This window comes from Pithys albifrons, chromosome 7 (genome assembly GCF_047495875.1).
Source record: "Pithys albifrons albifrons isolate INPA30051 chromosome 7, PitAlb_v1, whole genome shotgun sequence".
Taxonomy (NCBI): Eukaryota; Metazoa; Chordata; class Aves; order Passeriformes; family Thamnophilidae; genus Pithys; species Pithys albifrons.
Window position 1 is genome coordinate 42,269,175 of NC_092464.1, and position 144,179 is coordinate 42,413,353.

At 41.9% G+C, this 144,179-nt stretch overlaps 2 protein-coding genes across 2 annotated transcripts; one reads left to right on the forward strand and one right to left on the reverse strand.

Moving 5' to 3' along the window:
* Window positions 1-24,708: 24,708 nt before the first annotated feature.
* CNOT10 (CCR4-NOT transcription complex subunit 10) lies at window positions 24,709-56,771 on the forward strand. Its single transcript, XM_071561156.1, has 19 exons — window positions 24,709-24,905; window positions 30,319-30,410; window positions 33,106-33,267; window positions 33,778-33,928; window positions 34,773-34,918; window positions 35,804-35,890; window positions 36,595-36,678; window positions 37,400-37,517; window positions 39,079-39,228; window positions 40,171-40,373; window positions 42,938-43,059; window positions 43,670-43,846; window positions 46,543-46,623; window positions 51,372-51,485; window positions 52,832-52,962; window positions 53,716-53,751; window positions 53,842-53,969; window positions 55,224-55,299; window positions 56,476-56,771. Exons 1-19 carry the CDS (start codon window positions 24,887-24,889, stop codon window positions 56,628-56,630), a joined length of 2,232 nt encoding a protein of 743 aa, XP_071417257.1. The 5' UTR covers window positions 24,709-24,886; the 3' UTR covers window positions 56,631-56,771.
* A 7,799-nt stretch (window positions 56,772-64,570) lies between these two features.
* On the reverse strand, window positions 64,571-118,882 carry TRIM71 (tripartite motif containing 71). Its single transcript, XM_071560207.1, has 4 exons — window positions 117,927-118,882; window positions 78,562-78,729; window positions 70,254-70,388; window positions 64,571-67,598 (listed from the first exon to the last, which is right to left on the reverse strand). The coding sequence occupies exons 1-4, from the start codon at window positions 118,815-118,817 to the stop codon at window positions 66,147-66,149; spliced, it is 2,646 nt and encodes an 881-aa protein (XP_071416308.1). The 5' UTR covers window positions 118,818-118,882; the 3' UTR covers window positions 64,571-66,146.
* Window positions 118,883-144,179: the final 25,297 nt, after the last annotated feature.

Sequence of the window (144,179 nt, forward strand, 5' to 3'; positions counted from 1 at the left end):
CTTAGGTATGCCCGCAGCTTGTAGTCAAGTTCGTTTTTGCTGCTGTGTTTATTTTTTTCCCCTGAAAACGCTGTTTTTAACTAGTATTTTGAAACAGGAAAAAGAATTTATCCCTTTCTCTTAGCCATGCATTTCTCTCAATGGCTTTTTGTTGCTTTGCAACCCAAAATACAAACATTCCTTCCATGTGTTTGTTGTTTTAGTAGAGACCAGGCATTGTAACTTGTAGGTTACCGTTCATTTAAGTGTGTTTCTTTCTTCAGGTATAAAATGGGTGAAACGACAGCAGGCAAATGCTGAATTACAAGTACTTACTACAGATGCACAGTTATTACTCAGAAGTATTTTGTTGTGGATAAAGCACAGGTGCAGAAAATGCAGCATTTTGGTGGAGATGCATCATCCAGTAAGTGGTGACCACTGAATAGGGGAATGGTGCTGAGAACAAGAAAAAGCACTTGCTGCATGACCCTGCAAGGGCTCCTTACGGCCTGCCATGCACTGCCTTCCTCTGGTATGTCTGGTTTTCATCACTGTTGGGTCAACTGATCTAAATCACTAAAACATCACAAAACTAATTACTAAAATGGCTGAATAGCACTTCCAATTTAGTGAGTTGAATCATCTTGTGGAAAGTGTTTGACGAGTGACAGAGTCAGAACAAAGAGTGGGGAATAAAACTTGACCAGAGAGTAAGGAGAGAAGGAAGGCGGAGTTGGAATTTGGGGGTCAGTGGGATGGGAGTGCCTTTCCACTGACAGTAAAGTCAGGTCAGCTCAGCTGCAGGTCAAGTTGCAGTTCTAAGAGAAAGGGAGAAACAACCCCAACAGATTTTAGAATACATTTCCTAACAGAAATAACTTCTGGGAGTCTAAACGTTAGCAACCTGCTTCAATCAAAAGGGAAAGCAATGGCTTTCACATAATTTGAGGAATGGATTGCTACTTATTCTGGTGTGTGGTGTTCAGATTTTTGTGAAACTTTACTAAATAAGGGAAAATCACTAAAATTTTTACACCTCATTTGCAAAGGCACTTAACGAGTCTTAAACTACTTCATGTTGCTTGCTATTTTGAATTATGTTCCTTGTCTTATTGTTCACGTGTGAAGTGTATTCAATTGAGATATGTAAACGATACTCCTCGAGGACTTTTTTGGAACTATAATGTGAATGACAGAATTAATATATAAATATGTGAAAGTAGTAGAAAATAAAAGGCTGCAAGGGAGAATGATAATTAGAATGATAATTAGACAGTGCAATTTTCCTGCTCTTCTGCTTTCATAGAGGCTAATGTTGCTTGCTGGAAAAAAAAACCCTGGTGATTATAAATCTACCAAAGATTATTCCTAGTGAAAAAGAGACCACCTCTTTTCTTTCTCCCCTCCTCCTTCCCCTGACATCCATTCATTCTGGAATCTTTTTAAAGTGGCTTTCACTGCCTCATCTTCTTGTAATGGAGGATTTTGCTGTGTATCTGTGAAAGAGATGTGTATGTTAAAATTCTCAGAGGATTCACTTACGAGATTGTCACATCTGACAGTTTAGATGATGACTGTGTGCTGTGTTTTCTACCTTTAGCAAAAGCCATCCCTCCTTCCTATTCCGCCTCCTCTCCATTTTATTTCTGTCTCGGGAGCTGCAGAGGAGAAAGTGAAAATGGAATTGCTTGGTCATCATACTCTCAGTTTAGATTACAAAAAACCAGGATGGAAGCTAAAATGTTGGGAGAATTGAGCCTTCCTCAACTGCAGTGTGCTGATACAGTATCTCAATTAAATTATTCATAGAGTGAGCTGTACAGCATGATAGGAAGAGGAAATTTAGGAAAAGTGGTAATGAAGCAACCATGGAAAAGGCAGGGAGGGGGAATCAATAAGATATTCTTTCCTTTCCCGCTATGTGAAATAAGTTTCTGTCTGGCAAAACGATCTTGTGAATGTATGGAAAAATCATTCCACGTAGCGTTTTCCAAAATGTAACTGTGAATAGGAACTGATGTTAATGATGCCCAGCAAACACAGGAGCTTCCTTTTCTCCTACGTCACCCAAGCACCCAAGTTTTAAGTAAGAAAACATACTTTTAACTTTAAAACTTACAATTTGACAGTCTTCTCTGACTGTCAAATTGTAAGTTTTAAAGTTAAAAGTATGTTTTCTTACTTAAAACTGCCATTCTGATTTGATAGTATCTCATACCCAGTGCCTGTTAAGCCTGCAGAGGTAGGTATGACTATACAGGACAAAGACAATGAAGAATGGGGTCCGTCCACTATGATGAGAAATAACATTGTTTCAGCTGTTGATTGTTACAACAGTTCTAACTTGAAGCAGAATTGCCAACAGTTTAACTACAGGCACACACGGGCAAACCAAGACAACATCTCATTGGTGAAATAATGTCTTTTCTACTACAGGCAAGATCTGCATCCCTCTATGAGCTGCCCTGGGGTGATGCCAAAGTGCAGACCCTGAGGGGGATTCAGCTGTGCAGCTTCAGCCAGCTCTGCTGTGCTGCCCAAGGAGGCACCAACAGGGAAAGGGACCTCCTGTGCACAGCTGGTTGCAGTAGTGGGGTCTTGGTTTCTCTCACGTTCTGCACCTCTTCACTTTCTGATTTGCTGTGATTATTTTGTACTCCTCTGCTTGCTCTTACCGTGGCTCTCCCTATTGCCTGTGTCTCTTCACATAAAAACTTTTGTCCAAGTTAGCATTGTAGGAAATCCAAAAAGTGATGGTCCAGCTTCTCTGTCTGCATCTATTGTCAGTGGCCAAATACTATAAAAATTGGTTGCAAAAGTAAGCCTGTGAAAATGTATTGTTATAGTTCAATTACATTTAAAAGATTCGGTTTGGGTTCTCGAGAGATTTTGCCTTTAAGGCAAAACTGGCTTCTTAGCAAAGTTAACCTTGTTGTTGAAATCAAAATTATAAAGGTCACAGTGCTCAATACATACTAGGAGCAGAAAGTATCTCTTTGAAAAGGCAGCAGTGAAGAGGCAGAATACATGAAATTTCTGACAAAGATATTTTCTTGCCTTTGGCTGAAGTGTATTCAAAAGTATAAAACTAAACCTTTAAAAGAGACTGTTATTTGTCATTATTTTTGGATCTGAATTTTTGTGCAACTAATGCTCAGAAAGCATTCATGAAGATGGTAATAATTTTGGAAAGTGCTTTTTTTGTAGTATCAACAGTCAGTCATCTGAAACTTAATCTTGAAAGTGAATCACTGATTATTTTCTTGTTTACAGCATTCAAGTTATTCTGTCGGGAAATGAAAAAGTACTGTATGCCTTCGCTGAATAGTTGCAATAGCACAAATTACAAATGGGTAACTTCAGCACAGAATTAATATTTCAATCTATATGCTGAAATTTGTTAATATAAACCATACAAATAATAAGAATAACAAATATGTCTCAGGAGTGTTAATGGGAAGTATCCATAAGAAATATTAGACTATGACCACTTTTGTATAAAGCGTTTCTATTTCACATTTGATCACATATAAATCTTGTAATTCATCCAGTCATGGTTTGTGCTGGTTTGTAATACAAGCCCTGCAGACCATGCAGCAAGGTACCACTCACTTCTAAATTTATTTTCTACCTATTGCACTTAAATTTTTAAGAATGTGTGGGGCCAACTGACTTTATGAAGGAATGTACTATGGCCTGCTGCAAAGGAGACAAAAACCATTTTATTTCACAGAGACAATGTTTTATTTATTTAATCTAAATTAGTTGCCATTCTGCAGCAGATGCAGCAGAGCTCCGTAGACATATGTTTAACTACACCCTTGAATTTACTTGGAATGCCTGGGATTTAAAATGTGCTCTAAATGTCTGGTCGAGGATTAAAAATATGTGCTTGCTACGTACTTATAGAAGACAACTATGATCAGCAGAGGTCATGGTTATTATGATTTAAATCCATTGGGAGACCAGGTATATTCCCTCTCAAGGCACGTTCAGTTCTTTCAGGGCCACATGGTGTAACACTGATCCATTGGTTTGAGCAGGACCATTTCTTCAAAAGGAGAAATTTCTTAGGTTTATGCTTTTATTTTGTTTAAATAGAATATTGTTTATTCAGGAAAAATACATATGAATGAATAATTTCCAGATTACTGTAGAGGCAGTCAGCAGCAGGCACTTTCTTGTGCATTGTTTACACTTCTCCTTTAGTCAAGTCTTTACCTCAGGGAGCTGAGTGACTGCTTCTCAAGTAGCTGTTTTGCTTTGTACTGGCTTTTTGGTTGTCAGATGGTGTGGCTACTTGGATAGGTGACCATCATAAAAGGAAGGATGTGTGTTTGTGGGGGGGGTAGCTGCTTCATTGTCTCAAAGTATCTGTGAAAATTTGTGTTTACCCTGTCTTCGGCAGGAATTAAAGTATCTTCCATTCACTGCAAAATATGAATGTTCATAGAGACAATTACTGCAGAGTAGCTTAAGAAGTGTAAACCTGTGCTCAGGCTACATTGCAGTAATTGATGTAAACACGCTGTTCTAAGCAGAGGCTGCCAGAGAGTCACCCACTGCTCTGTTGTGTGGTCCCAGAATCTCATCCATTGGACTTGGTTACTAATTGTTTGTTACTGCAGGTTCTGTCCTTGGCTGGTATTTCCAAACCTGCACAAAAACTGTATATGGGGCTAATGTTACAAAATTTGGAGTCCTTTGAAGACACTGAGCATTTTTAGCTGCCACCTAAGGAAGCATTCTAGAGTACTCAGCTTGGAAAGAAATATTCTGGTTGTGTGAGTATTAAGTATGTTTGGTTTAGGTGTTCATCATCTCAGTGGCTTAATGATCCTGAGACATACTTCTGTTTTACCTGCCTCTGTGCAGGTGAGTTTATTTTTTTGTTACAGGTTTTGTTCTCTTTCTTCAGTTTATTATCTGTTAAAAAGCAAAACTTTGGAATACATTTTATTTAATTACAGAAACCAATGTGATTCCTTCCATTTTTCCCTTTCAATGTCTAGTTATTGAAGGCCTAAAGAGTTCAGAGTTATTATATAGTTCCTTAAACTACTGCATTAGATGTTGCTGTTTTAAATAAGTAGTATGTTTTTTCCTAATTTGTTTTGTATGTTGGAGGAGGATAATCTTTTACATATTACTCTTTCTGTAAATTCTGAATAATATCTCTGGTAAGGGCGATGTCCTTTTAAATAAAATTGACTGCTAAAATCATTCTGATCCTCACAACTCCATAAATGGATGACTTTGCTGAGTATAATCAAGTTATGAATGTAAGACCAACCTGTACTCTACTCTCTGTTAATTGATAGAAAAATGTAACCCAAATAAAAATGAACAAAAATTGGCAATATGGAGAATTGCCTTAGAATAGCTGCACAATGAATGATTAACAGAATGATTAACAGAAAAACAAACAGAAAAGTTATTAATGGGATGAGAGGGGAAATACTAGCAGTAAGAGTTCTCACCTGAAAGTAAACGTAAAAGAAATGATACAATCAGTAAACAGGATTATCGAGGTTCTTCAGAGTGAAAGGAGACCTGATCATTTTGGGGGTTTTTGACTTTTATTTAAGTCCTGACAAAATCTATCTATATGTTTTATTAAGAGACATGATGCACAAAAACAATTAGCAGAACTGCATCCACAGTGCCAAGAACATGTATTGCTAAGACACATTTTTAACATTTAAGGCAACATTTAAAAAGTAGGGAGGGGAATATCATGTCATGAGTGGAGAACATGAGATCTCAGCACCAGGCATTTGTAGCAATGGGACAGGGCCATCATGGCCCTTTGCCTGACTGGTTAAAAATAAACACTGCACACACTTCAGATGCATCTCTCCCTTCAGTGTGTGGGAGGAGAGAAAAATCCACACAGGAACAGACGCTCTGTTCTTGTCCCTTTCATGGCACCCTCCCAGGTTCTTATCCCTGCCCTTGGCTCAGTGATGCTCCAGTCAAGGGAAAGGCCTCTGTTTAATTCTTAATCCCTTTGTGATGGGAACAGATCTATGAAGGTAGCTGAGCTTTAACTGATTATTTTATGTATTTATTTACTCATAATAAAGGAATAAATCTGGCATCTTGTGGACAATAAAAACAATTTTTCATTACTTTGGTAAGAATCTTGACAGGATAAAGACAAAGGATCAAACCTTAAGTCAGGGAAGTACCATCCTGTAAAACTGATTCACTGCAAGAATACCTGAGTAAAAGTACCAAAGAAAATAAAGAAAAAATCTAGGTTTATTAAACATGATCCTTTATAAGGAAATCGGATTTTTTTTTTGTCAAAACCAAGTGTTTATAGTTGTCCAACATTCTGTTTCTCATTGAGGGATGCTGTGTTTAAGTTTTTTTTCTTTAAATTCTTTGCAAACTGCCAATGTGGCATTTGTCTTTAAGATGATGAATTATGGTGAAAATTTGCTGACCCCTTGACTGTAGCACTGCAGTGAAAGTAGTCTGGTAAGGTATTCTAAAGGTTTTGAAATGAGCATTGATATGTATTAATGCAATGTTCTGTGTTTTGGAAAGAGATTAACGGTGGCACTTCAGTTGAAGAATTTGTCTGGCTCACATCACATTACATTGAGATTGCATCTGAAATCTCCCATGGTTTTGTTTTGCCTTTGGACAGGCATTCAGAGTGCTGGGCAGGAACCTTGAGGCCTCGTTGCACAGGTAGGTGGGCTCAGGGGTGATGAGGCTCATCATGGGGCTGATTCTTTTGACTTGAACTAAGTCAATGAAACCTTTATTAAGCCAGAGGTATTGCTGCAATGCAAACCAAGCATGAAGGAATACTCCAGCACAGACACTTCCTGCAGGCTGTTTCCTCTTATTCATTAATTTCTTCAATGTGTGAGGAACACAGAAGCCTGGTACAGTCACAATAGGACATTATGGTGGGAGAAAGGGAATGAGGAAATGCCACTGTCCTGCTTCCCCTGCTGAGCAAACACAGATCTTTCTAATTGTGTAGTCTGATTTCAGATATGTGTTATAGATTTCCAAAACTTATGTTAAAGTATAAATTACTTCACAACAAATATTTTGTGGTTTCATATTGGGGTAAATACATATAGTCTGCATATTCAACTTTAGTAATACTTTGCTTGCTTTCATAAGAATAAATATGTGTATGCAGCTATTGTTATGTGGCAGTATTCAATAACTAAATTTGTGCAGAAGGCTACATGTTTAAAAAAATAAAATCTCCATTTTGAATGTTTTTCAGTATGTCCTTTCCCTTAAGCCACTTCGTTTTTCACAGCCCCTTTCTAATTTATCTTTAAAATGTGAATGCCCCTCATACTCCCCTCCACCAAGTCGCTCTAGGCCATTGGGGTCCTGGAGCTTCTCAAATTGTGGCACTGAGGGACATGGTTTAGTGGTGGACCTGTCAGTGTTAAGGTAATGACTGGACTCAATGATCTTAGAGCTATTTTCCAACCTGAATAATTATATGATACTCTGTTTCATTTGCTTTGTGATAAAACTCTTCTTAGGGTATCCTGTGTTGTTTTATGCCCTCAAGTCCTTTTTTAAAACTTCTTTTGTTCTTTGTGCTGATCTTCCCTTCGTGCTTGTCTCAGGATAGAATCCATTGCCAAGCAATTGCTCTCATTCCCACTCCTAGCCCCTGCCCTTCCTGAATTCAGGAAAGTGCTGATATGACAATGAAGCATTCAGTCAGATAAGTGGTAGACTTCCTGAAACTGTGTTCTCTGTGCAGTGTCTGTTAGTAGGAGTGACTTGCAGCAACAAATCTGCAGTGTGGAACAGAGCCAGAGCAACCATGAGGAGTGAAAGAAGTCCAGGCTAGCTAAGCAAATTGGATTGCACAGGGGAAAGATTGGAATGTGTGAGAAATTAAGATGGACTGCTTTTAAAAAGAAAAAGTGCAGAACCATTGTCAAGTGTTCTGTCAGTCTTAATTTCCTGCAGCTTTAACTTTATTTCTTCCTTTCTCAGGCATCTCTTAGACACTCAGTGATGGTGATACCAGTTATCTGCCATTACTATATTAGGAAGAGGTTTCTTCCAAAATGATGAGAAGTGATGTCATTCTCATAATAGAGTTGTCATTAAGCTTCAGAATCATTTTAGTGACTCGTAGGGCTCAGCATTCCAGCAAAGCCATCAGTGCAAACTCTGGAAATCTTTTCAGTTCGCATGCCAAAGATTATCTTAGACTTTGAAACATATGAAAAAATGGGAGTCTGTTCTGTGGAAATTCTGCATTCCAGAAAGGCAAATCAGTACAGTCAGTGTGGAGAAAGAGCATGGTGTTCCGTGGGATTAGAAGTGTGCAGTGTGAGACTGGAGCATAATTACACTACACAGTGAACTATGGTATAGAAATGATTGATCTGACCACCACTGAACTACTTCCAGAAGTGAATTAGTACAGCCATGTTAGTTTGGCTTAGAATACATTTTGAAGAACACTGGCTGTCTTGGTGACAGGGCACATTGGCTTGAAAGGAATGTGCTAACATATCTGTACAGCTCGTAGAACCAGGGGCATGTGGGTATGGAATGTCTGCAGTGTCTGCACTCACTGGCACAGTGTCCCAGTCGGCTTAGACCTCTTCAATTGCATACCATGTTGTGAAAGAGATGTGCTGGAACAGAGCTTGACCTGACAAGCCAATCAAAGTGAGTATGAACAGATGATACCATTTCTTTCTCTGAATGTACCACCAGAGAGGCAAAGCTCTGTTCAAACTGAGGGACTGTGTTAGCAAAGAGCATAAGTCGTTGGCTGACTAGGAATACATTGAGTCTAAAAATCCAAAAGAATTTTCTGTCAGGGCAGAGGCTTCGAGACTGCCATCTGATTGAGTTATGAAAGGGGCTTTGGTCAGTTTCTGAAAGGGATTAAGTGATTTGGCTACAAGTGTAAGGGTTGATCTTTGTAGTGATTCAAGAGTTCCTTTCTATTCCTATATTCCTATGTCTCACAATTCTGTTTAAGTGGCAGTCAACAATACATTCCACTATTGAAACATCTGGGAAGAGCATAGTCCTAATTATAACCTTCTGGAGTACATTCTGCTTTTATCTTTCATGTATTTCTTATCTGCATATATTTAATCTATTGTGTGTATATATATATATTTATTTCATTTAACACAGTTGAGGTGTGAAAAGAGTGGTTTGTCTGGTAGCCAGGGTATATAACCTTAAAAATGTGTAGGCAATTAGAGTTCTTCAGTTTTACAGTTAATAAAACAATTTTGTTTAATCTTGATTGTTTTTAAATAACAGTGATAGAACCAGGGAGCTCCTGGTCAAATTTTTTGTAAAAGGATGCCAAACAATATACATCATGAATTCACACATTCTAGTCATTAGGACTTGAGAACTGCTGAATTCAGCCAGATGAAAAATCTTCCTAACCTGGTAAGTAGATACTTATGGAAAAGCTGTCCAGAGGCAGTCATGCTTACAGTGATTTTTCATCATGCTCTTGTAGCCTGCAGTGACTAGGAAACTCTTTTGTTTCATAGTTACTGCTGACCTACTGAATAGAACTGCTGAATCTATGAAGTCATGATTTTTTTCATCCATGTACAGTTTGTGCCTCACAATATCTAATGAAAATGAGTTTATTACTACTAAATAAAATACACTAATACTATAAATATTTCTACCCTGAAAACTAGTGAATAACTATTCCCAGCTCACCATTTAATAAGATTCATGACTTAATACATCACTGTCATATTATTCTTTAGATATTTTTCTAATTCCACCATAATCTTTTTGATAATGGAATGACTAAAACCCCATATAGTATTTGTAATTTGTCTGTGGCCTCAGTGTTTACAGGGCAGATTTTTTATGTTTTTCTTTTTCAAGTTTTAAATGATTTCTAAGTTTGTTTGCTTCTTTAAGCACCAGATGTTTTCAGATTTCTTTCCTGGTGATTCTAGCACCTTATGTATGTACACACATGTGTACTTTCTCTTCCTCTCTTGATGTGCATTACACTTAATGACACCAAATAGCCTCTGGCATTTTATCATTCGGTATTGAACCAACCTCCAAAGCTTTTCACAGCCAGCCCTAGATTTCCTAAGCCTAATAGTTTTTTGTCATCTGATTTTTTTCCCCTTTGTCTTATTATGGGTGTACTTTTCCACATTGTTTATGAATATATTGAAAGGCCCACATCTCTCAGTTGAGCCTATGTCAGTGAATCCTGGAAAACAATACAACCAAAATAAAATCTGACCTATAAAAGCCACTCAGCCTTTTTCTTTCTTTCCAAAATGAATCATAACATTTTAGTATTATTATTTATTTATTACATAAGTAGGTGTATTTTTAATTTATTTTCATGATGCAGTTCTGCTTTTCAAAGCATTTATAGGATACTGGAAAAAGAAGATAAAAAATTCACTGATTTAAATACCACATATGTTGACTTTAATGACTCTAATTAACATTTTTATGTCATCACCATATGGGATTCTGGCACATACTGACAATTGAGAGTGACTGTCAGGCAAAAAGGTATATAAAAGAAACTGTTCTTTTTGTTTTTTCAGTGTTAGCATGTAAAGGTTGTCTTTGACTGTCTACAATCTTCTATTGCCTTAATCCACTATGCTTGCTTATTAAGCTATGAATACCTGCAAATCCTTTAAAGGATTAACTGTATCTGCCTGCTAAGCTTTCCAAGGCAGTTAAAAATAACTGCAGCCTGATTCTACTGACACACTAAAAATGGGACCTACTCTACATTTTATGTTGTATTTGCTGCTGCTTTGACAGATGTAGTACAGTCTGGAGGTACTTAAACCTTCTATGAAGATTGGTTGACCAAGTGCTCTTGAAACCCCCATCATAATTAGCAGCTGTTTCATGTCATCAGCATGTGCTTTGTCACATGAAAAATGCACTGAGGACATGCAAGGTAGAAAAAGAAATTCAGCTTAATATCATTTCATGAAATAAAGATATTCTTCTCTGAAGAAAAGGCCATGACTTGTACAAGTGGTCTTTAGTGCAGTCCTTTCTGTACAAGATGGCTTTTGCTAGCTGCAGTCATTGACTTCAGAAGTGTGTCTCTTTTGCACATTTACCAAATTGTTATATTCTAATACAGTATGAGCATGGATGCTGGATGCTGGTAGTTGTTATTAGGAGGGGAGCCAAACCAAAGAGATTCATTAGAGTGGAAGCCTTACAAGTAACACACAGTTTCTCTTGATGCTCCAGAGTGTGCATGGGACAGCAGCACATTAAAATGTGTATGGACTCCCTCTGTGTTCTGCTATTCCTGCTGGCTCTCAGGGAAAAAGAGCTGGCAGTCATCACCCTCCTTGGTCAGAAAGGTTAAATTGTGTAATACAAAAAATGAAAGCTTTGAGACAAGGCGTTTCACTTTTCCTTGTCTTTTGCTGGGTATTTTCTCTCTGAAGTCTTGTACTGGTACAACAGAAACTCCAGGTTAAAAAAGGGATGCTGGTATTTTCTTGTTGTTGAATGACAGGATACCTGATGTGAATCCTTCTTTGCTACAGTGATTCCTACCTTCCTTAACAGATTTTTTATGTTCCTGCAAAGAAAAAGCAGAAGTTGTACATACCAGCTGCAACTGGCTCTCACACCTTTAAGAGCTGAAGGAACATAACATGGTGTAAAGCTGTTTAAAGCTATTTTGGTTCCAAGTGTTAGGCCTCAGCCTAATTAATACTTAGGTGGGTGCATGAAACCTGCATTTGTTTCAGATGGTGAGGGGAGAATATTGAACACCAAATGCAGGGAGATGTAGGTACTCACAAGGGACGACTGTCAGTGTTCCTTATAGTGAACTCCTGGCTGTGGAGCAATAAGAACTTGGGTTATGACTTGTCAGCCACCCTGTCAGAATGTAAAGCTTTGACACAAGTGCAGAAGGAATATTGGATTCATCAGTGTGGATTCAACCTTCAATCCCAAAATTACACTTCACACCACTGAAGGTTGCTATTTAGTGTAGCTACTTCAAGAGCTAAATAGTTGCTACTTAATTACTTAATTGTTATGCTGTTTGGCAATGGGAGTGCTGTAGATTTCCCTTCTCATCTAAACAGGTAAGCAAACTGCACAATCCAAGAAGCTGAAGGTTCTAACTCAGACAAAACATTCAATATAACTCCATTAACCTTAATATGTGCTACTTTATGTCTAAAATACTGATTAAACTTTGTACTGAGGCAACTTCATACTGAGCTATATCAGGAGATTACATTAAGCTTTTACTAATTCTAGCTAAAGAAAGTCAATATAAACTTGGGAGAGTTACAACATTTTAAACCATTATTATAGTCAATGTCTGCCCATGTGTGGCCCTAATCTGCCTGAGGAAGTGCCACAGTTAAGCAGCTTGATTGCTTGTGATACTTCAGTAGTGTTTCTTAGAACTAGTTGCAGAATTTCTACAGTTCACTGTATTGCACTATTCAGGCAATAGATGTCACAGATTTACAAGGTACTTTGTATGTTTCTACATACTTTAATACTAATTTTTCTGATTGGGCATATATTACTTAATGTTTGTTTTTATCTGACCTTCATGGCAAACTGCCAAGTTAAATTTTACTCAACATGCATTTTTGGAGGGAGGAAATGCACTTCCTAACATAAACTGCTTAGTACTTTGCTATGAACAGAGACTAGCATTGTTATGTGAAATCTCATGGAACCCAAGCTTGTCAGATTTTTGCCAGAAACTTGCTGGTTGCCTGCCAGCTCATCTACTCATCCTCTTGGCATGTGGCCCGTCCTTCCAAGAGCTGCAGCTGCCTCCTCATCGGGGATGGCAGCACTTCCAGGTCTGCTGGCTCCAGAGCAGGTGGCCAGATGGAATTTCTCTCAGGTGCCTCCCAAAGGGTCCCCATCGTCACAGGGTGATGTGCTCTGTGGGCAGCCTGTTCCCTGACGGGATGGTAACCTGAGGAACTTTCTCTTGTGCCAGCTTTGAGTAGTTTTCTAAGAAACTGTTTTATAGATGGACATCCTATTCCTGTCACAAGGAAGGCCTTGGATCTGAAAAGAGGGATATGTGCCTTTAGCGCATCATTTTGTAGCAGTCCTGGTCCCAAGGTTCATGGAGAAATGACACAAAATCCAACAGCATGTCTAGAGGAATGCTGCTTTCTAAGTTGGAATTTGGCTTCTGACAGAGCATTGGGTTCTGTAGAGGTTTTGCGCTTTCCTTTTATCTTAATAGATATTCTTGGTTCTCCTACAAATACCTAATTTTATTTTAGATTCAATCAGAGCTCAGAATTATCTCGTGGACTTACGTGCAAGTTTTTAATCAGTTAGATATTCATGGTAGTTGATACAACCTTGGTATTAGTAATGTATTGTGAAAGACCTGTAAGAATAAATAAAAGCTGATAAGCTTTATGTTGGTGTGTACATGGTGGTTGACCTTAATAGTTTTTCTCCTATCTTTTTAGGGCTGAGAACAGTTTAATAGCACAGAGCATTCTGGGGCATGTAACTCGTCATGTTTGTATAAAAGGAAGTGCTAACTCAAACGGGTTAATAAATAATAAATGCACACAAAGGAAATTTTCTTTCTTTTCCTGATTATTCTTTAATATTTTACTGCATTTTGAATAGCTTGCTAGAACACTCGTCTTTCCTAATGGACCTCTCCTCCAAAAATAAATCAGTTCTACAATAACAGGCACGGTTGGAGAAGAACTGTTTTTTCTGCTCCAGCTATTGCTTATAGATTGCTAATAGATGCCATCTAAATAAATAAAGATCAAATTTATTGAAGCTAAATAATTACTTTGAAAGACACATGCTAATGTAATGAAGCAACTGTGACACACCAGATATTTTATAGGCTTGTCTGGAGATGATACCATTTTTATGATTGCCCTCCAGAAAAATTTAATGAAGAATTTTTAATTAACAAAATATAATAGCGCATAAGATAATGCTTCTTATAATCATTTGTGAAATAGAATCACTTATACTATAGAATATGACACTCTGATAAAATTTGTTCAGCCTAGAAACTTTTTCGGTGACTTTACATAGTGATTTAACTTCAAACCTTGCTGCACTTAAGTTTGTAAGTCCATTCCTGACGTTCCTAGTGGGGTAGAATAACAGTGTCAGAATGTATGTGGATTCCAGTCTTTTTCCCTATACAGTGTTATCAAACAGTGCAAGAACTGAAGGACCAAACAGTGCCTTCTTTAATGGGACCAACGGCTTGTCAAAATCAGTACAAAACATGGAAACACTATAATTTGAAAAAAATAAAATAAAATTCCTCTCCCATTTCTCATCTAGTACAATATGTTGGGATGGGTTGGCCTTATTATGCATTTAGGAAATGCTTCCAGTGAGCTGTCCAAAGTGAAACCAAGTTCAATTGATTTGCCTCTGTGCTACGCCAGCTTTGTATGTATTGAAAGCATTGGAGCTCTGTTAGGAATAAAATTCAAATGAAATAGAAATAATTCATACATTCTGTTTCTTGCTGACATAGTGACAAGTACTTTCTCTTTGATTTTATTATTCCTTTGCACTAGCCAATATAAAACTTTCGCTAGCATTTCACAACACTTAACAGATTATAAATAGTTGCCTGACTCCATTACTGCTTATGCACTTAGTAACAACATAAAGCAGACTGCGATGGCCACTCTTCAGCTACATACTGGCATAGCTCCAGCTGCATAGCTGTTGACTTGAGGATTTAGATACAAACTTAAAGTTAAGCCCATGCTTAACTACTTTGTAAATCTGTGTCTCTGCTTCATTGCTCTTACTCTGAAACACAATCTATGAGATTTAGCTCATTCGGACATATGAATGAATGTTCATGTATTTCTATATGCTCTTTGTTCCCAAGACCATGGTGGATACACTCTTGTTTGAAGCTTGAAGGAAAGACTTTCCACTGTGACTTCCAGAGTGGTGTGAGCTGTGTGTACTCGGGGTGTGATGTGTGTCTGTTCTCAAAGGCCATGTATGGGCTTCCCATCTAACGAAAACTTCTGTAAGCAGCTAGGCTGCATTTCAGAATAAAACCTCTGGGAATCTGCTCCAAAACTCATGCTTTTTGCAGCAGCTGTAAATTAAGGCCTCTTTTTTGTGGCTTTTAATTTAAATTACTTACAGATATCAATAACTTGATAAACATTTTAAAATTGTATTTAAAAACATTTACAGCAAAATACTACATCAATAATAATAGCAAAGATTCAAAAAGTGAGTTTTATAAGAGCTATTTTATAGCCTGATATTGTAATCTCATATACACAACAAAAGTTACTACATAAAAAAAAGTATAATCAAATTATAAGTGTAGGCAGTGGCTTTCATAAACAGTGTAAGTTCTTCTAATACTTAATAAACTAAGAGATTTTACTCGAAGTGTATTTCTGTGATTTATGTGCATTCTTCCCCAAAACAGCATGCAGCTATAATAAGGTTTAGTTGGGCACTTATGCATGACCAAATTAATGAGTGTGATGTTTGACTGTCTAGAGAGCTGTGGATATATATAAACAAAAAGTTTTATACCTTCTTTAATTATCCTACTAAATCAGGAGTTAAGTAACAATATTAGCATATATTACAGTAAAAACCCCCACATTTGAAGCACAGATTTTCTTAAAGTTTATTTCCTAACAATTTTGACAGCATGCCCATGTATCTCTTCATATTTTAGTATTTGCTAGATGTACTGCAGTTTCCCCTGGCATATGTGTCCTGTAAGGCAAGGGACAACAGAATCAAGAAATAAACATCTGACCTCATCACAAATCCAATTAACTCTGACAAGGGCTAGTAAAGTCAAGTGAATAACAGAGCACTGCTGTCTGGAAGCAGCTTTGTAGACAGTAGGACACCAGCTGGACAAAGCAGAAGTACTTCAGGCAGATGAATTTTGTGCATCCACTAAGACCATCTTATACCCTGGCGAGGTCACAGCACTGTAGCATTTTCGAGTGTCACATCTCATCTCTTCACTGTCTCTAAGCGGCAGAGAGGAGGGAAGCATTCCCCTCACAGAATGTAAAGTATTTGCTAATGTCATTACAAGGTAATGCAGTGAAGCAGAAACTGTGGTTAACATGGCACAGCCTCTCCTCAGCCACCACCATGCTGGGTTGTGATAAACCTACAGTAGGTTGCAGTGCAACAATCCTTGGGCAGAAATTCTGGTGGTTGTCTAATCCCAGGACCTATGCATGTTAAAAGTAATGCTCCTTTTTTAGATCTTGACACATGTAGTTAAATGGAACCGAAGATGGCTTTGCTGGTCTGCTGCATTCATTCATGCCTGAGACTCGAAAATGGGGGTGAATTTCTCATCTTGAGTATAGCAAGTCAATCTAGTGGCATTCCTTTGGCAAAGTTAATTTGGATTTATCTTGAGAGGAGAATCCATTCCCTGATCTTCTAACTGGAAATTGAAATTCTTCACTGCTTGTTTCCACAAAGGAAATACGTACTCCATTTACTTTATGTAATTCAGATAACACTGTATTACACTCGGAAATTCTACAGTTTGGTTTCTCTTCTTGCTCTAATCTATTTCACAATCATGCAGCATCCCTACGTAAAATGCTCACTTTCCATTTACATTGGAGTAATGGAAGATATTTTAGACCCATCAAGTATTACACAATATTCAGTATTATTACTGTTAATTGTCAGAATTATTTGCAGCTCCTAATAACCTACTCTTCTAGTTGTCAGAGCACTCAGATGTGTAGCTCCTCAGCTTTAACATGGGCACTAAAACTGAAACAAATGGCTATCCTCAGCTTTGGGATGGAGGAAAGAATGTTTCTTTGGGAAATAACATGAGGATTGGGGTTTGCTCATATCTCACAGCTAGGTTGCAGCTGACTAGCACTGGAAATTTCCCAGGACTTTATTAATATTTCTATTTAATTGCAACTGACGTTATATTAACTTCAGCAACATTTTCCAAAGGGAGATTTCTCAGGTTTTTGGATTTCTGGTCTAGAAACCAGACACAAATACACAGTGACTCAGTGGTTAGGTTATTAAATTATTAGATTTAGAGCAGGAAGCTGAAACTATTTCCCCTCTCCTAATTCTGCATGTTTGTATGCACTGCATCTTTTGAATCTTTTCCCCCTGCAACTTGAAGGGATATTTGTTCTCACATAGAGGCTGAAAAAAAATAAAGAAAACAACTTCAAAAATCTGCCTGTTTTCTAGTTAATCTTAGTTTTGGTCCCATCTCTCCTGACACTGAGAAATTAACATTGGGTGAAATGGGTAAATTTACTTTTAAGTGTCAGGATGGTCTCTGAATCAGGAGATGGAGCAAGGAAGTAATAATGTGCAAGATTGCTTCTACAGAAAATTAAAAATGAAACTTACCATCATGCTTCTACGTTTTTCTAACTGCATTGAAACTTGGTCTTTTTGCTACAGCTTTGGACAGAAATAGAATTCAGCAAATGGATATATGCTGTAGATGCAGCAGAGGCATATGCTGACATCCGACTACCATATGTCAGTCCTCAGTGATTCTCAAGCTCCTGAGACGTGTTTTGTTCTTTAAATAGCTTTCCATCTTTTTAACATTTTGGAACACATTGGCTATTTTCATTATGCTTTTTTCTCTTTCCTTTGAAGCTGCACGGGTTTATGACTGACTTAGATTAGGCAGAAAGAACTGATAGAAGGAAACTAAAATAGCTTTCAGAGATTACTACTACAGTCAAATAAATTTGGAACTTCAAGAGTCAACATGAACTATTGAAATAAAATAAAGTCTACATTAATCTCTATAAATAAAGAAAACATACGGATTGGAATTTTTGTCCTGGATTCATCCAGGATCATATACAGTATTTTATTCCTAGTATCTAATATGGCAAGTTAAAATTTAATAAAAAAACCCAAACAACAAAAACTTTTGTGTTTAATTATGTATCATTAAAAGCTGAGATTTTGACTTGGAGATTGTGTTGAGTCAGAACCTCACAGACTCACACAGAGAACAGTGGTCACTGTCAGCAGAGAATTTCCTGTCGGTTTTCACTACACACAAACAAATTTGATATTTTCATATGATCTGCAGCTGTGCTGCATGAAGGCATTTGGGTGCAAGTTTTACAGAGGCCAACAATTTAGGCAAGTAATACATAAACAGACTTCTGGTCTCTTGAAAAACAACTCCATCACAATAGTAGTAGAAAACTGGTACAGAATATATTCTTTGACTTTTGCAACATCTCATGTAGTGTTTATCAGTGAAATAATTTGTATCTTTAGTGAAAAAAGAATTGCTTTATATATTGCAAGAGGGAAATCATCTCTTTCTGAATGTCTGGAGAGATGCTGAGAATAATAACTACCATAAACAAGTCATTAGTAAGAATTTACTTTTCCAATTTGAAGATTACTCCTGCCTGGAGACATAATGTCTCAATAAAGTCCAGCCTCCTAGCTGTTGCAAACCAAAGAGATCAAGTGTTAGACTTTCCGACAAAGTGTACATATCAGCTTAGGCCAGCACAGGAAGAATTCTTAAGACTGTGCTGAAAGAACCAACATTTCCTCATAGCCTCTGACTTGACACAGGTACATTTGCTTTCTGTTTCAGCATCTCAGAAAGGGTCACAGCTCTGCAGTGTAGAAAAGCATAAAGTAGTGCTTGACACATTGGACATAAACACATATGTCAGGCAGACATCCTCCTCTTATGAATAAATCAATTCCTGCTTGCACTAAAAGGCACTGATGTAATCACAAAATGGTTTAGAGGCCTTTTGCTCTGAACTGTGTAACACTGGAAGTTTTGCTGCTCTGCAAGTTATGGATTGGGCCTTAGTACACCTCTGTTGAAATGAAGGCCCTTCTGACAAGGTGAGTAAATGGAAAACAAAAGTCCATAAGCTTTGGGCTGGCCTTCTCCACGGAAAAGTAAACAACCCAAAATGTGTGGTGATATGAGGATAGTTCTCCCACAACTCTTTGGTTTCCAGAGTAATTGCAGGTGGGTGCGCAGATTTCTCCAAGATGACACTTGAAAGGAAAAGTTACAAAGATGAGTATTTTGTTTTTTATCCTAGGAAAGCTTTACATGGCACAATTTGGGTGTTCTCTGGACTTAAACCCATTAGCAGAAAAAGATAATGGTGCTATTATGAGAGCCAAATGGAGGGACAACACATAACAATATCATACACAAGCAAAATCAGAGCAGAACTAGAATGAGGGAAGGGGGATGTAGATGATGGCCTGAAGGAGTCATTTATCATATACTATAATGTGAGGATAAGAAGAGCACCTCTTTTGGGATATTATGGCATTGTTCCTCTAAATCCCTTATGTTCCACTGTTGTCTGTGTTTCTTAGTGCTACTGCCTTGTTCTCAGGAGTTTTGCATCTGCTTGTTCTTGTTCCACATCTCAATACTGGTGCAGTCCTGTCTGTCTAAACTTGTCTCCCAGGCTTGGCATCTCTATTTGACTGTGAGCAAAGCTGTCAGAGTGGTAAACACTGTCAGAAAAATAGTCTTTTCTTTTAACATGTGCAAGCAAGGGGTAAGAAGGCCTTACTCAAGGTATTTTCCTGGCACTGCTATTGTGGCTGCAAGAAGAAGGCTATTGTTCCTTCCCCTGCACCACCAAGCAATGCATGTTCCAGCATCAGAGTGAATAGCAGGATCTGAAATAAGTAAAAGTGTCACTCAGAAACTGCAGGGATGAGCAAAGTCCTTCTGCCTATGAAGTTTTCATGTAGACAGTGGAGGCTGGTGTTAAATGTATCTGCATTAGACAGGTGAAAGGGGAACTTGATGCTTCTTAGAAGTCCTGTGGTTGAGGAATTTTCGTGAGATAGCTTTATTTCAGGGGATTTCAAAGTGGGTGATAGAGATGTGTGGTACTGGACCAGTTTCCACCTGATGCAAAATAATTTCTGTATGAGGATATGCTGGGCATGTGAGGAACCTCAGCTCCTGCTGTTTACACTTGTCAGTCCACTCCTGCTGTTCTGAGTGACTTGCTAAAGTAAACACAGACTATGCTGGTTTATTCACTGCACACAGACAGAACAAAAACTCCCAAGAGCTTGTGATGCACCATAATTTTTCAGGAAAATATAGCTCTCTGAAAGCAAAAATACTGAATTTAAATGAGATTCACAGCAGTATGTTTTATTGACTTTGAGAGACAGATTCTGAAAAAGAGGCTTGCCAGGCTGAGACTAATAGCTACATTCGGCAAACTTACACTGGGTTACATTGTAAATAAGAATTCCATTGGCCCACTGGAGAAGAACCTGGGGTGCTGGTCACCAGCTGGCTGAACATGAGCCAGCAGCGTGCCCAGGTGGTCAGGAAGCCCAGTGGCATCCTGGCCTGTATCAGAAACAACGTGGCCAGCAGGACCAGTGCAGTGACCATCCTCAGCACTGGCCAGTCCTGTGTTCAGTTCTGGGCCCCTCACTACAAGAAAGACATTGACATGCCGGAGTAGGTCCAGAGAAGGCCACAAGGCGGGTGAAGGGTCTGGAGCACAAGTGCTGTGAGGAGCAGCTGAGGGAGCTGGGGGTGTTCAGCCTGGAGAAAAGGAGGCTCGGGGTGACCTTTTCGCTCTCTACAACTGCCTGAAAGGAGGTTGTAGCCAGGTGGGGGTCGGCCTCTTCTCCCAGTGACAGGACAAGAGGAAACATCCTCAAACTGCACCAGGGGAGGTTTAGGTGGGACATTGGGAAGAATTTTTTTAACTGAAAGGGTGGTTAATCAATGGAACAAGTTGGTGGAGCCACTGTCCCTGGAAGTGTTTAAGAAGCGACTGGATGTAACACCAGTGCTTATGGTTTCGTTGGCATGGTGGTGTCCTGGCAGAGGTTGGGCTCGGTGATCTTGGAGATCCTTTCCAACCTTAGTGACTGTGATTCTGTCACCTGTAGGGGGAAGAGAGCATTTAAACATGCCTTGCTTTATTGTATAGTGCCACCTAGGGGGGAAAGGCTTTTAAACTTTACAGTGGCAAAGGAGAGGGACCTCTGTGAATAACAGAGAAAGTATTTCTTACAATTTGTCTTTTGGAATATACTAGGGAAACAAAGTGCTGCTGAGATTTCTGTACTGTGGAATCTGGCAAAAGAATTGTAACTTTCACAGTTCCCTCCGGAGCTGGCCATACTTCTCTCTCTTCCATAGTCTGGCAGTGACTGGGGGTGTGGCAAATCCTGATTTTCTCCTCTATTAGCCAAGTCTTGCTCATATGATCAGTAGAGAGGTTATTTACATCTCATCTACTGCTGCAAGACCAGGCAGGAGATTGCTGTATTGCTGCCTTTGAGTCTCCAGGAACTTAAAATAGAGCCTTGAAAAGTTTGCACTGGGAGGCCAAAAGCAGAGAGGAAATCCTGGCCTACTTCTGCTAAATGTAGGCTGCTGAAGGAAAGTACTGCACAAGGCAGGAATGAGATGCTGGGACTACTCTCTGTCTGGAAACAGTTTTGTTTTATTCCCCCTGAAACTTTCCCCTCTCCCCTTGCATATTACAAATTACAGTTGGCTCCTTTGGGCTTCTTGTAATTTAGCCTAGAAATGGGAAAGGAAACCTAGAAAAATCACTGTACTGTGTTTGTTTTCTTCAAAATGAGTTTTGGGTTAAAAGCCTAAATTGTGGTAATTTCTTTCCTGAAAAAACAAAACTCCAGGAGAGGTAATATTTCAGAAGTGTCTGGGTTTTTTTCGCCCCACAATTTTTTATTCTCTCAAATGGTATTTGATTCTATTCTGTACCTTCCACAGCAGATGGTGTGCCTGCCTCCCTAAGAGACCCCAGGCAGAATGCAAATTAGACGTCCATGTAGGCAAGGAACCCTCTCCCCTGTCCTTAGAGGTAGGGGGTGATGCTACCACAACATTCTTGAAGGAAAAATGTCAACATTTTGGATTGCATGACTGTATGTTTGAACTGCAGCAAAGGGCAGGTGTCTCTTCTCTTCCTTCAGTACCCTCCACACTCATAAGCAATTAAGATTTGATTATTAATAAGAAGAGGGGAAATATCTGATTTTATATGCATTAAGTTCCTTTATATAATCATTTATACTGAAAAACAAGAAAAAAAAGGCCAGCTGCCAAAATTGCTTTGTCTGTCCCTTAGAAATGGGAAAAAAATAAGTTATTTTGGAACTGCAAGCTACAAACATGGCAAAATGATGCTGGAAGATGTAACAAAGCTTCCTGTAAGTACCCCTCAGGCAAACAAGTCCTGCAGGAAAATCCTGGCAAGATGGATAAAGCAAGCTTTTACAACTGTCCTCTAGATGTCATGATGTAGAAAAAGAGGAGCAGCTGGATACCAGGACTGCCACACTTGAAGCTAAATGAGCTTTGACAGTATTGTAGGAGAAAAACTACAGTAGGGAATGGTAAATTTGCCGTGGTGCCCATCCTGCTCCGGAACAACCAGGCTGCTGCTCAGGTACCACTGGCAGTAAACACTGTACCAAGCCCAGGGGAGAGGGACAGGCACATCCACATCAGGCCCACACTGGGAATTCTGGCTCTGTCATTCAGGGTGAATTTTTGGTGACTTTCTTGTTTTGATAAGAGTCAGAGAGAGTGTGCAGCTACACTCCTAGCACAATGCTTTTGCCTTTTTAGGTTCTGCCTCCTACCAAAGCAGCACAGTTTCTACATACATATCTACCTATAAATAAAATGGCAACATAAATAAATAATTACACTAGTAAATATATACACATTAGGAGGACTTGCTATTACAACTTTACTTGCAGATATTCTCTAATAGAGACAGGGCCTAATGGTCTTGTCCAACAGCTGTTTCTTACAAAAGAAGATAAAACAAATCAGAGACTTGGAATAAGACACTCAAGCGTAAGGATTGCATGATTCTTTCATACATACGTGTCTAACAGTCTGGAGATCAGAGTTCAGTGAAGAGGAGTGGGAGAAGTGGTGATAATAGACATTATTAAACAATCTCGAATATTCAGAAATTCAGTTTCAAATAGAAAGAATTATCTTGCTCTTCAAATTGCTGGAATAACCTTTTCAGAATCTTTTGTTTTACAGGGCCTGGCTCATTAAAGTTGTGATGGTTTAAAGGTGTTCAGAGCTGGTGTGTCATAAAGTGTGTTTCTTTCTTTCCAACTCTATCCCTCTGTTAAAGGAAGCATCACCTACCCTTACCAACAAACCTTACCTCTCTGAGGCAAACCTTTCTCTCATGGGCAAGAGCCATCCCAGAGGCGCAGTGTGTGTGATAGGCCAGTCTGCCTTGACAGACATTGTCTGGGGAAAACAAGGCCAAAATCATACAATGTAAAACTTGTTAATCAGAACTAGGTATATCTCTACACTTGCTGTCACAAGTAGAAAACCAAGCTGATATTTAACAGGAAGAAATGGAGAAGAGAGGGAGAAAGTCTTGGAGAAATAATACAAGAAAGTGTCCCCATGTTAAGAGATGACAAAATTGTGGAAGCAGTGTCAATGCTGTGACACAGAGCAAGCACACAGAGGTGCAGGGTGATGGTGGTGGCAATTGAGGGTAATTGTCCCTGTGTCTCAAGAGCTCCAAAGGATAGAGGCACAAGGAGCCTTTTGGTGCCCGAGAGGGGACACCCCTGGGGTGCTTTCTACCCTCAGCCCACCTCCCATTGTATATATAACTATGGGGGTTAAAAAAAGAGAGCCCTGTCTGGCTCCTCTGCACTCATCCACAGAGTCCCTGCCCAAAAGTCTAATGAAAATGTGGCTGCTGAGCCTACAAACACACATCTCAGCACAGGTGAATGCTTAAATACCATAGATAGATGTCATCATAGAATCAGTTGGGTCATAAAAGACCTCTGAGATCATCCAGTCCAACCTGTAACTGAACACACCTTGTCAACTACACCACAGCACCAAGTGCCACGTCCAGGCTTTCCTGAACACCTCCAGGGATGGTGACTCCACCACCTGGAGCAGCAGCCTGTTACCAGTGCTTAACCACCCTTTCAGTGAAAAAAATCTTCCTAATGTGCAAGCTGAACCTCTCTAGTGCAACTTGAGGCTTTGTTCTGCCACTGCCATTTATACCAGGCCTCCTACTTTAATGACAAAGCTAATGACAACCACAACAAATGCTGTTTGGGGTCTTCAGTCTGATAAGGAGCTGCTTTGTCCCGCAGCCCAGCACGGAATTCCAGGGACACTCCAAACTGGCTGCTCCGGTGGGGACCAGAGACTGGGTCAGGTTGGAAGAGACCTGGTCCAGCCTCCCTGCTCAGGCAGGGGATCCCAGAGCGCAGGGTTGTGTACAGTGAGGGACACTCCACAACCTCTCCGGGCAACCCGTTCCAGCGCACCCGCACAGGACAGAAGTTCTTCCTCATGTTCAGGTGGAACTGCTGTGCATCAGTTTCTGCCCGTGGCCTCTTGTCCTGTTGGCACCACGGAGCAGAGTCGGGATGCATCGCTCGGCACGGTGCCTTTCCACGCTCACACACACCGGAGAGGCTTTGGCCCGTCTGGGCTGAGCGGAGGGGCCGAGCGGGGGCACTGCGCCGGGGGCTCCGCCGGAGCTCCGCCCGCCGACATGGCGGCCCCGCCCTCGCCACTCCACCCCCCCGGCGTGACGTCACATCCGCGGTGTCCCGGTAACGGCCGGACGTGGCGGGCGCGCCGGGAACCCGGAAGTGGCGGCGGATCGGGGCGGGCGGCGGGGCGGGCCCGGCGGCGGCAAAGTAGTTCCGGGGGACGCGGCCGGGTGTCGGCGGTGGAGGTGGTTGCAGTCGGTCAGCGCTTGTGGCCGTAGCGCGGGGGAACTCTCAGCAACTACCGGCGTGCTCGGGCTGCGCGGTGGCGCTCGGAGCGGAAGCGGCGATGGCGGCGGACAAGGCGGGTGAGTGCGGGGGGCGCGGCACCGCCGGGCCCGGTCAGCCCGGGCGGAAGGATACGCGACCGCGCTGAGCGTGGTGAGACACGGCCGCAGGGCCTGCTGTGTGCTGTGCTCCTCCGCCGGGCAAGTAGTGCCCCGTGCCCGGCGGCCGCGGGTCCGGGCCCGTGTGGCACCGGCAGGGACACCGGCAGGGCCCGCTGCGGACGGGCCCTTGCCCTCGGAAGGCCGCGCTGGGCTGTTTTTCCTCCTGGCCTGGAAGGGCTCGCCGGGAGCGCCCTGTGGACGGACCGGCGGGGAGGGGGGAGGCTCACAGGGCTTCATAACCCCTGCAGAAGTGGAGCTTGTGGGTTAATTTGTTAAACTGGGGCATGCAGAAGGTGCGAGGGAGATTATAACTCGCGGTGATGCTGCTGGAGCTCAGGCCGATTCCCCCGGGGATGCTGCTTTGGTTTCAGGGCGCGAGTGGGTCTGCTCTGAACGCGGCCGTGAAAAGGCACTCCAGAGAGAAATCACCGAGACTAAAAAATAAGTCGCCATCTGGTAAACAGGCAATAAATCCCAAATGCAGTTGCCGTGTAACACCCCAGCACTGATAAGCTCCTGCTCGTCCATCTGCCATAAGATTCCCCATCATCCCCCCAAGTCTTCCTTGCAGGAAAGCTCCTTCCCTCAGATGGCACTTCGGGGGAAGAAGAGGGCGATGGGCAGGAAAATCTTAACGACAGAATTGCACAATTGTACTTAATAGAATCGTAGAATATCCTGAGTTGGAAATGACCCACAAGGACCATCCTGGCCCTGCATGGGACAGTCCCAAGAATCACACCATGCACGTTGCCCAGACACTTCCTGACCTCTGCCAGGCTTGGTGCTGTGACACTTCCCTGGGGAGCCTGTTCCCGTGCCCACCCGCCCTCTGGGGGAAAAACCTTTTCCTGATACCCAAACTAAGCCTCCCCAATACAGCTTCATGCCATTCCCTTGGGTCCTATCACTGGTCACTTGTGTTCTTTGGGGAGTTTTCAGTAGGTTTTGTGCGATGGGAGTGTTATTTAAAATTACCTTAAGCATTTTCTATTTTGGATGCTAAATACAAAATGCCTCAGTATCTGGAAAATAATTATGGGGAAAATTAGTATACTGTATTGAGTGATGTTTACTAAATTATCAAGTGTTTTTATAAGAATTGTAAGTAATTCCTAAACTACAAGGGAAAAAAATTGGCATTAGTTTTTCAGTATTTTTGGTGGTTGTTCTTTGAAGTGTTGAAGGAACTTTTCAGTTGTGCTTTATTAAAAGTACATGCCCAAATGACTCAGAAGTGTGAGCTATAGCAAGATATTCTACATGCTGTGCTTCTTCATAGCAGCGAGCTACAATTAGCTTTCCACTGAGAAGTGTTCACTTCTTATTGCATGGCACTAAAGCAGCCTGTTATACCTACACTGGTAGTGATGGGCATCATACAGAAGGTAAAATGTAAGTCGTGGTGCCACAAACTGTTGTTATAAAGGCTGGCTACTGGCTGGTCTTCATGCCCTTCAAAATGCTTTTAGAGCAAGAGTCATGTGATAGATTCCTCACCTTTCAAGAAAGAGATTCTCCTCCTGTCTGTAGAGTTTGGAAATAAAAAATAATTCCAGAGATGCTCTCTTGTTCAACAGCACAGTTCATGGAAGATGTAATTTACAGGGCGTAGGAACAAGAGAGCTCAGGAACAGCAGTCCTTGGAGAAACGGAGAGCAGGTATGAGAAGGATAATGATTGCAGTCACTCTCAGGTGTCTTCAGGTATGTGTATGTGGGAGATGTGCCTTCTTGTTACTTTGATGCTATTGTGGCAGCAAGGCCATGAGGAGAGCAATCTCCCTTTCCAGGTGGCAGCCTCATGCTTCTCCTTGTTCTGCTCTCAGAGCCAGCTTTCCCGAAGTTCTGCTGCCCACCATGATGTGACTTCTCCAGCAGGAGCAGCTGCCTGCTGGTGCAAAGCAAACCAGCCTCCGTGACATAGTGTTTCTGCTTCTCAGCCCCAGGAACAGTAGCTGGGAAGATAATTCCCTGGCTGGATTCTTTAACTTCCAGCTCAGTGCAGCAGCTTCCTCCAGATCAAAATCTGAGCAGTTGATTTTGACATCCTTTTCCAGGTTGCCCCTTCTGCCCCTCATCATGAGCCTGACAAGTTTAGTTTTGGAGTTGCTCTGTATTCATGAAGGTTAGACAAATGGAAAGTTAGACAAATGTTAATACAATTTACAGAGATAGATCAAGTCCTGTCCTGGTGAACATCTGTGCTGTTCTGGATGTTCCAGCTGATACCTGTAGCTACGGTATGGGTAGGAGCGTGTTGGAGGTGACTGGTGTGCCACCTGTTACCCACACCACGTGCTGCTGCAAGGATGCCAGAGGGCTCTGGATCAGAGCCAGCAAGTGGCATGCTGTATGTTTTCCCACTTGTTGCACTTTCAGATGCCTCAAGGAAAATGGAAGTAAACAGTTTTATTTGCAAGCACTGGAATGGCTATTTGCAGCCAACAGCAGTTCTTTCCCCCACCCCTCATTTAGGCAGAATTGCTGGATTCTGTCCACTGTCTTGTGCCAGCTTTCAGGTGATTTGTGTTGGAGGGATCTCTTGCTAATAAAGATCAGCTGAAGCTAAACAAGTGTCAGTATAACACTGGACTGGAATGACCGTTAAGTCTTCCACGGGTTTCAGTGTGTTTGGACAGAAAGGGTAGAGAACAGCTAAAGTGTTTTTTTCAAAGGACAAAGCTATGCTGTCAACTATGTCAGCTGGACTTTAGTTTTATTTTCTCAGTTCAGGTTTCACAAACCTGCTTTGTGTACTGAGTCGTAGCAGGCGTGGCTGACAGCCATAAAACTTACTTTATAGGAGAAGGGACAGCTCTTTTTTTCCTTAAAGTAGGTGGGGTTTTTTAACATACCAGCTCACTCAGAGACAGTGAAATATGAAGACCTGTCCTAATTTTTCCCCAGTAAATACATCAAACAGGTATAAGGGATGCTTTTATTGCAGACCTTCGACAAGTGTCTCTTGCTTTATCTGTCACTTAACTGAAGACATTTTACTTCAGAGCTTAGACTTCATTTGAGATGCTGGTTTTGTGATCCTGCATACAATGGCATTAATCAGTAATGCACTCGGTAGTTGATGGCTCTCTGCTAGGTAAACTTGTGTGTTGGTCAGACAGAGTTACCAGCTTCAAAAGTTTAGGAGTCCCAAGGCTCTGCACTGTGTTTACTTTCACTAGCACAGCCTGAAAGTCATGCTGAGCAAGCAAAGCAGATAACACCACTGTTAGTGTGAAAGTTTGAGGGAAGATGCGTTTGCATATTTGCTCCTGTTCTAGAGATCCTTGGAGGGCGATAGCTTTCTGTTCATCTGTATAACCACAAGGTTTGGAGCAGGAATCAGATCTATGCTATATTTAGCTTGAAGGAGAGGTGCTTCTTGTTCCTTTCCTTTTTTGCTGTGGAAAGCCTTTGGCACATAAAACATTTTCTGAGCTTTTTTATGTTTTAAATTTCTGCCTTTTCCTTTCAAGGAGAAGGCAGTGCAAGTGGTGTTGATCAGTGCCTTACGCAGTCAGATTTTATAGCAGGTGTAGGCCCCTGAGGGTCCATCCCTCAGAGTACTGAAATTGCTGAATCCTGAATTTTGGCTAAATGACAGTGGGTTATGCTTGCAGGTGTAAGATTGTTGGGATTTAAAGATCTCGACTTTGTTGACATCGTGAAAGTCACAACCAAATATTTATAATTCTTGCTCAGACATGTTATTGCAAAGGGCAATGGAAGGGATCTCACTGTCTTCCCAGCCACAGACACAAACTTAATAGATTATTGTCTGTTTCCTGCTCACTGTGGATGGTACTTGATGAATCCTCTGAGGTGTGGCTGTCCCTACTGTTGCAGTTTGCCCCATATTTGTAAATTTTCCTAGTCACTAGTGAGTGATCCAGATATATTGGTGATGGTAGGGGATGGATTTTGCAGAGGAGCTCATAGCTAGGTGTTTTCATTTGTTCAAAGTGAAAACAAAATTAGAAGTTTACATTACATCTCTGAATTCTAGGGAAGAGGAAAAAGGGACTGACTTCACAAAGCCTACCCAGCCTATTAGGACAGCAAAAGACAGGTTGGAGCAAATCTTCCACTATGAAATTCAAGATACAATTTTCTGCAGAAGAAAAAATCATTGCTGGTTTCTAAAGTCTTCAAGTTACAAAGTTTCAAAAACAAATGAATTTTGTGTGTTCTAGCACATTAGCTAACACTCTTAGAAATAATCTGCCTGGTGTGGTGGTTGTGGGGTTGGTGTTTTTACCTCCAGTAATTTGTGTTCAGCAGGAGGAAGGGCTTAGTGGGGTGGGGTTTTTCCAGCTTCTTTGGCATGGAATGTCTGTGCTTTCTAATGCAACTTCACCGAATTCTTAATTACATGATCACAACAGGATTGAGTTGACTTCTTTCTGAAAAATATGCTCAATAGTGACTGAAGCAAACCATTAGGAATTCTATGTAAAAGAAATGGAAGGCAGTTATAACCTTTATTGCATTGCTATGTAAATGCATAAAGAGGCCACCATCATAACAGCTACACATTCTTCTTGTTGTCTTAGTCTGGAAAAGGATATAGTAGAACTGGAGAAGATTCTGGGGGAAAAACCGTGAGGAAAATGCAGAATAAACTGCTCCTGCTCACACCAAAAGAGAGATAATTCAAAGAAAGATCCGTACAATTTGGAGAGAGGCTGAAAAAGTGAATAGGCAGCATTTGCTTGTGCCTTGCAGTATAATCACTAAACAGCATTTGAAGGAGTATATTGAAGAGTACAAAAGTATAGAGAGGTTTTTTTAAATAATGTGTCAGGTCTGTCACTGATTATTAACAATGATGGTTCCATTGCAGCCTCTTTTTTAGGGAGATACTTTTCCAAAGCAGGGAGCTGTGTGGAAGGTCCAGTGCTTACTCTGCTTTTTGCTGATTTCCAGAGCATCTCTTGCTTGCTGTTTAGGAAGCAGCACAAAGGATGCTTGGATTTTTGATCTCTCAGCCACTGTGGTACCTGTTTCATGATGCATGGACTTCACTGCTGGTTTTTAAGTAAAATAAGACAATCCTAGCGTATGTTTGCAGCTTTAAAGAAAAATCTAAACTATATGGATTGTCAGCTAACTTGCAGCATTTTGTTATTGATTGAGCACAGTAATTTACATTTTATGGAGAGGAATTCAGTAGTGTAGAATAATTTGGGATACAGATTGTGTAGTAGTGAGATTGAGGCAGTTATCTGCAAAGTTAATTGTACTGGCAGGAGGATCTTGAGAACTGGAAGAAACAAAATAGCTGTCATCACACTTGCAAACTTTTTTGTAATTTTCTGTCCCCTTTACAGATCAAGGTGCTGAGAAACATGAAGGAGCAGGTACTTCTGGGATTACAGATCAGGAAAAGGAATTGTCGAGCAGTGCATTACAAGCATTTCAGGTGAGACAAAGCCAAACTCTGAGACTTCTCATTTACCACGTGACTGCTAAATGGGCCTATATAATTGGTTTTCCTTTTCTTTAATACAGTTGCAAATGCATCAACAGACTATGATATGGAAAGTAGCACTAATTGTGTTGTAAAATCAGCACATGCATTTTCTGTCTGATGTGATGTGAGAAGACTGAACAGGATACTTGAACAAGAATACGTTTAATCTTGATTCTAAAAACTTAGTAACCTTAAAAGCTATATGATGATTTAATTAGAAGAAGCAGGCTGCTATTCTGTGCCAGCATTGGAAATACATGATCTCTCTGAAGAATTAATCATTTCAAGCTAAAAATGTTGTGTTAAAGGGTTTAAAGGAACCATGTGTATTTAAAAAAAAGCAACACAACAAACCTTTTTGTGTTTTAGCATCGTGCCCTATTTCACTTTCATATACTGCTCTGTCACTTACATTAAAACATATTCTGCAATGCAAAACACCTACAGGTGGTATTTACTACCTGTTTTGTGTTTCTTGGAAGACTTGTGTGTGTGTGTACGTTAAAACTCAGATACCAGGTCTTCTGGTTTGTTTAGTTATTTTTTTGTATTGTCTCCTAATTTTATTTAGTGAGACAGGAAGTATAATTGCTTTCCCTTTCAATTGTTGTATCTCTGTCTCCAAAATGCCTTGTCTTAATTCAGTTTTGTGTGAAACAACTGAAGGGGAGGAATTTAAATGCTCTTTTTTGAGATTCATGCTTGACTGTTTCACTCAGTATTTTAAATTTGTCTGGAATGTTGTTACATGACGTTGTTGCATGTTGTGCATGTAGTTGGTCCCTAAACTGACTACAACTGGTGTTGTTCATTGATGCCTCCTTGAATGCTGTCTGGTTCAATTATTCTTTTTCAATAACGTTTTTATCTTTGGTGTTTGATCCTGAGAACTGAAGGCACAGGAGAGTTGTTTGTTTTCCACCTTGTCCACAGACCTACATGACTAAAATACTTTTGATGATGATGACTCCATCTTTACTTTTTTACTGGTCCAGTGTATCTGATTTGTCTCATGATGTTTTTCTTGTTTTAAGAACTCCCTAAATTCATGGAGTTGAGGTGGCAATGCATGTGAGCAGAATTAATCTGGTGCCGTGTTTGCCAATTTTCTTGCTATTGAGTGGCTGTAAATAGGATTGTGGACTGCCTTGCATGCTGCTTTATCATATTACACTTCAAATTTCAGTCTTGATAGAATTTCTATAAAATTGGATATTACATTATAGTTCCTTTCTAGTAGAGGGGCATAAAGGACTGTTAGCTAATGAGAAACATTACAAAATAAGCTGAGTGTGTAAAGGTTCAAGGTTTGTGGTCCAGCCATAGTTAGAAGCCTTGTTGCTGTGATCTGAAAGCTACTTCTGTTGAAGAGGAGCTCTGAGCATGAGCACAGGAAGAGAATCACTGGAAGATGAACTGCCCCAATTTAAGAACAGACCAGCAGTTGAGTTGCAATCCCCTTGTTTGTGCACATGATCAGTTGACAGTCTGTGCTGCTGGTGCGTAGAGTGGTGAAAATGCTGTCAGTGTCCTGCTACATCTGCCTCTCTGTGAGTTGTGTAACTGGGCTTTCATGGGAGACTGAAGGAGCCGGAATGGTTCCGTTGGGAGTAGCTGCAGAATGGCAACTTTCTTGGAGAGAGCAGAAGGCCCTCAGAGTCCATCTCTGTTGTATTCTTTCCTTAACAGAGGAAGTTAGTCAGGAGCTCTGGACAAGCTCCATGGAACAGCTCTTGAAAAGGAGGATGAAGTGGAGGGTGGTTGTAGTGCTGGAGAGCTTAGCTTTGTTTGTGAGCCACTGACAGAGATGGAAATGAATCTGCTTATCTGTCTGATCTCATTGGAGGTAACTCTGATATGAAAGAGAGGAGAGTGATTCTTCCTGTGTAGGAATGGCACAGTTGAGAGTTAAGTGTCATTTAGGCTTAACGTAGTTGAAAGAGTCAGGAATTCTCTTTCATTCCTTGATGCCACTGAATTCCTCCTGTACCAACACAGAAAAGACCAAAACTAAGAGCAGGCAGAGGTGAGCCTTTCTGAAGTCCTTGTTTATTCCTGACGTCAAAGAAAGGGATTTTTCGATTAAATCACACATCAGTGGAGCATCATGCTTTGCTCCTAGTTTCTGTTTAGGCCTGCTTGAGTGACTGAATACTTCATCCAGCAGCTAAAACTTGTAAAACTGTTTTTTAAACCTATACTTGGAAAGTGACACCCTCTTTTTCCAACCTGTCTTAAGCTGACTTCCACAGATTAAATTGTAGCTCAGTATATATCCAGGTGAAGTGAAGGATGAATGTAAAATGTTGGGCTGGGACTTGTGTAAGCAACTGCAGCCTCTCAGTGTTCATGTAATGGGGAAAGATTATGAAACCTGAGGAGACAGAGTATTGAAACTTAATATATGACTAAGAGAAATCGGAATAACACTTGTCATGGAAATGTCTGTTTGTCATAACTACATAATTTGTTCTTCCTCCACCAGATTATTTTTGAAGTTTGGGTATGGCTTCAATGTTTAGTTTTAGTTCTCATACATGTTAATCTGCGTAAATAATGCAGTGAGTGTTCACTTCACTTGCTGTTGAAAAGGAACGACTTTGTATCTTCTAATGCGTCTTTCTGGTATGTGTGCAATTTCCAGGCTGGGAACTATGATGCTTGCTTACAACACCTAAATACCCTTCAAGACATCAACAAAGATGACTACAAAATCACCTTGAATACTGCTGTTGCAGAATTCTGTAAGAGTAACCAGACTACAACAGACAATTTGAGACAAACCCTTAACCAGCTGAAAAACCAGGTAATGCAAACACTGACATAATACATAATTGACATAATTTTGAGTACAGCTAATGGTGGTCACATCTTCCAGTGAAATAGGAGTAAAATTTCTGTCCCTTGTCCTTTAAATTTAATAAAAGAATAAGAAAATAACATTACTTTTAAACATTTGTGTCAGTTTAATATTTTATAACAATTTTTTTAGTTATGTTTTTAGTTATTGTTGAAACTGATCTGAGAGTATAATCATTAAGACCTGCTATGTTCTTTCAGTAGAAAGTTCCTTTACCTGGAATAGTTTGTGAAATAATAAAAAAGTGAAAATATTACTTTACTACTCAGTTGACAGCTTTCTATTTAATTGTGTATTTTTTGCTGGGTTTATCTGCAACAACAGTAAAGTTTATTAGATTATAACTCTTATCTATCTTTAGAGAAATTCTTAGCTTTGGATTATTTTTTTAAAATATCTGATGCTTTAAAATCATAGGTACTGAAAGTTTAAAGAAATGAGTGGGGGTTTTTTCAGGTTCACTCTGTTGTTGAAGAAATGGATGGTTTGGATGACGTTGAGAACAGTATGCTGTACTACAATCAGGCTGTTATTCTGTATCACCTGCGCCAGTACACTGAGGCTATATCAGTGGGGGAGAAGCTGTACCAGTTTATAGAGCCTTTTGGTATGTAGACAAGAGTTTTGTTCATGCAATAACTACAGAAAGATCATTTGGTCATTCTTGCTGTCAGACAAGTGCTTTGTTATTTGCCTAATATGATTTTAAAAAAGTAGATAGGGTTTGGGATGAAGAATGTTTTACTTATATCAAGGACAACAACAAAATCTGGGGGGAAGGCACTTCAGAGACATTTAGCAGACAATATGAGGAAACTGAAATGATTTTTTACAACGTGAGAAGGTATTTATGTAAATGATATGTACAAAGTAATGGAATGTTTTAAATCTAGTATTTTTACTTTTGCCTGACTTGTATGAAATAGCTTCATAATCGTTGTTGAATTTTAGAAGTGAGAAGGCTGAAGGATGTGTGTGTGTCAATAAATTAGGTAAATGCTATTGTGCTTCTCTTTCAATTCCTCACAGTTCTCAATATGGGTAACTGGGACTTACTCTGTGAAGTCAGATGTGTTTGTCCAGAATCTTCTTAAGATCTGTGGGATTCTGCATTTGGTTGTGTCTCTCTATTTAGATGCTGCATCTGGTGTTGATCTTGCTTGGATCAATTCTTGAAAGCTGTGAACATGAAACACTTGTTAAGCTTCTTTAGTCTCTGCTGCTGTGCTGATGCCATTTGAGTGAATGAGCTTTCTTTTCAGTACATGGACCTATGTATGTGTTTCAGTGTATGGACACTTAGCTAGGTGGCTGCATTTTTCTTATGTAATATATTGGGGTTTCTCAAAATGTTGCATAGATGCACTTTACAGTAATTTTTTTTCCTGGTCATATTTGGAAGGATTAGTATTAGAGCTGTAAAATATTTTTTACTTTTTTGCTTTACACAGAGGAGAAGTTTGCCCAGGCTGTGTGCTTCTTGCTGGTGGACTTATACCTGTTAACTTACCAAGCTGAGAAAGCCTTGCATCTGCTTGCTGTCCTGGAAAAAATGATCTCACAGGGCAACAATAACAGCAAGAATGGAAAAAATGAGGTAAATGAGCTTAAAATCATATGAATGTTACTAAGTCTTTACTACAACTACACTGTCTTTACCAGAATTATGCTTTACCTCAATCCAAAGTTGGTATTTTAAAATACTTTTGAATTATAAAACTCATCTGTAGTTTTAGACACCAACTTAGACATGTTAATAACTGAGTTTATTGTGTACAGCAGTTGTTTATTCCTTCTCCTTCACCGTTTCTCTTACACAGAGGGGGAGCTAAGATGTCTTTCGGTCAGAGGCTTGCATTGGAAGGATGGTTGTCTGCAGGGTCAAATACATGTAATTTTCCTTGTTTGTCCTGGGTTATGACCATATGAGGCCTGAATCTGAGACAGAAATCAGTGTCTGAGAAGAAGTGCACTTGAGTAGCATAGGATGGGAAATAAAGTATCTTTTTCCCATAGTATCTGAAAGTACAAGATGTACTTTGAAATGAAATCCATTGCGCGTCTGTTGGAAAACTCAGTGGAATCAGTAGTGGCTTGGAAGTGAAAAAGGGACACTTCAGTGTTTTCCTGTTGGTGGAATGTCACACAAGATAAAACGTTTTGTCTTTAAGTTTATAGTAATTCTACTGAAGGAAATATTAAAGAGATACTGTAGAATGTGCATATAATCCTTCTGGGTAAAATATTCTTCTCAACTGCAGAGTAATGTAATGTAGCACTTATGCTGTTATAACGATTCTGCTTTTCACAGGCTAGTGTAGTTGTGGGGTTTGATTGTTAAGCTGAAGTTACAATTTTTGCTGGTATATTTTGATGTTAAATACTGTGAAATACTACTAAATAATTATTTGTGTGAGTCGAATCTGTCAACTGAATTTAAATGGTGATTAACAGTAACACTTCCATTTTTTTTGTTTGCCAGTCAGGTAATAATACAAATAAAGATTCCTCAAATCAAAAAGCTGAAAGTGGAGCTTTAGTAGAAGTTGCTAAATCTAAGATACATCAGGTTAGTGACTGTGTATTATTTATACAGAAACATTTCTTCAAGGTTTTTTGAAAATGAAGTTCCATCTCCTTCTTTTCTAGTTTAGCATGAGTTGTGGTACCCTGTCTTGTCCTTGCTGTAAAACAAAGGAATGAATTTACCTAACTCTTCCTTTTTGTAACATCCCTATACAGGAAAAACCTGACCTAACACAACCACCTTCTCCATTTCAGTCTCTGCAGTGCATAAAAATTTCTTTCAACTGCATTTAGCTGCACTGACTTTATACCTGTTAGACCTCCAAAAGTCTAAATCAGCTGATGCTTTATTTCATTGTACTGTTGTGTTGAAAACGTGTGAAGAAACAGAATGTTTCTCTGTCAGCATTCACTTACTAATGCTTTCAGTTTAGTAGGTGAATGTCTGAGGATTAAGAGGCTACATTATTTTAGTTAGTTTGTCATTTTGGGTGGTATAGTCTGAATATAGAGCAGCTGTTGACCATTGAACAAAATGTTCATCTGCTTATTGTAAATATAAAACCTATAATTATATTGTTAAAAGTCTGAATAGAATTTCTTTTTTATGAAGACTTTTTGAACAGATTTTTACTATGCATTTTAAAGATATGTATAAAAGATGCATAGTAAATCCCTAGATAGAGTTCATCTTGGAAACCTGCACAAGTTATTGCATATTATTTAAGAAATCTAATTTTTCCACAGTATAAGGTGAGGGCCTACATCCAGATGAAGTCACTAAAAGCCTGCAAAAGGGAGATTAAGTCTGTTATGAATACAGCTGGGAATGTAAGTATTCTTAAGACTACTGTTTTTCAAAACTAGATGTTATCTATCTTAAAACTGAATTTGCTAATGTTTTGTTTGTGTGTGTGGTTTTTGTTGTTGGGGTTTGTTTTGATTTTGGTGTTTGTGGGGGTTTTTTTGTTTGGTTGGGGGTTTTATGTTTGTTTGTTTGTTTGTTTTCAGGTGGTTTTTTTTACTACATATTTGTGAGGCTTGTGCCTTCCTGGAGAGCAGTTTCTTGTTTTATATAGGGATGCTAAATGCAGAATTACATCCAACAGCCCAAATCAATCCTGCATTAAATGAGAAGCAGGGAATGGGAGAAAAGCATTTCCCTTTTGTTGCCAGTTTCAACAGCTGCTCGTTGAACAGAAATCCTTCTGGATCATGAGGTCTCTGTTGGCAGACCGGGAAGATGATAGTCTGGGAGTAACTGCAGGGAGGGAAGTGTGGGGGTCCTCTGCACTTGGCCATTGCCATGACAGAGTTCTCTGGAATAACAGTGGGTTTGAGAGCAGCCATAAAGAGTACACGTGATTTGGCAGGTCAGAGGGGACTGTTAATCATGTGCTCAACAAAGAAAAGCTGCTGCTTGAAAGTAATAGGGCCTAAGCCCATTTAATTTAAAAATGGCAATGGAGGCAAGCTGTTTGTGGAGGGATTTAACAGCAGCAGTAGAAATCATGAACTGGAAGAGAACTAACTATTGTTTTCTCCTTCACAGTCAGCTCCTTCTCTCTTTCTTAAGAGCAATTTTGAATATTTGAGAGGCAATTATCGTAAAGCTGTCAAACTTTTAAACAGTGCAAACATTGCTGAACACCCAGGCTTCATGAAAACAGGTAAAATAGAAAACTTTCATCCTGAGAGTACTCGAATTTGTAATATAATAGGACTACTTGTCCTTGTTAATTTTAAGCATATTAATGATTACTTGGATAGGTCTGAATGTCATGGGTTTATATGCTGGATATGCTTTTCTTTCTTGTGTTTCTTCATGAAACACTGTGGTGTTTCTCACTGAATATTCTTGTAGACAATGCTGTGATTGTCTATGAAAATGGATTTGTGAAGTTGTAAATGTAGTATTTGCAAGGCTAATAATTGAATCTCTAAATCAACAAAAGGCAACTTACTAGATCTAGAATTGAAATCTCAGGTTGTACTTGGAGAGGAGACTGTAGCAGTTGTGATGATGATTGTGGGGGAATTACAGATGTTTCATGAAATGTTAAGGTTTGACTTCTATTGTATGTGATTTTAAACTTTTTACCTCTAGAAAGTATATATGTGTGGACATGCACAGAAACAACAGCATGTTAAGGTGTTGGTTTTTTAGACATAAGTTATTGTATACCATAAATGTATCTTCTGTGTATACACACTCACTGTATGCAGTATTTAAATATATTTGAGTTTTAATTGACAGTTTAAAATGTCAGTTTAAAAATACAGAGAGAATGCTGTGTCTTGTGTCAGTAGATAGCTAGGATTTGAAGAAATACTTGTGCTGTAAAATGACTGGATTTCTTTGCTGTTTTGTTAAATACTGGTTTTGTGATAGTACTCCTAAATCCTGTCCTGTAAGACTCTTTTTTAGCTAGTAGATATTGTTGCATAAATTACTTAGATGATAGAAGTCTGAGTTGACACTCTCGATAAATTCTTTAAACTTCTAATTTGCAGTTAAGTTTCATAGAAAACATTTTTAAAAATTGCCGTAGTTCCTATTTGCACAGTAGAATGTTCACTTAATAATCTTCCAAGGTTGTGACTAAAATAATGTCTGTTGAATGTATACTGGGCTGTTTCTTGGTTATTTGGACTCTTAGGGGATTTTTTTCCTTTTTTCTTTATTATCTTTAAAGATTCAGTTACCAGCAAATAAGTTGAAAGTTTATATTTTTGTCCTTTAGAAGGAAGTTTTGACAGTGTTGCCTGAACATGATATATTTAGAAAGAGGAGTATATTTCCTGCTTGTGTGGTTGGGTTGGCATATTTGTTTATTTTATAAAACTTAGGCAGATAATGTGATTTGACCTTTTCACTTTTATAAGAGTCATCTGTTAGAGGACTTGAAGTGCTTGCATGCCAAGTTCTATGGAAACCTTCAGGTGAATTCACTTCAACTTGCCATCTGTCAAATTGGCTTTATATCTGGCCCTGCTAGAATATGGTGCACAAGATCAGGGAATCTGTGGTCAACTCTCCAGGAGAACTGGGATGGTGGGCAGAAACATATTTTTTTTAAATGGATGTGAGGCAGGGACATAACTCCACAATCCATGAACATGTTTCATAGACTGCCATAACGTGCTGACCGATGAGAGAGTGGTTGGAGCATTTCATGTGCTTAGCAACGATTTTCAGTTTCTGGAAATGGTCTTTGCTTGTTCTCTCAGGTGAATGCTTACGGTGTATGTTCTGGAACAATCTTGGCTGCATCCACTTTGCAATGGGAAAGCACAATTTAGGAATTTTTTACTTTAAAAAAGCCTTGCAAGAAAATGATAATGCATGTGCACAGCTGGGAACGGGCAGCTCAGATCCAGGTAAGGAAGAGAGTAAAGTAAATGGTGGAAGAGGGGTGGGTGAATCAAGAAAATGGAGGGTAGAAGGTTTCAGTAGTTATCAGCAAAATTCCTGTCCCATCTCTCTGTGGAGGGCAGGATAAGGAGGGTGAGAATCTTGACGGTAACTTGATTTCAGAATATAGTTGCTGTTACCAGAAATGCATAACAATGATAATGAAATATTTCATGGTCACTGCAGCCAAAGCTGCCCTTGAGCTTCACGTTCCCCACCAGCCCCCTCCCTGTTGGTGAGCACAAGATCCAACATAGCACCTCTCTGCACTGGCTCTTGCAGCACTTGGGGAAGGAAGTTACTATAAGCACATTCCAGAAATCTGGATTGTTTGTGTGCTGCTGTGTTATCCCTTCAACAGATAGCAGGGCTGGGGCCTGTGAATGTGAGGCAGCTCCTGTCTCACTGTAGAGGGTCTCAGCACTCAGTCTTCATCATTTTCATTTCTTGTTTTCTTGTAAATCTGCTTACTAGCACGCATTTTACTGTTTTTCCTATGCCTGCCCTGGACCCAAGTGCAGCCTTAGGTATCAGTGTGAAGACAGAAAATGTTTCAGCCTTGTTAACAACAAAGTGGTTTTCTTCTGGAGTTTCAATGAGTAACAAAGATGGGTATTCTCACATATTTGGGATTCAGTAGTACTGTATAATATTTAGCTGGAGTGACAATTTGTGGTTAGCATTTATTGTACCTCAATCTTTATTAATAAACAATACAATTAATTCATCATTGATACCATTTATGATGTGAAAGGAATTTATTCACAGGGGAGCCTAGTGAATTTTTGTGATGAAAGTGGGGGTTTGGTAATTTTGGGCTGTTTTCCACAGCTTCCCTCTTCCTCTTAGACTTATGTTTTCTGCTCTCCTGAGCTGCACATCCAATATGATGTAATCCTTTTCTGCAGGTAAAAAATTTTCAGGGAGACCCATGTGTACACTACTGACTAACAAACGGTATGAGTTGCTCTATAACTGTGGAATTCAGCTCTTGCACATTGGGAGGCCCTTGGCTGCCTTTGAATGCCTGATTGAGGCAGTGCAGGTTTATCACTCAAACCCTCGTCTGTGGCTGAGAATAGCAGAATGCTGCATTGCTGCCAATAAAGGGGTAAGTAGCTTTGCAAATTTCTTTTTAAAAATGGCATGTGGTCACAAAAAGGTAGAATTAATACCTAAACTGTGCATTTTAGAGCCTTAATTTGCAACATCTCCATGTGAGTCCAGATTATTTTTTGTGTACATGTTTTTGTGTGTTTAATCTGAAGCTGCAGTAGATGGAGGGCAATCTTTGCATGTGATCTGCTCTTTTTCATGCAGCCAAAGTCTCAGTGTTTTCTCACTCACTTGCCACTAGAGATTGAGAGGGGTGAGACTGTACTGTGGGTAGCCTGAAAGTGGCATAGGCTGAGGAACCGGAGGTGAGCCTTCTCCATCCTGAAGCTGTCACGATCACAGCAGCTGGGCACTGAATCTCTTCTTAGCTGCTGAGACTTCACCTCCTCCTGCTGCCAAAGTTGGTGGAAACATGCTGATGGCAGCGTATTGCATGTTCCTCTGGGGCATCTTGGTTTCAAGTTTGTTTAGGATAAACCCATATGTTAAGATTCAGAAAAGTGGGGACAGGATCGTGTTTGCTCTTAGAAAACTTCACTAAAATAGTATGTCTGTGAAATTAAGATACACTGTGCTTGATTCCCTGTGAAACTAATTCACCCCTTATGTGTGAGAGGGTGAAGTTGTAATCTGTAATTGCATCATCTGTGCAGTTATTTCCACAGTATGCCCATTTCACTTGCCACACAGGATGTATGGGGTTAATTGAACAAATACCTGTATTCACTTTATTTCCCTTCTACTCCTGAATTCTTTTTTCCCTCCCTGGATGGTCTGTGTGCACAGTATCCAAATCCTTCCAAATGCAAATTTCATAACTTTTCCCTTAGGAATTTCAAAGGTGCTCATTATTTTGCTATCTATTTCATAAAATTTAAGAAAGATACTCAAAACTTTATGGCTTTATAGCAGAGTTTTTCTTATACCCCCATTTCACAAGCACAGCACTGAAGTTTCAAGAGTGTTGTGTCAAAAACAGTCTGAATTTTACTGTATAAGTGCTGACTGTAGTCAGATTGCTGTTGGTTTTATAAAGCACAGTGAATGCAGGACAAAACAGCTTTCTTCATATTCACTTTGCAATTTTCTGTGTCTGTCCTACTGGATACAGGTCACACACAGATAAAAAAGACATCTGATCATCTCTAGTGAAAAGTTGAGTATGAAAGAGTGGATTAGCTTAGGTTTTGTGGCAGACCCCCCAAACTTGGGATTCCATTTAGAGGGACAGAGTTTAGCAGTCTGGAAAAGGGAAATACAGGTCCTTGTGGGGCACTTCTCCATTCACTGCAGAGTAGCCAAAGCGCAATGGATCATACCAGGCTCCTGAGGCTTCCTTCCTGCTGCAGTTATGATGTTGTGTGGTGTACCAGAGAGCCTTGAATTCATGTCACAAAACCAGCTGGTTGTTTACCAAATTCCTAATTTTAGAAGAAAAGAATTAAGTTTGGATGCTGTTAATATTAAAGGCAATGAGGAAGTGTCTTTAAATTATAAGTTAGATTTGCAACATAAGTGAAGCCCTAAAGTCAATACTGTGTTTTTATTTGACCTTGTAAATCAGTTTGCAATAATATTCCGTGCAATAATATTCCTTTATATGTAAGTATGGATTCATATACTTATGCTCTGAACATCATGCAGAAAAGTAATTTCACTGAAGCTAATTTTCACTCACTTTAGTATTTTAGTTTATAAAATATAGATGGAAGAATACTCCCTTTTAAGCATTTTAAGCACCATTTTTGAAATATGTGCTTTGTATCCAAATTCACGTATGTGTTTTTTATTTGAAAATAAATGCTGTTATGTCAATATTCTTTTTCACAATAGATTCTGATAAATTTTCTGAAAATCAATAGCTATTTGAAGTTCAGATTTAGGGTTTTTCCTTAGAACTGCAACTCTTCATTGCTGATTTCACTTACCAATGAAGTTAAGATTGCTCATGATAAAACAAACCCCAGTAAATACGGTGTAAAGATAATTCTTGGGACTGACCATTAGGGTGCTTTGAGTTCATTTGACCCCAGAATGTCTGCATACTCAAAAATCTGTCAAACCAGTTAATTTAATGTATCATTTCATACGTTACTGTTCAGCTTCTTGCTCCCCATGGAACGGTTTGAGAGCAGCTTTTCCAGAGACCGTTTTGAATGCTGTGTAAGCGGGGAGAGAAGATGGCAAGTGTTACAGTGCCAATTCTGAATATTATTTGGCAGATCATATTGTTTCTTTTTAGATATCCTGTCAGTTCTTTTAATATGACTTGGTTCATTGTTCTTTGCTTTCAAAACAGAGGAGAAACTAGGTCAGTAGGCTATCAGACAAGCTGTCAGAACTAATCTGTGCTTGCACTGTGTGCAGTAAAACCCTCTGCAACACAAAGACAATAGAAGGTGCCTGATCCTTCCCTGTACTTAAGCTTTAAAACCGTGCCCATTATTAATTTCTCTATTTTAGCAAGGTTCAAGGTCTTTTTCTAGCTTTCACTTATTTTGTCAAGCCCTCATGCAACAGCCTTGATATTTCAGTTCTTTTTTCCCTTTTTCCTTTTAGACATCAGAACAAGAGACTAAAGGTCTTCCCAGCAAGAAGGGCATTGTGCAATCTATAGTAGGTCAAGGCTACCACCGTAAGATAGTCCTGGCATCCCAGTCCATACAGAATGTTGTCTATAAGTAAGTATATTTTCCATGGGTTATTTTGTTGTTACAGTTTTGTTCAGGCCGTGTATCTGTTTATTGAAGGTTTTAAAACTGTTGTGGAATAACTGCTCATCCACGTAGTGAAGAGAGAGGCTCGCTAAATGCAGAGTGAGTCCTAATGAAGCATCGCTTTGTGCCTTCTCAGGGATGGCCAGCAGGGGGCTTAACTGTGTGTTCGTGGGAACTAAGAGGAGCATTAAAACTTGATTTGTCTGAAACTTGTATTTCCAGATTACTAAATCTGGCCTCTTTTTCTCACTTAAATCTTTATGTTCAGTAGTCCACTTTAGAAAAGTGCAGGAAGAATCTAGTTGCTCTGCCATGAAACTTCAGGAAGTGAAATCAAGAAAAACAGAGAACTTCTTTATAAACTATATGGTTGAATCTATTTGGGCGTTGTGGTGTGCTTTCAATGTGTAAAAATAGCAAGATATACACATCCTCATAAATTAAATCTGTTATATTAAAATGTTATTTTACTTTTTTAGGATAAAGTTATTTCAGATATTTCCAGAGCTCTGCTTTTATTTTTTAATTTAGTAGGATTGCTACTTACTGGTTCAAACTTCTGTGTCTCTTTAAGTGATGGGCAGTCCTCAGCAATACCTGTAGCCAGTATGGAGTTTGCAGCGATTTGTCTAAGAAATGCCTTGCTGCTGCTGCCAGAAGATCAACAGGAGCAAAAGCAGGAAAATGGATCTAAAACCAGTAGTCAGCTGGGGGGAAATGCAGAAAACAGTGAAAGCAGTGAAGCATGCAGGTAAACAGAGTTGGATATAAATCTTTTTTTCTGCCCAGAGTAACTCTGGGCTGACAGTCTGTCTGCTACTTATCCTGTTTGGGTAGCAGGAAAAAAATTACATATTTGTAAATTCTCTTAGCAGTGTTGGCCTATCCAAGGAAATTGTTTAGCTGCTTGTTGTTTTAATTGCTGGTATGCTAATTTAACAATAAAATACTGAGTTGATGCCTACTAGTCCTAACAACTTTATTAAATTAGACAGTGAAATTATTTTTTCACTGACCATATTTTTTCTGTGCTGCAAATGTTATGTTTTCCCACACCCTCCTGCTGTGCGTATCAGTATTTCTCTAATTGTAAGTGAAGTTTCACATGTTACAGTGATTCTGTGTGTCTGCACGTGCATCATGTACGTGATTCAATATATATAAATGTCCAGCAGCTCAGTTATAAACATCTCTCCATTATCAGATTTGACATTCATCAGCCCTAGTATGCTTTGTTGTGTTTGTTTTAGACTAGAAATGGGAAACTAGATTTAGCAGGTAAGTGGGAAAGCAGCATGGAGCAATTGCTTAATAAAATGTACTTTACAAAAGAGTTTAAGAAAAACCTTTTTTTGTCCTTAAAGTTTCAGAAAATGTAACCTGTAGACAGTCTATGTCAAAGGAAGGTGTCTTAATTTTTTGCAGCAGTCCTGATACATTCTTGACTGCCTTTTGAAGAGTAACTTTAACCATAGTTTACACTTTAATTAAAGACCATTTTGAGAGGGGAAGTGTTACAATAACTAATCTGGAAAGTGTTTGTGTTAGAACTTTAACTACTTAGAGAGTTATGAAAAAACAAAATGTTTTTGCCAGGCTCAAGTACAGTTAAATTTAAAAAGATAAAATCCACTTGTCACATGTCAGGATTCACTGCACTCATTCTGTATTGCACAGGCACAGAGTGCATCCTTATATCTTCTGAGGGTGCCTGGACATTAGACTGTGGCTTGGGGTCAGTGCCTGTTACTGCCACAGCAATATTTGAAAGCTGTTCTCTGTAACTCTTTTTTCCCCAATTACAGTTTATCTTGTAAAGTGACCAATGATTTTCGGAAGTCTCGGTGGGGTTGTGGTTTGTTGTTGTGAGGGGGGTTGTGTTTGGGTTTCTCTGTATTTTTGCTTTGTTGGTTAGTTTTGTGCATTTTATGGTTTGTTTGCGGTGGATTTTCTTTTTTTTTCCTTGGGGCATTTTTTGTTTTTTCTTTCTGCCCTGCTGAGGTGGTTGTGAAGTAACTTTCCCTGGCAAGTTTATATGCAGCCTGTTGGGATGAACCTTCTCTTGTTTAAATGGGACTTCAATTTTAAGCTCATGGGGCTCACTAAGGAGCAGTGATGAAAACAAAATGGTGGCCCTTATTCAGACAAACCCTCCTTTTTTGTATTTTGTTGAGGTGGTTTTTGTTCATTTTTGTTGGAGTGAGGAAAGGAAAACAGGCCTTGTATGGGAATATCCTTTGCTACCTTCTGCTTTCAAAACCAGATGCTTCTTCAACTGAAAAAAAGTTAAAGAAAGGACTCCCTCATATCTCCCAGTGGTCACTGCCAATTGCAAAATACCCACAACAAAAGAGGCTGTTCTTGAATTTGTGTGTCACATTCTGAAAGGTTCTCTAAGGATTTGTCCCTTCTGACAAGGGAACCTCTGTGAGAGAACAGTAAAACATATAAGACGTTTGAAGAAAATCACACTAATTGAACAGGATGGTTTTGAAGCAAATTCCACTAATTGAGCAGCCTGACTCTTAAGGCAAATTCTTCTCCTAGTCCCAAGAAAACAGTGAATACTTTTTATGGTTAAGGGTATTTTTTTAATCTAATATTTGGCAAAGGAATGAAGTATATACTCTACAGTACAGCAATATTGAGTATAGATTTCCTTGGAGGTTTTTTGCTCTCTGTTTTGAATGTCTAAGTTGCAGTTATCTGCCCACTACAAACAGGTAAGATAAGAAACTTATAAATTAAAAAATTCTTGTTAAGTGGACAAACTCAGTTTCAAGTCTGAATTCTTTCTAAGTCAGTTTCCAACCCTGTCAGTGTTTCTCTCTGCCCTTAGCTAGGCAGAGCTGGCTCTTCAGTTCTCCTTCCAGTTGTACTTTTTAAATAGGGGGAATATGTGCTCCCAGAAAAAGGCAAGCACAATTTTAAGATGGCAAAATTTTATTTTTTAAAAAAGACATTTTGAAATAAAAATGAAGGGCAGCTAGAAGCCTAAAGAAAGCTGTAGCACTTTGTGGGTTATCTTTCTAGAATATGTAACTAGTTTTTAAGATGTCTGGAGAGAGAACTAGTTTACTGCTTTTCTTCCTGGCTAAAAGAAAAGAGGCTACAAATGCAGTGAATTCTGTGTCACTCCAGTTAAAAATGCTTATCCTACTGAACTTCAAAAATAGCTCAAGGCTGTGGAGAATAGTGTGGGTTGTTTGGTCTGTCGGTCAGACCCTTTCCAGCAAATGTCCCACTTCTTCCTTCTCAAATAGAACAGCTTGAATAAGAGCATGTACCTCAGTCTCTGCATAGCCTCAATTCCTTGTATTTTAGGCTGTAAAATTTTTTATGTCCTTTTAAATGGAGTGAATAAATACCAGTGCTTTTTACACTGAGAATTTTTAAATTAATTACTATAAGTCATCCATTATAATTAATACACTGTTTTTATTCTAGCAATAAAAGTCATGAAGGGGATAAATTCATTGCAGCTCCTCCTTCTTCGCCTTTGAAGAAACAGGAATTAGAGAATTTAAGGCAAGTAAATAATATAAAATATTCACCACTAAATGAGCCTCCTCCTAAACTGTGATTCACAGCTCTTTGTAGACACCCGCAGCGTTGAATTGTAGCTGTGAGTGTAATCTTTTCTCAAATATGTGTGCTTCCTTTCTTCAGGGCTTTGAGTCTGAACAAGTAGAAACCATCCAGAAATTCAGTTTAGGAGATAGATTGGTCTGTTTGATCCCCCTATCCCTTTGAGACCACGATAAGGCTGGTTTGGATTTTAGCCCCACATCATATGCTTGTTGGATGGGAAAAAAATGAAAGTGGAAAATGGCACTTTTACCAGTGAGAATGGTGTTCCTTTCAGCAGGACTAGATCCACAGTTTGCATAAAATAGAAAATAAAAATGGCTCTGTCCAGGCATTTGACTTCCTCACCATGGAAGAACATTAGTAAAACATGACTGTAGATTTTTTTCATGTTCTCAAAGATTGTTAAACTACTTGTTCAGCAGTCAGAGTGTTCTCCAAACAGAGTAACTCGCACTTGTCTAAGTATCACATTATCTAGAACCTCTTTACTTTTCCCCAAGCTTATAATTTGCTGGCAATGTTAATTATTCCAGGTGACTGCCAGCCCTTTGAAAATCTTTCTTACTATAAAGCTTGCACCTGTTTAGGAAAAATACGTTTTAAGTTTCTTTATACTGTTTTTCATACAGTAATTTCCCACTTGGACTTTTGGGTAAACACTTTATTCCAGCCTAGCTCCAGGTAACCTGAGTTTCATAATGATCAGTTTAACCTTTACTTTGCTTCACTGTGTGTAGCAAATGAACTTGTCTTCACTTTAAAGCACTTTAGCAGGAATCTGTGAGGAGATGCTACTGAGACCATGATTATTTATTCTGAAGTGGTGCAAGAGTGTGCTACCCAAAATAGAAAGTGCTGAATTAAAAACAGTGATATGGGTTGTTTCTGGGGGTTTTTTTCTGCTCCTGACTGTTGAAAATGTGGCTGCCATATGTCAAAATTATGTGGTGTCACTTTGTGATAATTTTTTTCTCAATACATAGTCTTTTTCTTTCACAATCAGCTTTTGTTACATCCTGATGAAATCTGACAACATGTCAGAAAAAACTTAGTTTAGCAAGAAGTACACTGCTTCTGGTAAAGAATATCAGAGAAGGAAAGGAAAAGCATTAATTTATTTTTTGCACAGAATCTCGAGGACATGACACCCCTAGAAAATGATTCTGCTGAAACTGTTTCTAAGTTTCTGAAGATAGTTATGAAAAGCAAAATACATTGCATGCAAATAGTAGTCTTGTGTCTATATATTGTATAAAGTTAGGATGTTCCTGTAGTCTTGCTCACTAAAGAGCTAAGTGAGAACATGAAAATTCTTGTCAAGTCAGGGAAAACTAAGGAGAAAAAATTCTGGATGTTGTCAAGGATTATCCTAAGGAATACACATCTGTTGTATTCAGTTTTTACCTCTTAAATAACTGACTGAAAAACCTCTGTTGCTTCCAGAACTGAAGCAGGCAACTTAAGTGCCTTTTTTGCATGATTTTGTACTGTTGCATGTTCTGATAAGAGTTCAGAATGACTGACTTGACTTTGCCCCTGAATGGTGCTTAAAAAATTAAAAAGGGTTTACATGATATATGTATTGTTTGATACTTGTGCACAAATCAGTTGAGTGGACTGTTCTCATACTAAGCAGTAATTCAATTGCAAGGTTTTAAAAGCAACAAGCACCAAATATTGCTAAGAATTTATGCATTGACAGTGGAAACTCCAGCTTTCTCTTGTTTCTTCCAAACAGTTGTCCTTGCTGCTTCTCATCCTCTGAGAAGCCAATTCCCCTGTTCTGCTCTCAGTCTGTGGTGTGTTTCAGCACACCAGAACAACCCAACACTGTTAGGGTACATCAGAAGTAAAGTTCTGGAAGACAACAGTGCTGCATTTGGAAAATTTTGTAGATTTTATTGTAAAAGTTAAGATGGATAACAACAGACCTTGTTGTAATCTTTTTCTCCCTAGATTGAAGTCTTCGTTTGAGAATATTAAATTTATCCCCAGAGCAGCTAGAGATAGAGGAATAATTTGATGACCCACTTTGTCCTGAATAGATTTGCTCTGCAAGCCCTTGCTATAAGGCATATGATCCAATTTTACCCCTTTTCCCCTTTCTTTTGACTCTTCTGTTGGCCATCTCCAGTCCATCACTATCCTTTATTTATTGCCTTACTTGTATTTTCAAGCATGTGTACCTAGTTACTGTATATGCTATTCCAGGAGCATCACTGACATTGCTAATAACTTTGCAGGTAATACTGTAAGAACTACCATTGCCCCCCAGTATGCATTTTCTCTTCTCCACATCTACCAGTTTTGCCTCATTTCTCCATTTAAAGGTTGCAGTGGTCTGTTTGGCCCTGCCACAACACTGGAAGCTTACAATGATTATCACCTGCAGCTGTTTCACACTCTTCTTCCTCACTCAGAGCCACTGTGTAGTTCTTCCCCATCTCCCCCTTTGCTGGTGCTGAATTTCCCCATGCTCAGTTTGCATTCTGTATATCTTAATATTTTGTGTTGTCTGCCTGTGTTGAAACATAAGAAGTACATAGTTTGCATCCACTGTTGTGCTTAGTTAGCTATCTGAAATTATTTCAGATTAGTGATGTTCTCTAAATGGTTTAGAAGTGTCATTTTTGGTGCCTTCATAGTAAGTTTTGAAAAACTGGATTTGCTCTGACTCACATTTTCCCTGAAAATAAGGCAAGTCAGATGCAGAGTTTGGGTTCCATAAACTTGCAGTCTGTGTGGGCTGACAAGTCTTGTTGCCTAAACCTACACAAGAGGCTGTTTGACATAATCTGGCAGTTTAAAAAAACATTTTTCTTTTTCCTCATGCAAAGGCAGTTTTATTTATGGCATGCAGAGGCTTGGTGATGCTGGAAGTCTGCCGTGCTCAAAGGCGACCTGTGGAGTTCTGTCAGGATCCTGACCGGGGTGAAAAACTAGTTTGTCTTTTCCCTTGTGGGGCAATTCTTATGCTCCGGTTGGCTGTCAGCTCTCCTGAGCATTTGATTCAGCCAACTCAACAATGGATCCAAGGGCACAAGAACTGCAGGGAAGAGAACCTGAGTATTTCCCTTTTTAGATGGCTCTTGATGAAAAGTCTCACCAGCTTAAACAGTGACAAGTCCTTAGAGCAGAGGAGTATGTTTCTGTTTTGCTGGACTTGCCTGTTGTGTGATTGGAACACATTTTGTGTTGGAATTTACACTCTCAGAAATAAAAATAGACTTTAAAAAAGTTGTGGAAAATAAAAGACACATTGATGTAAAGGGCAGTAGCAGCCACCAGTGCAGGCCCTGACTTGTGTCTAAGGGTATTTTCGCTGGTGATGCTCAGCAGCATCTCTGCTGATTTGCACTGTGCTTCCTTGCGGCAGAGACAAAAAGAGGGTAGTAGGAGCAGGCTGCTATTACAGAGATGTTGTTTCCCTGTTCCATCCCCCTCCCCAGTCACAACCTTTCAGAAATATTTTAGGTTTCGGACTTGAGCTGGGGAAGCTTTCCTCTCCCTCTCTCGAGCTTTTGTATGTGTTCAGATTTGATGTGACATCTGGGCACGATGGAGAGGAAGTGGGGGGTAGGGAGAAACACTGGAGAAGTTTCTTATCCTGCTTGTGCATAATTAAGGAGCATGCCTCCTGGGAAAGGGGAATAAAGGCACCCCAGGTCCTGCCACGAATTACATGACTTACTGCTGGACCAAAAGTGGGCTTGACAGTTGCCAGAAGGTTGGCACAATTATAGCCTGCCTACCAGCGGGGCAGGCGCAGGCTCTCCTCCCATCGCTCCCAACGGGAGACTCCCTCCACTCCGAGGATCCACTTGTTCTCCCTGGAGAACAGAGTCCTGCTCACAGCAGGGCATTGTGGGCAGAGGCTTGTGCCCTGAGGACAAGGCAGGCTGCACTGAATGATGTTTTACCAAGTGGAAAATATCCCCAAGTGCTGTGTTTGGGGAGGGGGGTTTATTACAAAGTGTGAAGCTTGGCCTAATGATGGCATCCTGACGTGGGGTTATTGTTTGAAGGTGGAAAATGTGAGTTCAGATTTCATTACAGGAACTGCCAGAGATTCTGTGGTTTTGGAAAGACAAGAAAGTCTGTGACAGCAACAAAATGCCATAGATCAGTCAGAATCTTGGCATTGGGTTACAGGTCTCAATTGAACACAAAACTGGAAACGCCAATTTCTCCAATGTTTATTGTCTCCCTCTGTGCAGACACTGTACAATAGAAGAGTGAAATATGTTGCAGTTTAAGTGATTGTTACTGTGTGTCTGTAGATTGTGCCTTATACAAATCTGCTACCCTTTCTGCAGCAGAAGGTGAAGGCAGTGCAAATGGGAGTCCACGGCAAAACAATAATAAGAGTCTGAGAAAGGGAAACTGTCCATGAGAAAAATGACAGAGTGAAGTCCATCTTTTTGTAATCTGTTATTTATTATCAAAACTGCAAAATCTTACTTAGCACACCATGGTAGTCTTTGGTTTATGCTGCAGAACAATTGAGCCCATAGATAATGAACACTAACTCTTTAAGTCATGATTGAAAATTTATGATTTATTTCTTCAGCACTTAAGAAGAAAAAAATGTAACAGCTGCATTTGGAATCACAGAATTCTTCATTTAGCATACTGGCTTTCTCCCCCTCCCTTTTTTCTTTTTTTTCCTGTGTGTTTCCCTCCAGGTGCTCAATCCTTGCGTGTAGTGCTTATGTGGCTCTGGCTTTAGGGGACAACCTTATGGCATTGAATCATGCAGATAAACTTCTTCAGCAACCAAAGCTGTCAGGGTCTCTCAAGTAAGTCTGATGGGGTAATTTCTTGTTTCTCAGCCCTGCTGTTCACTGGAGAGTTCTGAGTGTAAGCTTCAAATGTCTGTAGTTGCTTGCCAGTTCTGTATCTGATGCAAAGAAGTGCTTGGCCTGCTTCTGTTCTTGTTGAAGCCCTGACTAAATGTCTATTGACACACAGGGACATGAATCTCCTTCTTTGTGTATGAATTTCATATAATTCAGAATCTATTGCTGCTTTTGTTGCTGTTTCTCCATCTCTGGGTCCCAAGTCACAGCAGGGCCATCAGGTCTCTGTGGGGATTCACTGTGGGATTACACGTGCTTGTGTTGGCACAGCACGAGGGCGAGAGCTGTGCAGCTGGGGGTTGGCAACATCAGCACACAGCAGCGCTGCTGAAAGATCACTTAGGAAGCTACAGCCTCAGAGGGGAAGGTGTGCTCAGTCACTGCTGTATCCATCTCGTGTGTGCAGGACTGGCCCTGCATCTGCTACCATTGCTTATACAGGTTCCATTCGTCATTTTCTCCTGTTCAGCTCTCATTTGGCACTGTATTTTTGAAGGATCTTCGAAGCTCACCAGTTCTCATACAGCTGTACAAATTCAAAAAAGGCAGCTTTAGCCCCATCCTTCTGACCTTGTTTGTGCTTTTAATACCTATGTCATGCACAAGGTAAAACATAGTAGAGGTTTTTATGCTAGTAATATTTTTCAAAACTGGTAATGTGCTGGCAGAAGGCAAGCTAACTTGTGCTTATATTTATATGCTGGCAGCATACTCTAAAATGGTCTATGCCAATTACATTCTTTAGCTCCTATGCCTCAGACCACTGCAGGAGCTCATCTTTTTGCACAGTCACTGTATAAGCAAGATCTTTGAAGAGTTTGCAAGATAACACATAATTTTATGTTACCATTATGTACTGCAAGAAATGCTAAAGGACAGGTTTTTTGCAAAGACAGAGCCATATATCTTGGTCCCAGGAAAATAGGCTTTTTTATTGAATGTAAAGTCACTTAACACTTTAAATTATAGATATGTGTATTCTGGGGCAGATTTTTTTAAAATTCTCTGGGATAAAGTCATACCATGTACTTTCTTTGTGGAATGGCAATTCCTGTGCATGGATAAATTGTCATTACTCGGGTGCAGATTTTTTTTTCGGCTTTAGTGCCTAAAACAGTAAATGGTAGAACTGGGTATTATGACAATACCTTATGAGCAAATTAACTTCCATGCAGGTGTTTCCACTAATAGTTTGCATGTGCTCACTTTAAAAACTGCACTCAGTTTGTCTTACCTAACAAACTGTGAGGATTGCTGTGCTGATATGTAACCCTTTGCTGTTGTAGGTTTCTGGGGCATTTGTATGCAGCAGAAGCTCTCATCTCTCTAGACAGAATATCTGATGCCATCACTCACTTGAACCCTGAGAATGTCACTGATGTGTCCCTAGGGATCTCTTCAAATGAGCAGGATCAAGGTTAATGCACCCACACTTCATTACAGCTGGTTATGCTTTCAGCTGCCTTACTGCTGTAGCTTTCTAGACACAAATATGAATATGATTAAGATACTTTAAGACTGGGTTGTTTGGGGTGGGGGTTGTTTTTTTTGTTGTGCTGTTTTTAGTTTCCTGGCTTTAGTTCCTACTTTGAGTTTGGTGTGTCTTTTCCCTGTTAGTTGTTCCTATGAGATGGTTAATTCTGTAATGTAAAGAGAACTGTATATTGTAGCATTCTGGCTTGTTTGAAGGGAACTTCTGAAAGCTGCTTTTGTTAAATGTGCACTTATGGTTAAGTTTGGGCTTCATACTGTCTCTTTCATACTGTCTCTAAACCAGGCTTTGGAGTACCAGTGAAGTCTACTTTAGTGAGAGACAGAAGTGGGGAGTATTTAGTTAATCTGTATCTTAATCTTCTTGATGGGAGTGTGTATTCTGTGAGAGAAAAATACCCGAGAGCCCATCTGCATAGTGAAGGCCACAGCAGCTCTGATTTCAGTGCCATTCTGCAGTTTAAACTTCCCTGTACTCATCCACAAATCTGAAACTGAAACTTTGTAGATAGGAAGTCTTAAGTGATATGAACTCTTGAGCAAACTGGTATTTTACCTCTTTAATGTCAGACTGTGAAGAGAGAATCAAATTTGTATCTTTGTATCATTTTTGTAATAAGCTTTTAAAAAGCTCACAGAAAGTAATGCTTTTTGTGGTTTGGTTTTTTTTTCTTTGCAGGGTCTGACAAAGGAGAGAATGAGGCAATGGAATCTTGTAAGTACCAGCTACTGTATTCAGCAGAGTACAAGAACTTACTTGGCCAGTTTGGAGTAAGTGTAAGAAAAAGCATTTTTTTCATTGCAGCTGGCAAGCAGACCCCCCAGTGTTACCCCAGTTCGGTCACGTCTGCGCGAACAATGATGCTGTTTAACCTTGGCAGTGCTTACTGTTTGAGGAGTGAATATGACAAAGCTCGAAAGTGTCTTCATCAGGTATGAAAAACAAATCTCAAGTCAGTGTTAGAGACAAGTGTATTTCCTTCAAAGTGCCATTTAGATCACAGCAAATTCTGTTGATGTCATAGTCCAGGATTATTTGTGGACTTTGCTGAGGTGATCTTTCTGTTCTGTCCTCATGAACGAGTCTCTATTAGTTACATGAAATGAAGGACTCCAAATTTCTTACTTGTGTAGAAAGTTCAGCACCATTATAGGAAGCATTTTTTTTTTACTTTGGTCATATCAAAACAGTGGAAGATGATTAGGAAGCCTTTTCACTTTTTCCAAGTTCGCTTGTTTGGATTTTTTGTGGGTTTTTTTAATGCTCCGGTGGTAATTGTTGTATTTTAGAGGTTTTCTGCCTAATCAGTTAATAACTCTCCATCAGAGCAGCTTTTATCTTTAGGGCTGTGAGAAACAACTGCAGTTCTACTGGAAGTCTGTTCCTTGTCTGCCTCTTGTCCCATGAATTCTCAAGTACTGCTTTTGAAATGCTGTCTTCACTTGGCCTGTGTCATGTCAGTTGGCCTTTCTCATGGGTGGGACCCTTCTCTTTCAGTGATGATGTTTGTTGCTTTTTGCAGCCATTCCTGTCTGCCAGCAAGACTGTTGGGATGCACTGTTGAGCTGTAAACTGCAATAGCAGTCTTCCAAATTACATCACATTAGTTGTGTAGGTGAACAGATTTGAATTCTATGAGACTCTCAGCTACTTAAGGCATTGTCCAGCTCATTTTCCTCCTGAAGATTCTTATGGTGGGGCAGGTGTCTGTGCCTGGGCTCTGCAGCACCTGTGCAAAACCCAAAGGAGGGCCTAGCCAGCCGTGGGTGTAAAATAGAGGTCTTTGCATCAACAACAAACTCATTGACTTCATAGTATACAAATAGCTAATTGATGATTCTTGTAACCTGCATTCTGAACTTTGGAGCAGGGAAGGTTACCTTTTTCACCTGTCATCTCACCAAGAAACCACAGGAGGCTGGCCCAGGAATTACAGATCCATGGGAACATAAGCACAAGCAGATGGTTCTACTAATTAGTATGAAACAGTCTTGCCATGCAGATAATCTTCTGCTCTCTTCTTGCATGTTTAAACCTGATAGAGTGTATAAGTTTGAAAAAATCTGCTCTTAATCAATGAATTGTTACTTGGTTACCTAATATGGTGGTAGCAACTTGTCAAGAGGCACTGTCTTTGTGCTGGATCTTAAGCATTTTTTCTCCCCACCCTCTTCTGTTTCAATAAGGCTGCTTCGCTGATCCACCCCAAAGAGATCCCTCCAGAAGCCATCCTGCTGGCTGTATATCTTGAATTACAGAATGGTAAGTTTGGAAATGTTCTGTCAACCTACCTTTTGGATACAAAGGGAGGAGAGCAGTAGTCACCATTCCCACTCTGGAGAGTTGTGCCAGTATTTTGAATGGTACCCTTTAGGCCCTGCCTCCATTTTACACTTCTGTGGATCCACACCTTCATTTCCAATTTATTGCCATCTTGTTCTTACACACTCCAGACTTCTTAAACATTCATTTCCTGAACTGAAGTCTTCTATACTTTATGCAGAAGGCAGCACACTTGGATAGGCTTGATCAGGTTTGTACTACAAATAGGGTTTGAGAGGCTTTCTGTTAAAATACAAAGACAATCCATGTTTCCCAAAGAAGCCAGGTCAAAGCCTATGTAGAAAATATGGCAGTAAATGTTGTAATACTGAGAACTCTCTTCCAAAATGCTTCCTTTTGAAGATTCACTGTATTCATATGGGGGAAAAACTTAGGGGAAACTGGAAAGGTTGTGCATGAATTCTGCAGTGTGAGCAGACTGGTGCAGCTGCTGATTGAAGCTGTCATGGTTGCAGGCCTGTGTCCCTTGGGCTTAATATCCAAGTGGTGTGAAATGGTCTGCTCCTTTCAGTCCTCTTACATTGTGGGAAGGTAAAGGAACCAACTTTGCAATCAGAACTGAGACTTCTACAAAGTTTTTCTTACAGAGATGTTAATATTTTCTTCAAACTCGGCACCTTTTCTCCTACAATTTTACAGGTTTCATTTTAAACAGAGTAAGTTTTCTGTTTGTATTGGTGTCTATTTGATAGACCATATATACAGTTGAAAATAAGATTTCTTGTTTTAAAAACATGTTTTATATATACCCTTGACATTTGCATTACTGTCTGCAGTGTCACAGTGTGAGGGCATTTTGTGTGAGATCTAGGCTCACTATGCAGTGGGAGAGAGAAAAGGTGCCTTCAGGAATACAGAAGGTGCTCTGGCATCTTCCAGCTTTAAGGTAAAAGCTTGATGTCTTTAACTAAGAATAGGTGGAGCCAAGAGAGTGCTTACTTCAAGTTGACTGTTGTGTGTCAGCATTTCACTGAACAGGAAGACTGCTGGTGTATGTGGCCTGGGCTCAGGGCTCTTGCCAGCTTTGTTCCTAGAACAGCAATCTTTACATCATAAAATGGTGTTTCAGTTCTTTTAATCAGAAGTGTCTTGTAGGTAACACACAGCTGGCACTGCAGATCATCAAGAGGAACCAGCTGCTCCCCTCTGTGAAAACACTCTCAGATGTGCGGAAAAAGCCTGTTTTCCAGCCCGTCCACTCCATCCAGCCCATTCAGATGCCAGCGTTCACCACTGTTCAAAGGAAGTGAGGTTGTTCTTCAACCTGCTGCTGCTGTGCCCATGGGGGCTTGGGATTTTGTATATTTTTTTAATCTAGGACACCTGAATACCCCAATTGCTGCAGTGTGTTTGTTTATGTAAATTTTTAATAAAACACGTAAACAAACCCACTAGTTTGTAAAGGATATTTCATGAACAGAGAGAGTTTGGTATCTATTTTGAATGGGAGTGGCAGTTCACTTACCAAAAAGAGGTGGTTAACCAAGTGTATAATTTAGGTCTTTTTTTGAAGAGAAGTGACTGGAAGGAGAAAATCAGTTACCTGAACTAAAGGTTTGAAACGGCAGTTGAGTTGTGTTGGCTGCTGTGTTCTGACACACAAGCCTTTGCCCAACTTTGGTGAGGTGATGTAGCTCCAGTCCTCTACGCTGCAGCAGCTGGGAGCTGGGGCCCTGCTGTCAATGAAACTGCCCTTCAGCTGTGGGGGGGTGTCTGGGGTGGGACTGAGCTGATATGTGAGTGCCCCTTCAGCAGTGCTTCCCTGTCCCTGTGGAGCAACTCTGCCTGCTTCTCCTGTCTCTGCAGCAACAGGAGGGGAAAGAGCTAAAAGGCTTTGCCAAAATGACTGGTCAGGCAGGGCAGAACTTGCAAAGCAGTTGTCAGTGCTGGGCAACAGTAGTGCTTCAGCTGGATGGGGGCCTCAGTTGGCTTGTTTGTTTGTTTTTCCTCTCTCTGGTTATCTTTGCCCAAAAGAAAGGTATAATGGTGCAGGCACAGTGGAAGAGTGCGTGGTTGTAAGAAAAATGTTTTGTTTTCTGGTTTTGGGGCTTTTTTTAATGCAGTTTTCACTGTAAAGGAATACCCCTCTCTTTCAAAAAAAGATAATCTGCCTTAAACCAAGAGGATGTAAAATGGCAGCATAATGAAGGATGCTCTGGCTACTTAGTTCAAGCATAGGAAAAGCAATGAGCCATCCTTGGGCCCCCATCTTGGGGCTCAGGGCAGGCATAAGATAATTGGTGCCCAGCATGGAACAACCTAGCAGCTCTCCTGGAATTCCCACTATTTCAGCTTTTGCCCTGATAATCTCCATGAGAGAGTTGAGCTAACACCTTATCTTGCAGTGCCGCTGGCATTTTACTTTGGCTCCAGCCACCAGCAAGAAGATCACTTTTCCAAGTGACACCTTGGATACAAGTTCTGTGCTCAGTATGGAGCGTGAGGCAGTGCCAATGTGTGCAGGAGAAGGAGAGGAAGGCAGCAGGATAGCCCCGGGTCCATGCTCTTCAAGAAACAAGAAGCAGAACAGTAAGTGTATTGAACAATGTGCAAGTCATGGAATGAGCACAGGTGTGTCTCCAGCAGGAAGCTTGAGCCCTGCTACCAGCCCTCCTCTTAGATAATTGGCTTCCCTCTTTTTCAAGCCTTTCAGAATAAAGACCAAGTAGGTGCCTCTTTCAGTAACTTTTCTATTACTACCAAAGGTAGCAAGCACCCTGTCCTCAGGTAGGGCCAAGTGGTTTATAAACAGCAGGACCAGAGGGAAAAAAAAACCGCACAAAAAAAGAAACAAATGCAAACCAAATCAAACCAAACGAGGAAAAAAGAGGTAGATATCACTTTTCTGAAAGAAGAAAGGGACCTGATACATCCAAGTCAAAGTAGAGTGACTGATAAATAGAAAAAAGGTTAAAGATGCTCCCTGTGTGGTCCCAGGCCCTGAATAGCGAATATTCTTCCCTGCCCTTCCCCGCCCCGCCAGGAATGCGGGGCATTCATATGCAAAAGATGCTCCTGCCTCGTTCCAGCGGCGGCAGCTCCGCCCAGAGGCATCCAGTGCTCTCCCGGCCGGGGAAGGATGCTGTTGTTGTTCCCCAGTCAACTTGCATCTTATCGCCGCCCCATTCGCCCTATTCGCACCACGTGAGCCGCAGCCCTCAGCCCCAGGGCAGCTGTTGTCACCACACCACAGCAGCTCTGCACTCTTGTCCGCTGCTTTTGGCACTGCTACTCGAACAGAGAGGGGGAAAAAAACAGTGTCAAAATACAGGTAGAAAGAGAGAAGCTAAGGACTTGGCCTCTGCTCTGGCATTGCCCTAGTCACAGTCCACTTTCTTCTCTTCCCTCAGTTTCTTTTATGCTCTGATAACAAAGAAGTGAAACTGCAGGCTGTACTGGGGGAGAAGCAGGGAGGAGCAGGAGCAGCACAGGTTCAGCTGTGTGTTAAGTTAGTAAACTCAATAATGCTTATCATTTTAGTTTCGTGACAACCTTTAGATGAGCTCATGGCCCTGGTGCAAGAACCAGACAGCACTTGTTCAGCAGTGTCCAAAGCCATCTCCTGGTCTTCAACTGAGCCTCCAGGTTCCAGCTGTTTTCAGGGAGAGAGCACAGAGGAGCCAAGGGAACAGAGTTAACATGTGATGCTGGACAAACTCACCAAGGCAGCCTTCATCCCCTCCTTCACAGGGCCTTCTCTCTCGACCTTCCCACAACTTGATCTCTGACATGTTGCCAGCTGCTCCAGCAGGAAGGAGTCTAGTCAAGGATTTTGATGGATAGAGCACAGCATAGTGCCAAGGGTCCTACAGTTGTACCGGGCCTGAAAGCATCCATCTCAGCTTTGAAGAGCTAAAAAAAGTCAGCAGTTTCAGAGCCTGGAATCCACCTCCACTGCTACCCACCCTGGGAATTCAGGCTGTGGCCTTCATTCTCAAACCTTACTTGAAGACCATCTTTCCCCTGCTCACCATTTCTTTTTAAGCCTTTTCCAAAGTAGGAAAGAAAAAGAGCACCTTTTCCCCTTGCCCAACTCACATCAGCAGTCTGCCCTGCAAGGTGCCAGAGACACCCACTATTAAATATTCTGATAGCTTTGCTTTACATTGCCACTCAGAAGCCGCATTCCTGCACAGTTGGAAAGGTGAAGAAATGGAAGCCTAGAAATGAATTTAATGCTAAACCAGGAACTTTCTGGCAAAATACTGTGAAAAATGCATGGAGTTACAGGCAGTGAGTTTACTATCACGACTCTTTCCTCTAGTTATGATGGTGAGGATTTTTTCTAATAGAATAGACAAGTAAGAGTTTTTAACATTGCATCAACACTTTTTTTTTAAAACAACTTCAGTACTCCCCTTCGCTCCTTTCAAAGCAGATGCTTCTGGTTAAAGTTTTCAGCAGTCACTATCTGGAGATAGCCACGTTCAAATTCAGAGAGGGGCTTTTTCTTTTTTGCATCCTGACAAAAGAAGCTCTGAGTAACACAGAAACACACACACATGGACCTGCCATGAAAAAAACATCACATTTATTTGATTAAACAAAAATAAAATAAACTGCATAGGAACATTTTAAAGTCCAGAGAGACACTGACTTCGTTTTAAGGCTGCCAGTAGCTGATACATCGTCTCCTTGCTACATCCTTCAGCCTTCCCTATGGACCACAAAGATACATTCAGAAGCCTCCATTAACACAAGGGCTCTAACATTTTGCTCACTTATTCTACATAAAAGTTTGCACATAACCTGTCATGATTTCTTTTACTCAAGATCTGTCAACTAAAAATTATGTCACTTTTTGTCCAACTAGAAACATGATGCCCTATTTAGAGCACAGCAGTTCTTGTCACAGCCTGTCTCACTTTCAGTTAGATACAAAAGCTCTGAGCAGATCATTAATAGCACAGCACTGTCAGTCCTCCTGAGATATTTTATTATTATTAGTCATGGTTAATGACTAAAGTAGAAAAAAACAAACTACAAGATACGAGGACACTACAAAACCAAATCAAGTCCAGACACTCAACATTCAAGGACTGACGAAATCATCCTGGATCCTAATGCAAACCTGCACCAAACGCAATGCTTCTTACAAATCAGTAGTGAAAATTTTGTAAGATGGTGCCAATTAAATGAGGGGAGAAAAATGCATATTTGACATTGTTTTCATGTGGATGAGCTTTATTTTGCTCAAGGCTTCCAATTTCTATTTGAATTATATCACAGGCATGTGTTCAACTCCCTCAACTACTCCAACAAACTGAGCACAAACTAAGCAGTGCATGACAGGTAATGCACAATACAAATAAAAGTCACATACATAAGAAACCCCCACCAACTCAGGTGACTAAGCAAACCTTACAAACTAGTTAAAAACCTCTTAGTCATTTTAGAAGAAAAAAACCCCTAAAAAAAAACCAAACCCAGAAACAGACATCTCTTCCTCTGAAGGAAAACTACTGCATTGTCTGAAAAGTACTCTACAAACCTATAAAAGGATTTTTTTTTTAAACTAGTCTGGTAGTTCAAAAGGAAGTTACTTAACTACATCAGTACACAGACACTTAACATTCAGTCAGTACGGCTCTATGAAAAGAGCTTAACAAATTATCTACCTGAGTTTGTAAGTTGATACAATCATTAATAGAAGGTCTAAGACCATGCAGGTACACAAAGCATTTTTAGAACCATTATTGGTTGAACAATGATGGAAAAAGATGCCAGTCTGGCTTGATAACCCGTAAGATCACTTAGAGACATCAATGTACATTTTCCACCACAACATTTACCAAACTAAACACAGTCTATTTTTATTAGGGGTCTCCTATACCCACTTCTGCCACCCTTGAATATGAACTGGTGAGGAAAAAAGACTTTTTTTTTCCCCCCTGCCCTCCATAGAGTAGTCTGAAAATGTGCTTCTGCAACTTTACTCCAGAGGTAAAACACAGGGTATGTTGCACATCCCTAATAAAGTTGCATAAACGCCCAAGACAGCGGTTTTAAACTGCCTCTCGTGAGTATGTTTGAACCTAAACTGCCCTCCAGGAATAGGAACTTGGTTGCTTTGTCATGGTGGAAAAATCCCATTGAGTCAAGAACGCTACTAATACAATCACCAAGTCAATTAAAAAAAATAAATCAGGATCTTATTCCCTTCAAGCATTTGGTATAGCATTGTGTTTACAGCAATCGTAACACCATTCTTTCCAAACAGGATACACTGGTAGGCATGCCTAAGTTTTTCTCTTGTAGAGAGAAGACCTAAAGGTCTTACGGACATAGGACACTGCAAATGAACATGAATTTTGTCACGCCAGCTAGTAGTGTCATAATACTGAACAAAAGTTTACACTCCCTTACCCCGTAGTGTAACCAGAACAAACTCGGACATGTTTCAGGTCTCAGTCCAGTTTGCCTAAACATTTGCTTTCACTTACAGATTCTCTAGTAAGGACAGTTTAATATCTCCATAGGCAGGCAGCAAAAACAACAGCAAACAAAAGCAAGCAGTCTCCACACGGTACACACTTAGTATCTCTGTTGCAATTACAATGCTTTTCCAACAAGCAGGATGAATCCTTCCCCCAGGCAGATTATCAACTATTTCTCTAACCTGTCTGATGCTAAATTGAGGTAGATGATTTACTTCTGCAGAGTGAGGTAGAACTTCGAACAAAAGATAGTGGCATCTCTAGTTGTGCATTTTGTACCACAGCAAACTGGGTTTCAAACTCCCAAGGACTCAAAGACCAAAGGTACAATATTTGTCTAACTCAAGTACCAGTGTTCCTTTTTTATACAGTTCCAAACTGTTTGTCTAAATATCTCTACTTTTAAATACCCTATTAGCTTTTGGCACCACTTGGCTTACACTCCTTTAAAAATAAACAAAACTTTGGCACAAATTTTTTTTTTTAAACCTAGAACTGAACAAAGAAATCTTATGATTCAAGTTATGGCAAGATGAGCCTATACACCTGCTCTCTTCAAAAATTAATTTTGGTTTAACTGTAACATAAAAGACTGGGCCCACTTTCATGCAATCCCATGGGAATGCCACATTCAGGTGCCTCATTCTTTCTCCCAGATTGATTATGTCTGGCCCCAACATGCATTAGCTTCCAGATGGTGTCTTCCTTCCCTCGCTTTCTTTGAAAGTTTAAGGTTTATGGGCTTCCTTAAATAAGTTATACTTAAAAGGTACTAAATAAAAAGGAGTGAGTTATCTGAAGGACCTGCATTATCAAGGACTGAATTGGCTTCAGTTGGCTACTGAAGCTCCTCAAGTAATTCTGAGAAAGGACAAGATCACTCATAGGCTGAGCACCCAAACCAGCCATCCTGACTGCTGACAATGTTTTGTCAAACAAAAGGTTTAGAGAGCCACTGGTTTAACCTGGCATAGTAAAAATCCTTTGGGAGTTCTAGTGGACAGCTCTGTCACCCACCTTTGCTGTTCCCCAGTGGAGAAGCACACGCTCACTTCACCTTTCTCCAGGCTACTTCCCCTAGTTCAGAAGGTTACTCTGAATGCTTGTTTGGTTTGCGAGCCAGCTTCCAAGCCTTGCTTTTCCTCTCTGCATGTATGTACATTATGATACTTGGGCATCAACCTGAGAACATGCATGGAAAACCAGAGCAAGATTTGAATCTCATTTAAATCTACTACTTTTTAAAAGCCCCTATGGGGCATCTGATGTTGGCATTGTATATTAGCACTACTTCTTTCCATTGCATATAAACCACTCCATTTTATAAGCTACACTACCACTTTTCAATGAGATCAAGTGTGCTTAGCACTATCTCTGACAAAGATAAGGAATTCTTTTTGGGTAGCTAAATAGTAGTGTTTTTAAAACAAGAAAGCTCCCCAACACACGAGGTCAAACACTTGAGGTTCAGTTTGCAAGCAAATCCCACTGAGTTAAATAAACAGCAAGTTATAAAGAGTTCAAGTCATTCCTCTTCCTGACTGAGCTGGGCTGGGGCTTGTGCAATGGCTCCATACAAAACAGCAAAGGGCACCTTCAGTGTCTGCCACCTTCTGCACTGTGCAGGCTGGAGAGGGGCAAAGGGTTCCTCCAGTTCAACACCATCCTGACTGCATACCTTTTTTTTTTTTTTAATGACTGGAAGAACAACTCCCTTCTAGCCCCAGAAAAGGGTGAACCTGACAAGCATTAAAGCAGAAGAGCATATGTAGGACACTTCAACACTGTCAGTCACTGTGGTCAAAGTATTAAGAGACCTGGCATTTCCATTAACATAACAGGATGAATGTGAGGACACTGCAAACTAAACATTTAAAGCTTTCTAAACCAGTATTCTTTGGTATCTAGATCTTGCAGGCTATTAGTTTTCATAGCCCACCTTGCTAAATTCTTGGGCTGAAAAATGCAAGACAAACATGGACATCTGTCACAACTGTAAGCCACCCACAAGAAGGGAGGCATGTTCACAAGCAGAACTTGCTGAAGTTGAAGGTAAACTAGCTTTCTCTCATACACATATTTTGAGGGGCCACACAAATTTAATGACAGGCATCTGCATAAAAGATTATCCTTTAAAGACTGTTTTTAAACCATGCCATCTTAAGATTAAGCCTAACTGAAACACACTGCTTTGAAGAGTTTGCTTCCCTGAGGCTTTGGCTGAAAGGCAGCACAGTTGTTTTATCCCATTTAATTTAGGTGTTTTTCCGCACCCTTCTCTTGAAAGAGGTTTTGCCACCTCAGTAATCTTTCTTGTGTCTTTCTGGTCCTTTAGTTTAAACCTCCTCTAAAGTGGCAGCTATCTCTGCCTGCACACATCATCAGTATTTCTACAAAACCCAGAAAGTTATCATTCCTTGGAGGGGAAAAGCAGCAAGAAGCAAAGTGCACCTTGTGATCTCTCACAAACTTGTAAAGAGCCTTTCAGTCTCAGGTCACTTTTGTGCATGGTGGCTGGCAGAGAGATGAACCCTTTCCTTGGAGGATGGTTAAGGCTCTTCAGACTTTTTGACAATGAACCATGTTTATGTTTCAGAGATCTCTTTCAAACAGTAAGGTAAATCCCACGGCATTTCCAAGCCTTAGAGTACTGCAAGAGTTTTTCCACTGCAGAGAGAAAGAGGGAGTCCACAGTTCCCTACTTTAACTATCCTTGTTTGCCAACACCAGGGGGTGAAGCTACAGGTCTGTAGAGATCATATCTGCATTAACAGCTAAACTGGAATGCAAGAAATTGGAGAATAAACCCAAATGCTTCCAGGGACTCAAAGCCACATTTTGTTCTAAGAGATCTCCAAAGTTTCTGCTTCTCAGAAAACCTGTTTTTATATCCCCAAAAGGGCAAACTTCCCCCTGCCTCCAAGCTTTTAAAGATCATATACAAGTATTTTACACGGAATTCTTTGGTACTGCCCTGGGAAAAAAGCAGCAAAGTTTCACCTTGGTGCAGTTTGCCTTACACTGGTACTGGTAACTCTTCACTCGGATCTGTAGCAAGAGATCCTGTAGCAGGGAGCTACAGGCCCACCCTAAAAGCTACAGTAGACATTCCCAAATTCTTCAGTCCAGCTCTCTTGGGAAGCCAGAAGATGAAAAGTGATAGAGTTATTGCAATCCTCTTTAAACAACAACAGCAACAACAAAAAACCCCCACCAACCTGTTGACTTCTCTAAAACACACCCTGAATCTCCAAAGCTGTGCTTATTTCTTACTTTTGGAAAAAGGTACCACTTCTGTTCTAACAAATTCAAACGTGATTCCCTTAAAGTCTCTCTATGGGGAGGGGCAAAAAAGGCTAGTCATTTCACAAGAAAGTAAATCAAAAGGGTTTGATTTTCCCTGTTTCAATGCTCCTTGTAACCTCTTCTGTCATCCAGAGTAGGTGCACTGATACGAACAAACAATAACTTTTTAAAAACTAATTTAGCTTTCAGGTAAAAAGGGGTCAAAAGAAATACTCAATGACAGGACACACTAAAGGAAGCCTTGCTTTTCATCTAAATTTGTAATAACAGCAGTAAGCCACTAAAATCAACAATTTGGTTTAAACTTAAAGAATTTTTGTGCATTTTCATCAGCTTCACTTTGTGCTGTTAGATTACCATCTTTCAGAAAAAAATATACAGGATTGCCAAAAAGATGCAAACTTGCTCTTCCTGGCGAGTGAATCCCACTCACTTTCACAAAACGTTCAGAGTCATCTGGGAACAAGATGCTGTGCTTACCAGTAAATCAAACACACTGAGGTATAAAAAGGAGAACAGGAAAAAGTTCTCTGCTGCAGCAGCAATTAAAAAAAAAAACAACAAATCCCACAAAACAAAAATCCCTCCCTCCCATATCCCCACCCACAGAACTGCAGTATGGTCAAGAACACAAAATTCTCTACAAACACCTACTACCATTTTCTCCATTTAAAAAATTACATAGCGCCTTTTTTGGCTTAGTCTAACAGAACTTGCCACACAAACCACCTAATGTGCACAGCAACACTTGTTTGTGCATGAAACCCCAACTGGGGGAGGGAAAGAGGTATAACGTTCTGAACTGAGTGTGTGGGGATGGGGAGGGGGTGAGAAACTGGGGAGGGAAGGGAGAACAATGAGGTAGATAGAATTCAATTTTACAGGCTCACACCCTGCAGAAAAGGTAAGTACATTCATCTGTAAAAAAATTAAAGATGAGGTAGGTTTGAATTAACGTTGTATTTTTTCATTTTCTCTTAGAAGAATTTCCCTGAGACAGTTTCTTCCTAATTCAAACACAGATTAGAAGACGAGAATTCGATTGTTTCCAAAGTCGACCACAACAATCATGCCATCAGGGGTGACAGCTATACCTGAAGGACGGTCCATCTGACCAAAGCCGCTTCCCTGAGTGCCAAACTTGCATAAAAAGCTACCATTTGACTCAAATATCTGCACCCGGTGGTTCCTGGAGTCAGCCACGATGATGCGCCCCTCCTGATCCACAGCCACTCCCTGCGGGCGGAGGAACTGGCCGTTCCCGGTGCCCTCCGAGCCCAGAAAGCGCGCGGACTGGCAGTCTGGATGGATGACCAGAAGGCGATGGTTGTTGAAGTCCGTCACTACCAAGTGACCCTCGTGATTGAAAGTCACACCTCTGGGGGAATCAAAGTGCTTCCAGAGCGCCCCTTCGAAGCCATACTTGTTAAGGAACACACCATCGGGCCCGAACAGCTGAACGCGATGGTTCCTCGTGTCAGAGACCAGAATCTTGCCCTCTGAGTTGACGGCCACATCCCATGGGTAATTGAATTGCCCGTTCTTTGTTCCTTTCTCCCCAAACTTCAGGATGAACTGCCCCTCAAATGTGAAGATCTGGATGCGATGATTGTCCTTGTCAGCCACAACAATCCTCCGTGAAATGTCACAGGCCACGCCGGCGGGGCGATCAAACTGGCCTGGCCGCGAGCCCAGCGTGCCGAACTTGTGATGGAAGGTCCCGCACGGCTTGAACACCTGGATGCGGTTATTGCTGCGGTCGGCAACAATGATGTAGCCTTCTTTGTCAACGCTAACCCCCCAGGGGCGGCAGAGCTTGCCATCGCTGTCCCCCTCGCTGCCGAAGGAGAGCCCCGGCAGCCCAATGCCTATGTAGCTGCGCCCAGATTTCACCACCACTTTGAAGGGGCTGTTCTCAATGTGTTGGTTGCACATCATCACAGACACCAGGTGCTCTCCCTCGAGCTGTGGACGGTAGCTGACCAGGTAGGTCCCATTTTGCTGATCACTGACATCTGCCCCGAAAAGGTTTCCGTCTGGGCCCATCACCACTGCAGAGATCATGTCCCCTCCCGAAAGGCGCGGCTCACCGTCGTGGTCGTAGCCGATCACGGTGAAAGAGGCCACTTTGCCCTGCAGCGCACGCTTGAGACCTTCCCCAGTGGCTTTGGTCAGAGGAGCAAACGCCCCACTGCTGACAAAGCCCATTGATTTAATGGCCATATACAATGCCTGGTCAGGGGGAGTGAACATGATCCTGTCATCTTCCTGCGGCTGGAGAAGGCCCCTCACACTCTTCAACTCCTGCACCTGCGCCAGCATGCGGTCCCGAGCCAGAAGAATATCCATGGTACGACCCTCCTCCAGGACCTGCTGAACAGCACTAATGGTGTTATCCAGCTTGTTTAGGTTCTGACGTAACTTTTCAACTTGCAAGTAGAGTGACTTAGCCTTGACTTGACGAATCTTTTCCACCTTGCAGGGGACAGGGGGGAGAGAAAAGCATGCTTACATCAGGAAAGACAGCCCACATTTTCGTGTCACCATTCTACGTAAAAAACAGCTGAGCTGTTTTTACAGTACATTGACACACAGCTGCAAAATAAACCTCTAAAACCCACAATGTAAATAAGTAGAAACGAGGAAAAGTAAATTATTTATACAAATTCAGAACTATTAGTATTTTCTACCCTCCAGCCATTCTTACCCTGTGGATCTGCTGCATCAGAGTGCCATTTGAAAGGAGAGTCACTTGCTTACAAATAACTATTTGCTTCCTCAAATGCTATTCTGTTTTATAGTTGCAAGGTACTTGACAGATCCTCCAAAGGCTGTCTCATTTAGCCCCCAGGGAGAACAGAGGTTACTGCAGGCTCTCAAGAAGAAACAGGCTGAGGCTTCACTAATCAAAACTGAGACCAGCTTCAGCAGGTGGGCTGTTATCACACGGAGCTGAAGCTGGGAGTCAGCATCAGCTAATGCAGATGGGCTCCTGTGACTTCTCAGTCTGCCAGAAATGTTGTCATGTGACTAGTAATATCAGACATTATCTCTCGTGACTTTTAGGGTTCAATTATTTTAATATTTTCTTGTAAATACTGGCACTCACACTGAGCTCATGCTTTGCAACAGGATGCTTTGTAAATGTCACTTCAAATGATGCAGAAGGTTGCTGCCAGTGCCTGCTTGGGGGACAGAGGTTCACGCAAAACTCTTTGGTTTGTAACTCATTTATATAAGCCTGTGTTCATCTTTACTTGTGAAAACCACTTTGGACCATCTGGCAAAGACACCTGCTTTGTGAAACTAATGAAACATATTTGTTATATTGTTGCAAAAATACATTTCCTAATTGGATGCAGAACAATACCTGCAATATGCTTTAATGAAGGAAGACTCAAGGAGTCTGAAGACTCCTTGGCTATATGCTGTCTAGTTAACATATGTATAAGCATAGTATTTCGTTTAAAATGAGGCACCAAACTATTAAAAAAAATTAAAGAAAAAATTAGGGGGAAAAAAAATGAAGAAAAAAAGATGCTTCCTCCAAAAGATTTAAGACAGATTACTAATCTTAGGTATCAGCTTAATCCTTAGACTCAGCTTTGATGTCTGAAATTGTTCATTAACCCACTGAATACAATGGCTTGATACACTCAGCTTGTTTTGCTAGCATCATTTACCACCACCACTAAGTTTCCTTCCTAAAATAATGTCTTACAACCTGAAGAGAACTTGCTGTCAGTGCAGACATTCCAATAAAGTGCATTTATACAACCTCTCCTCTTGTGATAAGAATATTTTAGGGGCAGTTCTTACTCCTGCACTAGAACAGCTCAAAAGAGAACGCTGCCAAGCTTCTTGGGGAAGGTTAACAGTGGAAAGTGAACTCATCTCCCAAAACCTTGGAAAAAGCAGCATTAGAAGTACAGTAACTATATAAAGTGTATTTTTAATCTTGTCACTGACACTTATAAAAGAACAAAACTCTTGTAGGGAATTAGTCTCACTGCAGCAAGAGCAGTTCCATAGAACAAACTCTTACCAGAGCGCTCATTTTGCTGGCAACAGATATTACACCAGAAAATTACTGTTTCAATTCATGTTGATGGAGAATAGGGGAGAAATGCTTTAGGCAAGGTGCCACTGCACCTGGGCAGCAGGTGTCTCGTCAAGCACATGTACAAGCCATCCTCCCTGGCTCTGCTAGTACAGGCTGCAGCCATACAGCACCTGGTTTCCAGCCACACTACCTGGTGTGATTGCTCTTTATAGGAGCATTCTCAGTTAACTCAAACCTTTCCCATCTTGACCACACATTTTTTGCTCCCCTTTAACACTCCTAGCAGTTATGTGGTCCCAGGACAAGTCAGCTTGACTCACTTATCTGAAAGTCCTGCTAAACACGAGCAGAGAAGAGCTGTGACCACCAAGTTACCTTTCGGTAATTAGGAACTTGGCTGTTACTTGCTTTCCTCCTTTCAAAACACCACAACATGCACTGTGGATGAAGAGGCCATGAGTTTGGGATTGTGCAGATACTCTTGCTGGGAAAAATTCATTTTTTATACTAGTTTAAAAAAATCATCAGAGGCAGGACACTACCTTGATTAAATGTTTCTAGGTATGGAAACAAGGAAAGTTAGTCTCATAGAATTTCTACTAGTCTTTCTTTAAAAAAAGGACAGCATACACAGCTTCACTCCTGTGCCTTACAAGAAGTGGATTGGAAAACCCATAAACTATATACCTAATTCTACAGCAACATAATAAAGATGTTTTGAAGACATTCTTTACACATGGTGTGTAGAGGGGATCTCCTCCCAGGCATCTGCTGAGCCAGCAGGGGGAGTGCCCAGCTCCTTTGTGGGGCTGTACTGCTCTGAGGATACAGCAGCCCCTACCAAAGCCCTACCAGTTTCCCAAAATGAGAGAAACTTTCAGCACAAAACCAACCACGGCCAGAATCCAGAACCCTGCTACCCACAGAAAAAATAATTCATGGTAAATAGTGTTTCAAGTTCAGTTTTCCTTGTATACCAGAATCTGACTGTGTACAAATTTAAGTATTTTTTTCAGTGTGAAAAGGCACTTGTCAGCAGTACAAACCACAAGTGTAAGGGTGCATACCTTCCAGAGCAGCTCACACTCCCGCTCTTCCAAGGCCTTCTTGTGTCTAGTAGTCACAACTTTGACTTCAGACTGTACCACCTTCGCTTTCATCTCAACCTGCTCTGCCACCGCCTGGGCCTGTTCAATGCTCAGCTGTGGAGAAAAGAGACAAACACACTTAAGGGTCAATAAAACCAATTAAAAATGTATCGAAGGACTGCTGCTTACATTTCACTACACCTTCGGGTAAAGGCATAAAGTTACAACTCTTAGTTTCTTACCAGGCCTTCACCTGTTGGAGCCTAAAAAACAAACATGTTTCTTTACATACATCTATTACATGGAGTTTACACCTTCATTGTACCTACCATGCACCAACACCACAGGACCGAATTCTTTGTGCAATTCCACCAAGTAGCCATTATGGCAAACATGAGAGTTGCACAGAAATTCATACTTATGTTTTTCTACATATAGAGAACCAGGTTTGCCCACTCCCTCACAATGGTTCAGACCCTTGTTGTGCGATGGGTCTGCTTCTAGTCAGAAATGACACTGTAGGGAACAGACTGTGTTGCCTGTGCATCTGAACTGCACAGAAATAGTCCTAACAGAATGTGAAGTCAATTTTAAAAGAAAAAACAAAGATCAGATTGTTATAATTAAAAAGCATTCATATAGTTAGTTACAACTCAGAGATCAAAATCTTTCTAGTATAACCTTGCAACACTGTTATTTTAAAAACATTCTGTAGTAGTATTTTTCAAATAAGCAGAATGTACCTGAAAGGAACGTGTCTCTTTCCCTCAGAAATTAAGACTTGTTTTCTTGAAAAATCCTTCCCAAACTATTCCCAGTTTCATGAAATAGTACAGAAAAGGGCATAAAAATCAAACGAAGAGTTCACTGCAGTTTTAACTGGGAACGTCCTCAAACTCATGAACAGCCTATATATCCCAGTCCCACTGCTGGGAGACATGAACATGCCGCCTTCTCAGTTTCTGGCAGGCAAATTTGACTCAACACTTCAACAGAAAATGAAAATCTCATTACAGCATTTAGGAAATGAAGTCACAACTGGCCACAGATTAAGGCTTCATAAAAGCCAGTAAACCTCAGACACATCTCGAAGAGTCCACATGTAAGAATACTGTGCCTCTATCACCCCTACTTTGACATTCAAACACAGAACCCACACTTCTACTGCAAGCAAAAGGTATGCATTTCTTTCAAAACAGATCTGGATTCCCATCAAGTATATTCTTTTACAAAGAGAAAGAGGTATCTCCTTGAGAAGTGTTTGGGAAACTATGCTATCCACTAATATTCCAGTCCTAACAAGGATGTCTGTGAAAGCATGGAAGGCTGGGTTACTTACTTGTGCTTTTTGTACAGCAGTACCCATTAGGACCATGACCTGCATGTATGCTTCCCTCACACCTTACAGATAAGAGCAATCCCAATTTCCTTACGGGAGTCCACCTTTCAAGAACTCCATCACAGCAGGAGAGGTTGCAATTCCCTGTGGATGCTGCAATTTTCAACTGTAGGAACCAGTTACGGTAGAGCAAGTAACTGTACTCAATAGCACAGGGTTGTCCACCAACATTTCATGTCATCATCTGGATTTATTTTTACTTGAAGAAGTATGAACAGCTCAGATCAGTGAGGGATGCCCAAAACACTAAGCCTCTAATGTTGTCCAGGATATCGGTAAAACTTTGGTAAAGTTCAGATGATCCTACACTGTCCAAATAGGACAGAGCAGCCTAGGAAGGCTGACCAGCATCGGACATGCAGAGGTAAGGTGAGGGTAACAGCAACAGACAAGTTATCTATATCTGAAGCAAAAGTCAAAAGCATTAAGTAAAACTCTTGTGAGTCTTCTTTACATGGAAATCCCTTGTTCTCTTTGACTACTGAAGAGCTCTGCCACGAAAATTCACTCCTGCTGTTCTGCAGGCATTTCCTGAGCGGAACTTGCCTCAGAGAGGTCAGCTTTTTAGGAAACATGCTAAGCAGCGGCATTGCTTGTTCTGGTCAGATGCCACAGAACCTTTTTAACAACTTCTTGTAAAGAAAAGCAGCTTTTGTGATCCACTCTCCTCGTGGTATGTCAGTTTTTCCAGTGCTGGTGAATTAGATGGTCAACCAGTTCACATCTAGGAGATAGATGGCCTGTGTTTAGCCAAGGATTGCACTGGGTTATTGAATCTGAGATGGAGAACAACTGCTTTGTTTCTTGCTGTTGGGCAATACAGTAAATCACCTATTTGCAGCTGTATCTATTCACTTGTGGCTTCTCCGGGTTCCAAAGACAGCCAACACCACTCCCCATTTCTATTAGAGACATCACCAGTGCTTTGTGTTTGTTTAAAACAAGTAAAAAGACTTTGCAATGTAATTTCTAAACTTTAGGCTTTAAAATTGTACTTCTAATTCCTCAGAGTAAAATTTAAGTAGCAACAGTGCTTATGCAGGTGGGTGTTCCAGAGGGTCACAACATAAGGGAACTTTGCACACAAAGCAAGACAAAAGTGTTCTCATGAAGGAAAGTAGTGCAGACATCCATCAGTAGCTACTGCTACCAGCACATTTCAATTTTGAATTAAAGGGGAAGGGCAAACTTGCATTGGAACCCAGGTATCCTTTGCAAGCTCCTTTTAGGTGGGTACCTCTGTGAGATGCCCTTTATCTACATTTTACCACCTGAGGTAAAAAGTAGTAATGACCTTTCTACAATGTCTCTGGCACAGCAACTGATGCTACAACACAAACTATGATTAAACCAACTACACGAGTCAGAAGTAGCAACTTGGCTGCACTTGTAGGTGTCTGGGCTGACTAGAGAGGAGCCTGAATCAGGATTTGTCAGGTTGTAGAATGGCAGCTTTCAGTCATTTTTCACATTTCCTGTCTCTGCTGGACATCAGGTAATGGAGCCCCAAGTTACAAAAAGCTTCTTACTTCATGTTAACTTAAATATTCCTATGAAGTATTTAGTGTCCTAGAAATATCACTGCTCCACACAACACTGTGCCAGCACTATGAGATATGCAAAGACTACTTATAGTAACTATATTGCTACTCAGTGCTGGCTTGCAGAATATTTTTTAAAAGGTCCCTCAGATTTTTTTTATTCCATCCATCCAAAAACGGGAAGGAGGCATAATTTCCCAGGCATTAATTCCAACATATAAGTTTCCCACTCTTAAGTTTTCCAATGAAGGTGCAAGCCTCTGGAAAGAAAATTCAAACTTAAAAGCAAATTTTGTTTTCTTTTGAGAAATTCTTCAGTATTTCAGGGGTGGATGGACCACAGGTATTGCTAAAGAATCTTAACTATATATATATACACTTCCCTACTTCAGTAGGAAGGATTTACACTTTAAACATTAAGGAATTTAAGAATGATTTATCCCTGCTTAAGATTGGAAAAAAGCTGGGATGCCTATTCACCAACAAACTCCTCCCTGGGACATTAAATATGAAAGAAAAACCAAAACACAAATCCCTTAAGGAAACCTTTTGGTACATCTCAAGTTAGCCCTCTTGCACCAAACAGAAGGGGTTCCAGCCTTAAATCATTACTTTTCAGTTCCTTATGTTAACAAAAAGATACAGTGGGCTTGTTTCACTGAATTACTTATCACTATTTCAGAGTAGAATAGAACAGCCAAGATGTAACAGCTGTCTTTCCCCAGCATCAAGAGCTGGATATAAACTTCCTAATGTTCATATACTAGAAAAATTAACCGGAAGATCCTATGAAGTATAGGTGCAGTAAAGATACTAGGACTAACAAGCTTAGCAGTGAATTTGCAGCAGTAATAGCCCAAATCACAGTAGCTGGACGAATTTCAATGTTTCAGCCTAGTAAGTATAAATCACTAAAACATTCTCACCTAAAGTTTCTCACAAAGACAATTTTAAAAGAAACTCTGATGGAGGGAGGAATAGAGGCCAGGCTAACTCACGTCAGATACCACTAAACAATCTTTGTGATTATACTGCAAGAACAGACCTTTTCCCTACAGTTTTAGGCAGAACAGTACTTTGGGCAGTGAAACATGTCAAACCCATCTTCTTCAACAACCATCTGCTCATATGCTGCACGAGGAAACTCACTGAAGTACAACACAAAACAATAACTAGAAGTATGAAGAAATTCGGCTTCTATTGATAGAAATCCCAGATTTAGAAAAGTACAATTGACTCCATTTTGTTTCCAAAGCTTCATTTCAGAGTCTCAAACCTGTGAGCCTGACTTCAAAGCCACGCACAAGGGGGTCTGAGCTAACTCAATGCGACAACCCCAAACCAATCCCCTGCAGCACAGCAGTGCCATCCTTCTCAGGTATCGACCTCCCAGCAGCACAGATCCATATGGCAACCCACAGGGAAGCTTCCACTGAAGGGCAGAGGCTCAAAGGCAGCAGATCAGCTTCCTCCTCTGGCTGGCTGAGCTTCTTACGGTATCCCCTCACCCTTCATAAAGGCGTTAATCTACTTCATACCACCTCCCCCACAATTTGGGAGGAAAGAGGCATCGCCTTAATGTTTGACCTGCCTTACCACCCGCTCCTAAGCTCTTCATGACAGTAGATAAAAGAGTAGCTCCCACTACGTTCTGCACATGACCAGTCTCACTGGGCAGTGGGAAGCCTGCACTGCCAAACATCCCAGCAAAACCAATTATAGGCTCAGATTTGAAAGAATTCATTTGTTTTCCAATGAAATGACTTTTAAGACAACTGAGATGAACAAATCAGATTCTATTTTAACATGTTCACCTGGAAAATTAACCCTAAATGGGTATGACCACTCAGTGCTTTACTGTTATGCAAGTGCATTAGATTACACACATACATACATATATATATACAGTTACACACGTATAGATGTATTTTAAGAACTTGACATTTTGAAGAAGCCATCTATCTTTCATCATAACAGATTTACGTTCAGTTTGTGACCTAGTCCTTGGAAAAAATTCTGAAAGAAGACAGCTAAGTGTGCACTTTCATGAGGTAAAACAAGGCAGCAGGACACGCTCCCCATACAGAAAGGCAGCAAGCAGACCCGATTTCTCCCACCTCATTAATCCAGTGTCAACTTTGGCTTTCATATCATCCCTATGAATCAATCCAAGACTCCGAAAAGGGTGGAAAAGTATCCCAGCAAGGAGGATAACTTTCCACTGAGATAAGAAAGAGGTCCTACAAGCAACAGAGTTGGGTGTTTCTGCTTCATTCCCTGGCATCATCATCAGTCCTTGTAGCACTGCACTGAACCAGCCAGGGGGCTGACCCAGCCAAAAAGTAATCCCACAGAAAGGTTACCCTTTCAGCTGGATCAGCTCATCACACAGGCACAGAAGCACAAGTTCTTGTGTTAGGGACAGGCTTATAAATGCATAATCCTGATCATCGTTGCACAGGGAAGCAGGAACAGCTTTCCATTGCTGCAGAATTTCACTGAGATAACAAAAGCAAGTCTCATGCTCTCAGGCTTACTATTTCTTACAGAGAACTTCAACTCCTTTGAAAGCAAGGTTTGGACTTTTCTGGAGTGACAGACCACATCAGGCTTCAGTGGATCAAGAGGCTGAAATGTATCCCAACTCACAGCAATTCTTTAAGTCTGAAAACCAATCTTTCCTCCAAAGCCACAGGAAGAGTTTAAATAAACATTTCTTCCTAAAAGCCTTCAACTTTGGTTAACCAGATACTCTCCAGCCAGTTGACTCATGGCTTGACTTCCTCTCTCCTGCAACGCCCTTCAAATTCCACTTTTTCCCCTTTACTCTCAACTACCCCTCCTCATCCATCCTCAACATCTCCTGTCAGGGGAGCTATCATTTTCAGCGCCTATTAAGAGTTTCTAGTACAGCATTATGAATCAGTCAAACTAAGAAGTGTTACTACAATGTATTATTTTTCAAGCCTCTTAGAGCTCCAGTCTATGTTTCTCATATTACAGCTTGTATTGGTATTTAATTCTCTGTTGCCTATTTCCATACTTTAAGAAAACCACTCAAAACAATTTCTTTTAATTTAGAGTCTAGTTAACTTTAGAGTTTGTTTTAAATTCATGTTGACATGCTGTCTCTTCCCTAGGATAAACTTACAGCTTCACAGCCCTATCATCCCAAGAACAAGGAAAGCTCTGCTCCATGAAAACTTGATGCAAGTTCACTCCATCAACCCTCTGAGTTGGGCACGTCTGCTTTTAACAGCATCATATGCTTTTCTAGTTGCTGCTGATGTTGCCTCAGGAATAGCTGTCTTCTTGAGCTGAACAATGCTCCCCTTCCTGCACATGCACGCAGAGATTACACCACTCCTTCAAATATATCACTGATTTGTTTGCTCATTACCCTTCTTCTGTACAGTGATCCAGACTAAAATGCCCACTGGACTAGTAAAACAATGCAGCTCTTGAAAGCATGGGTAATTTTTCAGATCTTTACACAAACTGTCTATTTAACACTTCCAAGACAGCCTCTTACCGTGGGTTGACTGTAGGGAGACCAGGACAAAACTGTACAAACTAATTTCGGGAGAGCTGCTTGTTTGAGTTACATGAACACAGCCCACCTTTCATCTGCCCCACCATAAAATAATCCTGCCATAAATAATGGCAGGAGCCTCCAGCATAAAAGTCAGAAGAAAATGGGGAAGGAATAAGCAAAGTAAATTCAGTAGGAAGGATTCATGTAAGAGAGGCAGAGTGGTACTCAGTGCTATCCCCTCCCAGTTTTTTACTCAAAGATGCAGTCCCTCTATCCCCTCCCAGTTTTTACTCCAAGATGCAGCCCCTTCTTGGGTGATTTAGCCACACCAGATAGATGATTACGGCCCATGGAAGTCAAAAGCAGTAATTTAATTACTAACAGACAAGCCCTCACCTGGGACAGCGTGGAGAAATTCAGAACACTGCACCACTGCACTGAACACTGATGGTCTTTAAACCAGCAAAATCCCTTCCCTTCTTGTTTATTTTGGGGATATGTGACATGTTTCAGTATGGATGCTGCTGAAGAGCTTTACGATTCAGATTAAAACAAATCTCAAGAGAAACTAAGTTTTGCAGGACTGTCTTAAGATATAGTTTTAAATTAACAGTCCACCTCCAAAACTTTGTTGCTTACTGTTCTTTCGTACCAAGTTAACATCGCAAGCTAAAGGGAGACACCAACTACCATTTACTCTCTATACCATCAAAGTACTATTCCATTCCACAGGGGCTAAGACTTAATGAGCAAAGGGTTAGCTGCACCTGCCCCACAGAACAAGCTTACTTCCCTCATCTACCAGAAACAAGAAGTGATGGGTGGACAAGGAGCTTTGGGTTATTTTAATTATTGCTTGTATCATGCATGTGCCAGGAAAGCACCCAATTCAGAAGGAAAGTTTACTTCCTATCCATGTCATTTTACTAATGTTTACTCAACAAAATCTTGTTAGTTATAGCACACAGAACTGTACAGTTTTGTGATGTCCAGCTTCAATTTAGAATGTGAGGTTGACAAAACTACAAGGCAGTAGGTGTAGAGTGAGACTCCCCACTATGCTTTCCCCATTCTGTATTCTCTATACAGACAGAATTACTGCTCATATCATAGCAGTCACTGCTATCTATTACTCAGCAAAAGTAAATATCTACATGCCACTGCAGTTTAATTCCCTGTGTAAATTCTTTTTCCAGCTTGAAGTCCTGCAGTAGCTTCATTCCAGCTCTTAGCAGATATTTATATTTGCATTATTCAACATAGCTGAGGTAGAACAGAATAACAGGCACAGTATGGATGTGTGTCTGCAGAGTAATGCTTGAATGGAGATGCTCTAGATTCTCTGCATATGCAGGTTAGAAATTTCATGCTAATCTAACAGCTGATTAGTATTTTGTATCTGGTGAAAACACTGAAGACACAACCAGAGTCAAAGGTAGTTAAGAATGCTAGATGCTATACAGCAGGAAAGATGCTGAAAATAAGTCTCGGCCATAAAAACAAAACCAAGTTGTGCACAAATATACAAGACCAGAGCTTTCTTAAAATGCTTCACGCTCAAGTGCACTTGTACAGAGCTTCAAATATATTGTGATTTACATGACAGTATTATGCTGCAAGAATGCAAAACTCATATAACAGCACTTTATTTTCAGCTCCACCACTTCTGTCAGAGATCTGAGAAAACAGAAGGGGTGAGAAGACTGACAGCAGAAGCAGAGAGCTTTTTGCCTTGACACCTTGCCCTCTAACAGACAAGCTGTAGGGGGGAAGAAGGAGGGGGGAAAAGTACTCAAGTTTTGAGTATCTTACTTGAATAGCCTGTCGTCCTTGCTGAGCATCTGCCAGGAGCTGAATGGTGAGAGTCCTGGAATCCTGTAGGGCATCTTGGAGGTAGATAAAACTGTGACCCACATGTCGTCCCATGGTACATTCACGACATATGGGGACAGAACAGGTATCACAGTAGAAATGCAGTACCTGTAGGGAGGAATAAAGAAATCTCTATCACTATTTAATAAAGAACTTAAAAGAAAACAGAGCCAGAATATAAAAATTTCCAAAAGCTCAGCTATAAAGGAGATGGTTAGAAGCAGTGGCAATAGGCAAAGACTTCAGAATAGTTTCTCCACAGAGGAAGAGCTATCCTTCCCAGCAAACTCCAAATCATACCCTAACAGTTTGATGGAAGTGTCCTTGTTTTCTTCACAATACAATAGTAGGAAGAGCGTCCACACCCACTCCTCTTAAGAGCGGAAGCCATCTGACAACACTTGCAGACTGAAGATGCCATCTATGGCAAGTTTCAGGTGAAGACTTTTCCTACATGCACAAACACCACGTTCTCTTAAGTGGACCATTCGATAATCAATAACACTGGAGAACCGCAGCACCAGCACTCCCACTCCCCAGAAAGGGAAAACAAAATTGTACACGCTGCAAACCACCCTCTGTTTCTTCAAAACACACAAATCCCTTATGTTCAGGTCAGCGACAGCATTCCTTCTGCCACCCCAACAGCAAAGCAAAAAACCTTCGCTATGATGGTGTTTCTGCTATGATGGTGTTTCTATGCTACTGATGCTTTAGAAAGCTTGATTTGGAAAACAAAACTGGACCGTTAGCAAGCCCATCATTTGAATACTACATTGAACTGTGCATAACTACTAAAGCCCCATCCTGTTCACAAAGCACTTACAAACCCCACATTCAAATCACAATGGAAGTCTTACACCAAGATGTTAGCCTAGAAAGCTGGATTCATTCATTCATTCAGCCATAACTGTTCCCATTCCATCCAGTAGAGGGAAGTAGCACACAGAAATACCATCCTACACAGAAGTGTGTTTTCTTATAGGGGAGCAGAAATCAGCTGTCTTGCCTTTGTTTCCAAAGATGCAAAAAAAGGAGTACAACATTTCAACACAATAAAGTTTTGTATTCAAGTCTCACCCTTAACTACATACACTCTGAAATGAGTGTAACATTAGAAAATCTAGATTACCATGGAAGAGAACAACGGTACAAGGTTTCATTCTCCAAACATTTCCATCACCAGATATTTCAAGTCTACCTCACAGAAAGGAGCAAGAGCGGAACAAAGATTGGACAAGTGTTTGATATGCCAGTCTTCTCCCAGCTGTCATCCAGCCACTCCCAGTTCCAGCTAACAGCTTGTGATAGAGTGCATAACATCCCACTGTCCCTTCTCCCTCAAAAGGAAGGGGAAGGACAGGACAGGTGACTCCCTTGGACTGCCTATGCTGCATAAAATGACATTTTAAGCTTCTATAAGCACAACAGCTGAAGTGGTGTAAGGATTAATTTCTCAAAGGGTTATGTGTGCATTTGTGCACATGTGTCAGATTTTACTAAAATCCCCTATTTTCCTACAGTTAAGTTCTGCTGTAGAGAAACTGGAACAGACCTATGTTTTGCTTCTGTTCAAATACTAAATCCTCCAGCAGTGTCTCAGATTCTGCTCAGTATCTCAGCAGTGTCTCAGATATCAAGTAAAAACTGCCTCGGCTCTGAAAGGCATTGTTCAAATGCATCATCTTCTTCAACTAGAAGACACTCTATCTTTACACTGTGGTTGTCTAAATCTGTATACAATGTTCACTTGCATATGCAGTTCTGTAATTTTTCTGTTGAAATTACGAGGAATGTTTATTACATGTTGCTGAATAACTCCACTTAAACAACTGAGAAGTTGAGAGAGAATGAAAACCAAGACAGGGTATCAAGTTAAGTCATATGAATCTGATATACTTTAAAAACATACAGCAGGGATTTGGGGCCTCAGTCAAGCAGAGCAGCTGAAAGGAAAATGGTGACCATATGAACCAAAGACCAGAAGCAAGTTAAATCTGTTATTAGTCCTCCACAAGAGTCAATACCAGAAGCAAAAGCTTGGTCACTTCTGCTGCAAGGAGTCACTCCAGGCACTCCTCCAACAGCATCCACTGGGACAAAGCAAAACCAAGTTTAAGCTGTTCAGTTGCCTCTTGCCACCCACCAAAATGGGGTGGGAAACATCACTCCTGAATTTAGAACGAAGAGTGACAACAGCCACAATCTCATTTCAGAAATATGCAGATTACACAGGGTATGGCAGGGGAAAGTCTTGAGTAAATACTTCAGAGCCATTGATAAAGCCTCACACTTGTGTCTTAGTTTAAAAAAGAAAAGAAGTACAACCAGCCTAGATTTAAATCTAAGCACAAAGAGTTAACAGGCTTGGGCAAAAAGAAGCATACACTGATAGACTGATGTCCATCATTACACTGTAACCTGAAAGACACACAGGAGGAAGCACAAATGCATAACCCTACTGCTCTCAGTGGGGCAGGGAGCCAGCCACCAGGAGAGAACTGAAAGAGTCAGCCAGCTTCAGGATGAACTAGCAACTCTCTAGAAACTCCTTTCTGGACACAAAGGGTACAAGAGAATCCTCAGACTTGGCAGAGGTACAAGGGCAACTCTCTTCCTGCGGTCACTCACATTCACTTTTGTCAGAAGCGTCCAACAGGCTTGTACATCAGCTCTAGCCAGCAAAGGGGGCACACTCGCAGAGAGTAAAACTGGGCAGTCCCCAGCTGTGCAGGGCACAGCAGCGAGAGGGATTTGTGCCAGCTGGGCTAACGGAGCTTGGGCACAGTATCCAGCTTCCCTGCGCTTCCAACCAGGAATTTATTGTTAAGCTCAAGCCTGCTCACATCCCAGTCCCTAGGTCATGGCCACAAAGGTCACGTACTGCTAGATTAAGTTTCTATGCCTGTTTCTAAATAGGGGGAGGGGAAGAAGGAGAGGAAGCCAAATCTCCCCCTTTCCCTCCATCCACCAAACAAGCAACTCCCTGCAAAAATTTTACCAACAATTTATGTAGGACAATCCACAACTGTGTGCTCAGCTCAGAATTGATGCACATGTAAGCATACCCAAAATGTTGGCAGAGATTCCCTTTCTTCCAATTTCAGCCACATGAGAAGGCCACCCCACATTTCATTTGCCCTGTTACTACAGCATCATACTGCTCCTTCTGTGCTCATTTTAAGGCAAATGACAAGACTAATATTAAAATGCAGATGGGCAGGAATAGTAGGAGGAAAGGGAAGAGTAACACTAAGTCTTTCTTAGCAGACATCAGCTTATAATACTCAGCTTTAACACACACCACACACCCACAGTCGTCCCCCCCCAAAACACCCTAAACAAACAAAAAACCCCCACCACCACCACCCAAAAAATAAACAAACAGAAAAAACAAACAAACCTCACATAATGGTACTTAAGAGGAAAAGTGCTAGAAGTTCCCCCCTCTACATCTAAAGAGGCAAAGATGGTACAACCAAAAGAATCCATCAAGCTGTAAATTAACTATTGTCCTGTTAATTTCATTATTTACCCAAATCCATGAAAAACTGGTTTATAAGCAAACACCTTCAAACATACTTGTTTCTCCAAACCACACAAACGTTCTGATGGGCCCCAAGGAAAGTAAAAAGAAAGAAGAGAGATTTCTCTTTACAAAGAAATGAACAGTGTAAATTGCATTTCATTAATTGTTTCTTTTTGTAGTAATTACTAAGTAATTAAGTAAAAATACAATTGTTAAGATCAAAACCTGTGCCTTTCCAACACTCATTTTGTTAACTATCCATTAAGGGGGAAAAGATTAATAAGCAACTTTAGTAGCCTTTTTTTTTTACTGCTCCACCACATTAATTAGTATTTTAGAATTTCCACCAGAATTAAATGAAGATAGAAGTTAAAAGGAAGAGGGGACTAGTTTTAGAGATAGTTAAAAGTGATTTATTTTAAAATAAATCAGCTATGGGTTGATTACTTCCCAAACAGGAAATATTTCCTGAATTGGTGGCATACAATTTTAGACACAAAACAATAAAGGGAGCCTACTTCAATTTAAACAGAATCAGTGAACCATGTTACAGGGCTATTCATCTTTTACAGCCACAGCAGCCCAAGAAATACAACAGCAAGGCCATAAATGTGATTGCTTCAGGAAAGGCTGTACAGTGCACCGTAAAAACATTTTACAACAGCAGGAATTCCTGGGTGTCGCTCTCCCCATTTTTTGGTCCATCTGCTTTCAAAGGGGGCAGGGGGATGGGCGGAGATGTTGTTAAACGTCCCCCGGGACTGCACAGCAATCAATCATCATCTGATGAATGGCCACTAAAGTTAAACCCTGACCCCACTCCACAATTCCCACACCAGCCCTTCTCTCCTTACTGCTGACCAGCTTCCAGCGTGCCGCCCCCCCCCCCCCACCTTCCAGCCCTCACCAAAATTTCCCAAATACCAAGCCCAGACAAAAGCAATGGAATGTAGTAGGCACCAGGACAGAGGAGAATTCAGCAGAAGCAGCATCTGAGGAGGCTTATCCTTAACCTGTGTTTAAATAAGTGTTCTTTCAGTAATATCCACAGCGCCCTTCTCCTCCCAGCTTGCAAATCCTTCATTTCTCTCCATTTCAGAGCACGCATGCAAGCAATCGACAGTAAAGCATGCGGAATCTAGTCACATTAAAAACATTTGTTTCTGTCATGACATTTCAGTGTCTTGCAAGGATTTCATTTAAGCCTGGCGTGTTAAGAATTTGTGTCAGGCAACAACACATAAGGTCCCATTATTTTTAAAATTCAAGTCTGACGCTTTAAAAAAGCTACCCTGTAATCTTAACCAACAATTAAAAAAGCTTACAGACAAAACAGTGGCCTCTTTCTACTTTGGGAAAAGTTTCAGTATGGCACTTAAAGGTTAATTTAATTTGATTTTATGACAAAAAAAAAAAAAAAGAAAATCACACTTACTATAGTTAGTTTAAAGTTTTCCATTACTAAAGGTGTTTTATTATCAAGTTCCCTTGACAGTAACACAAACACCAGTGGCTTTGTTAGGTAATGTGTAAGGCTTAGATGACTGAGTTTAATATAAAGTAATTTTCAAATTAATTTTGGTCCTACTTCCTCAGCACTGCGGGTTTTTTTGTTTGGTTGGTTGTTTTTGTTTGGCTTTGTTGTTGTTTGGTTTTTCCCTTCCCTTCCCTCTCTGGAGAAAAAGCCCCTTCCCTGAATGTAACTTTTTTTTTTTAAACAGCATATAAATGAGCCACTCATCCTGGGTGGTGTAGAGCTTGCTACCAGTAACTGTTCCACGTTTAAGTGAAATCAGGTAATATTTTTGCTGTGTAGGAAGCTGGTCTTTTTCCACTTTAATGGCACGTCACGACAATTAACTTGCTTCACACCATGACGAGAGCAGATTTTAGGAACTTTTCTTCTGCACTGATACAACTCTTTAAATTTGAATGCTAAATATAAAGACTGAAGATATGAACAAGTAACATGATATACATCACAGCTACAAGGCTGCTTATCAGTGTACCTGAAACATTTGTCATTCAGAGGTACTTAAATCCCTCATGTTTCTGTGTATAGTCAGTGATCAAATTGCTCTTAGAACTTGTATTTTAACTTGGTGCTGTGGTGTAGAAATGACTGGCTGAACACCAGTCTTCCTCACTGCATCCAGTGGCAATGTGAAATGGTATACAAACTCCAGAAGGTCCCTGCAGCAGACAAGAGAGTTACTTCTCAAATTCAGCCCAATATTTTAATAAAATTTCTACAAAAATATGGGGAACTCAAAGCATTACAGCCCTATACTACACAAGGCATGCAGCATGCACAGAAGTACCAACTAAGAACAGTGAAACTAGTTTACTATTACCTTCCTCTGCCACTTGGATGAACAAAAATGGGGTTCAAGTGCAGGAGGATCACTCAGCCCTTCTGTTAAATTCATCTTGATTTCCTTACCCCACCCTGGAATAATAAAGGCCCAACTAACAGGTAACTTTAAGGCTCACACAAGACTGTTTGTAGGAAATAAAGCTGTAATTCCACAAGCTTTTCTTGTCACCACTGTAAATGACCTTCCTTTCCCAGATGCTCCCATGGGTTCTGTTCCTTGTTTCTCAGCCACACAGGTATCTCTCGGCCCAGCACATGAAGGGGGAGGGAAGCTCACAAATAAAACACCAAATTTGAAACCACACACAGCTCAAGGCTGTCATTTCATTCCAGTTAAACTGACAGCTGCTCTACGAGGAGGCCCTCCCTGTACCTCCCCCGCCTTGCTCCTTGCCTCCCCCGCCTTTACTGCTCCTCCAGTATCAGTGCACAGATTTGCCTATCTTTACAAACAGCAGAAAATTAATTTTTGAATAAACTATTTTTATCAGCTGAGTCTGGGATCAGAAGATCAGTAAGACCAGCACAAGGAAGGAGGAAGAGCCCATAATTAAGGGCATAGAGACATTTGATGACAACTATCTGGTACTTTGCCAACCTCACAGCTGGAAATCAATGTAAATCTTTCACTGATAGCATTCGTCTCAAGTTCTAGCTGGAAGAACAGTACCTAACTGGAGTTGAGTTAAACAGGCTGTTAAATCAAACAGGCTACTGTAAGTCTTAACATTCTTAATTTTTACCCTCTGTAATCCTGCTGTGAGATTATGAAGCCAGCAAAAACAGCTGCGCGTATTTTAGAGCGGTGACAAGACTGGGTCAATCTAGGGTAAAGGCAAAGTTTTTTGAAAGACACATAGTCCCATAAATCAAGTTTAGAAGACCGAATTGGTATTAACAGTCAGCTGGGTGTGGAGCAGAGACCATTTACCTCGTCTTAGCCAATGCAAACAACATTTGCAAATTCAAATGGATTTGGGTTAGAAGTGACAATCAAGATCCCCTTCACCCTGAAGGCCACAACATTACTGAAAAGACAACAGGCGGCCAACTGGGGCTAGAAGGCAGGAAATCACACCACTGCCAAAGCTGTTTTAAGGATCTGCTGGCTCCAGCCCACTGTAGAATTGATATCCTCTGTGTTTTAGGTAAAAAAAAATCTTATAAATCAACCCTCATGTGATGACTGGAGCTCCTGGTTACATTCACCCACCTGGAATTGCAGCATCCCATTTCTCTCAGCAGCACCTCTGCCAGCTGCACTACCCCCACTCCGTTCATCCACTCAATATGGAGAGAGCACCACAGCACTGGACTAGACTTTGCCCATCTCATCAGCTAACTTTCTAAAAACTCTTAGGGGCAAGGTAACTTGGCCAGCTGATCTGATGCACTACTTCACAGATTCCAGCTACTGACACACTGGAAAGGACATCCTGAATCCAACTTAACTTATTGGCCCAATTCTTCCAAAACAGGAATAAGCAAGGCTTAATTTTCCTCTCTTGTTAATACTGAGGTGATGCAGGTATAATTATCCCACAGTGGGCTATCATTAAATTACTACATAACAGTAAGTCTACATTTAACGATTTTCTTTTAAATAAGTTGTTTGGGGTAAGAAAATCTGTTTCATCACTGAAGCAGGTAAAATAGCCAGTCTATGGAAAGATGCAATGGTATCAGTAGCTAGTAGATTACTCAGTCCAAGATAAGTCACAGCTCTTTTACAGGATTTCAATAGAGGAGACCAGCCTGTGCTTCAACATGCAACTCATTAGCTGTTTAAATGCAGCTTCTGTGCCAAATCTGCATGACACGAGTAGCAGCAGGGTGGTCTTGGCACAAGGGACAGTGGGTGGATCTAAATATTCAACAGTTCAAGCATGCAAGCAAATAGCCTGCTGTGGAAGCAGACAGTACAGTGTGTCAGGACCCAGGTCTACTTTCAGACCCATCTGTCCCTCCAAATCCTTCACTGAGCCTCCCTAACTCTTCAGCTCTCTGAAAACCAGAGCGTTTTAAAGTTCTCAGCCAAAGCTTGGCCATGATTTCAGTGATGCTGTAAATTAGAAAAGGTTGATAATTTCTTTGCTATTGTACAAAGTGTTTTGTATTATCCAGAGAACCACACTTTAGAATCTCTACAAACTGCTTATGCAACATTCCCCCCCTTTCTTCAGAGCTCAGTGTAAGAGCTTTTGAAATTTATCCTTCTATGCACAGGAAGGATTGGACTAGGAGTCAAGGTACACTCAAGGCTACTGCATCTCTGTGACCACAGGTCTCACCTCTCAGAATCCATATTCCTCAACTCCACACTGCTCCTGCACCACTGCAGAGAACACCATATTCAGGTCCTTGGCAATTGTTGGATTTTGCATGGAAATCTGATGGCAAGGATGCATTATACACCTTGCAAGCAAATAGCTAGCAAACATTTTTGGCTCTTAATATACTGGAGACAAACATTACTCTTTTTTGATTTGGTAGAAGAAGGGAATGGGAAGAGAAACAAACAACCCTAAAGTTTCCAGTTTTGACTTGAGGGCAGCTATAGTCCTCATGCTGGAAGACAAGCCAATTGTGACACATCTTAACCAGACAGGCTGTGTGCAGTTTGCCAGACAGGGTCCCTGATCCTAACACAAACAGGTCTTCTGTAGGATTGGTTTTCTTGAACAGCTAGTCTGTAGTTGAACTACCACTGCCTATGAAAATTTGCTTTGGTGCAAGAGATTTCCATTAATATTGTTAGAGAGCTTCTCTAGGGGGTTAGAAAGCCTATCAGGCTAGACACCCTAAGTTCATAATGTTCAACTGCTGGGTAAAAACAAGAGTATTACAAGAAAGAACACATCCATTCATATAAACCGCTGCTTTATCTATTTTCAGTTTGTGACAGGTTCTACTTTGGAAATTTTTTTTTGTCTCATGTGATGTTTGAGGGGAGGGGAGGGATGGGGCAGGTTGTGGGGTTTCCCCCCCTCTTTTCTTTTGTTTTAAGCAGTACTAGAAAACTTGGTTCAGAAAAGTATTCTTCAGAACATGAGTTTGCACTTAATCTTTCACACAGTGTAATGCTTCAATTATCATCTAGAACTTATTTGCTACAAGAAAAAAAAAAGATTGGAAGTGTGTATTTGAAAACTCCCACAGCTGAACCACCACATAAATAACCCGTAACTGCAACTGCAGTAGCTAGAGAATGCAGAAAAACCAAGTACTAAAAAAATTAAGCAAGCATGAATTCTGAGTCCACTTTGCAGCTTATTGTCTAGTTGTTCCCCCTTACTTATGTGGCCAAAAATGGGAAGAGTACAAGAACCCAGAGTCAAAACAACTAGCAGAGAGCAGTGCTCAAAAAGCAAGTTTCAGATAAAGATATTTTTACATAGAAGTAACATGAACATAAAAACATCAGTGAAAGGCAGCTCAACATGCTTAATTTCTATCTTCAATGCATATGTTATTCAGAAAGAATTGTCTCTGTACTGACTATTTGTTTAAAATAATTTTAATAACAGTTCATAATATCTACAGGAAGCATCTTTTTATATATTTTAAAAAGAATGTTTGTGTTAGGATGAAAGAAAAAAAACATACCAATATTTAGACTAACAAAATCTCAAAGCCCCTTCAACAAGGAGGTTGTCAGCACACATTTAGCAAAATGAAGGAATACAGATATCTAACAGGAACCACTACTAGACTCTGGTAGTTCCAGTTTGAGTAACTATGTGGTAAGCAAAAATCAGTCCACATAACTTGTACCAGATACTGTCCCTCCCCCTCTTTCCAGTATTAGCTCTCCTAAGAGTTACCTAGTATTATGCAAGTTACTATCACAATAGAGATAACACAAAAATTACTGAAGAGGAATTAGGCTCCTTGCAATGAGGTTTAGACTTTTACATATATAAACCATTAAATACCTGTATTGGTTTTAAACTCAGGAACAGATCCATAGCAATCCTATAGCAGTTTCTATGCACAATAGAAGTAACAGTAATTTACCTATTAGGGCATAAGCCAATCACCTGGGACACAATAGGACAGAAACCCTCCCCCTCTAAAATGTGTTTTGTCAGTGGGAAACTACCAAGTTAGCCAAGCGTGTGAGGCAGATCCAGGAGAGAAGAGAAGTGCCATCCTTTTCTCCTCTCCTTCTCCCACACCACCCCAGCATTAGGCATCGGGCACTGCTGCGGCCCAGACAGCTAATGGGAACAGCACAGTTCCATTGTTCCTCCCACTTCTGCCGTGAATCCCTGTCTTCAGACAAAAGCTGTAACGGGAACAGCCATGGCACTGAACTACCACAGCAGGAACCGTTAATTTTTTCTTCTTTAATTGTGAAACAATCCATTCCTATTAAACAAGTCTAGTTACTACCAGTGCCATATGCACATCAAAACTCAGGTCAAAGTGAGTATGACCAGCTATAGCCTTTTATTAGGAAATACAGGCAAGCTTGTTGTCTGGGAGAACTGACATATAAACCCACTACAAGTGTTTTATACTGCTATGTTTTTAGTTACTGCTTATGTGGAACAGCTTTGTGAAAAGCACAAAGGCAGCACTGCAATGATCCACTCTGTTCTTTGCCTTCCCTCCTTCTCTTGCCTTACTCTGTCTCAAACACTATTTTTACAATGACTATATACCCATGTACAAAGTCCTTACAGAATAAGGCCTTTAAGGGGACTTCTCTTTGCTGAACACCAAAAATGGATAACATCAACATTTGGGAGGTACTTTTTCAAAAAGCATTCAAGCTCCATCTCTATACCATCATCCTCTCACACGCTCATGCAACAAAAATATTCAAGTGTAAAATTTTTACTAGCTTGAGTGCACATGTTTCAGAGCAGGAAGAAAAGTTACAACAGGTTGAGGTTTCATTTGGGAGTCCCAATAAATGAGGAATCTTAATTAAGCAAAACCAAATTTGGATGGCATTGAAAGAAAAAAAACAAAATTGGTTTCCTCCAGATCCAGGCTGTAGTTTTTAAAGCATTATATGCATACTGTATCAGACTTCCTCAGCTAACACCATCAAATTGTACCATCGGTGTCAAAAATAAGCATTATCTGCTTCCAGCATAGGACTTGGCACATGCACTGGAGTATCTTATTCAGAGAAACAATGTTGTCCTTGAGGAGCAAAGCTTTGCTGCTTGTAGTAGAATGTCAAGAGTGCATTTGTCAGATTAATATGGTTGTTACAATTCTTTTTAATTTTAAAGAGGATTATACAATCACGTTTTAGGAAAGACTTCTCATTACAGTGTTATCCTATGGGTGCTACTGCACTATTACTTCCAACCGAACTCTAGTATTTAATGTTTGTTTTGGAAGACCTAGCTGTCTTAACAGCCACAGGGCATTTCAATAACCATATAACAAACACTACTGCAGGTTACTCTTTAATCCCTTGCGAGTGAATGAGTAAATTCTTGTCCACCTACCACATAATTACACAGCTCTGCAGTTACTGCCAAAAAGTACTGTAAATCATAAAGGAAAGACATCTAAGAATAAGAAGAGCTGTTCCAGGAAGTCAAAAGTCTTTACTCAGAATAGTTTTTTTCTCTATTACCACAGAAGAGCAAGAACAACAGATAATTTTTTTGTTTAAAAGCCATTAACAAAAAATGAGAGACATCTTTATTTAGATATGAATATTTAAAACAAGTCCTGGTGGACAATTAAAGTGTGTCTTTCATTTATCTCTGTTTGTCTCTCTGATCAGACCTCATAAGTTGCAGAACTCTAAATTAATCACCTACTTGCCTCATACTTACTTCCAAGTGGGTAAAATACAGGTAACAAGCTAGTTTAAAAGCCTGTGGCTCCCACCCCCACCTTCCTGAGCGGTCTTCATTGTTTGTGGCTTTAAAAAACAAAAACACAACTCTGAAAACGTACTTCCTGCCTTTTCATAGCAGACTTAAGAGCTGCACCGTGTCCTACTCTAATAGCTCTTTTCTTCACAGAGAGAACTTAAGATTGCTTTCTGAATTTGGGAAAGGTGAGAAGAGAAGCATTCCAGGATGAATACTCGATTAAGTGGAGACTGACAGCACTATTACTGCTCCCTCAAACTGCAGGCTAGATCTGAAGTCCTTACAGATAATAAGGAACACTAATAACTACACTTTGTCATTGTGCTATGGGTGCCACTATTGAGTAGTAGGTTCAGTTTGGGGAGAATGAGGACAATTTTCTATCCCAGTCAAGGTTTTAAGTTATGATTGATACACACTATCTTTAATCCATTCCATGGTGCTCCCACATGTCAAATATACAGCATAGGCATTCATTCAGACACCAAAGAGGTTCTGTTGTAGAGCATTACAGCTTTGGTCTAACCAAGCTATAGTGGTTTGATGCTATCCTGTCATGGCTCAGCAATGTATTTCAAGGGCACTTTAAGACTTTAACAGCATTCTGAATTTTTAAAGTGCTTAAAACAATTTGAATCCTTCAGAGAAAGCAAGACCCTTTTCCACAGCAGCATCCCCTGTTCCACATTACACCAGCTTTAAATGGCTTCTGCACTGTACAGGCATGTTAGCCTTACCCTAAACTTTAACTGTAGCCTTCTTTAAGCTTTAAATCAGGATAAATGTAAATATAGCAGGCTTGCTCCATCATGAAGAGAAGAAAGGCTATCCAGACTGAATTAGAGGGGAAGATTCAAATGTGACTCACTTTACCAATGGAAACATGAAGAGGGTAAGAATGGCTAACAAGGTTAAACCCTTGCAAATTCTTGAAGAGTAATACACACTAGTCTTACTACAAAAAAAAAACCAAAAAATCCTTATCTGCACTGTCTTGTTATATATAATTCTAAGGAAGAGGCCATTTTTAAAGTGCACAATGAACATCTAAATTAGAAATAAGCTATTCTGACACGGATCAGCAGGATCACTGCCATGTAAGGTACATGAACTAGTCAAAAAGCCAGGTTTACACAAGGTATGGTCTCACACACCACACACATCCTGAGGGGAAGAAACAAACAGGCAAGGCAGAAGAAATTTCTATTATCTCTGCACAATCAGCAGGTTGTTTTCGTGAACAGTCTTGAGTACACAAGTCTTGCATGTTATAGTATGATCATTAGTTTTTTAAGTATTGCCAAACTAGTCCTATGTGTCATCCCCTGTCTGCTAAGCAGAAAGTCTGAGGTTACAGATTAGATTTATTCTCTCTAAAGGGGAAAATTACTTTCTACAATTGAGGCAGAAGAACAAAACACACTTAACCAGATTTCCAAGCACAAGACAATTAACCTATTGAGTCAAGTATGCTTGATCAGACAACTTTCAGTGAAGCTACCAAACTGCCTCTAGAAGATTCTTTCATTGTACTGTTTTCTCCCAATGACAGTTATGCCGAATTAAGAGCAAGGACAGGCTTTTGGACAGTGTTGTCATGCAGTTCTCTCAGCAACTGTGTGCACAGAACCAAGTTGGTTTTCTAAATAACTTATGAGGTCAATTTACGACACGAATGAGTACTGCGACAGTGCAATGGGGAGGAGTGATCAAGAGTGCAAGGGAGAATTTAAACTCCCTAAGTTAACACAATCAGGAGTTCAGGAAAAGCTGCATTTCTACCAAAATTACGGTACCCCACATACCACCTTTGCCATCAAAGTAAGGGAGCACTTTTAAGAGCCACACACAGGCAAGAGCCTCTGGTAGGTTACTGCCAAGACAGACCTACTGCATCAGGAACATCACTTCCTGTAACACCGCTTTCAAGTAATAACCAGACCCACTGAATCACTTAAGATTTAATGAGATTACAGCTTGAGGTGATTTGACTGGAAACCATAAAAGTTTTAGGAGCCCATCTGCTCTGCAAAACTAACCTCTCACACACAAGCCCGGGTATGAGCTGACCTCTAAGAGCTGCAATGAAGGCAGGAATCGAGTCCAATCGGTACTTGTTGATGGGTGCCCAGACCAGGCAAAACAAAAGATTTGCACTTTCAGGCAAAGAAGAGTTTCCACATGCATGTACGCTCAAGGGGAAGCTTCCATATGCATCCGTACTCAAGGGGGAGCTTCCCAAACAATCAGGAGTCTTTTCATTGTGAAAAGGAGAGCCACCTCAGGCTTCTTTCCCCACCATTAACAGCAAATGCAAACTGCAGTGACAATGCTTGCAAAATTACCGGTATTGCAAAAACCTAATGCAATATTCACCTTGTGTACACACAAAAAAAATCCATGACAAAAGTACCCTAGAGCTGTACTGGGCGGGGGGGGGGGGGGGGGGGGGGGGGGGGACGGACCCAAAACCAAAGGAACTCCCTAATCGCACTAAAACGGTATGTCACCACTGCTTTTCACCTCACTTTACAGCTCACCCGATTAATCTACCCATGGCAAGCACATGCATTTTCAAGAACCAACTGGTTATTTTGTTTATATTTTTCAGTATTAGAACAAACACTGACTTTTCTTCCAGTGGGAAAAAAAAATACTTATTTTGAGAGATTAAGGGCAGAAGTGGGGGGAAAGAGCTACTGTTGTAAGTCTGTTACTTTTTACAGACCTGTAAAAAAGCAGTATTTCAGCAAGACTGCTGTTAACATACTTTAAGTCTAGATGTGAATATTTGTCCCAACATTCACACGTTGTTATTCTAAACCTGACCTTGCTAGCTGTAGAAGAGTCGGTATCATTGGACAGCTGTATTTTGCAGCATAAAAAGGAGGTGTGTTATTTTTCCTTTTCCATGTAGGCTGAGATGTTTTGTTGTTTTGTTCTCACTTCGGCAACAGGCCTCAATATGCAAGTTACATCTGGAAACAGACAAAAGCCAACTGCCCAGCAGTATTGGAAAATTAAAACATTGGGTCAGACTCAAACGGACTAGGAAGCCAAAGGTCAAAGCAGCATTAAATCATTAGTTTCCCAGCTGCCACCAAGGCATGGAGTTGACCTTTGATTTTGTAAGAAGTGGTCCAAGCAATTTTCTGGTGGCAATATGGGCAATCTGGCACAGTGGAATACTATCCTTGAAAGGAGTGGGTGGAAAGGAGGAGTTTAAGGTCTTGCAGGCAAAGATTAAACTAACTTTAATCTCTCTAAACCAAATTTACACTGTGAATCTGTAAGTGCAAATAATTGATATTAAATTATCAAGCTTTAAAGAAAAGACACTCCAGCATTTGAAGCATTAAAGTATCTTTCATTCATTTAGCAGGGAGAGCAAGCAGATTTTTAAGAACATAATTTGTCCACTTAAAAGAATACTAGAATGTTGTATTTCTTTCCTGGAATAAGTAAGTTTTCAGAAATTACACTTGAAAACAGTTTACTTAGTTCTATTTTAAAAACAATAGATCTGAGATAGAGCTAGTGTTTCTTCAGAAAAAGACCAGAACACTGCTTTTAGTCTACCTGTATTCCCATTATTACTTTTTCATATAGCTGAGAGAGCAAAGAGACAAGTAAGAACCTGGCCTTTGCTTTCTTTCTCTTGCCTCCATGATCTTAAATTTCATCTGCTACTGCCCTTTGGTAATAGTTCCCAACTGGTCCTTATAAACTGTTCTGCTGAATGTTTGCATTGTACATGCAGAATTCTGGTTTGGCTGCTTCCAAGTTCCTAGAAAGGGGTTGGTTTTACTGCTTGGCAAAGAGCAGCACAGGTATCAAAGGGGTTTCCGACACAGCCGAGGTACATCTGAAGAGCATGTTTGATCCTCCATTAGCAGCTAGCTGAGCACATGCACACATGGAAAACCAGTCTGCAAGCAATCGGCTATTAAGATATTTTATGTGGATTTAAGACATTTCTGTGCTTATTTTTTAAACAAATTCTTTAATGTTAAAGGGTGACACAACTCACACTTTACGGCAAGGAGAAAAAATTATAAGCTACTGTTCTCTTTTGTGACAACAGCACAAGGTGCTCAAACAGAACATAAAGAGCTCCCTCCCTTCCCCATCCTATGCCAGTGTCCCAGATGAGGAACTACCACTACCAGCCCTTCATGTGAGAAACCAACTCACAGCAGCGAGTCCAGGCATCCACTGAGTCATATATCCACCTGATAGGAAGGGGAAAGAAGGAGTATTTTCAGAGAGCTTCAATTAAGCACTAATTACTTCAGTCGTTCAGTAAGACACATCCCTGTTGTGGCTAAGCACATGGATGCTTTTTATATGCCATCACTGTTTTCACTGGCAAGGTGAAAGGCACACTACCCTTAACACACACCTCTCTTCCCACACCCTTTCTTTCGAGGAAAGGTTTGTGATCACACTGCCAATATAAACATCTGCGTAAATGGACTAGAGCCAGGACTTCAAGTTCACAGTGGAAAGACACCCTAAATCCTGAAACCATTCAGAAGAAACTCCTGGAGAATCACCAATGTAATGTTTTTGCCAGCATCTACTCTCAATGATGAAAACAGTTTTATGTATGCCCACACAACTAAGTTTCAGAAAAAAGTCAATAGTCTTTTTTTTTTTGATTGAACAGGCTAATAACTGCCAACACAGTCCATCAAGATAACACATGAAAAGGGTAGAGAGTGTTATGCAACTACCCCCTTCCACACCCCAAGTGAAGGGGCCCATTTGGTATCAACCAATGACAGTAAGGGACCTTGTAGCCTTCAACAGGGAAGCTTGGGGAAGAGAAAGACCTTTGGAGGTTGAACCAGGGGCAAATAAGAGGCCTCTTTCAGTGACTGCACATTCCTCCTCATCTTTGCTACTGTGCCCCTTATCACTGGAGCCAGATGCCAGGGGAGCCCGTGGAGAGCACAACAGCCAGCAGCATAGCCAGGGACAATAGCCCAGACGTTCGGGTGTGGTGACCAACAACAGCTAAAAACAACTACTTAGTGCAAAGTCTTGGGCACGGCTGAAAGCACTCCCATCCCACAGAGAGGCAGGAAAGATGTACAGCCCCCCAGACCTCCCATGCATTGTGTCAGAACTATCAGCCTGAACCCTCCTTCAGTGCAGCTGGTTTTGTTTACTTTATTACCAAGCAGACAAAAGGCCCACTTCCACCTCCAGAGGTGTTCTTGTGAAAGGCCTTGACTAACAACATAACAAAAATGGTGTCAGTGGAGACACACACAGAGCTTTCTCTAATAAGAGGTATCCTGTAAGATCTCAAAATTCTTGCCTTCATATTCTTTGTGATGCACACAACACAACAAAACAGTGTTCTGTGATGTGATCTTTTTGCTTGGTCCTAACATGCAGCTCCAGCAAGTCAGAAGACATTACTAGCCATCATAGTTTTCTTACTGGGAGGACAATTCCACAACCTACCTCAGGGCAGGAAACAAAATGGAATTTGGAGATTCCTCCAAAACCAGCAGTTAACAAAAGCTAAATTCCCACAGCTTCAAGAACAAAGGGCTATTGTGTCTCATGCTCAGCCTCCATGGGCTTAGTGGATGGGGTTTCTAAATAAGATCTCTCACTCCACAGGACTATGAATTTATCACTAGATAAAGAGATAGCTTCCAATCTGTTTGCTTTTGATAGGACAACCATATCTAGTTTTCCTACTGGAAATGGCTTGGTCTACTTCTAGATTTGTCATTTCTACTATTCAGTACTCTGTGCTCAGGTCTGTGCATAGTCAGTCACATGGCTCAGTGCTCTTTGGAACTATTCTGAGTCTCAATAGGGGTACAAAGATGAAACCCCAGATAGCCAGAAAAGCACAAAGTACTCCTGAGAATGGGTACAGACATCTAGCATTCCTGTGATCTGAGCAAGGCCTTGCACCTAGAACAGTTTATCAGCCAGCATCACTGTTCAGAGATACAAGGCAGGTTAAATGATTTATTTCCAGGAGATGTTAAGCCTTAAGCATGGGCCAAGAGTGAAAGACTACATCTGACATGCAGCCTCACAGAACGAAGTTCTACAAGAACAGGAAACAGACCTCTGCTTTTATCCCATTGGCTTTCTTCAGCTTAACTCTCTCCCTTGGAGCTGCTGTTAACACCTTAGAAAAGGAAGCACAAGCCACAGCAGCCTTCTCAAAAGCCAGATCACGCTTCCACACGCTGGGCCAGAACAACACTAGGTCAGGCAGAAGGGAAATTTGCAGCTGAGAGGTCTGCTCCTGGGAAGTTTGGTTCAGCTGCCAGCAACAGGTAGTACAGGAATACAGGGACCGAGGGGTGATTCCAACAGAACAAGTATCCCTTTTCTGCTACTGATACAATCTGGGACTGGCTGGCAGCAGACCCTTGTACCTTAAAGTCAACAGCTCCCTTAAGGGCATACCAAAGATGTTGTCAGTAAAGACAAACATAGAGCTTTCTCTACTAGGAGGTACTCTGTACGATCCCATAAATGCTTTCCTCTACTAGCATTAAAAAACACAGAGGGAAATTAAGTGTCACATGCAGTATTCTTGATGCTGCCTCACCTATGATAGAAATATTGCAGATAAATATTAATATAGTGCTCTAATCTGGTAGATCAGTAGCTGAGAACCTCAGCTAGATAAAGCTCTTAAGGTGACCTTTATAAGCAAAGCTGATCTTGCAGGAAGTTGCATGTCCAAAAGAAAGTAATTTGAGTGAAACAGGCATGCAAGATGCTTGAGATCTGGAGCTAATACATACCAGGAAGGGATTTCTTTTCTTGGGAGAAGGGAGGAGCCAAGCAGGGAAAAAGGAATAAAGCTTACTAAGAATGTTAACAGCAGACATTATATCTAATTTCTTTGCATTCCTTCCACCCTCCTTTTCCTCCCGTTTTTAAAAAACAGGAGCAAACTTGCGAGTTAAGGATTCTGATCAATGCAACATGTTAGGAAAAGAGAGCAGGAGGTCAAGAGGAAATGATTAATCCTGTGCAGAAGACTGGCAGGATGGGTCCTGGAATGGCTTACCAGAACAATGCTCCCACTAATAAGCAGGTCAAAAGACCCTTACAGTGAACAGAAGCCCCAGTTACACTGTACATTAATATTCTTTCCTTAACCCAAAGTTACATTTATTCATTAAAGCCAGATTCAAAAAAAAAAAAAGTATTGAGTAAGAAGACAGGTGAAAAGTTGTGGTGCCAGACACAAGCAGCAAATCTGAAAGAAAGGATTACAACTTTAAAACTCTGAAAGTGTTAGAGCTCCACTCTAATGCCGTACTTGTGGGAAGGCTTTGCTAAACTGAGGAACAAGGCAAGAACCCACTATGACAGATTTTACACTGACTGTGTTCAGTTCATGCAGTAGATGAGTGCCTCTACTTGATAAAGGCTGCTCTTCTGCTAGTGGCATAGCTTAATGTGCTGAAGAAAGAACAGAGCAAATTCACTGCAGACAGTATTTAAGACTTGAAGGCACATGTGGTTCAAGGTTTACTGAAAGAGATAGCTGTTGAGTACTGTGGCTGTGTGGTATCAAACAGAAGCTATGCAACGCTGTGAGATTCCAAGTTTCAGGTACTTATTGCAATCCCATACCGTTTTCCCCCCTCTAGTTTAGTCAGCATTACAAGTCCCCAGGGCTGCACTGTGAATGCACTCAAAAATCAGTGCTACTTCCAAAGGGATTCTGAACTTTCATAAAGCATTTACCTATTCCATGATACAGCACCTAGTACAACCTCACAGATTTGTGTTCACAAATACACAGCAGAATACAAACATACAAACTGCTTGGAGCTGTTTGCTTCGCTGCCCAAGCAAACCCACCTCTTCCAAAGACACCACGCTATCAGCATCCCCCCAGTTTAGACAACACCTTGTAGTGCCATCAGAGAACTCCTCTGAAAACTTGTCCATAACCCATAAAGTCATGAACTCAGCTCAGTAACCCCCCTAATATAGCTTGTTGTGGTGATGCTGGCCAAGTGACAGGAATGCTACTACTACAGGTGTAAGAGCTGGTGCCGATGTACGAGCCAGTGTTGGCAGAGCGGGGCAGGGAGGCCGAGAGCCGGCGTTCCCCGCCTCCCGGCGCGGCAGCAGCATCGCCCTGTGCTCGCCGGGGCCACCGCAAACACCGCCCTGAGGAGCCAAGCGCTGGGCAGGGAACGCCCTCCGGCCGCAGCATCGCTGATTGCCTTTGTATCAGCAAACAGCCTCCATTTTGAGGAGCTAGAGGCGTCCGGGGCAGGCTGGAGAGGCCAAACTTCAGCTGCCAATGACGAGGAACAAAAATGGCAGATTGCTATTAGCGCTTTCTGGCACAAGGTGTGGTTACTGCCCAGTGTTCCCCCCAGCTGTAACTACTCCTCTGTGGAGTGAATATTGATCCTCCACCCTACCCACAGGAACAGGGTGCACAACTCTGCACACAGAGCTGTGTGTAGACCAAGAACAAGGTTTGGGCAGTGAGATCAATTAGCATATGACAAACTCAAACCCCCTCAGCTTTTACCGAATAAAAATTAAAATAAAGGGCTAATCATTAATATATTAATCTCCATACCTACCCCTCAGCCCCCCATTTTTTTGAAGGGGAAAGACAGGCTGTAAGACAGGAGACAGAGAAGTCTTTAGCATCAGCAGGTCTTTTCAGGCAGGGAAACCAGCAGCTCAAGAGCACTCTAAAGACAAAGCTACAGCTTATTTACAAGAGTGTTTGGACTCAGCTCCCTTAGGTAAGGAAAAAATCTTAGTGTGTATGTCAGCTTGTGCCAACACTGTTAACCCCACCAGGACAGGCACAGTTAAGCAGCCACAGCTCACTCCAGTTTGTGACCCCTCTCAGGTCTGCTGAGAGCCAACAGATGTTAGACCACTATTTTTTAATCAAATCAGTGAATTAAATTGAAATTTAGCCCTTTGAGTCTGGAGGATATTAAGCCAGTTATTAAATTCACTTTTTGCAAATCAGTTTCTCTATTTAATCCACCTTTTCACAGGGAAACTCATTTTTAAAGCACTCCTTTCTTTTTGGGCCCAAGCTACCCATTCTACAACAAATCCTGCATCATATATTGAGACCACCTTGAGGTAGAGACTGTCCTTAAAATGCATCCTAGACCCATGCTTTGGAATCTTTGTTCTCCAACACAGGCTGAATCCATCTCAGGGCTGGGTATACAGTTATACACCTCTGCACAGAATCATGAGCTGGTTTGCAGCAACACGACATTAATGGAAATTAAAGCTCCAGTAAGCCAACCAGGTTCCTTCCTGCACCTTGTGCACAAGTACATAGGACAGCCCCCTGTGGCTGGTTTGACATGCCAAATACAAGGATGTTAAAAAGCCAAATAATTGTTATCTGAAGCTCAGTGCACGTGCTGAGTTCAGCACAAACATCCATTTTGCTCTGCCTCCTCACACAAAAGCCTGGAAAGTGGATTCCAAAGTTCAAGCACTGTTACTATAGAGGAAACACTGAAATGAAACCCAGAGAGTCTCATTCTAGCAACACTTCCACAAAATTTAAAGGACAGAGTTCTTGGACACCCAAGTCACACCAGTAACACGCCAACTATCCAGGTTGCATCTCCTACATACTTGTTGTTTCCTTATTCCGTGACTCTTTAAACACATCACAGTAAACACTACAATAGAGGTCACATATCTGTAACTATTCACTGCTATATAACCCTGTTAAAAATGAAATGGCCAGTAAATTCTTAAAACGATTAAAGTAGTAATAACCATTATTTAATCAAGGGGTAGAATGAACTCTTAAAAGAACAATTTCTTCTGCTGCTATTTGTTTCTCCCTTGTTGTCTACAGTTCCTTATAAGATGCATTTTCCAGGGTGGGGGGTGGTAAATAGACCACTAACTAAAAGTTAGCGCCTCCAGCCAAACACACAAGTTGCAATGCAAAAACATCAGCATGTTGTCAAGCATTAAGACAGTCTCCTCCTATTTTGTGTATAACAAGATATCATCACAAGGACAAATTTATTTCAACTGGGGCTGGATTTTATGAACAAGATCAAGTTGCATGGCTTCCCCTAACCCAGCTAATGAACCTTTAAAAAACAGAGCCATCACCCCACAAGTTTATAGCACAATTCTTGACTGGTATTGTTTCAGCCTTCATCCTGCACTTTTAAAGTATCAGGAAATTTCCGCCAAAATAGGAACTACTCTCTGTCCTCCATCTGCCCCACATAATTACTCTTCCCTTGACAGTAACCTTTTTCACCACAATCCTCCCAAAACACTGCTCAAACCTAAAATGAGTTTTTAATGCTGTCCCCTTTAATGCCAAGTACAAAAAAGCCCAGCCAGCTGTCAGTGCAAGCACTTTATGGAGTTGCAAACCTGCAAATTCCACCCAGAGTTACACTATCCTCTTTGAAACTTTTCGCAATAGCTGTCTCAAAGCAAGTATTCCTAAATAGTTTATTTCAACAAACTGGAAGTTGTATGAGGGGAACCAGTCCTGTGAGCACCACCATATTTAACTGGTTAGACTTTTCAAATGTTTTGGATTTTGGCTATTTCAGGGAGAGAGGGAAGAGAAGCATTTACCAGCACTAGCCATGATTGATTTAAAAACAGTTTAGAGAAACAGGCAGAAGCAAGTGCAGGGCTTCCTTCCTAATTTGAAAAGAAACATATCTTCTTGTTGGCCCTGCGGTCACATTCAGAGCTGTTTTTCCTTAGGAAAAACATCTAACAAGACAGATGTAGCCAGTATCCAGGCAGCAGCTGAAGCCTGAGCACTAGAAAGGCACTCTGGGGTGGGGGATGGAAGGGAAAAGAGGGAGAAGAGAAGGAGGAAGCCATTTGGCTATAAAAAGGATCTTTCTTTCCTGTTGAAATGCAATGGCAAAGAGTGTCAAAATGGCTTAAGGGTGGGGAGGTCAGACATGTTTTGAGATGTTAAAAACTCTTAAGCTTTGTCCAAAAGACTGAAAAAAATCCTTAAGGTAGGTTTTCGTTCTTTTAGCCATTATAATAGCTGCAAGCATTCTGAAATTTCCATTATCTGTTCGCTTTTATCACAAATGAGCCAAAACTATTCAGTTAACATTTTATCCTTATAAATCTACCACTACAGAAATGCTTCAGAAAATTACTGTTTTCCAGTAATTTTTAGATACATCATATTTGCCAATCCTTCCTCCCTCCAGTAAGCCTCCATTTTAAAAATCAGTCACTACTGCTTATACAGCATGACTGACTCTGCACTAACAAGGATGCTGAAAAACAGATACTAAATAGTAATTTCATTAATATCACAGCACCAGCACAATACATGTTTAATCTGTATGCCATCAAAACTAAACACAACACTGGGCTTTTTCTGCTAAACAAAAATATTTTACGAACTTCTGGACTGTCCTATTACTTCCCATTTAAATCCAAGAATGAAATGTCAGCATTCTAAACCTTGATTCACGAAGCTAAACAACTAATGGTGCTTACTAAAAGTTAAGAAGTGAGAGAGGGCTTCAAGATTGTACAGCAATTTTCACCTTTTTCTATTTCCTCACTCTGAAGTCTGCAAAAAGGAAGCATACAATGAAGCCTTATTTGCTATGGCTACAGAAGGTTTTGAAACAACTGCAGACTATTTTCTAGGTTGCACTGGAGTAATATAAGAGTCTAGGTACTTTTTGTTTGTTTATAAACTCAGGAATTTAGTTATATGAAGTAAGAACCTCTGGAACACAGACTGGCACCCCAAACCCCCCTACTCTCCTCCTGATGAGGGAGCCAGGTTCATCCATGCACTCCCTCTCAGGGCAGTCACTCGGGTTCTGTTCTATAAAGCTGAACAGCTCCCAGGTTAGATTTGAAAGCTCATTCACAGGAAATTGGATTTACACCTGCTTCATTTTGAGACACAGAAATACAACAGCACAAAGCTCCACCATGACCTCCCACCCCACACCTGAAGGGACTGGGGCAGGGGGTATAAGAAAGAGACTACCTTTGTGAAAGGGTTTTGAGCTGCCAACTTACAAACAGATGCTGGAAACCCAGATCCTCTATCTCCATTATGGAGCTTAAGTTTCACATCAAGAAATTAATTCCAGTTGCTAATATAGAAGTCAGGATGTCGTTAGCATCTTGACAATCCCACTCAACCACTAAAGTCCTCTCATGTTCTTTATGCACCTTTGTCTCAAGTTTCTACATTCCACTAAAACTTGCAGCTTGAGGTAAGGATTGCCCTAGCTTGTACTACAGGCCTTTGGGATGTGCACCTCAACTGTTCTATGGGAAAAGTCCTCCGAGAAGCAGCACGTCAGACCTTTCTCACTTGAGACAGGTTTAAGTAGAAATTCTTCCCAGCACTCATTTGATTTTCTTGTTAAGAGTAAAAGGCAGCATCAATGAGTATTCCTCAAGGCTCATTTCATATCTGGTGGGTTAACTGGGCTGAAGAAGTCACCTTTCTGTGTGTATTCTCAAGAATACTGTCCACTGCACAACCAGAAACATGTGGCCAGCAAAACACTGGATGTTTATAGGAAAACACAAAGCTGCTTACAGCAAGAAAAGGCTTTTGGGTAGAAGCATAACTTCCCTCTTAACCGGGAAGTGTTCTAGAATTAAAGGTTAATTATCATAACTCTATGCAATAGACAATCCTTCTACTCCTCAAACCAACTTCATTAAAACTGTTACTGGAAACGTGGTCAGAACCAACCTCCCCTCCTCAACTCCACAGAACTCAGCATTTGATCAACCAAATTTTGACCAAAATCAAATAAAGATCAGTATAAAACACTTGCTCAATCCCTTTTAAGAGCATAAAAGTTGAAGCACTTTGTGCCCGGCATTAATATCAGATGCCAGCACTGTTGCCAAATTGTCTAGTTAGCTAATTAGCAATGGCAGAAGCCTATCTCAGCTCAGTATATTTTTAAGGAAGATATACTGAAAGAAGTCAGAGTTGACTCACTCAATCAAGTAGTACTCCATCCTCCTTTTGTTCTAGAGTAGAATCAGCAAAGAATTAGGATCTCCATACATTTCTGAAGTCTACAGTATGTTAAATTAAGACTTTCACTAGACCACCACTTGATTATTCAGAAACACAACATCAAAAAATATCACAAGAAATTACAGAATTGTTTTAAAAGGTCAGGACAGCGAGTAGCCAAGAGGTGGCAGTGTTTCTATCTGGCAAACAAGAAAAGGACTAATTGTTTATAGCATTTTAATAGGGTAGGAAGTCCAGAGACATCAAACAGCAGTATACGGCAAGAGGCACAGTCCTCAAACTGCTTCTCCCCCTTTCAGCTGCAGCCTAGTTAAACTGAACATCCTCTTCAGGCACTACACCCAGCTCTTGGTTAAAAAAATTGCCTTAAGCAGTAGTAGTGCACTACCACAAACATTCAAATGAGTAGTTCAATGCTTCTAGACAAGAAGGTGGCAATAGTTTAGCTCCTTACTAGGCTGCAATACATGAAAACATTTTAAGAGCCCCTCTATGCAATTGTTGAAGACTATTTAAATAATTCAAATTTTTATATTTACAATAGAAATTGTAGCTTAGACTTACAAAAAAATTGAAGAGTAACTGTATAAATCAGTACTTAAATTTCACTTGGACTTTAAGCTAGCCTAAGGAAATCCCAAGACTGCCTCACCTCTGAATTTTTAACATGGTTATTGAACACTGGAAGATGAAGTTTCAGTTCACATGTTCAGTGCAAAGGTCACAAGCTCTGTAAGACCATGATCAGAAACATTCCAGGGCAGTGTTGCTTAATTCATGGCAACAGCTTTATTTAACAAAAGCACTCGAGGAATGGTTTCCCTCCGTAACTCCATATGGGATCAAACATGAAACAAGTCAGCTTACTCCAAGAAGTGGCTTCTTTGACCACATGAGAGCTGAGTGTTTTGAAAATTTGTTTTGGCTCATTTTGTTTCTTTTTGTTTGTTTAAACTTTGATTTACAAACATCTTTTATTCTGAAAGCATTTCCACCTAGTTGTAGCAGAAAAATAGCCATGGCATACATATTTGGCAGGAATGTCTCCCTGCTTGGAGAAAAACAAATACATGAAATGGGGAAAAACAACCCACACCCCAGGATATTCTGACTCTCACTGATCTAGGAAAGTATCTTCCAACAACAGCTATTTGCTCCTAGTGCATGGCTGGCAACAGTTTACCTGGGTCAGACAGGGCTTTCTGAAGAGGAGTTTCTTATGGTATCTTATATAATTTCACATCATGTTGCTCAAATACTTGTGCTACTTCATATGTGCATCTAAAACAACTTAATAAATTTAGAGCTGTGGAAGTAACCTTGGATTATTTTCCTTTACTTCCTCCCTCCTTGGGCAAGGGACTACAGAGATGTCTGTCAAAGTATCTCTGCCGCAGAAGCCAAACGGAAAATTGCCCATCTCCATTCAAAAAGGAGAATCCACTAATACAGGTGTCAACTCTTTCTTTACACACACCTAAGGAAAATTCATACAAGGAAGCTTTGGAGTAAAATCATAAGCCACAACATATGATGAGATAATTGTTCTCAAAGAGAGGAATAAACCAAGTTCTGTCAGTTCCCCAAGAACTGACAACTAAAATACAGCTATAACGAGAATATACCCATCCTGAATAGTTTGTCTGATTTCTATCCTAATGGAAGACGTATACAAATGCACCTGAATTCTGCAAGAATGTTAATACTGTGTTCTCGTATGCTGAGGAATACTTGAAAAAAACAAACATGTCTTCCAAGACAGTATTTCATTTCAGTGAGTCTCCCATCTGCTGACAGCACATTTGGATAGCACACAGTAATCTCAGCTGGCAGGTACCACTTTTTTTTTGATTTTGGTCTTTGTTCTAACATGCAACACTTCCTCTTTCCAATCTATGCCCTAGGTAACGAAAAGTGTTTCCTTTTATGTTTCCTCCCTGGATGGTGTTAAAATGAATTTAAAATTCAAACAATAAATACATTGACGAAAATACTGTCTTCTCCTCTAGACAAGATGATATTAAATTTCATGCGTTATATGGTATTCACAACTGACACCATGATTTTTTCTGTTGCTTGTAACAGAAAACTCATACTAAAATAGAATAAAATAGAACAGGACACCTTCAAGGCTTTCCCATGATAATTGTAACATTAAAGTGGACCAGTTATTCTAGAAATATATACTGAACAGCTTTCAATTTTTTTTCTGAAACAGCTGTATTGAACATTGGAGAAGACAAAACAGCAGTTCTGACAGGATACTGGTTCAATACATTATTCCCAGATTGATTAACTGTCAAGATTTAACTGTCATTTAGGAAAAAAATAAGTTGGTCTTACTATGCTAGCCAAACCCTCATAAATACTATATAAAAATGATGTTTACATACATATACTGACAATATATAATGAAGACAAATGAATAGCAACAGACAAAAGCACGTTACTGAACAACTGAGAGGAAAGAATACATTCCATGTTTACACAGTGACTTGCATTAGATGTTTAGTCACAAGAATGCTTTACAATGAAAAGCACAACTATGGTTTTATCCAAAAATTCATTCAAAGTATCCATGTTATTCAAGTTCCTTTTCAAAGTTTGGGTTGTTCAACTAAGGCAGAGCTGGGAAAAGTGAAGGAGATGAACAGTTTGGACAAGAGAAAGGGAACTTCACTACTTTTTCTCCTTCCTACCTGCAGCATCTTCAGCTGCAGGATTTTGCTCCCTTCATTGTCCCATGACTTCAATGAGCCTGGCATTGGCTTTTTTTTCTCTTAGATTTGAGTCAGTTCACTCTGCTATTTGTTGCTGATCAGTGCACAAAGGTATCAGATGTAGAACACAAGACTCTGTGAAGAAGGCTGAAGCAGAAAAGAAATGCACATTTAGACAATAACTGATACGTGTGCAAAAGCTAGTGAGGCAACCTTGCTTTGCCTGGATAACCAATATTGTTGCTCCCCTACTCCTACAACGAATGCAGCTTTCTGTCCCTGGACCCCACACCACAGAGGAGTTTCATCAGCTTAAGCTCCTTAGCAGCCCTTTTCTTTGCTGAATGGCATCGGCTGGCATTAAGAACAAGTTTCAGAAGTGATACAGAATAAAAATGCTAACTGTGAATTGTATTGAGAAGGACATTAATTGAAAGGCATGACTTCTACTGTAAGAAACAGCCCGCCACCTGAACCAGTCGAATCTTTCTTACTAAGTTCTTGTAGCTAGACAAGGAAATTGGAATTAAAATAAAGCTATAAGTAGTTTTAACACCTGAAATTACTTCTATAACCACAAAAATTATTATACTCTCTGAAGAAAAATACAGTTGAATTGGCTTGCAGCATCTAAGGACTAAGATACGAAAATGAAACTATTAACTCAAAAAATGGCTCAAGATGATTTTTTTTTTGCAGTTTGGAAAAGTAAGGTTCACGTTAACATCTGCACTTTTAAGTTAAGGTTCTCCTATTCGTTCTCTCAGTGTGTACAGTTTTTTGCCATTTTTGCCATGAGACCAAGATAGGAGCAATAGTAAATATTGTCAGTAATCACATACTACTTGAATTCACTTCACTGACTCAGGCATAGGAAAAGTAATAAAAGGACTGACAAGGAAGTGTTCCAGTGAAAGAAGAGCCTTTGGATCTAAGCCAAGCCCGAGTGTACAGTATGCCACTACAAGCTTAAGTGGCCAGCCACAGAACTCAACTACTCCAGTCTTTCCAAAGACGTGCTGACCTTACCCATATCCAAGTCAATGCCAAAGCCTTCCTACAGGGGGAAATGAAGTGTACACTTTATATTAATTTCAACTGCAGTGCTTTCAGCAAAAATCTCTAGTAGTTCTCTAGAAGACCTACCTTCCTATATCATAAAGAATTTTTAATTCTAAGAACAATGGAACAGTATGTAACTTCAATGTAACAATATGTAACAACATATGCAGGTTCAAGTCAATATTGCCTTAGTAGTTTTATGCATGTCTTTCTACAGAGACAAAAAAGTTAGGCTGGCTTGACACAGCTGCTCCTGTTTGGAGTAACAGTTCAGATTCAGAGGTTCTTACTGTTACTTTTCCACAGGATGCAAAGATGGAATAAACATCACCTTTTCCAGAAAGGCAATAACATGAAGATAAAGTCATGTTTGTTTTGCAAATGACAATCATCTAAAACTTAGAGAAGTTTCAGATCTCTGTGTGTGTGTGTGCATGCACTGGGAAATGCATACGAATGGGAAAAGTGCCTCACAGGAGTGGCTGGAGGCTTGGAGTGGACAGCTTGCCAGCAGCTATGCCACCTACACAGCAGTCTCAAGATCCTCCAAGCCTTGCTTCCACTCACTGCAGTTTGCCTGGACTGCCCACAAACCTCCCTCTGAACCATCCCACCAATCATACAGGGCAATTCAAGTAAGGGAGCTGTGCTTCAGCAACAGAAAGCTCAAGGGTCATATATTAGTTATCTACTAAGAGGCTCAGAGCCCTTAGAAAAACTAGTAATGCTAGAAGAGAGGAAGAGTTACCATGAAATAATATTGTCAATTGAAATATGTGTTACCTAGAATAGAGAAGGCAGACAGCACCTTCACTAAGAAAGGGCATGTTGTTAATTTTTGGGGCACTGTCAACAGCCATCATTTATAACTCTAATCCAATTCTTAATTCTAATCTTACCAATGGTTTCATGATATTGTGGGAGGGGGAATTATTACACCCACCCCCTCACTTACAGTTGTATTAAGTAAAAGAGGGAAAGAAGCAAAGAGAGTATTAAATCTTGCCCCTATTGCAATTTTCTTATATACAAGAGCAGTACTAGAAGTACTCAAGTGTTTCAGGTGTTTTTTGTACTTCTTCCTCTCCAATTCCCTAATATTTTGTTGTTAGTTTGGTTATTATTTCTTTCCGGGTAGAATTCACTCCAGACCACCACTCAATCTTTCCAGTACCAATTTCTTTATTGTAATAATTTTTCATAATTTCTTCTTCCCCACAAACTGTCCCACCTTTATTCCCAAAATATTAGCCCATCCATTTAAAAGCCTTTAACAGAAGCTGACACCAAATACGTTGTTCTGGGACACCACTGCAGCACTGGAGCTGCTTTTACAGTGACTAGATGGGGGGGAAGTTATTTGCCATTTTTTCAGACTAGTGTTCAATCTATTCAACTCAATTGTCTGCTGTATCATTATGTGCATTAACAGTCTTGATGACTGACATATGCTTCAGTGGGAGAATCACAGTTTTCATTTTCCCCTACAAATAACCACCTCTCTAAAGAGAGACAGTTCTCACAACAACTTCAGCTGGCTTGCTTATCAGTCAGTCATCAGCTGAAGAAAATTTGGTTTCCAATTTGCTCATATAGCCACAAAAGCTGTGTTTAAGGACACTTAGCCAGTTCATTTGGCAACCAGTTTCTTATAGAGAAGTTATGCCTTTCTCAAGTAACATCCTTGTATGGATCAAGTATTCTTGAAATTTGAGTGACTTTGTCTAGCAGCCTGCAGACCCCCTTCACGCTCCAACTTCAATGTATTAAATCTCCAGTGCCTTTGGGCACACCATATATAGCGGTGGGGGCGGGGTGTGCTGCAGGGGGGTGGAATTTAACCCTTTACCAGCTTTGGTTTTAAAGGGAAAAAAAGAAGGCTTGAAGTTATGATGCTCCTTTCCATTCTCTAATGATTTTTTGCCTCTAATTAACAGACCTACAGTGCCTCACATATACAAGCACTTACTAAAGATTTTAGAACTACATAGTTGACTTCCAAACCACAAGCACAACAGCAGCAAGACCCCAGGAGCTCCCTGATCGCTCTTACACCCTCCACCACCTGACATGGCATTATTCAAGGTTACAGAAGATCAGGAATAGTAACCTTGTCAGGCAACCAGTACTGACTCGCTCATCGGCGATTCACAAACCACACTACCAAACCTCATACAAGACAGCAGCATTTCTCTAGTCCTCCTGCAGCACTCAGCTGGATTACTAAAACAAGGGCACAGCTTTCAAGCTTGCTTGCCACCCAGTATTTAAGGTTAGGGATTTTTATACTGTACACTTGACAGTGTGAATGGCTGAGTAATAAGAACCACTGAAGTGAAGGGGGGGGGAAAAGAGGAGGATTTGAAGTTTGATAGCTGACATTTTCCCATAAATAACAGTTTGCCTTTTGTTAACCAAGAGCAGCTGAACAAAAGGCTGTATAAAATTAGTCTTCTAGCATATGTCTGCCATGCTGGACAGCAAGTCTCTAGACATTCAAACTGAACCCACAAAACCCAGGACAACATGGGACTGGAAAGATACAGCAACAAGCTCCAACACTACCATCCCACTGAGGTTTGACTGTTCAATTTCAGGTTCCTGACAACCTTTTAATCCAGCCAAACACAGCATTTGGTAGTTCTGTACACTTAAAATACCTTAAACAAGAAAAAGGAAATATTTAGAGTAGATGGTTTATAACAGCTTTTGCTATCCACAAAATGTACGGGATGGGCATCGAATGCAAGCAAACAACTAGAAAAGATAAGATTTAGCAAGCTTGACAGAATGCCTTTAAATATTTTGGTAATGCACAGAAACCAACATTAAATGGAAAATGATGTGACATAAGTTTAGCAATTACCTTTAGCTCACTAAAGGACACTTCCCTCCCCAGAGCACTGAGATTCAAGGGCAAATAGTTGCTACTCTGACAGCCCTGGAAATCACCAGTATGAGAGCAGCCTTGGTCATGGCTTGTGTGATCTTAGCAGAAATTTTACTACAGTAACAAACAGCACTAAAGCAGTTACTGAAGTGACAACAGCAGCCTTTGGCTGGATAATCTATGTCATTCCTGAAATTAGTTTCAGATATTTCACATGTTGGTTTGTTCAGTAGAGTTCATTTTCACTACAGCATTGAAGACATACCTCACAGTTCCCAAAATGTTGTGTATTCAACTCTGAAAAGTGACTTGTATCCACCACCAGTCCAGCAAGTTTAGAGTGTGCGTCAAGTTGCCTCCCTGGTGCTGGGAGGTAACCAACTTTCTCCAACTCAGCACCAGTGCAGAGGCACATAGCACAAAGCATGCAGAACTGTGAAACAGTAAGCATTTGAAATACCCAGTTCAAGTCTTAGTCACTTCAAAAATATTTCAACTACATATGTAGGAAAACTGCTGACTAGGTGTCATCCTATCCAACAAGTTCACCATCTGAGGTTTTAAAAATGCATGCTATACACTTAAGTGACATAACAGTAACAGAGCTCTTATTTCTTAAGGCTGAACATAGAAGTATGAATTAATTCTTGTTAATAAATGTCAGTACTGCACACATGGGTACCAACTCTTACTCCTTTTCATATTATGCTATACAGTTAGAGCATTGAAAGCTGGCCAGCACTTTTAATTGCTAAATAAGATTATTAGCTATGGACTCCATAGCTGAAGTTTTTTATTTTGTTGAGGACTGATAAAAAGAGAAGGAAGAAAGAAGTAGCTTAGAGTCAAAAGAACTTTAGGAAGTATGTACTACGCCAGTCTTAGCCACATACAATTTCTTTTCTTCAAGATGGGTGGGCAAAGGGGAAAGAGAAAGTAATCCAAGGTGACATTGCATAGTAAAGAAGTTTTTGAACTCGAGTTAGAAAACAGTTAGCAGATAGCATTGCTCCAATTCCTTAACACGTTTTTGATCTGTTCCCATGACTTTCAAAACTGGTTTGGATGCACAACCCAGATTTGTTAGGAGAATGAAGCCCATCTCACCCACAGAGCCCTTCTTCAAGCACAACCAATGAAAGAAGAAAACCCATGGAGGGAGCTGCAGATGAGCCCATGAAGACAACAACTAAAATAAGGACATATGCCTAACATATTTTAGGAACAGGAACATCCATTCATTACATTAACCAATACTTGCATTGCCAAGCAGTAGTCCCAGTCTCATGCAGAACTTCTACATTTTAATTAAGACTTAGAATTATAGGGTAAAAGCATTAGTAAAAATTGTGTATTACATAATTATCATCAAAGATTATATTTGCGACTGCTCTACTGAAAGTGGATTACAGCTGAAGACAATAAACCCCTTCTGTGAAATCTTATCTGTGATAACATTAGTCTTGCATTCAGTGCATTGTTCGTGCAGCTTAAGATCTGTGCTCTCAACACATCATGATTCTTTGTCTGATGGAAAGACAACTTTGCAAGAAGGAAGGGAGCATGGGAAGAAAATAGGAAGAGACAGGGTCAAGGTAGTATTGAAAGAGGAATGATACCTCCTTAACTTTAAAACTGGGCAGTTTTCCTCTAAGGAAGCATGGTCTAGCAAGCATGCTTACAATGCTCTGAAGGCTTACTTGAAAGGAGAAACTGCTACACATGATGCAAGACTTCATCACTAAACTGAGGCCAAAATTCAGTCAGATCTCTCCTAGTTATGAGATACACTTCAAGCTACTGGTTTTAACAGAACTGTAGTTTAAAAAAAATAAATTATGGGTACCCTAGACTAGTTTCATGTCTATTTACTGTATGCATATCTCCAGTCATATTTTCTCAAGAAAGTTACTACTAACTCAGAGGTCTATGCTGCAGCCTGCAAGCGTTATTAAATACTCTTATATGGAGTAATACTCTTGGTTTTTCAAAGACATGCTCTAAATAAAAACAGTCCACAATAGTTGCCTGAACAGCCAAGGCATTTCTCCTTCTTCCAATTTTTACTCACTGGAAACTGTGAGATGTGTTTAATTAAGCCAGTAGTGTAACACTGTCAGATTATCACCAGCAGAAAAACCTGACAACTTTGCTGTATTTACCATAAAATGACGAGTGTATTTCAACATGGTCAAAGCAAAGCAGGGGAGGTTTTGATTCTGTCCAGTATGGTATTAAAGCTGTTCAAAGCCAAAAATTTTTATTCTCTTACTAAAGAGAATCAATTAAATAAAAGAGACTTCTGTATGCAGGAAAGAGCCAGGAGCTAAGGATGTGATGGGGAAGAGGCAGAATAATCCAAGAGGTATAACCCTATCTAGCATCAGATATCTGAATATTTCAAGTTTTCAGTGTGAAATTAGAGATTATTAAAACCCCATATCATTCTGAAGATGTTAAATGCCCATTATATAGATCATGTATGAACCAATTATTTCACTGGTCTGCTTTCTTCACCAGGAAAAAAATAAAAAGGAAAATACAAGTGTCAGTAACTTGATCTGAAGCATTGGTTTTTCAGACAGGCATCAGTATGTGCATTTGATATCAGAAGTGAAAAGACACAGTACCTATGATAAATGACAGGTGTACAAAAAGGTGTACACAGTTTCTCACATATACTAGAAGTATGAATTTCTCTAGCTCACACACATTTTCCTCTAAGGCTGAAGCTTTAGCAGTTACAACACCAGCAACATAGTAAAGTATTGCATATTAAGACCAGTGCTTCCAGGATGCACTCCTATAATTCTTAATCATTTTGTTTGGAGGCAAAAACTTCAAACATTAGAAAAAGGAACAGAGCCTGCATCACATTTGTATCACATACTGCCGTTGCAAATAAATAGCCCTCAAGTGAAAGACACAGACTGGGAACACAGGCATATTCCCCCTGCATTAGCCAACTCTTTTGGTGAGATGTGGGTGGATGGCATTAAGAGCACCACGGAGTAAAGTTCAGCATCTGACAGTGACAGCAAGGCATTACACAAAAGTGACCATGTTTAACCTACCATTCCTGTCTAACCACACTATTCCTCCTTTTCCCTCATACCAGTTGAGCCTGGGCCAGATTCCTCTGCAATTAAAATAAACTTACACCAATACTAGAAGAAGGGAAGAAAGTCTGACATATTAGGTGAGTTAAACTGGCTCACAGAAGCATCTCCTGAGAGCACACAGCGAAGCCTAGTGAGAACAGAGGAGGAAGTGAGATCCCCTGTTCTCTGAGTAGCCATGAGATGTTAAGACAGCTTGCTCCCTATTGTGAAACCAGAGCTTTACCCTAAATTAGAGCAGCTTAGACATAAATTCAATCAGCAAATTTAGCCAAGGTACTGGGATAAGTAGCTTTCAGTTCAGCTGACAGTTATGCATTTGAATTGTCTTCCCCTACACATCCATATTGCTCCAGAAGTTGCATCTTTTACAGTGATTAGGACCGTAAGAAGGAGTGAATTTTATTTGTAACCTAAGATGACAAGAAATACAGGAATATATGCAACTCCAGAATTGAACAAAGCAATCTAATTTTAGCGAGTCTTTAACCACATGCACCGATAACCCCACAAGCCATTGTAACTCACTGATCTAGCAAGAAACTTAGGAGTTTGTGAATTAATCTCATCAATTAAGGACCTTATCAAAGGCAAAAATAATGCAAGCAAAAGGAAGGAACAGTGTGGCTCAAGGCCAGGGCAGAAAGACCTTTAAAATAGTTTCTTGCAATGGAGGAAGCCATGGTGCTAACAGGGTTCTGCCTTGTAGTCTGTGAACCACTTCTAAAATGGAATCTGTAGAGCAATATGAGAAGTAGAGGGTCACACACCATTAAGCTGACTGAATTTGGCAACTCCACACTTTGCCTAGAAAGTGTCTGAAGTCTGCTATTGAAGTGTTTTGACCATCCACCACTGTTACCACCAAATGAGACCATAGCACACAGCAGCTGAGCCTTGGCATAAATGAAACTTGACTTGTGGCATTTTCCATTTTCCACAAACTCACTTGAATCCAGGTAGTTTATCTATACAAGCCAAGTGTCCTACAGCTGTTCCAACATTTTCTAAGACTATGGTTTAGTTTGCACCCTATTGATACTTCTAAGAAAAGAAAAACAGAGGTGCTTTTTCAGTCTGAGAGATGAAACAATAAAGCACAATTTGACATATCAGTTAGCATATTTTATTTAATTATGGGTAAAACTAACATAAAATCTTTTTCAAGTTTTAAAGTTCTATTCTAGTTGGTTTTATTACAGTAACATCTAGTTACTACTGTAGCATTGATAGTTATGTCCATACAACAAACATGGTCAGACAAAAGAAAATTTTAAGGGTTGCAACACTGTTACTTTTGTAGAATGCTTTGAAACAGAGATTAAACATTTCCCCTGCTGCCCAATAGCATTTTACCCCAGACAGTGAGGTTTCAAGTGGTAAGCAACCAGACTGGGTTTCAATAGCAGCTCTATGACAGAGAATTGTCTTTTGCTTCCCCACCACCACCTCCCCACAGGAATAGTTTATTCACTTTCTTTCATGCAGCACTGCAGTATCTGCAGGCACTGCCACCCTGAAAGGGATGTTCAGGGTTCCACTTCCTTTAATGTTTGCCACTACTGTAACAGTTAATATTCTGTTTCAGAGACTGTATGTACTCTTAGCACACGAGTCAACAGCTCAACTGAGACCAGAAGCAACTTGACTGAAAACAGACTGCTGCAGACATCCCAGTTAAGAGCTGAAATCTGCATTGGAAGGATAACTAACTTCGTTGATGTCGTCTGGCAAATGTGTATGTGCAGTCTTTTTTGAGACTTGGAACACCCAGTAAGTAGCCACCCACAGTGCTATTTCCCTTCTCACTCACGGGAGTCTCAAAATAGGGGTGTGGAATGAGGAAGTATTACGGGGAATGGACAGTGACTCCCAGGTGGAGAGGTGGAAAAATCAGAAAGGAACAGTACCAAAGGTAACAAAGGAGAAGCAACATTAGAACAAGAGTATCATGTCCTAGGCAAGGAGGTACAAAATAAGCAAGCAGCTACTTTTGTGCAGAAAAACTCTCGGACAGGGTCAAACTCCTTCTAGCTGATCTCAGGGTGAGGAGGCTATATCCCAGAGAAGGGGAAACTACCCTTCCAGCAGCTTAGATATTAGAGCTGCCTATGCCCAAATCCTACCTGCATGACATTAATCTGAGAGAATATCCTGCTCATCAGCTTTCCTCACTTACATACTGAGCAGAACCAGTATGTTCTAACCACTCATGTTCTAACTACTAATATTATGGTTTTGTCTACCATTCCTGCCTTGCATTTTAGGTTTGTTTTTATACTATTAGCCAAACAAACTACGTACTGGATGCACTAACTACTCTTCTGGAAGGCTGCCTTTCTATTATTGTTCCTTTTATGAGGTTGTAAATAACATTCTTAGAATTAAACAAGCAATAACCCTCGCAGCTTTGCAGCCACCCTTACTCAAAAAAAATTGTACACCTCACCCATATTTTTAGCCAAAGTGCAAAAGATTTACAGTATAAACTGTTTCAAACAGTTACAGTCTCTCCCAAACAACTCCCCTTAAGTGAAAAATAAATACTTGCAGATACTGATCAGGCACACCAGCATTAAGGAACCACCAAACTCCACTAATCAAGAACAGTAGTACATCATTAATTTGCAGAATAAAAGCCTCTCAACAGGAGCTGAAGGCTTGAAAATGCTTACTTGTTTTAAAACAATTTCTAGATCTACAGGACACAAGAACACCCAAAACCAATCCTATGAGACATGTACTCTTTTCAAAGCACACTGTTGAAAATAAAATTAGTTATGTAAGATAAATTAAGCTTTTTTTAGAAGTTACTTCTAGAAAAGCTGTCCAGTTTAAGCAAAGCTAGAATATCTTTCTTCACTTTGCAATTTAAGACCTTAAGTACACAAAATACCTTGGAGCTCCTGTCCCAGTTACTCTTCACTAAGTGATGGAGAATACACTGCTTTAGAAGATGGGCTGCGGTCAAAAGCTCTTAATTGTTTCACTTTACACATTTCAGTAAGAACTTTCATACTACTGAAAACATAAAACCTTTAAATCTTTTAGCCTGTACCACAAGTCCAGAGTTATACTCCAAAATGAATGCAAACCGGCAGCTTTTGTAGTGTCTTAAGAACATGCATCATTTCATTCTCGTTTTAATATTATGTGCATGTTTTAGGAAGCTCACTAGCAGGAAGATACTTAGGTACCACAAAAAGCTATAAGTAGCCCAACTGCCATAACGTTGCTGCATTGGATTTTTTTGAAACTTTTTTTTTAAAAATGTTCACTGTCCCTCAAGTACACTCCATGTTCCCCAAATGTCATTTTAAGGTTTTAATTTTTCCATCCAATTCATATGTTCTGTCCTCTGACAACAGCAACTTTAAAAAACCAAAAAATGCTCTTCCAGAGCTTTCTAGAAAAATTATTTCTGAGGTACAGAAACATTAGAGGAGATAGAAAAAGTGCCCCTGCAAACTGAAGACAAAGGGATCACCACATTTCCCTAGGTTTCAAACACCTTCATGTATCGTTATACCAGCATCCCACAGGAAACTCTTGTACTACCCCTGTCCTCAGGCAGATTTTCCCTGAAGCCCCTTGTGCTGTCTGACTTTATATTCGGAGGAAACCACTTCCAACACTGAATTCACGGGAAAATTTCAGCAAAATCCCCCGCGTTGACTCCCAGAGCAGAAGGGGGAAGACAGTAGATCGCCATTTTCCAGTTTCAAATGAAAAAAATCAAGTTCCAAACTATCACAGCAAGAAACTGTCCCAATATAACTTAAGACACTTTCAGTACATTTTGAAGAAGCCGCTGCCTCTTTTAAGATCTATAAAATAATACTTAGGGTCACCAGCAACAAAATTTAAAACGCTTTGGTTTTGCAAGTTTAAACCAGTAAAGTAAGTTCCCGTTTTTATCATGTTTGTACTACAGAGGCAGATAAAATGTTAACCAACAATAAGATATAGCTAGCATACACAAGGGTGAATATCTCTTCTAAGTTTTTGACTACTTTTTATTTATTTATAAATAAAGAAATAAAGAGGAGTCGTTTTCTCAATACAGTTACCTTCCTTCCCTATTTATTCGTTTTTTCTTTCTCCAGTGCGTTACACGCCTAACAGTTTACTAAGCAAACTCCACAACAGAAGCATTAGGGGCTCTGGGGGGCTCCAAAGTTTTCTCTCGCATCTCCACGGCCCCGCCACCCCTCGGTACGCGCCCACGAGCTCCCTCTGAGGGGCAGCGCCCGCAGCAACCCGATGCCCCCGCCGCAGTCCGCGCACGGGCAGCCGGGGCTCCGGGGACAGCGTCACCCGCACCTCCGCACCGGAGGGTCCCCCCCGGCTCACCTCCACCTCCTCCTCCTCCCGGGCAGCGGCGCGGAGCTGCGCCCGGTGGGAGCGGGGCGCGGCCGGGACACCACCGCCTCGCCACATGCCCTTCCACGGTGTGTCAGCGGCTCCCGGTCCCGCACCGGTCGCTGGCCCTGTCTCCTGCCCACCCCCGGCCCGCAAGCCCCGCGGTAGGAGCCCAACGCCTCCGCAGCCTACGGGAGCGCCGCAGCCGGTCCCCGCTGCCGCCCGCCCCACAGGAGGGAGCGATGCAGGCGGGGGCCCTCTGGCGCCGACGAGGGGCGGGAGCGCGGCCGCCCCCTCCTCCCTCCTTTCCTTCCTCCCACCCTCCCTCTCACGCCGCGCACCGGCTCACCTCGTCGTCGTGGTGCTGGCAGTAGCTGGCCCGGTCGGGAAAGACGGAGAGGATGTTGTAGGGCGAGGCGGGGTAGGGCGGGCTAAGGGCGAGCGGCGCCGCGGGGCCGGCGGCCGCGGGGCCGGCGGCGAAGCGCTCGATGAAGTGGTCCTTGGTGAGGCGGACGCGCTGGTGCGCCCGCACGCAGTTGTCGCACAGGTGCTCCTGGCAGTCGAGGCAGCGGGAGCTGGCGGCGTTCCCTTCATCGCAGGAACTGCAGCGGGGCTCGCCCTGCCGGCTGTGTGGCCGCCGCAGCAGCAGCGCCGCCGAGCCGCCGCCGCCGCCCGAAGAGGAGGAGGACGAGGACGTCGAGGAGGGCGCGGCCGAGGCGGCGGCGGCGGGCGAGGAGCCGGCGGCGCGGGGCGGCCCGGGCGGCGGACGGCCGTGGTGCCGGTTGTTGCTGCCGCCACCGCCGCCTCCAGCGCCGGAGCCCGCGGTGGGACCGGCCCCGGCAGTGCGGCCGTTCTTCTGCTCGTCGGCGGCGGCGGCCACGACGACGACGTCCAGCAGGTTGCTGAGGAGGAAGTTGGAGGAGGGCAGCGCGTCCATGCCCGAGGGCTCCGAGATCACCACCTTCTGGTCGCAGATGGGGCAGCGCAGCTTGAGCGCGTCCCCCGCGCCGGGGTGCCGCTGCGCCTCCAGGCACTGGCGGCAGAAGGCGTGCAGGCAGGGCAGGACGTGGAGCCGCCGCGGCGGGCCCCCGCAGGAGGAGCCGCCGCCGCCCCCGGAGGAGCTGGAGGTCTGCGACGAGGACGAGGAGGTGGAGGAGTTGGAGGAGAGGGGAGCCGGCGACCCGCACATCTCCTTGCACAGTGGGCAGATCTGGAAGTCGGACTCGGGAAACGAAGCCATTTGCGACAGGCCTGACTCCCCGATGGGGGGCAAAAACGTGTCTCTCCTCACTCACAAAAAAAAAAAAAAAAGAAAAAAGAAAATAGCGTGTGTGGAAAAACCAGAGGCGCAGGCAGAAGGTAGTTCTGCAAGCGGCTTACGAGCAAGCTGGCATCGATCAGTCGTTTTGCCAGGTGGGATCGATTGAACGGTTTTGCAAATACGGTGTCATCTATTCGGCGGTCTGCAGGGAGCTGCGTCCTCGCGTCGTACCCCGCTGCTGCCGGGCTGGCTGCTGCGGGGGGTGTATTTTTGGTATCAAGGTGTAGCTGTCCCGTTCTCTGTCAGAAAATGGATCCTTTCTTCCCTCACATGTACTTAACCCCCGATCCCCCGTTGCATTAGACAAATTGTATCGATTCCCGGATCGGTCAATACCTCACACAGTCTTCTCATCTCCCCCTCGGGTCAGCAGTTTGACAACGTGGTTTGGTTACTTGTCTTCTTCCTAAACGGAAAGTGCATGGGCGCCGACCGCCCGAGCCCCGCCGCATCCAGCGGGGACCGGACCTCTGTCCGTCGGGACTCAGCTCCGGTTCCCACGGCCGTAGAACCGGGTCGGGGTGGCAGTGCAAGTCCCTCGCGGCCGGGCGGGGAGGAGGCGGATGGGGGACAGCAGGGGCTTAACTCAAGTTTCGCTCTTTCTTCTTGGGGCGTTGGGTTTTTTCCTCTTTTCCTTTAAACCTGTGCTTGTCGGGGGGGAAGGGGAAATTTCGTTTCAGTTCCCCCCTCCACTTTTGCAATCCAGAGCAGCTCTAGGAGAGAGAGAGGCACTGAAACACAGTGGCCAGGCAGACTTCTCCGGCTCCAGTCCTCCCCCGCCGACGCCTGCTCCACCACCGCATGACTGGGGGGTGGGGATGGAGGGCGGCGTTGGTGCCCACCCCACCGGCAAAGACTCACGCTGGCGGGACGCGGAGAAGGAGGAGATGGGAAGAAGAAAAGGGCTCCGAGGACGGCCAGGAGCAGTCCCCTCTCTCGCCTGAGTCTCAGCTCTCGCCGGACGCCTTCCTTTACGCGGGGCTCCCCGCGGAGGGCAGCGCCGAGCCTGCAGCAGCCCCGCCACACGCGGTGCCCGGCGGCTCGGGCGGCTCTCCCGGCCGGTCAGTGCCGCGGGCTCGGCGCGGCTCGCACAGGATGCGGTGGCCGCGGCCGGGCAGAGGAGCAGCGGCAGGTCCCCGCCGGCCGCCCTGAATTATTCATGGGGGGTGTATTATATTCGCTCGCACAAATTGGAGCCGCTGTGCAATGCTATCCGAGAGCGCTACGCTCGCCCCCTCCTCCTCCTCCTCTCCGGTTCTCGCTCGCTCTGAGCCCCTGCAGCGCCTAGGATCACATTTCCTTTGTCATCTCGCCTCTTCGCGTGGTGTTTTATTGAGAAAACAAAAATAATATAAAACCCGAAGAGGGGGAGGAAGTAGGGGCGGGGGGGGAGGGGTGAAAAAAGCTGCGAAAACCAAAACGCCCGCCTCCCGCGCGATCTGCCGAGCCGGAGTCCACCGGCCCCGGGGGGTGAATTAGCAGGAATTACTCACTGATGCGGCAGCACCGTCCCGGGCGGCGTGGGATCCGTGGAGAGCCATCGCGCCGGGCGCCTTCCCCGCCTGGCGGGGTGCGGAGGGCGGCCCCGGGGGGCGGGGGGCGCGGGGCTGGCGGCGGCGCTGGCTCCGGCCCCGCTGCGGCCGCCGGCACTGGAGCGGCGCGGCGTGCGGGAGCCTTTTAAGCTCCGACGGCGCGGGCTGACTTCCGCCCGGCTGCGGGGGGCGGCCGGGGGGCGGTGGCGGCGGGCAGGAAACATTCGCCCTCCTCCGGCCCGACCTGCCCCCATCCGCCCGCATCCAGCCCCGCCGCCCACCCCCCGTTTAATACCTCCAGTTTCGGCGCGGGCGACCCCCCCCTCCCACCGTGGGTCTGACGCGACTCGGGCGGTCGCCAGACCCTCGCGCCCTTTTTGGGTTTGGGGTGCGAGCGGAGAAGGAGCGGGGCTTCGGGGCCCTTCTTTGAAAGCAGTGGGGCGCAGCATTAAACATTAAGCTTCTCGATTAATTGTTTTCAGACGCCCGGTCTGGGGGTGACCGGCTCCTCTCCGCGGCGTTGCTGCTGCTGCCGCCGGGGGTCCGCCGTGCCGGGTAGGGCGAGCCCGGAGGGGGTTTGCTGCTGGCCCGGGGCAGGAGCTTCCTCTCCTTCCGACTGAGGCAACGAAGTTTGCAAAAATTAGCGCCGGTGCCATTTGCGCTGGTGCGAGACCAAAATTAAACAAAAAATTCACAGCTATTATTTTGTTTCAATTAAACACCACACCACCAGCAACGGCTGGGAGGAAAGTTTAGGCTGCAGCACGACCGAGTGGCCACCCTCTTGTTTAGTGGGCTTGTGGTAGTGAAGGAGGACGCATGGCATTGCACCCTTAACAAGGAAACTGGAAAAGCTGACAAGTTTTAAAATATGGAACTGGCTTAGGGATTGGAAAGCCAAAGAAAAAAAACTGGAAAAGGGATAAAAGTAGGAAAATATACAGATTAGTGAATGAAAGCATCTGTAAATAAACAAATTAAACTCAAAACAAATTAGTGTTCCATAATGTTAATAAATTCTCAAAACCACCACAGAACTGGTTATTGAAATATATTCAGTTGTGTTCGTCCTTTGTTTAGCCCTTAGATGTACAAATAACTAATACTATTTAGGCCTTAGACACACAAGTAACACCAACTTAAATTGTGTACTTAAAAATGTCTTTTGTCTTCTGCTGACAGGTACTAAACACAGCTCAAGCCATGCCTGTGAGGATCCCTCACCAAAAGCCCTTTAGAAAACTCAAACTCAGGAGCACTAACATCCACAAGGACATCATAAGCGAGATCGAGCAATGGGAATTGCTGATGAAGTCCATGGGGCAACCAAGAATTAAGTTGTAAACAAGCATGAATATTTATTATGCCCCTCAGTAGTATATTCTGCTGAGAACTTGCCTTATGTGTCACTAAAGGACTTGGCTCAGGGGCTGTGGTATCTATATTACAAATCCGTATGTTCACATTTGAGCATGCAGGTGAAATCCACCACAGTCTTGACTATCAGAGGTTAAAATATCATTGAGCCTTGCCTCAGCTCTGTTTATTTGTCCTGTGGTTGCTGCAGAGAGTTGTGATGCTGAGGAGCTTGTCCTTTTCCAGATGAAGTCAGTTAGTCGTGAAGAATGGTCACTCCTCAAACAACAAAGGGTGGATCTGTTTGGGTTTCCCAGAAAATGCCTTGCACCAGCTCCCTCAGTAGAAACCATCATCTTTTGTGTTCAAAAATATTTTAATTGGAGAGAAATTCCCAGATGCGTGTCTCCAGGCATATCTGACACCCCCCCTGCCTTCCTCGGTGACAGCTGCTTGCTTTCCAGCAACGTGACTGAAGAGGGCAATTCTGCACATCAGTGCTTCAAATGGCTCTTAAGGGTCTCACGATGCTACCTATGTGCTGCTGAAGGTCTTTTCGCTGACAGGATCCACTGTATTTGTGCCAAAACTCCCGAAGCTCGTTTACAGCTTACATACACTCTCCTTGAGCCTGTAAAAGGCTATAAGCAAATCACTGTCCCTGAACAGTGGGTCCTTATTCTCCAGCTGTTACCCTCGTATTGGAGCACCTCTGTCTTGCCAAATCAAAGTCCTCCTTTTCTTCTCCCTCCACCACTGCCAAAGGAACGCAACATTTTGAGGCTTCCTCCAATTGTGGAAGGCTTTCTGTCTTCACTACAAAAAACGCTGAAATAAAGCTAAAGGGAATACACCAGTATTATACTCCGTTTTGAAACATTAGCTCCTGGAACACTTGTGTGCTCAACTACACAGCAGATAGCACTGTGCATTTTTCTGCTTAGTGCATTGACTCAATGGTTTTTGATTCAATTATCTTGTTCTGCTATAAAAAAACCCTCAGCTCTCCTCAGAGCGAGGTCTCAATTTATTTCATTTGTTTTCTAACCTGACAAACACGTGGTTGAATAACAGTGTGAGGGCGATAGGTGAAGTGAGGGTGGCTTCTGGTTCCTCGTTAGACAGCAGGATGAGAACTTATTTTTATGATTTTTCCCTGGGAAGCTAGTGCTTCACATTTACCCTTTTTGTTTCTTAAAAACAAAAGAACAATAGCTATCCTGGTTAGCAGGGCTATTGTCCCTCTGTGCCAAATAAATGTAATCTCCCCTGCTTACGTGAGTGTCTGAGGCATTTCTCTGCATTCTGCTCATTCTCCTTTGTGTCATTCTGCTGAGGTTTCTTGCAGTCTTTTTCTCCAGTCTTTTCCACATCCATTTCTGTCATCTTTCTGTTGCTAGTCCAAATCTGAACCGGTGTGGTTGTACTAAAGGCAAGCCCATCTTATAAATTGTGTTGAAATCACAACTGTGTCATGATCACATCAAAACTGTGTTAAAACATTAACCGTTAAAACATTCTAACAATGCTAAAATCTGGGCATGACTGGCCTTCAGAGACACCTAACAAGAATTGAAATAGCTCTGAAGATACAGGCCAGCCTCTACCTAGTTGGAAAATCTCTATTTGGCAACGTTTGCCTGTCCTTGACTAACTGCCCAGTCACTGCAGCTAAAGGATGCATTAAAAATGCTCCTGTTTTTATTTTTCTCTTATATTTCAGAGGAAAATAGGACATTAGGGCAGAAGACTGCACCTGAGTCATTCTCTAGCATCTGTTTCCAATGTTGGGATGTGCTTTCCCCTGACCATACCTGAAAGCTTCATTTCTTGAAGGAAAGCATCTGCCTTCCACCAGCAGCACTACAGGACAAATATAATGGTGTTGCTGCCAAAAGCAATACAGCAGGAAAAGCCAGGAGTCTACAGGTTAAAAGCTTTGTTAAATAACACCAGGTACAGTAATTGTAAGTTTGGGGATATTTTACTGTAGTTTTAGAGGCAAACATTCACATAAAGAGCTTTCCCCTATACCACCTGCATAAAGTGGTCCAGCTGCCTGATATGGTTTGCCTTGCTATGTAATGCTCCAAGGCACTGTGCAAGCTCAGAGCTTGGCAGGGCTTGTGCGCTGGAGTTACTGAGGAGCTGGTGCAAGTCCCTGAACATGCACAGGTAATAATAAACATAGAGGTCTGAACATCTCTTGTCATTCTTGCTGTTTTGCACCTAAAGACCCAGAAAACATTTCCAACTCCAGTAGTGCTATAACGCAGATATGAAAAGCCAAGGCAGTGGTTCATCACTTCAAGTTCTGCACAGTCTTCTCTAGGGATTACCAAGACCTAAAAATCTCCCTGAATCCCCTTCCTTCTTTATCTGTTAGCAGAGACAAGAGACACAGCATTGCAACCTGCTTGGATCTTTGCTCCCCACACTTAAGAATTCGACTAGTAAATCAGTGTACAAAAGGAGAACTTTCAACAGGTGTACTCACAAGGAAAGGCTTCAGCAAGGTCTTCATGCTCCTGTAGCCTTTGGAGATGTCTTATTACTCAAATAGTGCCAGATAAATGAAAGAGGGAGGGTTTGCTAATGGTTTTTAGCTTGCTTTTAGTGACTTATTCATTACACTCAGAGGAATATCCATCTTTTTTTTTGGCTTTCACCACAACTTTACTCCATGGACAACTGTGCTACTTAAGTTCAGTCACTTTAGCCCTGATTTGTGCTGTTTTTTTCTCCTTTCCTCACTTTTCCCCTTGCAAGCACAAACTTCTAAATTTGCCTCAGATTCCAAATTTGCCATGCCTGCTCTTGCACACTGACTCTCACTCAACCATATATCTGTCATTAGATCCATTAGTAAGTACAGTAGTAAGCTCAACTTTCTGCCTGTGTTGCTGAGCTTCCTTTATAGTATGCTGGATCAAGCAGGGTGGAGGGTTGGGGAGCAAAGAAGCAGTAAGTGTTGTCCCCATGGTATAAATCATTGGGAACTGGCTTGCTCAGCATATTAATTCAGGCTCTTGACACCCCCCTCCTCCACCCATCCATCTCCCCTACAGCAGGGTCACCTTGAGTTTAAAGATGTGCTTGTTAGGATGTGATGGGATCCAGAGTGAAACAGAGACAGCCGCCTTTATACACATGTGCAAGTGAAATCCGTAGGTCTTGTTGATGTGCATCTTTGCATCTCTGCAGTCTTCAAGGGCTGGCTTTAGCAATCAGGGCCTTGCACTCAAACAGCTGACATTACTTTTAACCCCAGCAACACTATCAGGTTTGGGCATCACTCCTCTATCCCCAGAAAGAAGCAAACCTCTACTGTCTTGCCTTACAGCATTGAGCTCTGCAGGCAACTGATGCAAAGATGTAATTTTTCTATGTGCTAAAGGAAGTTGGGTTTTTTTTCAATTCATTGATAGAGTCTCCCAGAGCACCTTTATGGTTAAGCCTTGCTCTAGCTCTCCTGTTGCTTGGTATGCATCTGAGAGAAAACTTTCCCTTTTTTTCCCTGTGCATTCGGATTCATTCCTTTTCAGAAATTCTTGCTGAAACTCATCCATTTCTAACCATATAGCGGGATTTAGCATCACAAGGACTTTTAGCAACTTTACCTCCCAATGACTATGACTACAACTCTAAAACCAGTTTCCTCTTCCAGACTTCTCAAGTCTCTTTCTATTCACCATCTGTTCAATCAGATTTCTTGCTAGACTAAGTACCTGTGTTGGCTTTAATCTTTGATGATGACAGCTCAACTATTGCCCCCCAAGGATGGGTTCAAGGCCAGAAGATGCAAATGTCTGTTCTTCTCACCCTGATTTCACTCTAAAAAGCTTTCAAATGTGATGCCTGCCATTAGGAATGGTCTAAATCCAGATCTAAATCACAAGAAGTGACTTCATTGACTGGGTGCTGAACTTATGTGAAAACTGATGCTGGAGTAATATTAAAGGCTCTCAAACTCACCTTCAATGAATGTCCCATCAGATCACTTTTCTCTTTCAGGAAAAGCTTGGCAGAATAGATGTGTCTTGTAAACATGCTCTGCAGGTCAAGAAATGCAAGCTCTGAGCAGCTGGACGTAGAAAGCAGGGGCCAATATTATGGGCTAATAATTAAAAATGCTTTGTTATTAGGCTCCTGTTTCCTGACACTGCTGCTGCTGCTCTGATACTTCACTCCACATTTATCCTCCCTGCACAGTTAACTCAGCTGAAACTCAAAAGTTCCCCTTACCTTCATTATCATCCACATCCACAAGATCCTTTTACTCAGCTGGGGGAGTGCTTTTAACAGCAAGAGGCAGAATGGCTTGTCAGCTGCTAATACTTCCCCACAGCTGTGTAAACTCTGGGCATGGGCAGCTGTTCCCCTCCAGATCTGGCGGCAGGAGCTGGGAAGCCTGGCACCCTCAGCTATTCGTTACCAGCCCCCAGTGCAGCTCCCAAACTGGGACATGTGAGTGTCCCCTAACATGCTGCAGCGCTGTGATGGCTGACCTTGTGCTGGGAAGGGTGGAGTGCTTGTGCAGTGTGTTCAAAGGGACAGTAGTATTTCCTGTCTCTTCAGATGGTTGCAAAGATCTTCTACATCTTCTACATCTTAAGGCTTTCTGCATACAAGTGCTGTCTGTCCCCTTCTGCCTGCTCCTCATCATTCCCTGGGGAACACGGACAGATTGTTTCTCCCTCAGGGCCATGTAGTGTAATTCCCTGAGCACTGACAAACTGTGACCCTTGGCAAGTGGCATGTTCCCTTAGATGATTTTGTGTTACATGCAGGACTAATCCTGACCCACATTCAGGTGCTGCTCTCTCCCACAGGTGCTCTGATCAAGGCAGGTCAGTTCCAAAGGTATAAATTGAATGCTGAGAGAGAACAGTGGAGCTATATGTACTGTCTGTAGCGGGAAACACACTTAGAGCTAATCTGGACCTAACATATTCAGGATGAGACCAACATTCAAGGACAGTAGATACAAAGGTAATTGTGCTCCTTTATGAGAGCAAATGAACGAGAAAGCAACCATGCAGGGTAATAATCAAAGTTTCTGGCTCATTTGAGAATTTATAGTTGTCATAATTGTGTTTCCTGTAGGGAAAGCTGTAAGGTGGCCTAAGAGGAAGCTTTTGCTACCTTGCAGCTTGCCATTCTTCCAAGGTCACATTACAGGTAGAGGTGGACTCACAGGACATGCAAGAGGTTGGAGTCTCCTACAATGGCTTCTCTGTAAAGTCTCTGGGAAAAAGAAGTGACCTGTGCAGAGGTCCTTCACCTCCTCTCTGCTCTGCTAGGGACCCAAAAAGGGAGAAACTCTTGCCTGGGCAGCTCTCCCTGGCAGTAGGAACAGGCAGCTGCCTCCTCTCCTACATCAGACTCTAATGGCAACCCAATAGTCCTTCATAAAAGTAGACCTACAAGAACAGCCTATGAATCACCTCACAGCCCAAAGCCCCTTTTGCATGCCACTGGGAATACAGACAGCTAAAACCCTTTGAGTGAGAGCCTTCTCACAGAGGATGAGCCACAAGGAGCCACATGTTTCTTGGAGGCTATTAAATTACCCTTTGCAGTGTGCCTCTTCACTGTGCACTACTGGTGTAAAGCCTTCCCAGGATACCTCTCCCACAGGAGCTATAAATAGGCTGGGGGATAAGACAAAGGGAGGCTTTCTTAAAATGGAGGATTCCACAGGTCCTGTCTACAGGAACAGGAACTTTAAAAGGTAGGCTGGTATTCAGGGAAGTTTGAAAGCTGTTGATTTGGCTTGTGTTGTAGGTCTTGGAGGGGAATTCTGTCACTCTGAGTATCTCTTCCCTTTTTTGCTTCACTAAAGCAAGAAGGGTGTTGTGTCTCCTTTCAAGTAAAACCCATGTACATTTGCAATGATGGATAGCTGCTGGGAAGAGAAGCTTGTGTATCTTCTGTTTACTTACTGCAGAGCAGTGGAGTTGCATTGAGCCTGGTAGTCCCTTTTGTGAAATACGACCTAGCAGTACAGATGCTCATTTATTTGAATGAAAGCAGCCAAGGGGCTTGTGTGGACTCTGCGTTCAAACCCTACCCTTCTAGTGTGTTTCACAACTACAGGCCTTTGGATGCTACTGCAAGCTAGAGAAGAAAAATAAGGAAGGAGGGAGCGAGCCTCAGGAAGCCAAATCAAATGGCGGTAACAGCATCTCAGGAAGCTCGCCCAAGGTGGTGGGGTGCAGGGCAGGTGAAGAAGATCAGAAGCGTAGGAAATCGGGGAAACAGATGTGACGATGCCAGGCTTTGGGGAGGGAGCTCCTGAGATGCAGGGCCAGCATTCCCATGCATTCCCATCTGGCAGTGAAGGAAATTATGTAAAGTTGAGGTGCCAGGGGCCCCCTTTTTTTCTTCCAATTCTTTTTTCCCTTCACTTCCCATGATGCAATTAAACAACCATTGCTGACATCATCATGTATGCACGCTGAATGCAGCCATTGTGTCTCAGCAGCAGAGCTGTACTATATATAGATTAGTTGCCAATCTCTGCTATGTATCAGCAGGGAAGACACCCAAGGAATTAAGTGAGCAGTTGCACTGTAGGACTCCTGGCTTTTGTCCCAAGGCCTCAAGACATGATGGACTATACAGTGGAACTGGAAATAGTCAAGTGATTTGGAGAGCAAGCCAGGAAACTTTTGAAGTATTGATTTGCAGCAGTGGTAGGGGAGCAGTCTTCAAGGTTGTGATGTGTGAAGCAGGAAGAAAATTTGGCCCATGCATGTTGCTAGTTTATTTTATGTGAAAATAAGTGGTTAGTCAGTAATTTCCTCTCACCAGTCCCTATGCCAGGCAACATTAGATAGCTGCAGATTCAGCTTCTTTGCCTGGGGTAGATGAAGGAAAAACATCTACCTATGATTTTGGCCTTATGGGCAATTGAGGGGACACAGTGAGTGCCCTCCCCTCTCTGAGTGTTAAATGCACCCTGCAATTCCCTGTGCAGAGATCAAACAGAGCAGCCAGTGCCTCTCCTGGCATTCCCAGTGCCATGGGAGGGTGAGCATTTGGGGAGGACCAGTGCTCTAACTGCTGCCACCATGTACCAAGGAATCTCTTTCATGATGAGCCTGTTCAAGTGACCTTGTCAGCACTAGGTTAGGGAAATTTGGTCTTGTGCATTTCCAATGGTAGCATTTTCCTTTGCAGCAAGACAGCTCCATCAGCTCCTTCTTCCTCCCACCCAGCCCTTCGGCTGGAGGTGACAGGAGGTAGCTGAGCCAATCTAACAGCTCAACACTTCAGAAAGGGGCAAGTCCTGCTCCTTCCCTCCAGCTCCTGCTCTTTGCTGTACATCTGTGGACACCCCAGGCAGCTGATAGCAGAGGCTGATGAGTGCTCAAACAGAGGACGTGGTGGTACTGGGGAGCTGGATGAACAGGCAGGGGTCGGGGTCCTTGGAGGTAAGCAAACCCCCCCTGTTCAGCAGTGACCTGTTAGATTGACTCAGACAACAGACAGTTAGAGGGTGTAAATTGACTCTGAAAGGAAAGCTTTGATGTTAGAGGACTTTTTTCTTTCTTGTTGACTTCACTCCAGGCCAAATTCCAAGTAAACTGTGACCATAGCAGCTTTCTCAATCATTTCATGGAGTCCCATACCAAGATGATGAGACCAAGTGTTGCCACAGCCCCAGGCACTCACCTTCCTGCCCTTATGCTGCCCATGAGTGAGTCACAGTGTCTCTGTTCCTAAGAGCTGTTCAAGTCTTCACTCAGTAAATGGTACTTTTTGTTGCTCTGGCTCCCGCTAGGCACTTAAGAATAAGCCATGTAAAACTGTTTATTTCTTGTAGCCCCTATGATAGTGGCTGTTGCTTTAGTAGCAGGCACAGAAGATGCTACCAGGATGGTTTTGAAAAACTTCAGGGATGGAAGTTCTGCAGATTCTCTGTGCCTCTGCTCCCATGTCTGACCCCCCTGCCACAATAAAGGTTTTTCCTTGCATCCAGGTAGGATTTTCCTTGCTACAGTTCATGACTGCTGCCTCTTGGCCTTCCAGTCTTCTCAGGCTAAATAAACCCAGTTCTCTTAGCTTTTCTTCACACATCACATTCCAGCCCTCCAACCATCTTAGTGCCCCTCTGCTGCACTTGTTTCATTATATTCGTATCTTTCTTGCACTGGGAAGTCCAAGCTGGACTCAGTAGTACAGGTGCAGTCTTGCTGCTCCTGAAAAGAAGGGAAGGATCACTGCCTTTCACCTGCTGGTTCTGCACGTGCTGATACAACCCAGTCTGAAATTAGCCTTCAAGCTGCTAGCTCACATTCAACCCACTGGTCACAGGGATCCTCACGTCCTTTTTGGCAGAGCTGCTGCCCAGGCAGTAAGTCCCCACTGATGCTGGCAGTTATTCTAGATGAGATGCATCTGTCCATGCTGAACTTCATGAGGTCTCCGTTGTCCCATTTCTCTACCTTGTCCAGGTCCCTCTGAACAGCAACCCTGCTCTCCAGGATATTGACCTTCTACTGCTTTGACATTGTCTCTAAACTTGCTGAGGAAACATTATCTCCCATTGTCCAGGTTATGGGTGATATTGGTGTAAACCAATTTTGGCCTCAGGATTGACTCCAAAATTCACTACCCACTATGGACTGCCTGATGGACTCTGAATCCATGATCACTCCCTCCAGAGCCTAAGCATCCAGGCAGTTTTGTACCTACTTTCCAGTCCATCCATGCAGCCCATACCACCTTAGGTCAGCTACAAGGATGCTATGGGATACCATGGTGACATCCACTGCCCTCCTCACCCCTGCAGACCAGGTCGCATATTCCACCAGGAGGGCAGGCAGGCACAATTTACCCTTGAAAAACCCATGCTGGCTATTCCTAATCACTCTCCTGTCCTTTATGAGGTGAACATAGAGTCCCTCAGGACTTGCTTCATAATTTTCCCAGGCACTGGGTTGAGTCTGACCATCTGGTCTTTCCCCAGATTCTTCTTTCTGCCTTTTTTTTATTTGAAGGCAATCCTCACGTCAGGCATCGATCGGCAGATCAAACACAGACCTGGTTGAAGCTGACGGATGTACAAAGCAGCCTTCAAGTACAATAAAAGCAGCAAGTGAAGATCTCTGTGCAGCAGGATAGCTACTGCAGAAGCCACTACGCACGGCATCGCAGAGAGCATTGCACAGCCTGGAAAAAGCAGCTCAGCAAAGCCCCAAATGCTGCTTATGGAGGACAATACAGGAGAGTCACAGTTAATGGCTGCAATTACAATTGCAGAACTTTTGCAGCTTGATCAATAAATAATCCATGGTGTTATGGTCTATTTTTCAAATAATTAAAAATATCACTTAATTGGATTCCTCAGGTTGAAGAACAGGATGTGTTTCTATTTCTGCTGGTACTTGTTAGTCCTTTTAATTGCATGTATATTACAGAGTGAATGAGAGGTACAAATTTGGATATGAGAATTTGGTCCAGTTCAAGCCCTTCTGATGTGGCTATTTCAACAAAAGCAGTATCAGGGCAGATGGAAAATACTGTGGTATTTCTGGAGGTACAAGGGAATTCTTTGTATTTCCTGGATGCAAACAGTATTCCTACTTGGTAATAGCTATTCTGGAACTGATTGCCTTTCATTCACTGTCTTTTTAAATTCCAGACACAGAAACCCTATATTTTTAAATTGATTTTGTATCTTTTCTCGATATTGTTATATACAGCACCCTAAAAGCCTTCACCTAACTGGGTAATTATATTTTGTTTTCAAGACAGAAATGTCTTTAACTTCCTGTAATATCAAACAGGTCCCAAAAATACTTTGAATATTGACCAAAAGTTTGACCAGGGGATGATGGGCTACATGACTGTCAAAACAGAACTCCCAAAGCACAGAGCACCCATAGGAAATTGGACATCTCAAGATTCCTGGCAGCAGGGACTGAGAGTTGAGGCAGCATCTACCCTGTCTTGATTGCCCTTGGGCACCTCGCCATGCTGGCCCTGGCAGGTGGCCACTTTGAACTGAATGCATATATTTGTCCTTTAAGATGAAGTTTTGTTAGACTTTTATTCTCTGAAGTGTGCAGATCCCAAAGTTATGGAGGAAAACTGCTAAAAACTGCAGTTTCTCATCAGCAAAACAGAAAAACTTTTACCTTTTAGCAAGGCCTGAAGTGCTGATTCTCTCACAGCATGGTAGACCTGAGGGTGTCTCCAAAAACCTGTAAACAGCTATCTGATCCCGCCAACAGTGATCTGCAGAGATATGAAGCCCTCTCTGCTTTTCAGGTTTCTGATGCAAGCACCTTGCATAACACCACAGGCTTCCAGGTATAGGAACCATAGCCAGCCCATAAAGCTGAGTGCATATCTTATCCACCTTGAGGCCAAAATAACCTGACCTTTAGATGATCTTCAGAAGATGATGAATAATGTATTGCATCTCCCAGAAGGCTGGTTTCTGCCCCCACACTAACAGACAGTTTTCCTGATATCAACCAACTGTGTCAGCTTGTGTATTTTCAAAAGATGTGCTGAGGATATTGAGGGGGAAAAACCTGTAAGGCAGAGGAAAGACTGCTTCAAAAAGAAGTAAAAGACTATAGCAAACATCAAATGGGAGTGACTTTGAGGACACACAGTGGCTGCAATGTTGGGATTCTCTTGAGCACAATAAAATCTATCAAATAAGAAACATCAGGGCTGCAGAGAGGCAGCAGGAACTGAGGGCTAGAAGAGAACTTCTAGGAAATTACCTGGTGCCACATTGGTGTTTGTGTGTAAGCAGACCTGTAAGTAAGGACATATATTTGTAAGAACACTTAAAAATTCCCAAAGGAACTCTTTGTTGGCAAACGACAGCACCAAGTCAGTGCTGACACATGTATTATCTGCTATGAGAGATAATTTAGATGTCACTCATCACAGAAAAGGCATTATAGGATAAAATCCAAGTCCTTTGGTTCAAAGGAATCTCCAGTACTGCTTCAGACTATCTGCCTGCCATCTCCAGCTGTTTCCTGCTGGGCTGAGGCTGTCACCAGGAGCCATGAGGTCCCCAGAATCAGCTGGGTTATGGCAAAAGCATCTCCTTGTAAGAGAACTCAGATTGTGGACCAGAACCCTCCCATGCAAGAAAAGGCTTGTCTCCCTCTGCTCTCCCTTATCCTGGGGTTGCCATTAAAAATGCTCAAAAACAGCAGCATCATGTCATGAGTCAAAGAAATTATTTAATTCCCAGAGGGAATTTTTGAAGGGATTTAATGTTTAGAAGGCTACACCTGTTTGGGGGCAGGTAAAGCTCCTAAACCCTGCTTTGGTGCTTTAAAAAATGTGCCATGCCTATTAGGTTGGGTAATTGTTTGCAGGTTAAGAAGGATGCTATTGGAGTTTCCCCTGGTTTTCTTGGCTAGACCATTTCCTGGGAGCAAGCCCTGCAAAATGTCTGAGCTCTCACTCTCATAGATGTGGTGGCCGAAATGGGCTGCACTTCCTTCTGATGTGGTTTTCGGGCATGCCATCCTTCTTGGTGCTCACCAGTGCTCCCCTGGGCTGGCTGCCTGTTTGCACTAGCAAATCACATTTTCTGCCAGCATAACTTCTCTAGAGTCAATGCAACACTTCCTCCTAAAAAAGCCTGTGTGCAGGGGATTGCATCCATCAGCAAGATTGGGACTACTTGGAAATTAAAGCACAGACTTCTTTTAAAACATAATAAAAAGAGTACTTCTATATGACTTATGTATTTGTTATGCTCAAGCTGAAAGCACTTGTGTTCCTTATGTGCTTTGCTCAATTGCAATCTTAAGCACTTATATAATTTTAAGCACCTGAAGAGCTTGGCTGGTTTCATTGAGTGCTGCTTCTGTTTAACTTGATGCCAGGGTTATCCTGCAGTGTATGTTACAGTCTCACCAGGTAAAACTACTAGTTTTGGTTCAAGCATGTTTTGCCTTTTATTTCTCTTGAGGTTTTATCTTCTGAGATGGTTCTCTGAACTAAGCATTGCTCCAAGGTCTTCTCCATGCTTTTGGAAGATAACATTCATCTTGTTGGGACTTGCTGCTTGAACCACGTGGGAATGAAGGGCTGTTTGACTCGCCAGCCTGCCTTAGGCCTGCTGTGATCCTTCAATAGTCTGGGTGACAAAGCAGAAGCTGTGGCTTCCAGCATCTGTGCTTCTCTGCAGAGATGCTGGATGCTTAAGTGGAGGAAAGCAGGGACAGATGACATGGGAATTCAGTGTCTTGGCACCAAGGGCAGTGGGTAGGAGAACAGCTACAGAAATATGGCTCTGAGCACAGCCAACCATTACAGGAGAAGGTTGCTGAATGTTGCTCCCCCTGTTCCTCTGCTCAGTGGGTTGGTGCTCACTCCTCCCTGAGGTCACAACAGGCTTCCACTGCTCCCCTGCAGGCTGCATCCACTTGGCTGGGCTCACGCAGGGGCAAAGCTCACTCCTGGAGAGGGGTGAGATACACATGAAACCTTGCTCAGCTTTTCTTCGGCCAGTGTCTCCTATCACAGGGGAAGATGACAAATTGTTTGTTAAATTATTTAAGATATTACTGACTGGTTATGAATTATTAAAGTGTTTATTACTTACCATTTGGATGGCAACTCAGAGCAGAAAATCACAAGCCTTTCAAGAAACCTGAGGCCAGACATAGCGTGCCAGGCATGCTGGGGACTTGGGGGTGAGCTGAGGTGGTGGGCGCAGCAGCATCTGGTGTGAGAAAAGGCGCGGCTGGAGCCTGGAGTGTGGCGCAGCCTGCGCTGCTGCAGATGGCTTTGCCACTGGTGCTGCGGTCTCACAACCTCCTGCCACCCCTCCCAGTCCTATTTTTATTTCATATCTGCAAGTCTTTGTACCATGCACCATATAACTTAAAACAGACATGATCCTTGTCCCAGTGGTTTTCTCCCTATTACTGCAATTTTCTTATTAATGAAACTATGTTTAGGTAGGAGAGGACATCACTAAAGCAAACTAATTCTCATCAGTAAATGTATATGCTTGTTTATGGGTTTGCTCTGTTGAAGATATTTGAAATTTTTTATACTGGCCTTTTTCCCCCTCTCCTTTTCAGCCTCCCTCATGTTTGGGTTCTTTTGTTTTCTGTTTTAATTTTCCCATTTCTTGAAACTGTAACCAGGTGCTGATCATTAGGACTTCTGTTCGATGCATGCTTATCCTTTGTGGTCACCATTCACGAGTTAGAGGTTAGTGATCAACGAAAGAGCATACCTTATCTTCCAATGTTATTTTGAGGAAGACAAAGCAAGGAGATAAGCGTAGTTTGAACATGCAGCTCTGCTTAACAATACCTTCACATTAGTCAGGATTGGTCATGTGGTTAAAATACAACTAGCTGGAGCAAAAATTCCGCTACTGGATTCTGACCACATAACATGGCTGCTAGAAAATGAGAAGAGGTTCACAATTAGCCTTTAGGCTGAGTGAGACTGGTTTGCAGACATAGATATGTCACGACATCAAGGATCCACAGGGTAACCAGAGACTGCTGGAAATCTCTGAAAGTGTTTGTGAAAACAGTCAGCTGAATATGTTTGTCCTTGAAATGCACTGTTTCTTATTTAGTATCCTGTGTTCATTTTTCCTCCCTTGCAAACATTTCAGTCATTCAGCCCAGGAACTGATTAAACCACCCAGTAAACACAGTACAGATGTCAAAGTGAAAAATTCACAAGCTATTCATAACATGCCATCTGCTGAAAATAATTTGTCTAATCTATTTGGGGGAAAATTTATGAAGTAATGAAAATGCTCAGAGATATTTGGGAAGATTCTAATTATCAAAAATCAAGAGAAGGCCTAATGATATGTTTTAGATACAACTGAAATCTTTATGGCTCATTGCAGGATTTGGGATAATAAATGCTCTCTGACCTGCCACTCCAAGTACTGTCTGCTCAGTTTTGAAGCACGTAAACCTGTTTGATGTTCATGATTACCCTAGAAGAACATGCAGTTTGGGCATAGCCCACAGTCTGACTTATACTTCTAGGGCGAGAAATGGCTAAACTCCCACTCAGGCTATATTTGAACTATATTGGAAATCCAAGCTTCAGAAATTCAAGCCATCCAAACAATAACAAGAAAAGTCATACCCAACCCTTGCAGACCTTGTTCAAGTAAAGGCATACCTAACCTCCAACAATTCAGATAAATCACTGTTTCTTTGCCTGTTCAAACTGTTTCCATCATGCATTACCTTGGTTTTCAGAGCTGCTGCTGAGTTCCGAAGACGGGCTCTTTCATCTGCCATGGCTCCAGAATGTGTTTCTCCATTCTCCACATCTCTTCTTTGCCTTGGTTTGCACACTGGTGCTTTGACAGACACCTGAGCTGGCTAAAGTGTTTTCTCTGTGTGAAATGTAGATTTGGGCCTGTGGGAGATGTGTTTGCTGGTAGATCAGAGATCTCATCTTTAAGCCACAAGCAATTTCCTGAAGAACAGTTGAAGTGAAATAAGAAAGAAGGGGAAAAGATTAGTATCTTCAGGGGACATTTTCCAGCACATCACTTAAATCTTCCTCCCCAGCCTACAGGCTAAGTAAAGGTTAATCCTATAGAATCTAAAATCCCATACAATCCACACTCCCTCAATGTACACATTTCCAGGAGGAATTCCTCTGACTGAGCATAGTTGGCAGGCACACAGAAAGGTATCTCAGAGCTTAATTGCCACAAATCAGTGGATATCTAGGTCCATCAATCTCCAGTGGATATAAAAGTCACAATGGGACATAGCTGTTGTGCACATGCAGGATAGGAACTTCCTTTGTGAGGGAACCATGTGCACCAAGAAGAAAGATCAGACCAAGAAGTAGTTGTCAGAGCTTTTGTTCTGGGATTAATGGGCCTGGGGCCAAACAGATAGGTAGGTACTTAATGAATTTTTCAGTAGATATTACATCTGAAGTCTGTATTTACTGAATTGTTCCCATGTCCTGTGTCTTCTTTTCTTTGGAAACTGTCAGTATAAATATTCTAAATAGACTGAAAAGTCCATGAGAACAGCCAGTTGCTGAATTTCACCAGTGATGAACACAGGGAAATTTGTTTTCTGTTCACAAGCAGAATTTGCTTTCAATTTTTAAGTGACTTCCGATATTGAAGTCCCAATTAGGTACTTTTAAATAGAGATGAGCTAATGCACTGTCCAGCTGCTCTTGCCACTATCCTGTGTTCGTCGATAGTTGCCCATCTGGCCTTTGTCAGCGTAAACATAAACATCCACTAGTAAAATGAAAATATGTTCACTTAGAGTCTTATCCTGATGCTACACGATCCAGTATTTTCCATCTTAAAGTTCATTCTGTTCTATAAAAAAACCCATGAGAATATGCAGTGGTTTGTCTTACTAGAGGGACAAACTGAACTCCTTTATGAAAATATGCTGTAAAATGTTGCTGACAAAGTAAGAGCTTCAAAACCTGTGTTAGCCTACTTCTTTTGATCTTTTGCCTTTTATTAGTGTATCTAACACGGAGATCCCCAAAGTTATTTGAGTGTCAGGCTCTCACGGAAGGCAACAGGAGTAAAGAACCTAGGTGCTATTACAAAAGTTTGCTCTGAGGGTCTCCAGCCTTGAGCTGTTCGTAACCCTGACAGAGCTTCGGCACATGGTTTGACTCGTTGTCTGGGGCCAGCACTGCCTGGTGCCGCAGGCTGCATTTCCAATGGGGAAACGATGGAACGCGGGGATCATGGCTGCAGATCTCTGGGCAGAGTCCCCGGCGGTGGGGCTGGGAGATCGCGGAGCCCACCACGGAGCAGCTCAGAGACTGCAGAGTTTGTTAGGAAGGCAGAAACCAGAGATACGAACAGAACGCAGGCGGTGTGGTCCCGCCGATGCTCCCGAGCAGCGTGCCGGCACCGCCAGCGAGGCCGCTTTTGTCCCATCGCGGAGGGCTTGAGGGCCGAGAGGGCGTGGGGGCCGGAGCGGGGTCCGGGCAGCGGCTGCCGGCGGCTCATCCCGCGGTCACGGAGCTCGGCGGGGTTCGCGGGGCAAGAGCGGCCTCCAGCGGCACCGCAGCCCCGCGCCGGAGCGGCGGCAGAACCCGGAGCGGCGGCCGCACAACCCGCAGCGGCGGCGGCACGACCTGGAGCGTCGCGGCGCATGGAGCGCGGTCTGCGTGTCACCGCGGGCACCTCTTAGCAGGTCCTGCTGTGATAGGACAAGGGGTAAGGGTTTTAAACCGAAGGACGTTGGTTTAGACTGGATATAAGAAAGAAGTAACCTTTTTACGGTGAGTGTACGGCACAGCTGGCCCCGAGAGGTAATGGATGCTCCATCCCTGGAAACACTGGGTGGGGCTCTGAACAACCTGATTTCACTGAAGGTGTCACTGGTCATTGCAGGAGGTGTTGGAACTAGATGAGCTCAACCATTCTGTGATTCTGTCATACTAGGTTTCTATGAGTCTGTGCTGCTATGATGCTCAGCCCTGGGAAGGCCCTGAAAACTGTTTGTTTTTTGTTTGTTTCTTTGTTTGTTTCTTTTGTTCTTTGTTTGTTAAATAAAAACTGTACACATATGAAGGAGTGGCAGAGGCCTGAGGAAATGAAAGCAGAGATCTGGGCTTGCTGCTGCTGTGCTGGGGTCAGGGGGAGAAAGGGAGCTACAGGCTTTGGGACTTTTCTCTTACTGTTACAAATATCAGGGTACAGTTTTGTCCCAAGGGAATCCTCCCAGGATGGAGCCAGTAGTGCTTTAGGGCTGGATTGCATGAGGCAAACCTCAACTTTTTCTGACAAGGAGAGAAACAGAAGAGGAGATGAAAATCTGTCAGACTTAACTCCAATCCCAGACAGAGGCATTTCAGTGGAGTTGCTGTGGGTTGGGAGCACCGCACCTAAAACCAGATCTTTTGGCAAAAATATATTAATCCACTGCCTTAGAGTAGGAAACATCTCATTAATTGTGCCTTAGCATGGTCTGCATGCTTGTGCGAACCAGTCCCAAAGCTCACAGCAAGTACAGGTGGTGTCTGCAGCCATGGGGGTCTGTGGACCACCAAACACAGCCATAAGAGAGCAAAGTGAAGAGCAGGAGCCAGCCCCTCCCTCACCTTGCTCCTCTGGGTCTGATCCAGAAACGGCACCAGGCTATGCCAAGTTTTGCTCCAGCTGAATTGCTAAAGCAAGTGAATCTTAACTCTACCCCTGTTTTTAGGGTGTTGAATATTGCTGTCTTTGTAAGAAGAAACCATTGATAAGGATGATCCAGCTGTGGGTTTGGAAATATGATAAAAAATGGTGCTCAAATGGCTACATTTCAATAGAAGTGATGTTTGATGGAAAAAATAAGAAAAAGCCTGTATTTATTATTGGTTTTAATCTTTTTAGTATGATTACAGACTGGGCAGACAATCTACTTTTCTTGTGGTGTAAAAGAATCCTCCTAAATGAGTAAAATATGGGAAATGTTAGAGCTCAGCTTAAAACCTCCAAAAAAAAGAGGAAAGAAAAAAGCAGAAAGACACAGGCAAGTCTCCATCTCAGCTCTCATTGCCATCTGAGAATCAGTGGTTGGGATCCTATGAAAGAACAACCCCTGGTGGGACAAGAATTAAAGTTAGAAGAAGAAGAAAAAAAATCTAAAAAACAAAGTGACCCATGAAACCTAGCCAAGAAAGAAGAAGGGCCACCAGAGGAAATGAAGTTAAGGATATATTTGGAGGGAGTTTGTTTTCTCAAAGCCTTCTGTTTCATTCGAGCTGATTTAAAGTGAGGGTTGTGTTTCAGCAGCAGCAGTTGAAGGAGTGCAAGAGGGGAGCCTGCTCCCTTGGCCTCTGCCAGCACACCCCACACAGAGTTGTTTCTGGGATTGGGCTCGTAAGCTGTTCATGGGACCAAACCTGGAGGAAAAGTTGTCTTTTCCCTCCAGTGGACTGAGTAATGCTGCAGAGGGGCATGAAAAGTTTCCCTTAGCCTGACTGCAGACAAACACACGAGTTTGTTGCCCAGCAGTTTTCCCACTTGCAGAAATGTTCAGCAGTGATGCACACCTGTGCCCACCAACACAGGCATTCTAGCAATGCAAGAGCGGAACCAGATTTTGTGTGCTGAGGAACCAGTGCAATGCCATTAAACTCTTTCACCAGGATAAATGCTTGTGGAGTTGTCATTTCCCTATCAGCTCAGCTTCTTCCCTCGGATCAGTGGCCTCACAAGTATGTCTATTTGCTTATTTTGTTTGCTTCTTGCCTTTGTCGTAAAGACAAAGCCTGAACAGGAGCACTTTTCATCTCACAGTGCTTCTACAAGTGGGCCACATGTGGGCTGCCCTCCAGCTTTGGGCATGGTCTGGATGCCTGTCATAGACCTGCTCTCTTCAGAGCAATCCCACTCCAGCCAGCAAAGCCTTTCTCTTCCACATGCTCCCATTACATTCTCCTTAACCACAAATTGCTTCTCTTCTCTCCTCTCACTGAGAAATTCTATGGGGACCATGGCAAAAACAAATGACCCCCGGAGATTTTGTAGCTTTTTGCTGGGTCAGGAGGCTTGGATTGATGGTCCTGCAGTGGCAGGTGGATGAAAGTATGATGGTGCCTGCTGCTCCATCTTTCCTAGTTGGTGGCAGGAGCAACCACCTTTGTTTCCTGGTGGCCCAGGTTCCAGTCCTCCTAAGGGACTTTGTGGGAACCCATGATGTGCAGTGATGTCAGCTGGAAGTTGCAGACACCATTAGCCAAACGCATTTCAAGGGATGGTTTAAATAATAGATAAATTATGGGTAAGTTTCTGCTTAGCAAGGATCTTTACACTCGAAATACTTGTACTAACTATGTCTGAAAACAGCTGTGTGGACAGGGAAAAATAAATTACACTGTCAAAAGCTGAGCTGAGTAAATGCTGCAACAGGGATGTTTCAAGTTCATTGGCTCTTTACAAAGCCATACTTATACTGATTCATATAGAAAAATATCTTCAGTGAAGGGGTGCAAATCTGCCATCACGGTCCAGGGACTGAAGAGCCTGGTTGTCCCTTGCCACGGTGCAGGTGCCTGGGTGAGGAGTTGCACTTCGGAACACACCGTCTAACTGCACGTCATGGCTCAGGACACTTTATTGCTTTCTGTCAACACTCTAGCACTGAGCTGGGAAGTAATATGTGCTTCTAGTGATGTGATCCCTCAGACAGCATTTTAAATCAAGCTTCTGTCTGTAGGGAGGCATGAAAGATCCTGTGACACCATTTTTATTTCAGGAAGAATAAAGGCATTCATCTCCGCAACATTGGATAGATTCACTGCCTTATCCCAGTAGGGCATCTTCACATAAACAGCTGAATTAAACTGCAGTCTGGAATAGCAGTCAGGGTTAGGAAACTCAGGCACTAATTTTACTTCTTCACTGAAACTATCTGTGTTTTATCACTCTGAAGGAGGGTAGCCAGCAGTTTGTACTGTGGCTTCCAAATAATAGTACCATTTTCCCCTGAACTGCAGAGTCATTTTTGTTTGAATGCTGGTGGCTGTTATTTATATTTTCAAGCCAAGTCATGACTGGGAGTGTGAGAAGAAAATCAAAAGCAAGCTCCAACCCCTATTTCCAAGGAATCTGGCTGAGCTGGGAAGTTGATTTGCAGTTTAAATCTTCAAAATGCATTTTTAGTTCTAAAAGGATAACAATTGCACCAAGACAGCCAAAAGACAAATGCTGATAATTCTAATACCATGGGGCCAACTGATTTGAATTAAGCCTTTTCTCTCAAGAGGGAGACAGAAGCCCTTATAAGGGCCACAGCTTTGCCATGGTGGAGCTTTTCATGACCATTCATAGTCACAACCTTCCTGAATGCCATGTAAGCTTTGAAAATGTTATCCTAATTTTACAGATGTGGGACTGTGGCCCAAGACTTGGCCTGGGACCATCCTCCCCGCTGAGAGCACTCAGCAATCATGCAGAGGAGCCAGTACTGTAACTTGTGTGAATCACTCCCTCCCATACCTTTCTCATCTTCCTTCCCCTAAACCAGCATCCTCCAGGCTAGATCTCACACTCTGCTCCTTGAGCTGATGAAAGCCCTCAGGTGGATGTTCATGCACTAGTGAACACCAGCCCAGCCTTCTCTGAGTGAGGGCAGAAGAAACAGAAACCTTCTCTGGTCTTTGGGCTGAGGTCATTCTATGAGCAGTGGAAAATAAAGATAAGGAGATGAAAACTCAATGTGAGGGGTAGAAAGCAAAGTCAAGGAATGTATAGTCACCACAGTCTATGGTGTATTTAAATAACATAGCAAGGATTTTAAAAATCCAGTCTTGAGCCCTTTATTTTAAAAGTAAGCATTGCTTGTGAATGTACAGCTGGATGAGTTAATCATTTGGTGTTATTATTAGCTATTTTTTGCGCTTTTTGAAAGTTGCTTCAGCCTCAGTGGGTCTAACAACCCAAGAGGACAGGGAAATTTGAAGCTTCTTGTCCTTTTTTTCTTTTCTCCCTTTTATGTTTTGCATTAATCTGGTTTTTTTTTCAGGTCAGTTTATATTACTGTTGGTTTGCATCTGGGTGTGTGCATCACCACATTGTAAAGATGCAAAGCTGCAAAGCCACAATTCACAGAACATCACTGCTTTAGAAAGCATACATTTAAGAACCACCTTGAGTTTTTTCATCTCACCTTTTCACAGACTCAACAATTTTCCTTGTTGTTGATAGCAACTGGGGATAAAATTGCTATGTGAAATGCTTACAAAAGGACCTGCCTGTCCTTTGCAGAGTTTCCAGTACAGCATTCATGTTTCTCCTGGCTCCCAGCAGGTCAGACTACCTGGGTAAGGGAAGAGCTCTGCTCCATGCAACCACTTCTCCCTCCTCCCAGGTAATGTTACTGGAGAGATACAGAAGTTTAGCATCTCCCACCTGACACCAGGGATATTTATGCAACATATTTCCTCTCCTTTTGTCCAGAAAGCTGCATTCCAATCTCCCTGTGACTGGTGTGACTCCTGAGGAACAGAAATTCAACCCTGGGGCATCCATCCTGCAGAAACTGTGCCTTGCCAGAGACAAGTACTGCAGATGGCTGCAGCTGCTCAAGTCAACTGGGATGGCAGCCCCCTGCCCCCACACACCAGCACCGTGGCTCAGGTGTCCGCAGGAAGGAGAGAATTAGTGAGGACTTTAATGCTGGATTAGGCTGTCCCAGGTTTTCTCTTTTTCTCCTGCCACCAGTTCAGCCCATGGAAGCAGGCAGTCTCCGGTGTGTGTTACAGCCTGGGACTGCCCTTCAGGGTGGGCACATCCTCTCCCTGACCCACAGCCCTGCTTCATCCTGGCCTGCCCCATGTGCAGGGGTGGGAGCTGCTTGAGTTACAACTTACAACCCAGTGTCCTCTGCTGTGTAAAGCCTAAGGCCCAAATGGAGCATTTTGCAAAAGGCTTCTCTCTGCTCTGTCTTACGCAAAACCCATCCACCAGAACATGATAGAGCCCCCTGCACAGACAAAATGTTCTCCCCTGTGTTTTTAGGCATTTCCTTTCTCCCAAAAACCTTGGGGATACTCCACCAAGCTGCAGAAAAATCTGTAGCCAACCCTGCAGACCTTAATGGCCCTCAAACCTCGGAGGACTGAGCAACCCAATGCTGTGGCCTTGCTCTCACACCAGAGAGGGAACACACCATTCCTCCTGTGGTCAGAGCTGCAATCATTCATGTAACTACTGGGAAACTGGAGTTGACATGGCTTGTTGAGTGGTAGTTGGTAGGCTTCCTGGCTGGATTTAGGCAGCCTGGCAGGCTGCCCTTCCACAGCAGTCATGTGGAAAGCTGTGGAGAAGATCAGACTATCGTGATAATGCCATCTTTCTGAAAAGCCAGTTCAATGGCTGAATAAGCTCATGTGCATTCAGGACAAAAATCCCATAGACGTGCATCACAGAAATAAGAATTAAAAAAATATCTCATATATGATTTTTCCCTGGGACTCTGAGATTTGCCAAAACCGCTGTGTGCTGAAAAGCAGGAGGATGTATAAGATCACTTTGCATTTACCCCATTTCTCATCTTTCCTTGAACATCTGCTATTCGTTGTTGCTAGAGGGAGGTTTGGGATGAGGAGACACACCAGATCTGACCCACTGTCATAATTCTTTTACTTCCTGCTATGCAGTGTTCATTTTTTAACCCCAGTTGACTTTGAACAGCTCAGCAAAGCTCATCTGCCACCCTCCTTGGGAGCTGCTCTTCACCTTCTGAGAATGCCCAGCTGAGTTTTATTCCTGATAATTCATCAGTATTTCCCAAAGGGTAATTAAAAGGCTTTTATTAAAATATGTCAAATCTGTTTTGCTGGATTGAACACACCTTGGAAGCAATAGTTCTTTACAAATGTGTCAGTGTCAAAAATCCAGAGCATGACGACC

Excerpts from the sequence above, each read along its gene's own strand:
- CNOT10 (XM_071561156.1), top strand. Across the intron at positions 33,929-34,772 it reads CCAGTTTATAGAGCCTTTTG|AGGAGAAGTTTGCCCAGGCT; the intron begins GTATGTAGACAA and ends TGCTTTACACAG. Across the intron at positions 55,300-56,475 it reads ATATCTTGAATTACAGAATG|GTAACACACAGCTGGCACTG; the intron begins GTAAGTTTGGAA and ends AGTGTCTTGTAG.
- TRIM71 (XM_071560207.1), bottom strand. The coding sequence starts at position 118,817 with ATGGCTTCGTTTCCCGAGTCCGACTTCCAGATCTGCCCACTGTGCAAG. Across the intron at positions 70,389-78,561 it reads AAGGACGACAGGCTATTCAA|CTGAGCATTGAACAGGCCCA; the intron begins GTAAGATACTCA and ends TTTTCTCCACAG. Across the intron at positions 67,599-70,253 it reads AGTGTGAGCTGCTCTGGAAG|GTGGAAAAGATTCGTCAAGT; the intron begins GTATGCACCCTT and ends GTCCCCTGCAAG.